Source organism: Sarcophilus harrisii, chromosome X (genome assembly GCF_902635505.1).
Source record: "Sarcophilus harrisii chromosome X, mSarHar1.11, whole genome shotgun sequence".
Taxonomy (NCBI): Eukaryota; Metazoa; Chordata; class Mammalia; order Dasyuromorphia; family Dasyuridae; genus Sarcophilus; species Sarcophilus harrisii.
Window position 1 is genome coordinate 77,555,734 of NC_045432.1, and position 141,261 is coordinate 77,696,994.

Sequence of the window (141,261 nt, forward strand, 5' to 3'; positions counted from 1 at the left end):
GTCATTGTTGAAAAGAGCCACATCCGTCACAATTGATCATCACACAATCTTGTTGATACTTTGTACCATCTTCTCTTGGTTCTGCTCACTTCACTCAGCATCAGTTCATGTAAGTCTTTCCAGGCCTTTCTGAAATCACCCCGCTCGTCATTTCTTATAGAAATTCTTATTCCGTTACATTTATATACTATAGCACCCACTCAGCTTCCAGTTCTTTCCCACTACAAAGGGGACATGCTATAAACATGTGGGTCTTTTCCCCTTTTATATAAAGATCTTCAATTTCTTGAATTTACTACTTACCAAAGGAGGAAGCTAAGACACAGAGCCTGGATTGCTGAAGGCAGGCTTCCGATTACCAGGAAGCAGTAATTCTCCAGCAATACCTCTGCATAGAGGCCCCTCTGAGTGGACCAGCTGCTTCCATTCTTCTGGGGTAAGATACGCAGCCACATTTTTAAATGTCACTGAGCCTTGAAACAAGAGCCCTTACTGCCCTGTGGATAATCCCTTGGATCTGCCCTGGGTCACTGGCTCTGCCGGGCGGTGGTTCTCTGGAATGATTCCATCTGGTGCACTAAAGGAAAAGGAGCCATGAACGAGATCAAGCTTTTTGTTTGACTCCTCCAGGAAGTGGACTCTCTCTCATACTAAGCAATGGTGGAATGCAAAAAGAGTCAACATACTCCTATTTTGGAAGAGATGATCCAACTAGGGTCTGTGGGAATGGGCCTATTTTTTGCTAGGCACACACCTGGGGAGCAGTTATGGGCTCCAGATGAAAGGGATCCTTGAACTGCAGAAGGTGAGGGCCTCCTCACTCAGGTAGGGGGTAGGCACACTTACATCGGGACCATATCCCCCCTGATCAAGGGCTCAGTGAGATACCTTGATTTCTAGTGGTATCTCATCAGGGTCCTGCAGGAGGTAGCCAAGGCAAATTTGCTGAATGGAAAAACAGGGATTTCTCTTCCTTATGCATCCATCTGATTTTTGTGTTCTCTGCACTAATCAGCTCAGTGGCTCCCTAAAGCTCCCGGGCAACTCAATTCCCTTCCTTGGGTAGGGAATTTCCCCATCTGAAAAACAGCTCCTACGTTCCTTTAAGTCCCAGACTCCTTCCAAGTAAAGTTTCCACTCATTTTCATGGCAGTTTCTGTCCCCTCCCACCTTCTCCAGCACATTGCTCCCTCCATCACTACCTCTTCACAAATCTTGAACCTATGGCTATCTGCTGATTCCTTCCTTTCTGCTTTCAAATATGTCCATCTCCTTTACCTTTAAAAACCCTTCAGTTAAAGTGATGAGGTGAAGGCTAGTTTTGGGGGTTCCCTTTCAGGGAACCAAAAATATGATGAGGTTTAGGCTTTGGGGTTCCCTTTTGTAGGGAATCAAATGAAAAGGTCTAGATTTAGGGAACCAAAATGATATTGGGGTTTCTGGTGGTCAGGGAGTTAAATGATAAGGACTAGTGGCAGATTCGGGGTTCAGGGAACCAAATGGAGAAATTTGGCTCCCCTGCACCCCCTTGGAATTTGGCAAAAGGGGAGGGGGTTTGGGGGAACCCTCTTAAAGGAACTTACACACCCGAAAACCTAGATTGATAAAAGAGGTTTATTATAGGGATTGGGAAGTAAGATTAGAAATCCTGACAGAGCGGCATAAAGTCTCGTTAGGGAAATAGGTGAGGCTAAAGAGAGGGTAGCACTGGAAAAGAATCTTATTCCAGTGGGCAGAGGCTTCCTTAGCATAGCATGGCACGTTTAGAACCTCTGCAAAGAGAGGATTTTAGATTGGCTCTTTTATAATAGCTTTGGCTACAAACTGAAGGGGGCTAGTGGGTGGAGTCCCAAGTTGACTCATCCACAAGCTGAATTTCGGCTTGTGCTGAATTTGTATAGAATTGAATGAGTTTCTTTAATTCAATAGGGTTGGAATTCTTTTGCTCAGGACTGAACCAACCCCACCTAGATAACAGAATGAAGCTGTTTATCTCGTTTCCCTCAGTCAGGGTCCCTCACTGAGGCAGACTTGAAGGAGATTTTCTTCATAGTTAACAATAATATCTTAATTATCAAATCTTTTTTTTTTACTTCAGTCTTTATCTTCCTCAACCTCTTTGTTGCACCAACATTTGGTGCTGTTGACTCCTCCTCTCCCTGGTTAAACTGTCTGCTCACGTGTCAGAGGGAAGGCACCAGCAGCTAGGGGTTAGGGCAGGAAAGACCTCCTAAGGCAAGTAGGATTTAAATTATCTTGTTTTTAAAGCAGCTTTAAAAACAATTCTCATTAATACAAAACATCCCCTCCTTCTGTTCTTTTACACAACTTAGCATTGAGGTCACAGATATTTGAGCCGAGACTAGAAGATGGTAGATGGGAGAAGAGGGGAGAGAATGTTCCAGCCAGGAGAAACAGCCCAAGGGGCAGAGACTGGAATTGGAGCGTCATGTGTAAGGAACAGGATGTGAATTAATATAAGGGGATTATAGAGTTTGCAGTGCAAAGTGTAAAAAAAAAAAAAAAAAAAAAAAAAAGGCAAAAAACTGAAAAGGTAGGAAGGAGTCAAGTTGTGAGAGGTTTAAAATACCCAAAGTAACTTTTTTGAAAATTTGGGGAGCAAAAAAAGGGAGCAAGTGGAGTTTAAGAGGATGGAGGGGGGCCATGGTAGACCCCTGGACTGGAGAGTGGATTGATGTGGGGAAGAGCTTTGAGGCAGGAGGAGCATTGAGCCAATAGGATGGCTAGGATGTCATGGACATTTAAAGCTCTTGGGCAGCTGACCAGCAGGAACGAGGCTCTCAGGCTGTCCTGGCCTCAGTTTCCCTCCCTATAAATGGGGGGATGGGCAAGCTTTGGGGCAATGAGCATAGAGGAGGCCCGGATGCTCATTTATGGTTAACGGCCCAGCTCGGGGCCTAGAGGCTGCCTGGCACCCGCTGCGGCCCCGCCCTCCACCTAGAGGGTGTCGGAGGACTCGCAGGCTAGCGCAGGTAAATGCCCGGGGAGGCGGCCCAGAGCGCATCTGCGCAGGCGCGGCTGGGAAGTGCTACGGAGCCCCGGAGGGGACGGGAAGGAAGGAAGGGGAGCAAGCCCGAGTCAGACCCTGGAGAGCTCCAGGCATCCAGCCCTGCCACCACAGGAGCTTCAGACTCCTAGGGAGGGCGAGGCGGGGAGGGATGAAACCTGCCCCCGTGCTTCATACGTTCACACTCAAAAGCCCGGGAAAGCAGCACCGCTACCGGAAGTACTCCCGAATCCATCCCTGCTCTGAACCGGCTTTCCTCCTTCCTAGGGGAACTTCCATGCCGCTCTAGGCAGCCACGGCAGACTAGCGTCTCGGTGGTGCGCCCTGGCCTCTCCCCGCCCCGCTAGCTTTAGAGGGGGCGGAGCGTTCCCCTCGTCTCCCGTCGCCTTGGAAACTGCTCTGCTCCAATGGCCGAATTGACAGAGGACCAAAATTGTCGGTGCTGTCGCTCAGCCGTGTCAGCTTCGCTGTGATCCCGTTTGGGGTTTTCTTGCTAGAGATACCAGTGTGGCTTGCCATTTCCTTCTCCGTCTCATTTTGCAGATGGGCAAACTGAGGCAAGCAGGATGACGTGAGGGGCTTTGGGCAGACAGGCCCATGGTTGCATTGCTGGGGGAGCTGGGACGGTTCTCCCGCCATTCTGGAGAGCGATTTGGAGTCTAGGACCCAAAATAACAATCTAGCTAGCCTTATTTACTTGGGCTTCAGCGTTGGTGAAGCATTTTGCAAACCACCCTCACCATCACCTTAGAAAGTAGGTGCCATATAGTCCCTATTTTTACTGATGAGGCTGCCTGACTTGCCCAGCGTCATACAGCTTGTAAGACTCTAAGACTGAATTTGTCTCTCCTGCCTGCAGATGCGCCACTGCAACCCCTATTCCCTGCTTCTTAAACTGTGCTTCAGGACTCCATATGGGGTCTCATAACTAAATGTGGCAGTTGAGAAACTCAGGGTTATTATCCTAAATGTTTCATTTGTATACCTGTTTTACATACCTATAAAGCCAGGGGCATGTAAAAATTTCTCAGGTGCAAAGGGATCACCAGTAAAAAAAAAACTTTAAGAAGCCCCACCCTGTTGCCCTGCTAGTTACCAAACTGTGCACATCCTTTGTTGACTCAGGGATACTGTCTCTAGACTTATGTCCCAAAGAACACAAAGAGGAAAGGAACCCATCTGTACAAAGACACTTACAGAGGCTCTTTTTTTGTTATGGCAAAGAATAAGAAACTGAGGAGGTGCCTGAGAATTAGAAAATAGTTGAGTAATTGTGCTTTATGAATGTGATTCTGTCAGGGATGATGGAGAAAGGAGCCGTGAATAAGATCAAGCAACTTCTCCTGGAAGTGGGCTATCTCATGTTAAACGATGGGGAAAAACAGAGCCATCATACTATTTTGAAAGAAAGGATCCAACTGGGGTCTGTGGGAATGGGCCTATTTTTTGCTAGGAACACACCTGGGGAGCAGCTCTGGGTTCCAGATGAAAGGGATCCTTGAACTGCAGAAGGTGAGGGCTTCCTTACTCAGGTAGGGGGTAGGCACACTTGGATCAGGACCATATCCCCCCTGATTAGGGGCTCAATGAGAGACCCTGATTTCTGATGATATCTCATCAGGGCCCTGCAGGAGGTAGCCAAGACAGATTTGCTGAATGGAAAAACAGGGGTTTCTCTTCCTTATGCATCCATCTGATTTTTGAGTTTTCTGTTCTAATGGATCCCTAGAGCTCCTGAGCAAGTTAAGTCCTTTTATAGGCCTCCATTTGCCCATCTGAAAAATAAAGGATTTGGACTAAGTGATTTCTAAGCATTAATACTGTACTATTAGTATATTGCAGGAAGTGAGAAAGGATAGTTTTAGAGAACCCTAGGAAGACGTTATAAAATGATGCAGAGGGAAGTGAGCAGAACCAGGAGAATAATTTATACAATAACAACAATACTGTAAAGACAAACAACTTAGAAAGAATCAAAAACTCTGTTCAATTCAATAACCAAGCAGCATTCCAGAGGGCATGTGGTGAAGCGGGCTGTCCACTTCTGGAGACAGGCTCAGGGTGCAGAATGAGACAGAAGATAGTTTGGGGTTAATTACTGGGAGGTTTTGCATGATTGTGCGTATTGGTTACAAGTGGTTTGTTCTTTTTCCCCCAAAATTAGGAGTGGGTGGGAAGGAGGCTAATTGGAAAGAAAAACACAATAAAGAAAATGTTTAGGAAAAGAAAACTTCACTACTCCCATTTCTCTCCCATCTTAACGATTGCAAAGCACCTTTTAAAGCACAAACCCTGTGAGGCAACTAGAGGAAATACTGTTATCTCCATTTACAGATGGGGAGATTAAGGCCTGGGAAGGGTAAGGGGCTTACAGATGTGCCTACTAAATAACAAAGAAAGAGAAAGCGTTTCTTTTTTGCCTTCCTTGCCATATCTCTGTAAGGAAAAGATTGGGACCAATTTATCTCTATTTTTGAGGAAGCCCAGGCTCGCTGAGACATAACTAATATATCCGGGACTATCTTTTTGGCCTGAGATCTAATTAGCTCTGGCGCTCAGTGTGACAAAGGCAATCTGCATAAAGTCACAGAGAGCCCCAACTTGAGGAGTATCCTATTTGAAGAAAGGAAGGCAGCTTATCGGAAGAAATTAACTGAGATATATCCCAGACCAAGAGATATAAGGAGACTGCGAATCCTTCCTTGGATTTGTGCCAAAGCACCCATAGGAGGACTCTTTTATCTGGTCTGTTTGTCAGTATTCTCAACCCTGAGGGGAACCAAACCACTAGCTCAACTCACAGACTGCCCATGTTTATTATGCATGTAGGGCTCACAACAATGATTTTTCTGGTGTGAACTTTCTGATGATTAATAAGGTTCCCTTTCTGACTAAAGGCTTTCCCACATTCATCACACTCATAGGGCTTCTCCCCACTATGGATCCTATGGTGTTTTATTAGGATTGAGCCCTGAGTGAAAGATTTTCCACATATATGACACCCATAAGGCCGCTCTCCACTGTGTATTCTCTTGTGGTTAATAAGGTTTGAACTCCAAGTGAAAGTTTTCCCACATACACTACATTCGTAAGGCTTCTCTCCTCTATGGATTCTCTTATGATTAGTCAGATCTGAATTCTGACTGAAGGCTTTCCCACATTCATTACATATATAAGGTTTCTCTCCACTGTGAATCCGAAGATGGAGGACAAACGTTGACTTCCACCTGAAGGCTTTCCCACATTCATCGCATTCATAGAGCTTCTCTCTATGAGGAGCAATCTGGTTTCTGGGAAGCTCCGACTTTTGCCTAGAATTGCAATTCGGGGACTCCCCACTCAGGCCACCCTCTCCTGAAGGATCTGCTTCTTGAAGTTTATTTGCCCAGTCAAGATTTTCTCGTCGACATCTGGCTATGGAGACTGGCCTAGGAGCACCAGCCGCATGCCCGGATGTGCTCCTGTTCAAGCTGTCCTGTAGTCTGTCTCCACACAATTGTCCCTGTGAAATCCCATCTTCAGGAATGCCTGGCTTTGGCATGGACTCTCTGCTGTCAGTCCTGCCGTCTGAAATCACAAAGAAAAGGAATAAATGTCATCAAGGTTCCTGGACTGGGCTGCATGAGGGGCAAGGAGGAAGAAGCACACAGCTTTCCCAATTTTCCATTGGGAAATGAATGTCTTTCACCCATCTGTTATCTCCATTTATGGATGAGGAAATTAAGGTCTGGGAAGAGCAAGGGACTAACAGGCTTAAATAACTAATAACAAATATCTGTGTTTATCTTTGTTAAATAACAGAGAAAACATTTTCCTTCTTTGCCTTCCTGGATGGATTTTGTAAGCAAGAGATTGGGGCCAACTTATCTGTATTTTGGAGGAGAACTGGGGGAGAAGCATCAAGTTGACCCAAAGCAAAAGGACATTTTACGACAAAGCAATCATCGGTGATGGTAATTCCCATTTTACAGCTGAGGATATCAGAGATCAGATAAGTTCAGTGACTTGGCTAGGGTCACACGGAAGGAGCCATGACTTGGATGGACAAGGCTCACAGGATAACAGGCTTTAAGGCTGGAAGGGAACCTCAGAGGTCATCCTGTTCGACACTTTCCTTTTATTAGTGAGAAAAAGTTCAGTTATTTGTCCATGGCCACATGGGTAGCAAGTGGCAGAGCCCAGATTTGGCCAGAGTGACCAAGGTGGAAGAGATGATGGGGGAGGAAAGGGAAAAAGAGACTAAGGTGACTGGGGTGAAGATTGGGGATGAGAAAGGAAGGGTTATATGTAAAAGCAGTAAATAAAAGGGCAACCATTTGCCTGGCACCTGCCTTCTTCTGCTTCTAGCTGCCTCGCATACCTGGCCAAGTGCCTCTCCTGGCCTCAATGGCCTCTGTCCCCTGTAGATCCACAGTCCACAGCATTTGTCCTCGTTCCAGCTGTGAGATCCATAAAGGCTTGGGTCCTGTAAGTCCTGCCCAGGGGGAAAGAAAGCAGACAGGTGAGTGGTCTAGCTAGAGCATTGGCCTAGTCCCTGGGGCAAGGTCAGGAGCATCCTCAAAAAAATGAGAGAAAGAAAATACCCAAAATACCATTTTAGACAAGGTCAGAAAGGATGGGCAGGAGCCTCTCAAAGTTGTTGCCAGCAACGGGGAGGGAACTGATGATCTGGGAACAGAAGAACAATGAGTATAACCTGCCCTCCTCTGGCTAGGAGGAAGATAGGCAGCTCTAAGGGGTAAAGGCGTGCGTACAGGAGCTATGGGTATTTAGTGTCTAGTCTGGAGGGAGATGGACAGGGTCTACTTGAAGGGGTTTGGTGGGTGAGGAAAGTCAAGTTAACAAGCACTTACCACAGGGCCAGGCTGTCTGCTAAGTGCTGAGGATACAAAAAAGGCAAAAGGGGGTCCCTGTCCTTGAGGAGCTCACAATTTCATTGGGAGACGGCATGCAGGCAAATATGTACAAAGCAAGTTCTGGACAGGAGAAATGAGGGGCAGTCTCAGAAGGAAGGCACTGGGTGGGATTAGAAGAACTGGGAAAGGCTTCTTGCAAAAGGGGTGATTTTAGCTGAGACTGGAAGGAAGTCAGGAGGCAAAGATGAGGAAAGACACATGGAAAGGCACAGGGAAGGGTGAGGTTAGAAGGGTGTTACCGCCAAGGGACCAGAGCCCTGGACCAGAGAGTATTTGGAGAGAAATAATGTGTAAGAAGACTAAAAAGAGAACAAGGGCCCCAGGTTATGAAGGGTCACAAATGCCAAACAGACCATTTTGTATTTGATCGTGGAGATTTTAGGGAACTATAGAAGTTAATTGATTAGGAAGTGAATGATATGATCAGACCTTTGCTTTAAGACAATGCCCTTGGGGGCTGAGTGGAGGATGTACTGGAATGGGAAGAGATCTGAAGCAGGCAGACCCCTCAGCAACTACTGCAATAATCCAGGCATGAGGAGATAAGGGCCCACATCAGGTTGGGGGCACCAGGGTATCGGAGGAGACAAACATCTGGGTTGAATGTTTGAGAGATGTTTCAAGGTAGGAGCCACAGGCTTTTGCAAAAGGTTGGATATGGGAGTGAGAGAGAGTGAGGGGTCAAGGATATGATGAGCCAGGGTGATTGGGAGGAGAGTGGTACTCTCAATACCAATGGGAAAGAAAGAAAGAGAAAGAAAGAAAGAAAGAAAGAAGAAGAAGAACAAGGGAAGGAAGGAAGGAAGGAAAAAAGGAAGAAAGGAAGAAAGAAAGAAAGAAAAGAAGAAGAAGAAGAGGAGGAAGGAAGGAAGGAAGAAAGAAAGAAAGAAGAAGAAGGGAAGGAAGGAAGGAAGGAAGGAAGGAAGGAAGGAAGAAAGAAAGAAAGAAAGAAAGAAAGAAAAAGAAAGAAAGAAAGAAAGAAAGAAAAGAAGAAGAGGAGGAGGAGGAAAGGAAGGAAGGAAGGAAAGAAGGAAGAAAGGAAGAAAGAAAGAAAGAAAGAAAGAAAGAAAGAAAGAAAGAAAGAAAGAAAGAAAGAAAGAAAGAAAGAAAAAGAAAGAAAGAAAGAAAAGCTTGGGGGCATGGTGGGAGAGATGATGAATTCCATTTTGGATATGTTGAGTTTAAGATATTTAGGGAACATTTGCTTCGAGATGTCCAAGAGGCAGCTGAAGATGGGAAATCGGAGGTCAGTAGAGAGAGCTGAGACTCATCTGCAAAGAATAATTGAATCCATGGGAGCCGATGAGACCATTGAGTGAAAGTGTATAGAAGACAGAACCTTGGGAAACTCCCATACATAATCTAGAGGAGTATCCAGCAAAGGAGATTGAGAAGGAACAGTCAGAGGGAGGAAGAGAACCAGGAGAGAGCAGGGTCATCAACACCTAGAGAGGAGAGAGTGATCAAGTGTCTAAGGCGGCCAAGAGGTCAAGAAGGATGAGGACTGAGAAAGGGCGGTGAGATTTGGCAACTAAGAGAGCACTGGTAACTTTGGAGAGAGGAGTTTCAGTGGAATGGTGAACTTGGAAGCCAGATGGCAGAGAATTAAGAGTGAGAGAAGAAAGGAAACAGAGGCACCAACTGTAGATGGTTTTCTCAAGGAAATTAACCACAAAAGGGAGAAGAGAGATGGGAAGGTAGTTAGTAGGGATGGACAGGTGAGGGAGACTTTTTGAAGATGGACAAGTCATGGCATGTTTGTGGACAGCAAGGGAGCCACCAAAGACAGGGAGAGATTAAAGATAGCTAAGACAGCAAGGCCAATAGAAGGGGCAATCTGGTGAAGGAAACAAGATAGATTGGGATCCCTTGTGCAAGTGGAGGGGCTTGCCTTGGCAAAGAGAAGGGCCACCTCTTTGTGTGAAAGGCTTGCAGGAGCTAAAAGGAACAGTCCATTCGGTAACTGCCCACTCTCAAAGACCCTTGTTAGCTAGGCTCTTCAAATGTCTAGGTGATAATGACTTCAAACGCTCACGATAGTAAATCCAGTAGGGGACTGAGATGCCATAAGGCTGGAACAGAGCAATCACTTCAAGAATGACTGAAATAAATTCATAGACCCCGATGCTCCAGGAGGTTAGAGACATGAATGACCTAAGGCCCTTGTAGGCCTTTGGCCAGATGTTCCACAGCCCGCCTCCTCTGGCCACTGGAAGACTACGTGATTCCCTGCTCCCTTTCCTCTTTTCATGTTCACACTTGGGAACAAATTTGGGACTCAAGTGAACCCCAGATGTGGGATATCTGGGTTGCATACTTGCCTAGTGAGGCTGCGTTCCCATAATTCTCCAGCATCACTTCCCTATACATGGCCCTCTGTGCAAGGTCCAGTTGCCTCCATTCTTCCCATGTGAAGTAAATAGCCACATCTTCAAAGGTCATCGATGTTTCCTAAAATAACAAAGACACTGTCCCAGCTCTGTTCAGGGGTGGGGGGCCTGAGGCGGCAGAGGGCTTGGGCAGAGGTGGCAAGCCGAGTCTATGGGTAGGCATGGGGAAGGAGTTAGGGTGAGAGGAGTATGATACAGAGCAAATCGAACTTGGCCAAGAGCCAGGAGAAGCAGATTTGACTTTCTTCTAGCACTAAACTGTGGATTCAGGCAAATCCCTGGCCTGAGCTGGACCTCAGTTTCCTTATATCTCAAATTATGGAAGAAATGCTCTCTGAGGGGACAGTAGAGTAGATGAGAAGGACCCTGAACCAGATATGTGGATCTGGCCCTTGCTTGTGATCTGGGCAAGTCTCTTTATCATTCTAAGTCTTTGCTCATCTATAAAATAGGGATAAGAATATTTGAATCAACTACCTCAAGGGGATTTTCTGAGGGAAGAGCTTTGTAAAGCTTGAAAATACAAAGAATTCTAAGTTGATTTTGCTTTCCATTACCGAGATTCTGTGATGACAGGGTTCTGATCCTGGTTCTGCCCCCAACAGATCCCTTGCCTGGCCTGGGCCTCAGTTTCAGAGCTCTGAAATTCTTGGATTCTCTTTGTCTGGAGACCTACGTTCTCTTTCTCCCCTCCTCCTTCTCCTCTCTTCTTTGTCTTCCTCCTCTCTTCTTCCTCTTCCTTTCTTCCTTCACCCCTTCTTTCTCTCTTCCTCTTCCTCTCTTCTTCCTCCCCTTCTTCTTCCTCTTCCTCCTCCTCTCCTTCTTCTTCTTCCTTTCTCCCCCTCTCTTCTTCCTCCTTTTCCAAGACTTGCTGAATACCACCAGACCAATCACATGCCCAAACTCCTTTGTAGGGACTTCTGTTGCTCCCCAGACAACTCGACTAAGATCAACAGTCCTTGCCCTGCGTCCCTGCCTCCCTTCTCCCTGCTGCATTTCAAGGGTTAAAGGGAATTCTCTACCGCCCATCTGTCTGGGACCTTCTGTGTCCGAGGCCCTGGAGGAGACTCCCACTGGGGGATGACAAATGCTGTTTGCTGCCCCAAGGGTCCAGCATTCCGTCAGACAGGGTGGAATGGCCAGATAGGAAGATAAGCGTAACACAAGGCAGAGTTATGGGGGTCAAGAACACAATAAGGGACGCCAGGGAAATCAAGGGAGGGTGAGAGGGGACGTTTGCAGCTGGGGAGGATATTGAAAAAGCAGTTCAAGTAAAATGCTAAAGGGGAGCGCATTGAGCGGGGTGAAGAGGGGAAGAATTCCAACAAGAAGCTAAGGGGGAGGAAAGGCCCTCCGAGGGGGGCGGAATGGCCCAAGGGAAGGCAATGGATCTTAGGTCCTTGGCCGGCGGGACAGGGGAACCCCAGCTTACCTGGGAGCCAACCACAGCCTGGCTTTTTCTGTTGCCTTTTGGTAGTCGGGGTGCAGGTGGAACTGGGCAAAGAGAAAGGGCCAGTGAGAAGCCAACAAGCCAAGAGAACAGAAATCACCCTCCTTGCCCCACCCACCCAATCCCTCTCTTTCTAACCCTAATGCAGCATTCAAGGCCCTCCCAAACCTGGTATATCAAGATCCTTTTCTACCCTTTTCCTGTATTACACCCCATCACATACTCTAAGCTCAGGAAAAAATGGATGCTCTCTGCACTCCCAAGCCCACACCCACAAGCTCTTCACCCTCCCGTGCCCTGGCCTTTGACCAGCTGCTCCTCTTAATATCTAGGATGTTGTCCTTTACTAATGACTTCCTTCCTACCCTTTGCAGCAGAGGTCAATCCATCACTCCTCTTCCCAGAAGTCTGCTCTGCTTCACCAGCAGGGGACTAACCTTATCCCTCCAGTCTTGACATAATGCTTTGTGAATACACATGTAACACACGTATCACTTAGTAGCAGGCGCCATGTTGGTGTTGCTGCTTCATCACCCTTTGGCTGTAAGGCCTCTCTGGGGAGGAGACGGAGGCCGAGACTCTGACCTCCTGCTGATCTGTCCTGCTTGGTGGCTACTACCTCTAACTAGACCAACTCCATGTTCTCCATAATAACACAATAGCAACAACAATAATGCACTCATCTAGGACTTTAAGGTCTGTAAAACATAAGCATTTATGTATGTTATTTCTTTGAGTCTCACAACCATCAGATGAGGTACATGCTATTATGACCCCCATTTTATAGAAGAGTAACCTTAGGCAGACCGAGGTGAAGTGTCTGGTGCAGGCTCATGCAGGTACTTGTTGTTTTAGGGGGGATTTGAACTCAGGCCTTTTCAACTGCAGGTCTGGCACTCTATCCACTCTGCTATCTAGGTGCAAACTCAGCCCACTCTCTAGCTGGTTCTCAACGGTATAGCACATGCTACTCTACCGTTCACCAGAGCCCACCCGGGCCATCGGCCAGCTATTTCATCGGCCCTGTACCTTTACTATAACTACCTCCTATATTTGCTCCACGAACAACAATCAAGCCAGTCCCACCATAGTTCCTAGAAAGGGTGGGACGAGCCATTCTCCTGCTTCTGCTCTCCATCCCCTCCTGCCCTGATCAAAACATTTCTCCCGGGCTTTCCCTCTGACCCCCAGCACAAGCTTAGTGGAGAGGGCACACGTGTACCCATGCACCCCCTCCCCCCAATACACATTGCCTCACTTTGTTTCTGCATTCCCCGGGGATAGCACAATAACTTGCACCTAGTAGGTGTTTAATCAGTGCTTCTTACTTGATGATAAGACCTTTGCATATAGGGCGATTTACAGACTAGATGTTTAATAAACATTTGCTAAATGAACGAATGGATGAATGAATGCTTTTAGATTCCCAGTCTAACCGGGGAAACTGGGAATCACTGAGAACACATAATCTTCTTTTTAAATTTAAAGTTTAGTCTTTCAGTTAACAAGCATTTACTTTTTCTCTGTGCCTCCACACCTCAGGCCTCAAGAAGCTTGGGGTTTGTGAAGTAAATCATCAGGGCATACTCCCCACCAGTAGATGGTGGGTCTTGTGTCACTGCCTCCCCAGTACTTTACATACAGCAGGCACTTAATAAAGGCTTGAACTGAAATGGACTTATTGAAAAAGGAGGGATTTTTTGTGGCCAAGGGAGGGAGAACTGTGATGGGTATACCCAGATACAAGCAGTTATTAAGGTGCCCGGTTTGGAGACACTTGTATAGGGTCTGCAGGCTAACCTTTTTATCTGGACAGGCCTGAAGCTTAACAAAAGGCCCACTTGCCACTTGCTCTGTACAACCACGTCTGAGTGGGTCTGGGTCCATCATCCTCTAGCTCTAAAAGAGATGTTCATGGACTTCCATCTTGCACTCTCAGGGGTCCCCCTTTAAATAGGCTGGCCACGCTGCTTTAAAGAAACAGGTCATGTTTCAAAGATCTTTATCCTCCTTTCCTCGCCCCAATCTGTAATCAGGTTCTGCTGTTCCTTCTGCTCTATACCTGTTGATATTTTACATAAAGTTCAAGGTCTAGTTCAAATGCCACCTACTCAGAAAGACTTCCTGGATCCCCATCTTGTTGTTGTCCCCTCCACATCAGCTTTCATACGACGCCGTCTCTCCATTCACGCAGCTACCACTTGGCTGCAAGCTCTAGCATGGACTATGGGCCCCCCATGGGTGCTTGGTCCTCAGGCCTCAAGTCTCTTCCCCTTTCAGTCCATCCTCCATCTTCCTAAAGTATGACCACATCATTCCCCTACTCAGTGAACTCTAGTGGCTCCCTCTTCCCTTCATGATCAAATAGAAAGTTTATAAACCTGGCCTCCTTTACTTTTCCAGCCTTCTTCTGCTCTCCTTCCCAATATACCCCCCATAATGCAGCAATCCTGAGCTCTGGCCTTTCTGCTGCTCGCTCTCTTTAGCTTCCCAAATGCTCTTTCCCCTCTGCCTCATGGCTTCCTTCAAGACTCAACTCACATTCCCCATTCTCCTGCAAGAAATCCTGCCCAGTCCTCCTTCATCTTGGAGCCTTCCCTCACACGGTCCCTCCCCTTTGGCCTCTCAAGAGCTGTATGTGATTCAGATGGCCCAGTTTGGCGACAAGGATCAGGAAACGCACCTCTCTTCCTTCTTTGCTGATGTGGGGGACTCTGGGTGTGGAATAATGTATACATTGTCAGATGCAGTTATGTGATGGTTGGTTTTGCTTAACTTTTTTTATATTCATCTTCTATCACAAGAAAGAGCTTTCGGGTTGGGAGAAAGGGAACAATATATTTGGAAGGGAAGGCTACGTCAAAACAGAAGATGTGATACAAATTGAGAAAAAGAACAACGGTTGGAGAAAGAGTTCTGGGCTGTCACTTAGGCCTTTGCAGGGGTGGGGGGGAGCTAGGTGCTCCTTGGATATCAAGGCTGTCCCTCTCTCCACCAGGCCACACTGCCTCTCTTAGATACTTCTCTTCTAATTTGTATTACTTATATAGCTTTGGATCCATCCTAGATTATAACCTCCCTGAAGGCAGGTACCACGTCTTCCTCATTTTCCCCAAGAACTAATTCACTTCACTTCAACAAACATTTCTGCAACATCTACTCAGTGTCCCCCGCGGTGCTAAGTGGAATGGGCCCTGCCTCCACCACATATTAGCAACATGATTTTAGAAAGGAGAAAGTACCGACAATTGGGGTAGACATGAGATGGATTCTTAAGGAAGAGAGGGGTGAGGTGGGAAGAGCATCCCAGACAGGAGAGACGGCCACAAAGGTGTGGAGATGCGGGATGGCCCATCGGCCTGATTGGCAAAAAGTGTCTTGAATTAAAGCTGGAAAGTCAAGAGAGAGTCAGACTGCAGAGGGCCCCGGTCTCAGGGGCTGGTAGATTATCCTGTTAAACGACAGGGAGCCACTGAGCAGGGCTACAAGAGAACCACCCGCCACATTGACCACTCCATCCCTCACTCCAATGAAAGTAGTAACAGGAAGCCCATTTTGGCAGCTATAACATGAGGATGGATCAGAAAGGAAAGCTATTAGACAAAGGTCCCAGTTAGTCCACGTGTGATAACATGAGAGCCTGGGCCACATTAAGAGCTCTATAATAGGAAAGGCCCAACACAATGCAAGAGACACCATGGTGGTAGAATCCATAAGACTCTGGAAAGGACTAGACATTGGGAAGGGCAGAGATGGAGGGGAGGGCTCTGAGTTGGGAAGCTGGTCGTGCTTTCAATAGTTTTAGGAGGCCAAGTTGAGAGGGGAGAGGAGGAGTTCTATATTGGACATGCTGTATACAGGACATACAGGTGGCGATGACGGGCATTTGTTGCGGTTGTTGTGGTAATTTAAAAGAGCGAACAAAGCTGAATTTATAGATCTAAGAATCTCCAGCATAGACTTAATAATGAAATGACCAAGAGAGAACATTAGTAAGCGAGAGAGAGACAAAGAGAGAGAGACAGAGAATACTAATACTGCCACTACCACTACCACTGCAGCCACCATTGCTACTGCGGCTGTTGCTGCCACTACCACTGATGCCTTAAGGCTCAGGATGTCCTCCCCTTGGTTCTTGCTAGTGAGCTGCCCGTCCCCAGGGGAGCTCAGGTGTCCCTAGCTTTGAGGCCAGTACTCTATAGTTTTCCACTTATGAAATGTCTGCTATATACTAAGTACTGGGGCTACAAAGGTAAACAGTGACAGGCCCCAACTCGTACTTTCTTGATGTGTTTCAGAAACTTTCACCGGTCAAGAGGTTTGGTGAAGGTTTAGGAAGCGCTATCTTGTGCCCCAGCTCACAGCCCTCATATGGCAGCAGCACCTGCTTCTGCCACAGCTAGCACTGCACACCTAAAGCTAATTCAGTGTCCACAAATGTACTCACCGGGCCCATGCTTTAGGAGGGAGTTCTTCCCTTTATCCAAGGATTCACCGCAGGGTTTCTTTAAATGCCGAGCTCCCATGGTGCACTGGAAATCGGGCTCTACTTACAAAAACCTAACTTAGCACAGCTTTTCCCAAAGACATGTAATGTATAAAGCAAGGCTCAACACTATCTGGGGAACAGACCTTCAAGTTCTGGAGAAGCTTAGAGCCAAGGAGGATAACAGTTCAGGGCTGGGTTGGTCTGTAGTGACTTGAGGATATCAGACCTATAATATGAAAAACAAAAATTATTTTCAAAAAACTACTTATTAGATGCAAGGATGATTCCTCATTAGGAAAACAATCAACATAACTAATCATAAGAAAAAGCAAAACATCCCAAATGACATGATTATCTCATAGATGGAGAAGAAACCTTGGAAAGAGGAGGACAATTTTATGCTTAAAAACCCTACAAAGTACAGGCATAGAAACTATTTTAATATCATAAGAAGCATCCATCTAAGAAATCAAAAGCAAACATCATATGCCATAGGTAATAAATATGGGAGCGAAGCAAGGATGCCTACTCTCCATGCTACGTAGTTCTGGAAATATGAGCAATAACAATAAGACAAGAGAAAGAAAGAAAAGGCATAAAGATAGGCAAAGAGGAAATAGAACTATCTTTGCTGAGATGATGCCTTAGTTGGAAAATCTGAGGGAATTAACAAAGGTATACCTTTGTTAATTCCCTCAGATTTTCAGCAAAGTTGCAGGCTAAAAAATACTCAAAAATTTTAAAAAATCAACATGATCTGTCAGAAGCCCAGTAGAGGAACACCCTGGAAATACAAAACATAGATAGTACGGCTCCTGGCGATAAGGAGCTTTTCACCTAGTTGGGGGTGGGGGGAATAAAACCATAATTTTCAGTGGATCAAATAAGTACAATAAGTGATATTTTATGATAAATGCCTTAAAGACTTGCAAAATAGAAAGTACTATGTGAGCTCTGAGGGAAAGGTTATTACTGACCAGAGGGATGAGGGAAAATTCTGGAGAAGGAAGCAATAAGTTGGGCTTTAAAGGACTGATAGGAACTCACTGAAAAAAAAGAGGGAGATTTTTAGGTATAGGGAACAGCATGAGCAAAGTCTTGGAGGTGGGAGAACATGGGGAAGGGTGGCTAAATGGTTTGTCTGGAGCACACAGTACATAAAGGAGAGTAATAAGAGATAATACTAGAAAAAATAGAATGGCACCAGCCAGTAGGGTTTCAGGATTTCTGAACAAAAGAATGTGGTGACCAGAGAGGGAAAGGGACACAGCTGGAGGGTAGGACCAGAACAGAGAATTCTCTTTGCTATTTCCTTTCCTCTCCCAGTCAATCATATCCCTCCAGGACCAAGGTTTCAATTTTCTTTGTAAACCCTCCTCCCCCCCAACTCTTACCTTACCTAAGAAAGATCATTCTGACGATGATATGAAGGGCAGATTAGGGGACAGATGGTGGAGTAACTCAATCTCAAATTGTATTTAGGGAGTCCGGAACTAGGAAGGTAATAGTCCGCCTGTATTCTGCTCTTGGCCAGTTACAATTGGTTCAGTTCTGGGCTCTTGTAGCAAAGCACTCTGCAAATAGTGATTTGGGTTGTGGTCCCTTTAAGAAACTAGTCCTTTCAGATTGATTTATTCCTTTCTGATTCCCACCCCCTCCTAGCTGATGCATTATCAATTCAAGAAGCTAGGACCTTTGATTCACAAATCCTGGTCAAAAGCATCCCTTTGAATTCCAATAGGAGATCTGGGCTTGCCCCAGCCCCCGCTGGGATCTGAGCCAACTTGGGCTCTCACAATCCCCATCGGATCTGGGCCAACCTGGGACTCCACCCACGGGCCCCTTTAACTAAATCTTCCTAATTTTTACGCTGTGAGTTCTCCAGGAAAAAAAGAATGGGTCCTATTCATTTCTGTCTCTTTTACACACATGGCTCCAGTGTTCGGTAAAGGCCTCTTATCCAGCAAAACCTAAATAAATGTTGGCTGAATTAACTGGGCCTCATTATCTCTCCTACTACCCGCTAGTCATTCTAATAGTAAGGTTTTAGCCACTCCCTTTTCCTCCAAAGAATCCATCTAAAATCAAAAGCAAACATCATATGCCATAGGTAACAAATATGGGAGTGAAGCAAGGATGCCTACTCTCCATGTTACGTAGTTCTGGAAATATGAGCAATAACAATAAGACAAGAGAAAGAAAGAAAAGGCATAAAGATAGGCAATGAGGAAATAGAACTATCTTTGCTGGTTGGAAATTCCTGGCAATAAGGAGCTTTCCACAATCTTCAGTGGATCTAATAAGTATAAGAAGTGATATTTTACGATAAATGCCTTAAAGACTTATAAAATACAAAGTACTATGTGAGTCTGAGGGAACGTCATTACGGACCACAGGGATGAGGGAAAACTCTGGAGAAGGAGGCATTTGAGTTGGGCTTTAAAGGACTGATAGGAACTCACTGAGAAAAAAGAGATTTTAGGCTTAAGTGCTTATTAGATATTTAGTGACTGTTGACTATACCCAGGGCATCCATTTTATTTAGCCTCCAGTATGTAGAGGATTCTGGGGGATACAAAGAAGACAGAAACCTAGGCCCTGGAGGGATAAAACTAAGGGGGAGGGAGGAGGAAGCAGTAAAGAGGATTCTAGTTCAGGCTGGTCTCCGATTGTGTGGCAGGTCCCTTTCCCTCTCTGGACCTCACTTTCCCTCTTCTTCCCCAAGGGAGAGTTTGACCCGTATTATTTTTAATGTGCCTCCAAGATTCTGAGACTTTAGGTGGCCCGATGAAAAGTTTGTGCCTGGCTCTGCCACTGTGATCTTGGGCCATTTCTTTCCATCTTTGGGCCATTCTTTCTCCATCTGTATGAGAGAGGGATGATTAGGCTAGAAGACCTCACGGCCCTTTTGCTTTGAGATCCTACGAATTTATACTTTGAGGGGAGGTTCAAGAAAGCAGGGAAGGCTTCCTGGAGGACGTGGCAGCTGAGCTGGGGCTTTTAAGGGTAGGGAGACGTCTACAACCAATGATTGACGCAGTGAAAAAGCTATGCCTGGGCCTTAGGGCTATGGCGCTGACCCAGGTGCTGAGCCGACCCGAGGGAAGAGTTCGCGCAGGCGTAATGACAGTAGTGACTGGGCAAAGGAGCGCCGCAGCTGGCGCAGGCGCAGGCCAGTGGTCCCCGGAGGGGGCGCTATGGAGGCGAGCGGGCCCTTACCCGCAGCCTTCACCTGGGTCCCAGCTCGGGGATTCCACCCGACCGCCCCGAGCCCCTCCAAGCCCACCCTCACTCACTCACTCTCGCCTGCTCTAGAAGGCGACTGCGTGTGCGGGAAGGCGTGTGGCCAGGCCCCGGGCTGGGCCCTCACAGCCTCCGCCTCGCATCCGGCCGCGGCTCAAGGCAGCCGGGAGGTCCGCGGGCCGCCGGCCACCGGGGTTGGCTGCACGCCTCACGTTGCATAGCAACGGGGGCGGGCCGGAAGCGGCATGGGGGGTGGAGTGTGAACCGATGGAGAAGGAAGGGGGCAGGGAACCAAGGAGGGAAAAGGGGAGAAGAAAGAAGGGATCCGCGAGGAAGAAGAGCTGGTATAGGAAGGAGGGACAGGGGGGAGAGGAGGCCAGACCAGCCTGAAATGCCAGCTCGCAAAATATGGCCGCTCCGGGCACCATCCTCAGCCCTTGGTTCATGCCCATCCACCTGGGCCTTCTTTGCCGCCCCCCCTCCCAGCACGTGACCTTTCCTTGGGAGTCTCTTGCTCCAAGGTCCCCCTCTCTAGTCCCTAATACTAGCCAAGGCCCCTCCGGGCGGAAGGTGGTACAAGAGACTGAGGATCTGGAGCTGACAAAGGCTTATCTGGTCCAGTTCATCCTGGAACCATTTACCCAGTCCTCGGGGCATCCCCAATGGGGGCGTGCCATCTGCTCTTCACTTGAAGCCTTCAAGGCCCAGAGAGCCTGATGCCTCTCAAGGAAGCCCATTTCCTTGGGGATGATGCTCATTGGTGGGAAGTTCTTCCCAACTCCAAGTTCAAATCTCCTCCTCTTTATGTTCCACTCAGTGATGCCGGTTCAGCCCTTTGGGATCAATCCGAAAAAGTTGAATCCCTCTTTTAACAGCTGTCTTCTGTTGTTTCCCCCTTGAGTCTTCTCCAGACTAAAACATCTCCACTCGCTTCACTACATCCTCACCTGACCTTAGATGGAGGCCCTTCACCCTCCTCTGGACCCTCTCCAACTTCTCAGTGTCCTTTCCCTGAACTGAGCACAATACTCTACGTTATGACAAAGGGCAGAGTGTGGTGGGAGCAGATCTCTCAATGCAACCTACATCAGACAGCCACATCACACCAGCCCCTCGTGTTGGGTTAGCAGCTCGCTAATGTGCCCTGACAGTTGTCAGACAAATGATCAGGAAAATGCAGAAACAGCGTTAACTAGCCAGCCAGAGATACAGGGTTAACTCCGACTTCTTACATTTATCTGGGGAAAGTCGATGAATTCACAACCTCCCTGGACCCCAGTTTCCTCATCTGAGAAACGACAAAGTTGGACACGGTGACCTTTGAGGTCAGCTATGACTATTTTTCACTTATGAACCTAAATATGACCTAGAAGGATGATAGAGGCCTTGTAATCCAAGTCCTTCATTTTACAAATAAGGGAATGATGTTCCCAGAATGGTAGAGATGTGACTAATAAGAGTTCAGCTGAAAAGGTCTGCAAGGCCTTCACAGCCCAGAATCCCAAGGAAAGTCAACAGCAGGATCTGGCAGAGGCTGCCCTGGCACTGATGCTCAGGACTCTCCTGAATCTAAAATTCAGCACTCTGTGTGTTCCATAGTCACTGCGTCTCAGCCTGTTTTGTTCCCAGATTAGTCTTCCCGAAGCCTAGTTCCAATCTCATCCTTCCTGATTCAAACCCAAACTTCAGGGCTTCTGACTCCTAACACGGTCCAAACCCCTTCAGACTTTCACATTATGGCGTTAGTGTAAGTGTCCAACCCCAGCTCTGAATCTCAGGGCTAAAGAGCACCTCACCCTTGGACCCAAACTACACGATCCGGGCACTCGTTCTTCCATGAAATAGGGTTTGTAAGCTCCTTGAGAGCAGAGTTTGCGTCAGAACTATCAGTATCTTTGGCAGCGTGCACAGAGCCCGGCGGCCAGAAAGCAGCGAATACGTGTTTGCCGAACGAGTGAATGAACAAGCCAACTGATGGATGCCGGCCAGCGGCTGAGCAGATCAGGCTGGAGAGGGAGAAGGGCCCATTGGGTGGAAAACAGCGGAATTTTTAGAACTGCGAGATGACCCTTAGAGATTAGCTAGGTCAGGTCCACCTCATTTTTCAGAGAAGAAAGCCGAGGCCCAAACAAGGGAAAGAACTTAGGACCAAAGAGTACCAGAGCCAAAACGGCCTTCAGAGGTGATTAATTTCATCTCTTTTTAGAGAGGGAAACTGAGGCCCATTAAAGAGAAAATACTTGGCTGATGTTTTTTATAGATGTTGGATTTTTCCCCCTCAGTTGCTGTTATTGAGTATTTGTGACCCCAGTTGGGGTTTTCTTGGGAAAGATACTGGAGTGCTTGGCCATTTCCTTTTCCAGTTCGTGTTACAGCTGAGAAAACTGAGGCAGACAGGGCTAAGTGATGTGCCCGGGGTCACACAGCTAGAAAGTGTACGAGGTCAGATTGGAACTCAGGAAGAGGAAGCTTCCCAACTCCACCTGGCACCATATCCACTGTACCACCTAGTTTCTCAAAACACAAATGACATTGTTGTTCAGCCATGTTCAAATCTTGGTGACCCCGTGGACCACAGCACGCCCATACTGTCCGTGGGGTTTTCTTGGCAAGGACACTGCCATTTACTCCTGCTGCAGCAGACAGAGATTAAGTGACTTGCCAAGGATCACACAGCTAATGTGTCTGAGTCTGGATTTGAATTTGGGTGTTCCTGACTCCAGGCCCAGGACTCTATCCACTGAGCCATCTAGCTGCCTGAAATGTAATTTATCAATTATAAGAGAACAAAACATTTTTAACATTTTTTTTAATTCGAGTTCCAAACTTCCTCCTCATCTCCTCTTCCTCCTCCTCGAGCAGGCAAGCAATTTGATATAGATTATGGAAGTGCGGTCACACAAAACATTTCCACATTCGCCCAAAGAAAAACCAAAACAAAACAGCTGATCTGTTAAAAACTCTAGCAGTGGTAGAGTTGAAGGAGTGGATGTGAGCATTTTTTGCTCAACTCTCCCAACATGCCCCTCTAAACAACTTTTAAAAGCCAACAAACCAAATTCTGAGTGGCAAAACCAACAAAAAGTCACACTGAGTCATTTTTCCAGCCTAAGGCAGCTTAGGAGGATGGAAAGAAAGCTCTAGTGACACATCTGTGGGCCTTAAAGGTGGCACCAGGAGTACCCAGCAATCAGGGATGATAAGGGCTTCAAACACTGGGTCAGAAACGATTCCAGGAGAACCCTGCGCTAGTACCGGGTGTAGGATCGGGTGCCATTTGTCAGCTCCCTAGCCTGGGAACCTAGTCCCGGTTCCAGGGCAGAGGAGGCTAGTTTCAGCTGAGAGGGAGCAGGAGCTCTACCTGGGTCCTTAGAACAGAGAAGCTAGGATATGGAGTGTGCTTGACAAGCCTCGAAGCACTGCTGAATGCTAGCAATTATTTTTAGGGCTATATTAATGATTATGGAGAGAAGGTAAAATGATTTGGGGTCTGGGCCTTGCAAACACCGACCAGTGACCCCAATCACCAGGGTGCTCAGATCATGACTTTCCCTAGAGAAGAAAGGGGTAGAAGAAAGGGCTGGGAATTTGGAGTGAAGAAATCTGGATTCAAGTCCAACCACAGGCATTACTAGGTGTCCTTGGGCAAGTACTTTTCCTTTGTCAGGCAGCAGTTACCCCCTTGAGAATGATGGGGTTTGACTCTCCTGGGGGCCATACACAAATCACTCAGCCTCTCGGGCTTCGATTTCCTCCTCTGTAAAATGAGGTTAGGTTAGGTGCTCTATGAGGTCCCTTACATCTGGGCAATTCTCTGTGACTCAGTGGTTTCTAAGGCGAGTCCCTGTTTGAAAATCTCTGACTATAAACATTAAAAAAAAAGAAAATCTGTGATTCTTTAAGGAGCCAGTTTGATGTTTTCAAAATCTCTAACCCTGGGCTGAATGAACAGTTATTTTCATCCCCCTCTTCTTACATTCTCAATGATTACAAAGAGCCCCAAAGGACTGAGGAATATGAGGACTTACCTGATCATTACCCAGAATTCTGGGGCACCCTATCCCCACAGAGGGCCCCCCGCTGGGCTCCGGCTGCTCCCAGTCCTCCCCTGTGAGATACAAGGCCACATCCTTGAGCTATCGATCCATATGTAGAGGGAGGAGCTGATGGAGCACCCACCAAGGTGGAGAGCCAGTGGGGAATCTCCCGGGGCTTCAGCTTCTGTGCCTACACCAGCTGAAAGGCAAACAGAAGATGGGTGTCTCCCCCAGTAGATGTTAACTGCGAACCGATCAACCGATCCAAGTTCTAGAGAGCTGCTCAGCTTCTACTGGAATTGGAATGGGCACAGGTGAGTCACAAGCTCACTCCGGCATCAAGTTCCAGCTCTTCCAACAATTTCTGGACTAACAATTCACTTGTACCTAGGCGCAGGTACTAGTACTTGCTTCTAACGGCCTTCCCCGGTTCCACTGAATGTCCCACCAAACTAGGTACCATCAACACCCTGAAGCATCTTCCTTACATGGAGACTTGCTCCTGACAGCCAGGCTCTACAAAAGTCTGCTGGCTCCCTCCTGAGTCAAGTGCCAGTTTCTTTGCCAGGTATTCAAAGTCCTCCACAAACTGGGGGCTCTCTACCTTCACCCATATGATCCCCGTCCTCCTCCACACGTCATGCATTGGTTACTTCAGTTAAACTGGACTTCCCTCTGGCCCCCACACACCTCCAAACTCTCTTGCAGGTTCTTTGTGGACCTTTTCTATGTGTTTACCAGCCACCCCTTGGATATATTCTAAATTTCTTACAGGAATCAAAGTCTGGCCTCTTATCTAAGGACTCCATTTTTCCAAAATGGGACTCCCCCCCAGCATCTTTTAAAGATTTCTTGATGATTGTTCCACAATCGCAGCCACCGATATTTTCAGTGGCCATGCCGACAGGGGGTGCCGGCGTTTTTAGATCCCGCTTTCTTATCAGCACAGAATGCTAGGACAGACTCCCAACATGGGTACCGACTGATTTTGCAATTCTATAATGTACTGCTGGCCTGATATCCTCTACGTCACAAAATACAAAAACCAAATTTTAAAAGGAGCTGAAGTAAATAGGCTTTTTAAAGTATTTTATTTAATGTACAAGACACTTTTTTTGGCGTCGCTAATGATATTTTTGTTATTTCATAAAAGTTCTTGTGTATGTCCTAGGGAATAGGGCGAGTGTTACAACTTAATTAATTATTGTTAATTTGATCACTCTGGGATTAGCCCAGCAAGTGCATTTCTATACTGAAAAATTACCACCTTCTCCCAACAGGCCCACCACCTGCCAAGGCCCAGTAGGCCCACTTTGGAATGGCTCCCCTTGGGTGGACTCTGCTCAGGGTGACTGCCACCCGGCACAAAAGGGAGCAGAATGTGGGCAGGCGGCTCCCGGGGGCCCGCTGCTATCTCATCACTTTTGAGTCGCAGCCATTTCAATCCTGGTTTTTTTCTCCTTAGCAGAGGAAGTAGAAGAGAAAGAAGGGTCTGGCCTCCGACCTTCCTGTCACCCCTTACCTTAGGCCTGGCCTCCCCAAGCAATGGGCCTCATCCTCAACTCTCCCATCTTTTTACTGAAATAGTGCTAAAAATAAAGACGTGAAAGACCCAGCACAGAACGACACAACAAAGCACGACCCAGAACAGTTAAAGGACAACCCAGCATGACAAAGCACAACAAAACATGACACGACAAAGCATGACACAACACAGCACAAAACAACTCAGCTAAACACAGCAGAGTATAAAATAACACAACACAACCTAGAACACTACAACATGGCACAGCATAACATAATACGACATGACACAGCACGACACAACACTGCTAACGCCCCCCAGCTAAACACAACAAAGCACAACACAGCACGGCACAGAACAAAACAACCCAGCTATATACATCAAAGCACAAAATAACACTCTAAGCACATTACAATATAACACAACATGGCACAAAACACAACTGAGAATACAACATAGCACAGTATAGCACAGAACACAACCCAGTACAACAAAGCACAAAGCAACACGATGCAGCACAGCCACTGCACAGCAGTTAAACACAACAAAGCATGACTCAACTCAAAACAATACAACCTAGCACATCACAACCCAGCACAACTCAACCCATCACAATCCAACAGAACACAGTCCAAGATAAAACAATGCAACATGGCACAACACAGCACAGTATAATCCAACCCAACACAATACCACCCAGAACAATGCAATGCAGCACAACCCAACCCAACCCAATTCAGCACAACAATCACACCGTAGTCCAACCCAGAATAATACAACCCAGCACAACAATTATATGATAACACAACAGTCACAACACAACACAGCACAACCCAATTCAGCACAAAAATCACATCACAGTCCAACCCAGAATAATACAACCCAGCACAACAATTATATGATAACACAACAATCATAAACAACACAGCACAACCCAATTCAGCACAAAAATCACATCACAGTCCAACCCAGAATAATACAACCCAGCACAACAATTATATGATAACACAACAATCACAACACAACACAGCACAACCCAATTCAGCACAAAAATCACATCACAGTCCAACCCAGAATAATACAACCCAGCACAACAATTATATGATAACATAACAATCATAAACAACACAGCACAACCCGATTCAGCACAACAATCGCACCATAGTCCAACCCAGAATAATACAACCCAGCACAACAATCATCTTATAACCCAACAAACACAACACAACACAACCCAATCCAGCACAATAATCACATTATAACCCAACCCAGCAGAATACTACCCAGAACAATACGACCCAGCACAATACTTTATAACCCAACAAGCCCAATCCAACACAATCCATCACAACCCAGAACAACCCAATTCAGCACAACAAAACACAACCCAAGCCAAAACAATGCAACACAGCACAGTATAACACAACCCAGCATAATACCACCCAGAACAAAAAACCCGGCACAACAATTATATCATAATACAACATAGCACTTCACAATTCAGCACAACAATCATACCACAGTCCAACCCAGAATAATACAACCCAGCACAACAATCATCTTATAACTCAACAAACCCAACCCAGCACAACACAATTCAGCACAACAATCACATCATAAACCAACACAGCACAGTACAACACAATCCAGCACAACAAACACATTATAATCCAACCCAATACAATACCACCTAGAACAATACAACCCAGCACAACAATTATATCATAATCCAACAGTCACAATACAACACAGCACTTCACAATTCAGCACAACAATCATACCACAGTCCAACCCAGAATAATAAAACCCAGAACAACAATCATCTTATAACCCAACAAACACAACCCAACCCAGCAAACAATCACATCATAACCCAACACAGCACAGTATAACACAATCCAGCACAACAAACATTATAATCCAACCAGATACAATGCCACCCAGAACAATACAACCCAGCACAACAATTATATCATAATCCAACAGTCACAATACAACACAGCACTTCACAGTTCAGCACAACAATTGCACCACAGTCCAACCCAGAATAATACAATCCAGCACAACAACCATCTTATAACCCACCAAACCCAACCCAACCCAGCACAACACAACCCAGCACAATAATCCCATCACAACCCAACCAGCACAACAATCACACCACAACACAGCACTTCACACCACAACACAGTTCAGCACAACAATCACATCACAGTCTAACCCAGAATGATACAACCCAGCACAACAATCATATTATAACCCAACAAACACAACCCAACCCAGAACAACACAATTCAGCACAACAATCACATTATAACCCAACCCAGCACAATTTAATCCACAATAATACAACCCAGCACAATTTAACCCACAATAATACAACCCAGCATAACAATCACTTCATAACCCAATAAGTACAACCCAAAACAGAATAGTAAAACACAATTCAGTACAACAATGACATCATAACTTACGAGTACAACACAACACAGCACAATTCCACACAACAATCACATCATAACCCAACCAGCACAGTATAACAATCCACCATAATCACAACACAAACCCAGCACAATACCGCCCAGAACAATGCAACCCAGCACACTACAGCCCAGCACAACCCAACCCAACACAATAATCACATTATAACCCAACCCACCACAACTCAACCCAGAACAATATAACCCAGCACAATAATCACACCACAACACAGCACTTCACAGCACAACAATCACATCACAGTCCAACCCAGAATGATACAACCCAGCACAACAATCATATTATAACTCAACAAACCCAACCCAACCCAACCCAACCCAATTCAGCACAATAATCACGTCATAGCCCAACCCAGCACAACTTAAACCACAACCCAACCCAATTCAGCACAATAATCACGTCATAGCCCAACCCAGCACAACTTAAACCACAATAATACCACCCAGCACAACTTAATCCACAATAATACAACCCAGCACAATAATCCCATTATAACCCAACCCACCACAACTCAACCCAGAACAATATAACCCAGCACAACAATCACAACACAACACAGCATTTCACAGCACAACCCAGCACAACACAATTCAGCATAACAATCACATCACAGTCCAACCCAGAATAATACAATCCAGCACAACAAGTATATTATATAACCCAACAAACCCAACCCAACCCAGCACAACACAATTCAGCACAATAATCACATCATAATAATCACATCATAACCCAATCCAGCACGACTTAACCCACAAAAATACAACCCAATACAACAATCACTTCATACCCCAACACAACACAGCACAACAAAATATAGCACTTCACAACCCAACACAGCACTTCACAACCCAACACAGCACACTACAGCCCAGCACAACACAACCCAGCACAATAATCACATTATAATCCAACCCACCACAACTCAACCTAGAACAATATAACCCAACACAATAATCACACCACAACACAGCACTTCACAGCACAACACAATTCAGCACAACAATCACATCACAATCCAACCCAGCACAACTCAACCCAGCCCAACAATCATATTATAACCCAACCCAGCACAATTTAACCTAGTAAAATAATCACTTTATATCCCAACAAGCACAACCCTACAAAACATAGCACTTTACAATACAACACAGCAGAAAACAATCACACCACAACCCGACACACCACAGTACAACATGACCCAGCACAACAACCACATCATAACCCAACGAGGACGACCCAACCCAGCACAACACAATTCAGTACAATAATCACATCAAAACCCAACCCAACCCAACTCAACCCAGAACAATACAACCCAGCAAAACAATAACATCACAACCCAACAAGCATAACACAATTCAGCATAACAATCACATCAAAACTCAATCTAGAACAATAAAACCTAGCACAACAATCACATCATACTCCAAAAAGCACAACACAACACAGCATAGAACAACAAAACACTTCACAGCACAACTCAGCACAAAACAACAATCACACCACATCTAACACAGCACAGCACAACCCAACCCATCAGAAGTACAACGCAATCCAGCACAACACAATTCAACACGATAATCATATCATAACCTAATAAACACAACACAACCCAGTACAATTCAGTACTTCACAACACAACACAGCACAGCACAATAACCACATCATAATCCAACCCAGCACAACTCAACCCAGAACAATACAACCCAGCACAATAATCACATCATAACACAACAAGCACAACACAACACAGCACAGCACAATAATCGTATCATAACCCAACTCAACCTAGCACAACTCAACTCAGAATAATACAACCCAGTACAACAATCACATCAAAACACAACAAGCACAACACAATACAGCACAGCAGAACAATCATACTATGACTCAACTCAGCACAACTCAACCCAAAACAATGCAACCCAGTACAACAATCACATCATAACACAGCACAGCACTTCACAACACAACACAACACAGCACAGCACAATAATCACATCATAACCCAACCCAACCCAACTTAACCTAGAACAATGCAACCCAGCACAATAATTACATCGTAACCCAACTCAACCCAGCACAACTCAACTCAGAATAATCCAACCAAGTACAACAATCACATCAAAACACAACAAGCACAACACAACACAGCACAGCACAACAGTTACCTCATGACTCAACCCAGCACAACTCAACCCAGAACAATGCAACCCAGTACAACAATCACATCATAACACATCACAGCACTTCACAACACAACACAACATAGCACAGCACCATAATCACATCATAACCCAACCCAACCCAACTTAACCCAGAACGATGCAGCTCAGCACAATAATTACATCACAACTCAACCTAGAACAATACAACCCAGTACAACAGTCACATCATAACACAAGCACAACACAACAAAGCACAGCACAATAATCACATCATAACCCAACCCAACCCAACTTAACCTAGAAGAAAGCAATCCAGCACAATAATCACATCATAACTCAACAAACACAACTCAGCCCAGAACAATACAACCCAGTACAATAATCACATCATAACACAACATGCACAACAGAAAACAGCATAGCACAATAATCACATCATAACCCAACAAACACAACTCAGCCCAGAACAATACAACCCAGTACAATAATCACACCATAACCTAACAAGCACAATTTAACCCAGAACAATGCAACCCAACACAAAAATTACATCATAACCCAACCCAGCACAAGAAAACACAGTACTTCACAACACAAACCAGCACAAAAAACAATCACACCCCAACCCAACCCAGCACAGTACAATCCAACCCAGAACAATGTAACCCAGAGCAACCCAACCTAGCGCAATAATCACATCATAACACAACCTAACCCAGCACAACAAAACACCAAAGCATAGCACAGTGTGACAGAGTGTAACAATCACATCACAACCCAACCCAGCACAACACAACAGGAAAAAAACAAAACAACCCAGAACAATAAACCTAGGATTTCACAACACAGCACAACAGGACAATAACATCATCACTCAACACCACATGGTACAACATAACACAGAACAGGTAACATAGCACAAAACAACCCAGCTTAAACACAACCCAACACAACCTGACCCAGCACAACATAATTCACCAAAACAATCACATCATAACCCAACCCAGCACAACAAAACAATACAAAACAATACAGCATAGCACAATGCAACAGAGCACAAAAATCCTATCACAACCGATCACAGCATAACGCAACAGATCTTTCTTTTCACCCTCTCTTGCCTGCCTTTTCCTCCTCGCTGGTATTATCTCTTTTTTATCATCATAATTTCCTTCCAGAAATTCCCTTTCCCCTGAGCTGACTTTCCCTTGAAAATTTTAGGGAGTGGGATTCTATATGTCTTTGCTTTGATCCCCTTGAATTCTGACCTACCCAAATTTAGGGGATATTGTCAGCCTATGCTTTCCTCTCACCTATTCCAAATTCTCTATGGACCAGTCCCTTCCCTGCCTGAGTTCCTCTTCTTTGTTGGGGTGCATCAGAATAGCTGCCTTTCCTGGCTTGTTCCTTCCACCTTTTGAAGAATGAATTATAATTAGATTTGATGAAAGGAAAAACTACCCAATACTTAAAATTGTCCAAAAGCAAATCGGGGTGCTTTAGGAGGTAGGGAGTTCTACTATCTGCATATCTTAAATCTTGTTACTCCCCTTCTCAAGGATCTTCTGTAGCTCTCTATTGACTCTAGTAAAAAAAAAATTGGCCCTTCCAAATGTGACTAGCCAGTCTGACCCAACTGATTCTCTTTTTCTCTATCCTGAATAATCTGTTCTATGGAGGCTGACGGGTGAACCAGAGACACAATTGAAAGGGCTTTAAATTCTGCCTCTGATACAGAGTGTGTGAACTTGGGCAAGTCACTTCACCGCTGTCTACCTCAGTTTCCTCATCTGTCAAATGGGACAATAATAGCACCTCCCTCCTGTAGCTTGTTATAGGGCCCAAATGAGATAATACTTGTAAATCACTTTGCAAACCTTAAAGCATTATCGAAATAAGAGTTATTTGTATTCCAGCCAAGATGATCTTTTTGCTATTTCCCATATGTGACATTCTGGGCTGCTAGGTGGCACCATAGTGTACAGACTGCTGGGCCCGGAGTCAGGAAGATGCATCTTGAGTTCATATGTGGCCTCAGACACTTTCTAGCTGTGTGATCCCAGGCAAATCACTTCAGCCTGTTTGCCTCAGTTTCCTCATCAGTAAAATGAGCTGGAGAAGGAAATGACAAACTATTCCAGTGTCTTTGCCAAGAAAAACGTAAAGGGGATCACAGAGAGTCGGACGTGACCGAAATGACCGAACGATAATATTACAACCTTTTGTCTCTTGGTGCTCTGTCTTTGCTTGGGCTACACCTGATTCCTGGAACGTTCTAAACGTTCTCCCCTCCTTACCTCTTCCTGTTGGGATTTTGAAGTCCCTTCAGGATCAGCTCTAGTATAAAAGGAGAAGAAGCCTTTCCTGATTCCCACCCATAGCTGTGAGTGATGTGGTACAGTCAGTAGGAATGATAGAGTTAAAACCCCAAGGCTGGGAGTGGAGACCCCAGTAGCAGTAGAGACCCCCTAGACCTTTCAAGAAAGCCCAGGCCATTCGGCCTTGGGAAATGATGAAGTCACCCTGGGAATGTAGCTAATTGGGAGTGATGTAGCACAACCTTGGAGAATGTGTGTGAAAGAAAGGGAGTTGGGCCCGATATCTTTATTCCACCGAGTTATCCTTCAAGGATGTCTGGTTTGCCGTCCAAGAGTCTGGGAAGCTATCTCCCACCTGGACCCGAACAATGAGCGCTTCTCAGTTTTGTGAGAGAAGGGAGTTGTCGTCAGCCTTGGTGACCAAACATCCCACTGATCATGTGAACCCCAGGGCCGTGATGTCACTCACCCTGCTCTGTTCTTTGTTCTGTACTCACTCCCCAACTGCACCTCCAACGGTTTTCCCTAGAAATTTGCCAGCTCGCTCCTTGCTCTTTGCTATCTCCCTCCCTTGGAACTCAGCCCACTTTAATTAGCATGACAGCTAGAATCAAAATCTGCTTCTGCTAGGGGATAATCTAAGCCTCCCAATTCTTTTGGCCTATCAATGTCAGTGGCCCAGGATACCAATATTCTGGGGTCCCCCTGGACCCCGACATCAGCACTGGGACCCAAGTGACTTTGTATTTACTTTGTACCTACTGTGAATCTCCTTGTATCTACTTATCTGTGTATTCTCCTGGTAGAATGGAAACTGTAGAAGCCAGGGATTCTCTGGTTTTCTCTTTGTTTCTTCAGGCACATAGTAGGCACTTGAATGGAAACTTCTTAGGAGGGGAATCTCCTCAGGATCACAGTCTTCTGACTTCTTTTGTAGTTCTTAAGCTTCTCTGTGACATGAAGGTCAAAAAGAGAGAATTCTAATTTTGGAAGGGGTGGCCCCAGATCCCGTCTCGAGCACTGACTGCCTGGGTGAGCAGCTCATCTGGCTCCTACCTTGATTTTTCTCACCTATAAAATGACACGATTGGGGAGAGCACAAGGAAATGAGCATTTATGGCTTATTTGGGCATGAGCTGTGGTAGAGTATTCCAAGCTCACACAGGGCTGATCAGGTGGACAGACACACTGTCCCTTCCCCCAAACGTAGTGATGCCATTTTCGTTCTTTTCAAGCACCAAGGACAACAATCAGCCATCAAAGAATTACTTTCTAGAACTAAAATAATAAAATTCATAGGGAGGAAAAATAAGTCAAGACTCTCAAGAGAAACAGTGAAAAGAAATGGAAATGAAGGGGCCCAGCGGTGCCAGACCTCAAACTGTGTGACAAAGCAGTGATTATTAAAAACTATTTGGTCCTGGTTAAAAGAGAGAGGGATCAGTCAGTGGAACACCATAGAAGTACATCTAGATACCTAACACTTAATCTAGTAATCGATAAGCACAAAAATCCCCAAGAGCAGGCTGTGTAGACAAAACCTTCTGGGAAATTGAACAACAGTACAGAGAAATTCAATTTTTGTCAACACATCAGGCAATGTACTAAGTACTTCACAAATGTCATCATCTCTGATCTTCATAACAACCCCGAGAGGGATAGATTGCTATGATTTCTTTCTTATAGATGAGGAAACTGAGGCAGACTGAGGTTATGCGACTTGCCTAGTGTCACACAGCCAGCGTCTGAGGACAAATTTGAACTCAGGTTTTCCTGTTTCCAGACCCAGTGCGCTCTCTACTGCTTTATTGGGCTCCAAAGCTGACCTTCAGATGGTGGAAGTGATGCTTCTAAGCAGCCTTCCTCCCTACACTTTTGGTTTAACAGACCCGCCATTTTATTGGTCAAGGAAAGTCCCTTGGAGGAAGCTTCCCTCCACAAGTGCTCCGCAAGGTATAATCCCAGAGGATTGCCTGCTAAGTGACGAGATCAGGATCATAAGGGCTAGTGTGGGTCACAGGAGGAACCTGAAGCAGGGCCACTCTTATATGCTTTGTCTCTCTGCTCTGCTACTTTCCTGGACAAGTGATCTTGGACAAGTCATTCTTCTTAAACCTGTTTTCTCATCTGTTAAGCGAGAGGATTGGAAAACAACTGACACCGAATATGGCCAATTTAGGGTGACCGGGTTTGGCCCCAAACAAGTCACCTCCGCATCTCAAGTCAGGCTTTGTGGGGCGTTTTCATTCTTCTCCCCCCCCCCCCTCCTCCCGCCCCGAGAGGACGCGGAGAAAATGGAGGCGACAGAAAAACAAAATGTAGCAAGGGTCAGATACATCATTTTCATGATCTCTAAACATACTTCCCTCCAGACAAAAGCTGCCCCTTTCTGGAGCCTCGCGGTGGGCCCAGCAGGAGGCGCTAGGCCACTACCGAGCAATGAAATCGAGGCCGGAAGTTGAAGGAAAGAGCCGCAGAGCTCCCAGCGTGTACTTCCCGTGCCGCTCTAGGCGGCTTGGAGGACTTTTCGCCTCAGTGGTGTGATGGCTGGTCCTCTCATTGTCCTTGTAAAAGTAGGAGGGGATTGAGGGAGGGGAGTGCGCCGGATCCTAGCCCTTGGGAACACCTGCCAATGGCTTTTTAGGAGTTGAAAGGTTCTCCTTGCCGCTCTGCACTCTCCATTGCTCACTAGGCTTTTCTGAGAGCAGGGAGGAAAGTGTCCCTAGATGGAGTCAGAAGTATTGGATTCAAATTCTCCTCTTCATTGCCGCATTCACCTTCTGGGGGACTCACTTTTTGCCAATATACAGTGTGGAGGGGGGACTAGATGACTTCCAAATCCCATTGAATCTCCCAAGTCCAATTAGCCTTCCAGATCACCGCCTGAGGTCTCTCTGATCACTCCCTCAATTTGGGGAATTTTGGGTGACTTAGAAATAATGAGGCCCTAAAGCTTAACTAGCCCTAGAAACAAAGGGCCAGTAGGGAGCTCCAAGATGATCCTGTTTATCTGTGGGTTTGGGAAGAGATTCCCCAACAAGCACCTGGCCATCATTATCTTGAAGACCTGAGGGTGGGGTGAGGGTGGTAATGGGACACATACTCATTCCTTCTGAGGCAGCCCATGTCCGCCCTGCAGGGACCATTCTCCTAACATCGAGCCTAAGTTGCCTCTTGGGAAATTCTGCTCTCTGGGGCGAAGCTGAACAAGTCTATCTTCTTCCCCACGTAGGCCCTTCAGATACTGAAGCATCTGGCGTGGCATTCGAATGCTTTGCTATCCCCTACTCAATGACCTTTTCCTATGAATTCTCAAGGGTTGGGTTCCCACATCAGTCAGATGCTAAAAGAAAAGCTGGAGGAAAGAAAGAAGGAAATGAGAAGCGGGAGGTGACAGAGTGGAATCTGGAAGGAAGGGAACCAAAGAGGAAAGAGAGCGGGAGAAGAGATAGGCAAAAGTGAGAGACAAAGATGGAGATATAATGAAAGGGGGAGACGGCAGGAATAAAGGGAGAAGCAAAGAAGAAAGGAAATAGAGGTTTTAAGAGAAGGGGAAACAATGGAAGGACTTGGTGAGGGAAGAAAGAGACGCGGGAAGATGGCGAAAAGGAGGGGAAAATTGAGTGAGAAGGTGAAGAGAAAGAGGGGTGAAGACACCTAATGAGCACTCTCTAGGTCTTTCCTGGTTCTTTTCTTACTTGTCTGTCTGGTCCTTCTCAGTCTCCTTCACCGGATTGTCTTCTAGTCCTGTCACTAACTACAGCCCACTAATCATACCTCCACCAACTACAGCTACTAACTACAACCACTAACTATAACCCACTAACCATAGCTCTGTTTTGGTTTTTTTTTTTTTCTCTCCTTGGTGATGGCATCAATTTTCAGGAACACAAATGATTCTCAGATCTGTTTAATCCAGCCACAACCTCTCTCCTGACTTTGTCCAGCGTCACACGTCCAAGTGCTCTATAGACATCTCAAACCAGACATCCCATAGATGTCTTTAAACACAATATGGGTAAAAGAACTCGGGAGCCCTGCTAGGTGTTAGCTCCTCACTTTCTGTCAGCCCACCTCCTTCAGATCCAATCCACTGCCACCTCCCACTGGTGCTACCCCCCAGCATCTCTCAGATGTGCCCCCTTCGTTCCTCTGACACTTCCATCCCTCTAGTAAAAGCTGTCGTCACCTCCCAAGTGGACGACTGCAAGAACCTTCAGCTTGTTCTTCCTCCCTCAAGTCTCTCGTCACTCCGGCCTATTATCCATTCAGGTACCAAAGTGATCTTCCTAAAGTACAGGTCTGACCATGTCACCAGCACCCAGTAAATTACCGTGGCTCCCTATTACCTCCAAAATCAAATAGCAAATCCTTTCTTCTCTAGCTTTTAAAACATTGTATAACCAAACATCTAACTTGCTAGTCTTTTAAAACTTGATTTCCCTCTATATATATTCAATAATCAAATGGAACTGGCTTTGCTTTTCCTCACCCGAGGAACTCCATCTTCCGACTCTGCTTCCTGCGGGCAGTCCCTCACGCTCTGGACACTCTCCTGCCTCAGTTCTACATTTTGACCTTCCTGGCTTCTTTCAAGTCTCAGCTAGAAAATGCCACTTTCTGCAAGAAACATTTCTCTCCCCTGAGATTATTTTCCATTTGCCACATACACATATATGACTGAAAGACAACTTAACGACATAATTATTCATGTGGAGTTTCCTCCGGTACACTATGATCTCCTTGAAGCCAAGATCTGGATCTGACTTTCTTTCTGTCCCCAGAACTTAGCTCAGAGTCAGAAGCAAAGGAAAGGCCTAATATAGGCTTGTTGACATGTTGAGCAGAAAGGAGAGGAGACAAAATGAGGGGGAGACAGGGAGAACTAAAGAAAGGGAGAAAAAGCCCGGGGAAGGCAAAAAGAAACGGAGGGGATATATTGGAGCACTTGCTCTCTAAGGGAGTGTGGTGAGAGGAAGGCAGGGAGAGAGATTTGGAACACAAGGTTTTGCATGGGTGCGTGAAAGCTGTTTGTGCATGGATTTTGGAAGGAGTTCTTAGTTTAAAAAAGAAAGAGAGATGGAGAGGGGACAGTGGGATATGGAGGAAGGAGGCCAAAGAGCATCATCCAGGGTTTGGAGCTGGAAGGGAGCTCAGAGGCCGCTTAGTCCATTCCTCTCGTTTGACAGTTGAGGAAGCTGAGGTCCTGGAGGTCGGGTGCCTTTTACAGGGTCCCACCGTGTCAGAGGCAGGATGTGAAGCCAAGCGCTCTGACTTCAGGGCTAGGGGTCCGCCATGGCACAATGGGGTGAGAGAGATGCAGAGACAGGAGATGGAGAGGCAGGTAGATGGAAAAACAAAGACACGGAGAGGCAGCTGCAGAGAGACAGACATGAGAGAAAGAGATAGAGACAGAGAGAATCAGAGAGACAGACACTGAGAGAGAATAAGAGATAGAGAAAGAGACAGAAACAGAGACAGTAGAGACAGGAGAGACAGAGAGAGAGGGAGGGAGGGAAAGAGGGACAGAGGGAGAGAGGAGAGAGAGAGGGAGATAGGGAGGGGAGGAAGGGAAGGAAGAGAGAGGGAGGGAGAATGAAAGAGGGGAGAGGGAAAGAAAAGGAGAGATAGAGAGGGAGAGACAGCAACAGAGTGGGAGAGACAAAGATACAGAGAGACCCACAGAGACAGAGAGAAAGAGAGAGACAGACACACAGACAGGGAGAAACAGAGAGACAGAGAGAGACAAAGACACAGAGACAGAGAGATACAGAGAGAGGGAGAGGGAGAGGAAGGGAGAGAAAGAGGGAGGGGGGGGAGGAACAGAGAGACAGAGAGAGAAGCAGAGACAGACAGATACACACGCACACCCACCACTGATATGGAAAAAGAGAGCCTGAGTGAGGCGGACCTCGGGGGCAGGTATTGATCACATGAGCCTGCAGAGCAGGGAGACTGGTAGAGTCAAAAGCCTCCAAGCAGGAGATTGGCGCCTCGGTTGCCCTGGGTGGGGGGAAGCTGGGACCAGAAGTGGGGGCTGAGCAGTTTCCCCCAATCTGAAGAGCCCTGGCCAGGAAGAGGCAGCAGCCCTTGTGCTTGAGCCCAGAGGCTGGATCGGGAGCTACCAGTGAGAGTCATAAAGAGACAAATTTCCCCAGAGGGCAGAAGGGAAAACATGGGGGCAAGAGAAAGCTCTGGAAAGCAGGGTGGGCTGCCGAGGTCTGGGGGGGGACTCCCAGGTGTCCCCCCCCAGCAGAGGGCACAGCACCTCAGTGCCCAGGTGGGCCGGTGCTTCCCGTTGGGCCCCTGCAGGGGGGGGTCTCTGCGGCAGAAGGAGCTGCGACAAGGCCGCTTTGGCCGCTGGGTGGGATTCTCCCCCTTGGGAGGCGTTTCCCGGCCCCCAGGGCTCCCGGAGGGGCTCTAGGGGAGAGAAGGTCCCCCGGACTATTGAGATCGGTTTAGTTACTTTAGTCACATAATCTCGTCCTCCTGGGAAAACACTGGAAAACAGCCATAATTCCGTTCACCCAGAATTTATTTGGGAGCCGGACAGCGGGGAGGGGGCGGGGGGGGGGCGCAGAGAGAAGCCCCGGGCCCTTGAGCCCTGGGGGGGGGGGGAATCCGAACAGATAATGACACATGGAAACTGAAGGAGCAGAAAAAGGCACCTTGCAAGGTCAGGGGTCAGGAGCTGGGGCCCGCGGGAAGGGAACGGAGAGCGCCCGAACAGCTGGGAACGGGCTGCGGCCCCGCCAGGGCTCTGGCGGCCGCCCTCGTTACCAGGAAGGGCTTCTCGTGTGCTTTAGTGACAGAGATCGCAAAGCGCGGAAAGGAAAGGAAAGCTCGGCAAGACGTTAACATAGCCAAGGCAAAAACTCGGAGCACGGGAAGTGGCCTTGGACGGGAGCCAAGGCAAGATGTAGAAGGGAGCGAGAGATGCGAAGTTGAAGGAAAAGAGGCAGCCGAAGAAAGGGGGACGGGGGACGGCGGGGAGGGCAACGGAGAGAGCGCCACAAAGCGAGGCTGAGGGAAAGAGAAAAGGAGCCGGGGGTCAGAGAAACGGCTGGCCACAGTCAACTTCTGGGAAATGGGACAGATGGGAAGAGAGGAGGAGGAGGAGGAGGAGGAACTGAGAGAGTCCGCGAGAAAAAGGCGGTCATGGGCATTGAGCCCTTCTCCCAGGGACGCACAGATGCAGAGGCACGAGGGAGGAGGGGCCAGGGAACTCCGCACAGCCCCAGCCCAAGATTTCAGCCTTATCTGTCCACGGGCCGGTGGGCGGGGCCAGGGACAGAAATACAGGCTCTGGTGTCGGACCTCCCGTTCGTCCTCAGTGCAGGGCAACAGGTAGGACCGGCCGCCCCTCCCTCCCTCCCTGCGCCCCGACCACCGCCCTCTGCCCCCTTTCCCCCGCGCCTCTGCCTTCGGTCTCGTTGGCCACACGCTCTGGTCCTTGTGCTGGCGTTCCTAGTGAGTCTGGGTTGTGTAGTGTCTGTGGGTGTGGTGAGTCTGTGTGAATACAGGGTGTGTGTAGGTAGTGACTGTGTGTAGGATGTGTGTCTGAGTAGTGAGTCCCTGTGAGGGGCGTGTGTATAATGTGTCTGTGTGGCCCCTGTTTGTGTGTAGTGTCTCTGGGTGTAGGATGTGTGTGTCTCAGTTTCTGCCGGTGTGTGTGTGTGTGTGTGTGTGTAGTATCTCAGTGCGTAGGATGCCTCTGTATGTCTGAGTGTGTGTGTAGTTTGTGTGTGTAGAGTGTTTGTTAAGCTATGTGTATAGTGTCTCCATGTGTGGTGTGTCTGTCCGTGTGTATGTGAGTGCGAAGTTTGTGTCTCTCTGTTTAGGGTATATCCGAGGGTGGTGTCTGTGTGTGCTTTATGTGCAGTATGTGTGTGTGTTATCTCCGTGTGTTCACCCCCCTTGCACCCCTGCCTTTTTCTCCCCATTAAGCGCTTCTCCATCCCTGGCTCCGAGTCCCCGCTAACCAGTTTTTCTTTTCCCAGCCTTCACTCCCTCTCACGCCAACTCTCCCGCTCATGTCTCCAAGCTGGCACCTGGTCTCCGCCCTCGCTCTCTGTCCCAACTCTGTCTCAGGCTCACCTGTCTCTCCCTCTTCTTCTTCCCTTCTCTCTCCGTCCTTCCTGCTCCCATCTTTTTTCCCGTCCCTTCCTCCCTCCCAGTCTCTCTCTTCATCCTTCTCTCTTCTCTCATTACCCAGATAACCCTGGGAAAGCTCCTGGCTATACAGGAGAGGTTTTCTTTGAGGGGGGTGGGCAGGCAGAGGAAGGGATTGAGGATACTGAGTCAGGGGAAGATGGAGTTAGGGGCCTGGTTTGTGATTAGGGAGGTCAAAGGGCCCCGGATAAGGACGGGATGGGACGCCCCCGTCGTGTGGTTGGGACCCTGCCCGATTCCTTATTTCTGAACCTCAGTTTCTTCCTCCATCATATCCGGGGACTAAATTCAATGACCACTCAAGTCCCTTCGAATCTGATGTTCTGTGGAGTCCCTTGCTGTCTCTGGGCCTCCATGTCCTCCGATCGTACATCACACGGGCATAGCTTTAGAGCTACAAGAGAGCGGCCCTTCGGACTCATTAAGTCCAACCGCCTCATTTTACAGAAGGGGCCTCTTGGAGCTAGGCTGGTTTTCTGAGGTCTCTGCCAGCTCTGATGTTCTCTGAAAGTTGGAATGCTTAGGAGCCTCGAAGGCCAACCTGAATCTAAAGGGGTCCCTTCTATAACCCACAAGACTTTGCTTTAAGATCTCTATGAGGGGGAGGTCCCAGCCTCATTTTGGGGGAGCCAACGGTGAGCAGCTTTTCCTGACCTCCAGGCTAACCCAGTACCTCTGGACCTTCTCCTCCTAAGTCCCGGAGCTGCCCTCAAAGGGCAAGCAGAGCCGAGCCAGCACCTCTTCCCCATGCTAGGCCTCCAGAGATCCGCAGACCCCAAGATCCCAGAATTAAAGGGTCAGATGAATCCAGGAATCTGGGACAGAATGCTAAGGTTATCGGACAAGGACCCAGGATCCCAGCATGCGGGGTGCAAGAGGCGGGCAGCCCGAGCTTCCCGATGCTGGCACGCATTGACCACTTCCCCTCCAGGGCCTAACTGATTCTTGCAAAAAGGGAGGCTGGTGGTTTCTTGGGGGCCTAGGGACGGCCGGGGAGGAGGGGCCAGGAGCCAGCCACTCTGACCTCCCCAGGGCCCAAAACTGTGCCATGGAGAAATTCATTCCCTAAGGCCTTGCAGAGCAGCAGAGCAGCCTGGGAGGGGGGTTGGGGAACCAGAGACCTTGTTCTGCTCACTGACTCGGTGTGACCCTGGACAAATCAATTCTTCTCTCTGGGTCTGTTTCTCCTTCTGTGAGCTACAGACTAGAACGAGAATATGACCAAGTCCTCTTCCAAAGCCAGTATCTACTCTGGATGGTAGATAGTAGAGACACAGAAGGTCTACTGTGGAAGCCGTCTCCTCTTCAGGGAAAACATTCTGGGGCCCACCTGATTTGTTGTCCCAGAAGCCTGAAGGGTCCGGACCTCCCTCTCTGCCTAGGCCCGGGATGGGTGGGGGCCGCACAGCTGGACCAGCCTGGGCCCGAAGATAAGCCCCAGGGGCAGAGTTATCTGCCCCTGCAGCTTGGGCCTCAGATACCCAGGGGTCCGTGGGCCCTGCCCCCTCACACCTTGGGGGGCTTGGGGACCAGGAGATTAGGGCAGGGGTGAAATCTCACCAGAATTGCAGACTCTGCCCCCTCTTTTTTGCTTCCCTTGGGTTTTTCTGTCCCCTCCAGCTTGGGCTTGCTTTCTTCCCCACTCACTACTTGTCATACTTTTCTTGCTCTCTCGCATGTATTTACCTTCCTCTCTTTCTTTCTCTCTCTCCTTTCCATCCATCCGTGTCTGTCTCTCCTTCCACCTCTCTATCCCCCTCCCTCTCCATCTCTCTTCCTCTCTCCCCTCCTCTCTTTCTCTCTCCTTCCACCTCTCTTCTCTCCTCTCCCTCCCTTTCCATCCCTCCATCTGTTGTGTCTCTCTCCCTCCTTCCTCCATCTGCCTCTCCCTCTCCTTTCTCCCTCTATCCATCTCTTCCCTCTTCTGTCTTGCTCTATCTCTCCTTCCACTTCTCTCTCCCTCCCCATCCTTCCATCTGTTTGTTTCTCTCTCCCTCCCTCTGTCCATCCGTCTGTCTGTGGTCTCTCTCTCCTCCTTTCCCTGTTTCTCCTTCCACATCTCTCCCTCCCTCTTTTTCTCTCTCTCTCCTTCCCTGTTTCTGCCTTTGTCTTTCTCTCCCTCCTTCCCTTCTGATTCTGAAGGGGGAAAGATTGTCTCCTAAACCTCCCACCCCCTGCTGGGGAGAAGGGATGAAGGGTCGTCCTGGTGAACCACAATACCCTCATTTTGTAGGGGGGCCAGAGAGGGTAGGGAGAGAAGACTTTCCACAGCACCTACTATGTCCCAGGGACTGTGCCAAGCGCTTTTTAAAAATATCTCATTTGTTCCCCACAACAGCCCTACAAGGGAGGCAGTGTTATTATTTCCAGGTCACAGCCGGGGAAGCTGGGACAGAAGTGAGATGACTCGCTCAGAGTCCTCCAGCTAGTTAGTGCCTAAGGAGGGATTTGAATTCAGGCCTTCCCAAGTCCAGGCCCGGCGCTCTCTCCATTCCCCCACAGTTGCAGGTGGAGGGGGTTGCCTAAACTCGCACAACTTTTCCTTTTTTTTTTTAGCTTCTTAACTAACATTTTATTTTTTCCCAATTTCATGTAAAAACAATTAAGATTTTTTAAAAAATTATTTTGAATTTGAAATCCTGTCCCTCCCTCCCCTGCCCGATTCTTCCTCCCCAACATTTGATGCGGGTCATACATGTGCAAACGTGCAAAACCTATGTCCCTACCGTCATGTTCACATGGGTTTTTCACTAGATAGAATGAAGTCCCAGAGCCAGCAGGGACCCACAGGGTCCCCAGCTCCCACGGCCCCCTCGGACAGAAACAACAACTCGGGGCTCTCGAGGGGAAGGGCCTTGGCCAATCTTGGCAAGCGTGTGGGCCGGACCCAGGACGAGCGTCCAGGCCCCCACCTGCCCTCCCTTGGATCACAGCCTGTTCTTTTCATCTGGGACGGTGTATGGGAGGGAGCTGGTTCTCCGTGACTGGAGGTATGCAGCCAGAAGTGGGATGATTCCTTGTCAAGAGAGGTTCTAGCTCTCCCATTTTTTTCTCCCGCAGGCCCAGTATGGCTTCCTTTCTACAGCGTTGCCCCGCCCTGGCCTGGGACAGAGTCGCGTTCCTGAAGAAAATAAGGCCCCAGCTGTTGCTCAATGCCCATCGTTGCCCTGTCATGGTGGCCCAAGGCCTGGTCACATCTAGCCCAGAGGGCAAGGAGACAAAGGCCCAAGCTAGTGGTAAGAAGCGGGGAGGCCCTCTCACAAGCCCTACTCCCACATACCTGAGAGCTTAGAGGACTTGGCTGAAAGGGGAAGGAAGAGGGGCACACAAGTACGGGAGGGAAGAGGGAGGCTAGGGGAGAGAAGGCTGGGCCGCCGCCTGGACTCTGGCTCTCTGGGTGTGTGAGGAAGGTTCCTGAGGTGGTCCTGAGCCTGACAGACACAGCCTCCCTCCCTCCCTGTCATCACTTTCCTCAGAGTTGCTTTCTCTGGGGCCCGGGCAGGACTCATTGCTCTTGTTTTGGAATAGGGTCTCTTTCCCTGGCCAAGGGCCAGTGCCCCTTCATGGAGTCCGAGCTCCAGACTGGGAAGAGCAACATTGTGCTGAAGGCTGTGCCTGAGATACTGGAGGATGTCAAGCCATTCAAACCAGGTAAGAATCTTGACCCCCGTGAATCCTAGAAGCTCAGAAGTATCTGACTAGACACGAGACTCCTGGAACCCCAGATACCCCCATAAGAGCCATAGAATATCCAAATCACAAAAATCAGTCAGAATTAGAGAAACCCAGAACCCCTAAGAGTTAGGAGGCCCTGGCCTCAAACCCAGCCTCAGAGGCTCACGCGCTGCGTAATCTTGACACACGTCAGCCTCGAAGTTTCGGATGCCCAGAAGGAACGCTGATAGTTGCTGAGCATTCATGGGAACTTGAGCCAAGGCTCACATAGAATGCTATGCATAAAGTTCCCATGAAGAGCAGTCAGGGCTGTTACCATCATAATGCTGGAAAACTTCAAGGCCGGAGAATCCTAGAATGTCAGAGCTGACGGTGACCTCAGAGTGGAGCCCTGTCGGAGTATAGGGGCCCCGGGGGGCATCACACAATCTCTAGCTGAAAAAGCTCCAGCATCAAAGGAGTCCCTCCTTCCCAGAGCGGTCCATCCCAATCACCCAAGACCTAGTTCTGCTACTGATTTCCTGTGGGACTTTGGGCAAATTCCTTCCTCTCCCTAGGCCTCAGTTTCCTTATCTGTAAAAAGAAATGAGTGGGCTGAACTAGATGGTCTCTCACGTAGCTGTCCAGTTTTCAATCTGATCTCTTCCTCCCTTCCCAGGGGGCCCATCTTGTTATGAGGTGGCGGTGATTTGTTCCAACGTCCCCTCTGTGAAGGCCGAAAGTAAATCAACGTATGCGATGTTCGCTTTTTTCCCTCTTGTGGTTTTTCTCTTTTGTTCTGATTTTTCTCTCCCAAGATGATTCATAAAGAAATGTGTATTTTAAAAAATGAAGGTACATGTATAATCAGAAAAAAGAGAAAACAATTTTAAAAAGGAGAAAAAAAAAGTCCCCTCTAACAAGAACTTGGCTGGAGCAGAACTGGAAAGGACTTAAGTCAGTCCCTTTATTGAACAAGAGGAAAGTGAGGCTCACAGAGGGAGAGTGCACTTGCCGAGGATCCCTCTGGTAGTTGGAGGGCCACCTAGCCCAATGCCCTTGCGTTATGGGGAGAGGGCGGTGAGAAAAGATGGAGTTAGTGTTCTGCCTCAGGCTTGGCTAGGCTGGGCCACTCGGTCAACATCAGGCAAGGAGCCAGTGGCCGAGAGGGCGAAGGGGAAGGGTAACGAGTAGGAACAGAGGCCATTTTAAGGCCGTCACTGCCCACTGCCCAAATGGGCAGTGTGCCATATTGGAGAGAACACGGCTCGAGCTCACAAGGAGCTGGGTCTAAGTGTGCCTCAGATACTCACCAACTGTGGGATCCTGGGTAAGTAACTGAGCCAACCTGAGATTGTTTTCTTTGTCTGAAAAGTGGGAAGGGACCACGGTGATCATGGAATCCACCCCTCTTACTCTTCAGAGGAGGAAAGAGGCTCAGAGAGGTTGCTCAGATCGCCTCAAGTCATATAGCAATGGATGGTGGGAACGACACTCAAACCCTGATGACTCCTAACCGTTCATCTAGAGCTTGCCCCCATCCAATTCTTACTGGGTTTTGTTTGTTCGGTTAAACTGTATTTAAAAAAATACATATATATATATATATTTATATTCTATTATATATATCATACTATATATATAATTTTGGTGTATCCGCTTTGGCTTAGAGCAGAGTCCACTTTTTAAATCCCTCTTCCCCTCTAGTTCCGATTACTTGTCTGGTCCAAGAGATGCAGTCGAGCCTGAAGAAGCAACTTCGGGGCTCCGGAGACCAGAAACTGACCATTGAGAATAAGATCACCCACCTCATCAAGGACAATATGTCTGGTAGGTTACTCCCGAGCCAAGAGAGGGCACCTAGGAGAGCTTCAGAGGGAGGCGGCGGCATCTCAGGCACACGCACAGACCCCCGGTCTTCCCCTGCACCGATCTGGTATAACCAGGCTGAAGCAGGGTCACTGTGTTGGCTGAGACCTCAGGGGCTGCTCCCTATCCGGGAGTAAGGAGAGATGGGGAGGAGAGAGACAGAGAAAGAGGCCTGCTGGAGGCAGAAAGAAGGAGAGGGAATAAAGAAGCAAGCGAGAGAAGGGAGGGCTAGAAAGGAAGTCACAGAGAATTTGGGGGGAATAGAGGGGGAGAGAAAGGGAAACTGAGTTAGAGCAGGGAGCTATGGGGGAAGAGAGAGATCAGTAGAGTAAGAGAGACTCACAGAACGAGGGGAAAGAAGGGAGAGAATTTAAGATGGAGACAGACGGGGGAGGGGGAATGGGAGAGACACCCACGGAGTAGAGAGTGAGCGAGAGAAAACAAAACGATGAGAAGGTGAGAAGAGAAAAGATTGTGGGAAGAGAGAAGCCGGGAGGGAAGGAGGCTGTACGCCGAGAAGCAGGCCAGGAGGAGCCGGGATGGGAGAGCAGCCTCCCGAATCCTGGGTCTGAGGGACAAGGTCTCTCCACAGGAAGCCACACCTTTGGCTACGATGCCTTCTTTAGTCACAAGATCGAAGAGAAGAAGAAAGACCACACTTACCGTGTGTTCAAGACCGTCAACCGCAGGGCCGATGCCTACCCCTTCGCCCAGGACTTCTCCGAAGGGGAGAGCTCGGGCACCAAGGAGGTGTCTATCTGGTGCAGCAACGACTACCTGGGCATGAGCCGGCATCCCAGCGTGCTGCAGGCCACACAGTGAGTGTCGAGGGCGCCCCTTTCACCAGAACGAGTTAGGGTTGCTAAGCCAGAAGAAGTATCTCTAAACAGGAAGTCAGGCAACATTGATTCAGCGCCTACTGTATGCCAGGCCCTATGTTAAGCATTGGGGACAAAAGATAGGCAAAAGACAGGGAGTGACAGCAGACAAATAACTGGGTTCCAATGAGCCATATCCAAGATGGAAATAAACAGGAGAAAGGCACATGAGTGAGGAGAAGCCGGGCAAGATTCCCTGTTCTAAGTGGGATTGTAGCTAGGACCTGAAAGCAGCCAGGGCAGCCAGGAGGCAGAGAGGGGAAGGAGGGACCTGTGCCAGGAGGGATGTAGATCTCCAGGGAGGAGATGGAGGATCCTGGAGGAACAGCAGGGGGCCAGTGGCACCGTAGCAAAGACTGGGTGTCGGGGACAGAGGTGTAAGAAGCCGGGACTAAAGGAGGGGGGGCAGGTCAGGCCCAACAGAGGACTTTGTAGGTGATCCTGAAGGCAACAGGGAGTCACTGGGGTTTATTGAGCAGGGGAGTGAATGCTGTGGTCAGACCTTTGATGAATGAAGGATGTATTAGAGGGGAGAGACTGGAGGCGAGCGGCCCCTTGGGCAGCTGTTGCCCTAGTCCAGACATCAGAGGATGAGGGCCTATGGGAGGGTGAGCAGCAAGCTTAGAGAGAAAGGGGTGGATTTGATAGTACAAAGATGAAATCCCAGGCCTTGGCAGCAGCTTGGATGAGGCAGGGGGTGAGAGTGAGGAGTCCAGGATGACTCCTGGGGTGTCAGCTGGATGGTATCGCCCCCCCGCCCCAGTCACAGGGAGGGGACAATGGGGAGGATTTGGGGAAAGATGAGACTCTGGTCTCGGGACCCAGGATCTTGGGCATTTGAGAAGTCTGGGGCAGCAGGCGGGCCTGGATTCAAATCCCAGCCTGGCTGTTTTCTACTGGGGACCTTGTTCTCCTCTGTAAAGTGAGTTGGCAGAACGAGCCCTCCAGCCGCGAGCCCCTTGGCAGGGACGACAGACCCTCGGGACGGGCTCGAGGCCGGAGCCCAAGGACGTGCTCCTCTCCCAGCTGCAGAATCTTAGTCTCTGAACATCAGAATGAGAGAGCCAGAGGCCCCCATGTTAGCATGTCACAGAGCAGCCCAGCAAGGCTCCAACTCGGGCCTAGCTCAGACTCCAGGCCGGGCCTGACAAAAGTGCAAGGCTGCCATGTTGAAAGGAATGGATTTGGTGTTGAGGAACGGGTGTGACCTTGGAGAGGCCTTTCCAGACTCGGCCTGTTTTCTGACCTGTAAATAAGGAGGGTTGGATCACCTAAGCTCCAAGTTCTCCTCCAGTTCTAAATCTATAGTCCTTAGAACATTCCCAGAACCAGAAAACAGACTCAGAATTGGAGTTGAGCCCCGGCCTTCTTAACTTTAAGCCTGGGCCTTTAGTACTGTGTCATGCTACCTGGCACACGAGAGAAGACTTTCTAGAGAACTTCCCGGAGAACGTTCAAGCCACAGATGAAAAGGCCCACCTCCTGTGCAGAGAACTCCTAGGGCCTGCTTGGCTTGGCCATGCCCCCCAGCCTAGGCTCCCCCCCACAAGGCTCTGCACTTCTCTGTTTCTTTGCTAGGGACACCCTGAAGCAGCTCGGAGTCGGAGCTGGTGGGACACGTAACATCTCCGGCACAAGCCAGTTCCACGTGGTCCTGGAGCAGGAGCTGGCCGACCTTCACCACAAGGACGCCGCCCTTCTCTTCTCCTCCTGCTTTGTGGCCAACGACTCGACCCTGTTCACCCTCGCGAAGACCCTGCCCGGTGAGCTCCTGGGAAAGTGGCCGTTCAGCCCCATGGTTAACTTGTATGGGTGAATGAATGTCCGTACCACACTCTCCCCAGGAGAATGGGAGCTTTCTGAGGGCGGGGGCTTTGTTTTTGTCTTAGAACGGTACCAGGCACACAGTGGGTGCCTGATATGTGTTTGCCCAATGCGTGGAAGCGGCAAATAAAAGAATGGGTGGAAACGGGACAAATCTGGCGACACGGTTAAAAGAATCGCACAGATTTCACCTGGATAGGAACAAGAGGGAGGGGGGGAGGAGGGAGAGGGAAAAAGCATGGAGCACACAGCCTTACAAAAATGGACGCTGGCAACTAGTGTTAAGTGTGCTTGGGAAAACAGAGCGCTACTGAGGGAAAAACAGAAAAGCCAGGCCCCAAGGAGGAGCCCCAAGGGAAGCGGGGGGCCGGCGGGCTGCGGGCAGGAGGAGAAGGGCTTCTCCTTCGGACTCTGCCATTCCCTCCTGTCCGGGACTTTGGGCAAGGGCTGGCCTGGCTCCCAGGCTGCTTCTTCGGTAGGAGGAAAGGCTCGACCTGATTGATCTCCAAGCTCCTTCTTGGTTTGGGATTCCATAAGTGGAAGAAGCAGAGGGGCCCCCAAAGCTGGCTCAGCTCCGCTCAGCCCTGCCTGGCCTCCCCCAGACTTGCCAGGGGCTGGGGAGAGATAAGGGATGGGCCAGGGACTGATGGGCTCTTCTCCCCCTGCCGCAGGATGTGAGATCTACTCGGATGCAGGCAATCATGCCTCCATGATCCAGGGCATCCGCAACAGCGGGGTCCCCAAGTTTGTTTTCCGGCACAATGACCCCGCACATCTGGAGGAGCTGCTGAGCAAAGCTGAGCCCCTGACACCCAAGATCGTGGCCTTCGAGACTGTGCACTCCATGGACGGTAAGAAGGGGGCTGGCGCCCAGGGCCAGAGGCGGACACTCACGCTGCCTTATTTCCCCACTAGGGACACAGCCCACCCTCTCCCTACCTCATTTCACCAAGGATGACAACATGCCATGTCCCGCTGGCTTATTTTTCCAACAGTGTCTTAACCATCCCACTTATCACTCCAAGGGAAAGATACCCAACCATCCCACTGCCATATTTCTGCAACAGACACTTATCACTCCAAGGGAAAGATACCCAACCATCCCACTGCCATATTTCTGCAACAGACACTTTTCTTGCCCGTCCCACTCATTTTCCCAATCCGGCAAGCACAGAAGTCCAACCGTGTCACTCCCCTGCTCAGGAAGCTTCAGTGACTCCCCATTGCCTCTAGGACAAAAGACAGATTCCTCAGCCTAGCATTAAGGCCATTCGCGGTTGGATCCAAACCCCCCTTTCCAGGCTTCCTGCGCGTCCCTCCCCCTCATGCACTCTCCGTTCCAGTCAGGGTGGGCCTCTTTGCTGCTCTGCCAACTTGGCATCCCATCACTTGCCACTTCGTAGGGGTCTATTTCTCCACGTGAGCACACTCACCCCTGACCTCCGCCTCTTGGCGCTCTTAGCTGTGGGCGGCTCCTACGCCACCTCCTATAGGAAGCCTTTCCTGATGCCCCCGTCCACATTCTGAGGATTTCCTTCTCCGTTCTGTTCCTGTGCTAGATCCGCTCGGTAGAACGGAGAAGGCAGGGGCTGTTTGGAGAGCCCGTGGGGAGCACGTTCATCAGGGGTTATTAGACTGGACCAGAGAGAGGCCCACATCATCCCACTGCCCGGGCAACACACAATATCCTAACTCTCCTATTGCCTTTCCTCAAAGCAAAGCCACAGTACTGTAGCCGTCCCATACTGTGGCCGTCCCATACCGTAGCCGTCCCACTGCCTCACAGGCCGGATTTCAGTTAGCTCCTTTACCCCGATTACGTGCCAGACGCCGTGCAAAGGGCTGGGGACATGGGGATGACCAAACAAAGCAACCATTCGATGCTCTCTCTCTTCCAAAGAATTGGTCAAGTGGGCATGGAAACCAACAGCCGAGGCTGGGGTCCACCTGGCTGACAGAAGGAAGGGCGCCGGGGGAGGAAACTTATCTGGGAGTGGGGAGGGACAGGCTGATGCGCTGCACAGCTGCCAGCCTTTGGTCCTGTGCTGCCCTCCCTCTTCCTCCCCTTCCCTCTGTCTCTACTCCCTCCCTCCCCTTCTCTTTCTTCTCTTCTCCTCTCTCTCTCTCTCTCTCCCCCTCCTTCTGCTCTCTCCCTTTTCATCCCAATATATTTCTGTTTCTCTTTTGCTCTCCCTGCCCCCCCCCCCCCGGGTCTGTCTGTCTCTCCCTCCGTTTCTATTTCTGGAACCTGAGCTGTTTGCCAGTCTGAGTGCATCATCCGGCTCCTTTGCTCCCCCCCCCCCCAGGTGCCATCTGCCCCCTGGAGGAGATGTGCGACATAGCCCACAAATACGGGGCCTTGACTTTTGTGGACGAGGTGCACGCCGTCGGCCTGTATGGTTCGCGGGGTGCCGGGATCGGCGAGCGTGATGGCGTCATGCACAAGATCGACATTGTCTCCGGGACCCTGGGTGAGCTTCCTCGGAGGGAGAAGGGGAGATCCCGGGACAGGCTGAGGGCCTCTACGGCCCTTCCCGCCTCCTGCCTGAGGCTTCCACAGTGACCACGTTGGGTGGGTGGGGCGCCGAGGTGGGGGCTCTTACATCTCTCCACCCCTCCTTCCAAGTCCCATCTCTGGCTGCCCAAAGACACCGCTGTGCACGTGGGCGGCCCAGCTGGGAAGCACATTTTTGCTAGAAATCAGAGGGCTTAGAAGCTGGCAGAGACCTTGGGGGGCATCTACACCAACTGCCTCATTTTGGAGATGAGGGCATCAAGGAGGGAACAGAGGAAATCAGTAGCAGAGGCAGGATTTGAACCCAGGGCCTGTGACTGTTTTGGGGTCTTCAGCTGAAGATCCAGAAAACACGGCTAGTGACTCCCATGGGTTCTTTTCCTGGGAAGTCAGTGGGCTTTACCGTGGATTCAGGGGACTGAGCTGGGCATCGGGGGGGGGTGCACAGGACACCAAAGGTGACCCGTCAATTTAAAGGATCTTGTTGGAAACTTAGGAGATTTATGGGTGAAAGCAGAATGTAGGTGGGGATGTGGAGCCTGAGGTTAGAGGGCCCCAGGCCACAGTGGCACCCCGGGGAGGCTCCCATTCTCCCAGGAAGCTGAGAGCCTTAAGGGCATGGCGATTCTCCAAGGGAGGAAGGGAGTCCTCGAGGCTGCGGGAGTCCTGAGCCAAGCTTTAAAGGTCTGGCCCGGGAAAGGGTGGTGACGGGATTCCGCCAGCTTCAGCTGTCCCCGCCACATGGGGCCCCAGGGCCGTGGGGAAGGCACTGGGCCCATCGAACAGCTGGCTGGGCCACGCCCTGGTCCCCTGGCTCCAATCGGCCTGGGCAGACATGGCAGATGAGCTCCCGGGGCCCCGGGGCCCCTAATCATCCCCAGACAGGCCCTTATCACAGCTCCTGGGCCCCCACCGGGGCCTCGAGGAGACGCCACGTATCCCACAGAACAAGCCTCTAAAGATGGGCTGACTCCTTCCTCCCCCACACCCTCTGACCTTTCTGCAGACCACTGAACCCCCGCTTTCCCTCCTCCTCGTTTCTTGCTCCTCCAAATTCTGTCCTGTCTCACATTCCTTCTTCTCTTCTGTTTTTCTGGCCTCTCCCTTCCTGCCTCTGTCAACTCTCCTTCATTCAAGAGACACTGACTTTTGCTACTTCTCCCTGCTCCTTGTACATACAGAGTTAGTAAATCCCAAGGTGGGGGGGAACGGGGAAGAAAATTCTGAGCTGGGGGGAGCCTTGAGGGACGGGAGGCAGGAAGTGCGGCCTCCCTCCTCTTTCACCCTTCCGGGCAGATGACAGACTTCTTCCCCTCCCTCTCTCTCTCTCACAGGGAAGGCCTTTGGCTGCATCGGGGGTTACATCGCCAGTACCCGTGACTTGGTGGACACCGTGCGCTCCTATGCCGCCGGCTTCATTTTTACCACCTCCCTGCCCCCCATGGTGCTGGCCGGGGCTCTGGCCTCTGTGCGCATCCTCAAGGGCAAGGAGGGCCAAGCCCTGCGCCGCGCTCACCAGCGCAACGTCCGCCACATGCGCCAACTGCTCATGGACAAGGGGCTTCCCGTCATCGCCTGCCCCAGTCACATCATCCCTATCCGGGTGAGGGAAGCCCCGGGTGACCCCTCCCCTGCCTCCCCACACCCCTTCTCTTCCTTTGAGGCTCAGGGCAGGTGCCGGCCTCATCTGTCTATTTCGGAGAAGCCCACCCCGGCCTCCAGCTCCCAGATCCTTCTCTCTTCTGAGCTGCTCAGAAAGGGGCCAGGGACACCAGGAATAGGCACTGCCCGCCCCCCCCCCCCGAGTCCCGCCTAAGCCCGCTGCTCTTCCGGAGCTGAGGTGAGGGCAGGAGGGGCTCGAGGAGGCGTGAGGCTGAATGACGTACCATTGAGTGAGTGAATGAGTAGAACAGATGGTCGAGTAAATTAAGGCGCGAAGGAGTGAATGAGTAAAAGGCGTGTGAATAGTGACGGAAGAAAGGGCAAGAGGAGTTAGTGACTAAGAGAGCACAGGAGAGAAAAACACACCCCCTCAGTCGGTACTGCCAGAGAACCAGCCGGGGCGGGCTCGGTGCGTGCGTGGAGGTTGGGCGACCCCCGGCCTCTTGCCATTTAAGCCTGGGCAAATCACTTCCTGCCTTCGGAACCCAGTTTTTTCCTGTGTAAAGAGTGGGCAGTTCTAAGGAGGCAGGCCTCACTGACATAGTGACACACTCGCCACACCACACTGGCTCCATGGGGCCGTCCCACGGACGAAGGCTTAGCCCTGTTCCGATTGGCCCAACGGGGCTGCCCGCCAAGCACATTTCAGCTCAATGTAGGGAAAAGCTTTCTGAACGTGGAATGGACTCCCTCGGCAGGTAGTGAGTTCCCTATCCCTGAAGGTCTCTAAGAAAAGCTGGATGACCACCTATTGGGCTGTCAGAGAGGGGGCACCTCTTCCGGGAGGCTGAGATCTGATGAGAGAAGGGACTAGGGTGGCTGAGCCTATGTCCTCTCCCGTGGCCTCAGGTTGGGGATGCTGCCCTCAACAGCCGAGTGTGTGACCTGCTGATCTCCAAGTACAACATCTACGTGCAGGCCATCAACTATCCCACAGTGCCCCGGGGTGAGGAGCTCCTGAGACTGGCACCTTCTCCTCACCACACCCCCCAGATGATGGACTACTTCGTGGGTAAGTTTTCACTCCCCACCCAGCTTCCCTCCCTACTTCTGGCCCGGCCCGCCACGGCCCTCCCGGGCCCAAGGGGGCTTCCCTTTAACCGAGCCCCGGAGAGAAGAGACTGGCTTGAGCCTAGACTCAGACTGTGTGTGTAGATACTGAGGAGGGGCTGGGGGCGGGGCTCACAGGGGGAGTGGATGACCCACTGTCCATATTTTCAAAGCTGAGAGAGGGAGAGGGACAGAGGGGGGAGGAAAAAAGACAGAGATGGGGGGAGACAGAGACAGGGGAGGGAGAGAAAGGGAAGAGGGAGAGACGGGGAAGAGGGAGAGACAGAGACAGAGGGGGGAGAGAGAGAGAAAGGGAAGGGAGAGAAAGAAAAAGGGAAGAGGGAGAGAGACAGAAAGGAGAGGGAAAGAGACAGAGGGGGGAAGAGAGGGGTGGGGGGAAGGAAGGGGAGACAAAGAATAACGGAGCTGAGAGGCCGCTCGGAGGTCTGGCTGGAGTCCAATCCCCTCATTTCCCAGATGAAGACCTGGGGTGCATGGGTTCAAATCCCACCCCGGCCCTCTGTGCATGGCTGGGCCTTTCTATGGCTTTCTCTCCAACACGATACACCCCAGCTCACAGACGCTGCACTTCAGGACTGGCCGAGCACTGCCCTCCCACCGACCCCTTGAGCTCCCTATTTTGCAGATGAGAAAACTGAGAATGAGAGGTTAAGTGGCTGCCCAGGGTCCCACAGTTAGCATTCCAGGAGCTGAAATTCAAATCTGGGGCCTTGGACAAGAGAGCCGGACAGAGACAGCAAGGGGGCCAGGAGGCAGGCGTGGCGGGAGCTACGGGAAGGGGGGACCTCAGGAAGGAAGGAAAGGCGCAAGATGGGAAGAACAGACACTGAGCCAACTGACTTGGGTCCAAATCCTCCTCGAGACCCTGGCTCTGTGGCCACAGCCTCAGTTTCTTTCTCTGTCAAACAAGGATAAGAGGCCCTGCTGCTGGGAGGAATATTTGGCTAAAGAACGGTCCGGGGTGTCCTAGAAGTTTTAGTGCATTGCAAGCTTTCAGAGCTTGGAGACGCCCCGATTCTGTGACGTGACGTATGAAAGGGATGGAGAGACAAAGCTGCGGAGGGGGAGGGGCCAGACAGAGGCCAGGCACGGGAGGCAGGGCACATTTCGGGTCTTGGGAGCGATGGACGCCGAGAGAACCCCAATGGGCTAACGGGGACTCAGGGTTGGGGATCACGTCTGGGTGGGTGGGACTCTAGCCAAACAACTCCTGGGGGGCGTGGCCCTTTGGGCTCCGAGGGGCTCCTCCGTTCCACAGACATGAAGGGTCTCAGCACATAAGAGACCATGGGGTGACATTCCCACAGAGCAACGTTGTCAGTGTTGGGCTGTCAGAGCAGAAGGGAGTTTAGAGGAGATCTGCTCTAAGCCCCTCATTTTGCAGAGGGGGAGACTGAGGCCCAGAGGGGCCCACCACACGCCAAGGGCGGAACCGGGCTGGGGCCCGGCTCTCTGAGCCCGCTGCGCTTGCCGGGCACACGGCCGACATCGGCGAGATGGCCGCCCTGCCCAGTGGAGGAGTCCACTCTGCGTGACCGTGTCCCCTTGGTGTTCCCCCCTTCTTAGCGAGACAAAGGAGGCGGGAGGGAGAAAAACCAGATGTTCGACAACTGAAAAAGCTCACGCTGAATTAGTATATTTTTTTAAAGAGCGCTGGGCCTGGGTCCCAGCCCAGCGCTGTCATGTGTGCAGCCCGGCCTTCTCTCTGAACCTCAGTTTGGTTCTTGCTAAAATCAAAAATGGGAAATGGTTTCTAAGGGTCTTTCTGGTACCGACATCATGACCTAACATCATTTCCCTGCACTAGACTTGTGTCCTCATCTGTAGGAAAAAAAAGGGGGGGGGGACAGCACTTCCAATCCCTGCTTCTGGGAGAAATGGAGGGTAGTGGCTTATTCAGGTTTGAGAGCAGAGGCAGGTAAGAAAGCAGCACCCGTCGGGTGAGCTTCGGGGATGGTGGGCGAAGGGGCCACCAGATGGCCTAAGGAGAAGCAGACCAGCTACTCTGGAAGGGGAGCTAGCCAGCTCTCAGGCCCATTGGTGGCAGGATGGCTCCGATGATAAGGAGCGGACTCTGAGTCTACAGATGTCTAACGGAGGGTCTCCCTGCTATCGTTCCCACAGACAAACTGCTTGAGGCCTGGATTGAAGTGGGCTTGCCCCTCCAGGACATCCCTTCTGCCGCCTGCAACTTCTGCCATCGCCCTGTGCACTTTGACCTCATGAGCGAGTGGGAACGCTCTTACTTCGGAAACATGGGCCCTCAATATGTCACCGTGTTTGCCTAATGGCCTGAGAGGGAGAGGAGAGGCTCCGGGCCCCTCCAGCCCCCTCGGTCCTTTCCAGGGAGTGCGCTAGATCTCTACAAGGGCGGGACCCTCGTGGTCCTGCTTCTCTGTCATCAAGCATAATTTTCATTTCAGTAATGCTTTGAGGTTTGCATTAGGCTTTCCTATCAGCCACTCCCACTGGGCAATCATCAAAGAGATCATGTATTCCTTTGCTAATTCATAGATAATAAACTGCATCCTACAGCCACATATCTGTTTATTCGCGGGGGGGGGGACACCGAGACACCCAGGCAGGATCTGGGGAGTCCTGGGGGGGGCCAAGGGGACACTAAAACAAAGAGGGTTTTCTAAGCCTGCTCTGGGCCTTCTGTCAGAGACAGAAGGTCAGAGCGGCAAGGAGGATTAGAGGGCACTCCGTGGAAAAACTCATTTTACACAGGAGTAAACTGAGGCCCAGCCAGGGGTATCCTAGAATTAGGCTTGCAGGAAATCAGATTCTGTCGTTGAGTCATTTCAGTCGGATCCAACACTTTGGGACCCTGTTTGGGGCTTTCTGGGCAAAGATGCTGAAGCGGCTTGGGTTTTGCCATTCCCTTTTCCAGCTCGTTTGACAGATGAGGAAACTGAGGCAAGCGCACTTAAATGACCAGCTTCAGTTAGCACAGCTAGTAAGTGTCTGAAGCTGACTTTAACTGAGAAACATGAGTCTTCCTGCCTCCAGGCCCAGCATTCTCTGTGCTGTAGCGCCACCTAGCTGCCCAACTCCGCCTCAAAGGGAGAAGGACTCAAGAAGGCTTAAGTGGGCCGCAGCCTGTCTCCAGTATCCAGCCATATTAGGAATGGGGTCAAAGTGCCCAGAGAACGTCCGACTGGCAAGGGAGACGGGCCGATCTCATGGCCGGGGCAGGAGACCACAGCCAAACGGTGAGCAGAGACCCAGAGAAGGGCCCTCCAGTGGTCTGGAACTAGACAAGACTCGAGCAAGAACTCGAGAGGCAAACGGCCACGTAAAGCGGAGCCGTGGACACACGTGGCTAAGTGGGAATCCCCGTGAGTGGGAGGATGGAGCGGGGCCATTCTAAGTGACCTTTCTAAGGCCGGCGACCGCCCTCGGCTGCAGTTCCCCCCTCTCTGGCCACATGGGCCTTTCACCTCCTCTGCCATCTCAGTACCCACCAAGTGTAGACAGCCCCCACAGCTCCCACTAGGGCCCTCTTGTCTTTCCACATGCTCTTGGCCAGCTCACCAGATCCTTAGGGTTCAACTTTTCACTCCCAATTCCCTTGCTCTAGCCCGTCCTGAGGCCCAGGCCCAGGCCGCCCCCCTCCCCCCCAACTCCCCCGGCCCTCATCACAACCTTCCCATTCCTGCTGAGGCCCTTGCCATTTGCCCCTCCCCCCCCCCCGCCCCAGGTCTCTGCACAGGCCCCACTTCCACGCGGCACCAGCCACCTGACTCCTCTCAGACTCTTTCACTTGCCTCAGCACCCACCACAGGCCCTCAACAGAACACCCACAGGCTGAGAGAGAGGCCTTCAAAGCCCATCCAGTCTGGCAGCCTCTCTGCAAAGAGATGCAAGGCTGGGCACCCGCCCTCTGATGGCCCGATGGGCTTCTCAGACACCAAGAGCCACCCTCATGATGACGACTCTGGTTGCTTCTGGGCTCGGCAGACACGGAGGACGGAAGCCCTGGCCACGGGCTCGAGAAAGTGAGGGTACGGCGCCAGGCTGTGGGCAAAGGCCGGCCGTGCTCAGTCCTATCTCCCTTCACTGGGCCCTCTCAGGGTCCAAGATGGCAGAAAGCAGTATCTCCCTATCTGACCCCCTCTGTGTGCCTGACCTACACACTCAGCCAATCACCAGTTGGCATCCTGGTCTGGGGCAATCCCCGAGGTGGACTTCCGGTCTCAGGCAGGGACTCTGACCACAAATTACAGCCACTTCCCCTACAGCTGCCCCCCTCGGGGCTCCTCGCTGATAGTGCCAGCCAACCAGAATGCCTCTAGGTGTATTAAAGACGGGAGAGACAGCAAAGTGAAGTGGGCCTCCATTCTGTCTAAACCTTGGCTGTCACCAGTACCCATCACGCAACCCGTCTCCGAGCCATCAGAGGTGGCCCTGGGGCTACTGAAGTCTCCTTCCAGCTTCAGACCTGAAGGCAACTCTACAAGGGAAGCCCCGAATGGCAAAGGGCTGAGAAAAAGACCCACACAAGAGACCTCCCTTCCTCTCCAACAGCACTATGGGATTGGGCATTTTCATGACATACACCATGTACCCGAGAGCCCCGAGTCCGGCGGGGCTTTAGTCGGCCGTGAAGCGGCTGCCAACCTCCTCTGGAAAGGAAACCCAACTCGGGGGGCCTTGGGAAACCCCATAAAAGGTGCTTTGACAGTTCAAAGATCCAAACTTTATTAATATAAAATTAGGTGTGGTTTTTTTTAAAAAAGTAAAACAAACTCAAGGTTAGCAGCAGTTCCCTTCTTTCCCCCAGCCGCCTTTAGTCCCATTAACACCTGCTCTGGGGTCCCTCGGAGGGCATTGGCAACCAGCCGCTAAAACACGGTGATCTCTGTAACATGAAAGCTCCACCAAGGGAGTGAGAAGGAGCCCTCAGTGAGGGGCTGGGGTCTTGCCAGAGACCCACAGAAAGAAGTCGCAACGGGCAACGGGATTGCCACTGTGGCCCACGGGCCGAGAACAGACGTAGAACTGCCGGCCAAAGTTGGGCCCGGCTTTCCTCACTGTGCGCAGCACGCAGGGCTCCCCGTGGCCCTTGCACAGAGGAGGACGAGGGGGGCCTTTCAGAACCGCCTTCCAAAACGCTGCCTGGCCCTCGCCTGGCTCGGGGGCTGGGGGTGCCGCTCCCCCGGGGTCCCGGCCAGCCGGCTCGGTCTCCGGCTCCTGGGCTCTGGTGACGGGGGCTTTTTCTGGGGGACGGCCTGCCTGGAAGAACCTCAGGAGGCTCAGCTGGCCCTGGCCCGGGTCCCCACAGGTTCTCTTGGCCCGGTTCTTAGACACCCCGACACCGTTCTTTTCCTCTCGGGGTGGGGCTGAAGTGGGCCCCGGAAGGTTGGGGTCCACTTTGACCAGGAACCGGGAGAGTTTCTGCTGTCGCCCAGCAAACTCCGGCAGGTACCGGGTACAGAGTGGGGGACAGCGGGGGGCCGGGATGAGCTCGGCCCTCAGGGTGGCCCCCACGGGGCAGTGGTCTGAGCCCTCCACCTCAGGCATGAGGAAGGAGTCCTCAAACTCCCCCAGCACCAGGGCTCTGTCGCCGAGGATATAGTCGAGTCGGGTACCATAGTTAGTGAGGCGTGCCCCCGTAGCGGTCGACCAGCAGGTGAAGGCACCGACTTTGGTCGGGTGGAAGTGACGGAAACTGTCAACGAACAGCCCATTCTCCCCGTCAGGCCGCCACAGGAACTGGGTGAGCCACTGGCGCCCGGGGTTCTCTTCAAAGCACGCCTGGGGTAGGCAATCGAGAGCCAGAGAACGTCAGAGGCAGCAAGACCCTGAGCAAGTACCAAGAGCAATCCCTCTGTGTCCGTGAATGGCAGAGCCAGATGGGACTCGAGGCCGGCGAGTCTGGGTCGCCTTTTACAAAGGAGGAAAATGAGGCACACAGAGGGGAGACTCCCCTGAAGTCCCAGCAGGCCCCAATCAAGGTGGGCCTTCAACCTCTCGGGCTCAAGTTTTGATGCCCCCCCACTACCTGTGACTTCCGGCAAAGTCCTTCCTCCCTCTGGGCCCCGGTTTCCTCCTTTGTAAAGTGAGAACGACCCCACTCACACTCCATTTCCCAGAGGCACCGGACATATGGCATGGCCACCGCTAGTGACCCCACCTGGAAAGCAATCTCTCGGCCTTCTTTTCAGTTTCTGGGGAAGCCTCTCAAAGCCCCACTGTGGCCCGGGCCGTGACCCCGAGGACACGTTCACTAGCTGTCGGCTTTGAATCCCTGCCCCCTCAGCGCCAACAATAGAGCACTGCACACAGTAGGCTCCTTGAACACACGAACGTGTGAGTGAAATTCCAGGCCCAGAACAATAGGTAGAGACTGTGGAGAGCCAATCAGAAGGGCCCCCGGTGGAGTGGTCCACCTCAGGAGGTAGTGACTCCCTGTCCCCAGCATTCTTCCCGACAAGGACATTGTGGAGAAGATGCTCATTCAAGTATGGGTTAGCCTCAGTGGCCTCTGGGAGGCCTTTCTGTCTCGGGAACTCGAAGAACACAAGGTCCTCCTCAATCTAGTCCCTGCTCACGTCTCTAGTTTCCCCTCCCATGATTCCTATCCATAAAGAGCCTCCGTCTCAGCTCAACTTCCCTGGCTGCTGAAAGATACTCTTGCTCAGGCCATTGTGCAAGCCAAGAATGTCCGGCCCTCTGCCCTTCGGAGTACCCGACCTCTGGGCCCCCCAACCAGGTACTGATTCCTAAGCTGGGCACCTCACGACACAAAGGGCCTCCGGGGTCTGTGAGGGAACACCATCATGAAGAACAGATTTTCTCTCTAAAATCCTACATCAAAAACTCCTGAGCTGGGCCAGCTACGTGCTGCAGTGGATAGAGCACCAGCCCTGAAGTCAGGAGGACCTGAGTTCAAATCTGGTCTCAGACACTTTTCCTGCTGTGTGACTCTGGGCAAGTCACTTAACCCCAATAGCCTTGGAAGAAAAATAAAACTACTGAGTCTACTTTTTTTTTTTTAAACATGAAATTAGACCGAATTTCATAAGAACACCGTGTGTCGGAGCTGGAAGGCGTCTTACAAATTTACAACCCCTCATTTTACAGAAAGGGAAACTGAGCCTCAGAAAGGTGATGATACCCAAAGAACATTAGAGCTGGAAAGAGCTTTCAAGCCCACAGAAATCAACTGACAGCTCCTAATATCAGTAGGGCTCGCTAAAGGCCTCATGGCTCAGGGGTAGAGGAACAGGCTTCAGATCCTGGCTTTGCCTCTTCCTAGCATGAATTGACTTGAACTCTGGTCACCTCCTGACCTCTGACTCTAGATGGACTGACCTCTTAAGGTCCGCCCCCTCCCCCAGCTCAAATTCTATGATCAACACAGTAGAGTAAGAAGAGGACACTGAGAGTGTGTCTGCAGGCACGGGTTAAGACAGAGACAGCAAGGTTAGCAGAGAAGCAATCCTCACCAGATCTGGAGGGTCACAGTGGTCCAGAGGCTGATGAGAGGTGTTGACGTCGCCCAGGATGATCACATGGCTGGGAAAGAAGAGGCCCATGGTCCGTGAGTCAGAGGCTGACACTGGGGGGCAGGGGAAAGAGGCCTGGCCTGGAACTGGGAGGCGCAGGGCACAGGCTTGGCTCTGCCCATTATGAGTTGTGTGGCTGTGGGCAAACTCCTCCACCCCCCCCCTTCTGGGATACAAAGACAAAGGCTCTTCCCCTTACCTCTCCCCCCCACCCCCGAATGAGTCTAAGTCTCCCAGGAGCATTTGATGATCCCAAGGCCTTTCCCCTCTCCAGCCCTTCTTCCCCCCCTTGCCCTTCCTCTTGACAGTCCCCAGTGGGAAGGGCTACAGCTCTGCTCAAAGTAGGTGGCTCGGCCTTCTTGGGCCTTCCTCGGGCCCTCCTCCGTGCTCACACGGGCTACTTCCTGGACCTCCCATGCCTTCCCTCCTGTAAAGCCCAACTTCAGTGCCCTCCCCACTTGGAAACCATCGTCTCCCTCAGCTCTCGCCTCTCTGCTGCATTCAGTGTCTAAGGCCGTATGTTACAGCTGCCTGGCGGAGGCTCACTCCCCGATCTGACTCGGAAATCCACGAGAGCCTACTTATCTCTAGGGATTCTCCTCGGTGGAGAGCACGGCAGAAATGAATGGGGGGGGGGGGAAATTCAGGCCACGTCCCTTTTCTTGCTCGGGGAGGGGGTGATTCACCAGAGGTGGGGGGCAGCTTGGCCGAGGTTCTTCAGAGAATCAGCATTTTGCTTTGGAAGGAACCTCAGAGACCTATCTTTTATAAACAAGGAAATGAGGTCCAGAGAACAAAAATCTTTGCCCCAGGTTACCAGGGAACTAAGGAAAAGCCAGTTTAGAGTCTAGGGCCTTCTAGAACTCCTGGCACCATCTTTCTCCCCCCCCGCCCACTTCTGGCTGCTGTATAGAAAAGCCAGGTCGAGAGCCCAGGGCCTTCACTTCTGGCTGCTGGGTCGCTTCTTACCTGCCCGTCCGCAGGAGGGCTTCAGCTCGGAGTTGCAGGAGTCGGTAGAAACGCAGCTTGTAGGTCAGTCGTTCCGGCTTGTCGGGGTCCGCATGGGGGCAGTAGACGTTGATTATTGTCAAGGTCTTCTCGTGCCCATCTGAAGTGCTGCCGAGGGATAACAAGGGTACTATCAGTTATCAAAAACAACTTGTACTATCAACAACACTAAGGTCAGCACTGGAAACTGATAACGTACTTTGCACACACTCCCCTAGTGAAGGGTTCTTCCCCCACAGTTAGTGAAGACCCTGACCGCCTCAGATCCGTCCTGGCCTCCCTTTTAAGCTTTCAAAGGTGATCACAAGACCGGGGAAGGTCCATTTTCTCTGCCAGTGCTCAGTCCATTTCCTAACCCTTTCTCGTACAAGCTACCACTCAGAGTCTGGCTCCTTAAGAGGAACAGCCAGACCACCGTCTATTAGTAACTGGGTAGTTCAAAAGAAAGACTGGGGTATACAGCTGAGTATGGAGTGATTCTAAAAAGCAAAACCATGGAGGAAAAGGGAAAAAGAGTCACTTTGTTATATGAATGAGGTGTGAGAGCAAGAACCGATACAGAGGAATCAGAAGGGGGACAAGGGCTCATGGGTCTGAAATCCTACTCTCACTGGAAATGTGTTACAGGGATCTCTCTCTCTCTCTTTCTCTTTCTCTCTCTCTATATATAATTAATAATTAATATATTATATATTTTACATATAAGATATATAACATATTAATTATTAATAATATAATAAATAATATATAATAATAATAAATAAATATATATAAATAAGATACAGATAGATACCTAGAAGGGCATAAAAGTCCTCCAAATTTATAAAGAAATAAGAAAGGGAAATAATAAGATAAGAGGGGGATACATGAAGTGTATAGATTAAGAGGAATCAGATAAAGAGGAAGGGAAAAGTAGGGGGAGAGGAGAAGGGCGGGATCACCGGTTGGGGATAGGTTAAATAATAAGGCAAGGTAGCAAGGGGAGAAGTAAAACAGAAAAGTCAGCAGGGACAGGAAATAAGAGATACACATAAACATAAGCATAATGCTCAAGACTAGAATTTATTAGAAAAAAAAGTAGGAGTGGGAATCACTGATTTCAGGCAAAGTTAAAGCTAAAATAGATTTAATCAAGAGAAAAACATGGCAGTCATATTAATCAATATTGTTTTAGACTGTTTAAAATAACTACACAGGACAAGGTCAGACTATTGTTGGGGTGTGGGAAATGATGAGTTGGGGGATTTGGAAAAATGTAAGACTACTACAGCCTTACAAAGATGTATGTGAATGTATATGTGTATATATGTGTGATTGTAGATATCTGTGTGTGTGTGTGTGTGTGTGTGTATGGATATATATATATATATGTCTGTATGTATAACTACATCCATGCTTAACTGTAGCCTTCTTAGGAAGGAAAAAGGAAAAAAGAATAAAGTAAAAAATGTGCAGCAGAGAACAAAAATAACCTATAAGGAAGCCAAGAGAAGATGGATAGCTCTGAATACAATGGGCAATATTTATTAAATAGGTTTTCTTGAAATGGAAATTTATTGTTTCATATTTTGAATCCTCTATTCTGTTTTGCTGTGCACATGGCAATGGTTTTTTTTCTTCTTTGTATTTAAGTTTTAAATAAATAAAAGAAAAGAAAATGTGGTACAGCTAAAAAAAAAAAAGAAAGAAAGAAAATAATACCTGAAAAACAGAATAGGTCAAATGGTGAAAAAGACAAAAATCCAGTGAAGAGAAAACCTCCTTAAAAAGTAGAATCGGACAAGTGGAACCTAATGCTTCCATGAGACATCAAAAAACAATAAAAACAAAATCAAGAGAATGAAAAAAAAAAAAGGGAAAATCTGTCATTGGAAAAACAACTGACCTGGGGAATAGATCAAGGAGAATTTAAGAATGATCAGATTAGCTGGGAGAGATAAGAAACAGATAGAAAGAGAGAGACAGAGAGAGCCCTTAAACATTAGATTTAAAGAAATTATCAAGGCAAATGAACCTGAAATCCTAGAACCAGAAGGTGAAATAGAAATACAAAGAGTCTACCCATCACCTCCTGAACAATTATCCCAAATGAAAAGTCCTAGAAATACTCCAGAGCTCCCAAGTCAAGGAGAAAAGATTGCAAGCGGCCAAAAGGAAACAATCCCCAAATCATGGAACCACAGTCAGGCTAACAGAAGATTTAGTATCTTCTACATCAAAGGATCAGGATAATAGGAATATGATATTCCGGAGGACAAAGTAGCCAGGCTTACAACTACGAATCACCTTCCCTTCCTTCTGGGGAAACAGGAATATTTAAGAAAACAGAGGACTTTTGAGCATTCCTGATGAAAATATCAGAGCTGAACAGAAAATCTGACTTTCAAATACAGACACAAGAGAAGCATAAAAAGGTAATCAGAAAACAGAAATCATAAAGGCTTCAATAAGATTAAACTGTTTATATTCTGACAAGGAGAGATAGATGATACTTGTAACTTTTAAGGTGGTTTTTTTAGGGCAGTTAGGAAGAGTATATATCGAGGGCATGGGTGGGAGTCGATTATAATGGAATGAAATCTAAAAAAATAAAATTAAATGATGAGAAAAAGGATACACTGAGAGAAACAGGAAGAATAGGCTACATTGTCTCACATAATAGAGTTACAAAAAAGCTCAGACAGTGGAGGGAAAGATAGGAGAGTACTCACTCTCACTGTAATTGGCTCAAAGAGGGAATAGCGTACATGCTCAGTTGCATTTAGAAATCTATCTTATCTTACAGGGAAGGAAGAGAAAGGAATAAGAGAAGGGGAAGGGGAGAACTGACAAAATGGAGGGCGGATCGAAGGAGGCAATGGTCAGAGGCAAAACACTTTTGAGGAGGGATGGAATGAAAGGAGAGAGTAAGATAAATGCAGAGGGGAGGAACAGGATGGACACACAGTAATCGTAACAGTGAAAAAATGTTTACAGGAAGTTTCTCTGATAAAGGTCTCATTTCTCAAATACATGGAGAACTTCATCAAGTATATAAAAAATACAAGTCGGCCCCCGATTGATCAATGGGTAAGAAACACAAACAGGAGGTTTTCAGAAGAAATCAAGGCTACGTAAAGCTATATGGAAAAATGCCCTAAGTTACTAGTGATTAGGGAACGGCAACTTAAAACAACTCCGAGCTACCACCTCACACACTTAAGATAGGCTAATAGGGCAGAAAGAGAAAATGAGAAATGTTGGAGGGGATGTGGGAAAATTGGGACAGAGAGGTACTGATGGTGGTTGTGAACTGATCGAACCCTTCTGGATCTGAACCATTTCGAACTCCGCCCAAAGGGCTATCAAACTGTGTGTTTTCTCTGACCCAATCAAGGTCTGTGTTCTGATGAAATCAATAAAAAGAAAAAGGACCTCTGTGGACAAAAATAATTATAGCATCTCTCTTAGTAGCGGCGACCAACTGGAAATTGGGGGGATGCTCCCTTTGATTAACAGAGGACTTCCAAGCACTTCTTATGAGAAAATCAGAGCACCACAGAAACTTTGAAGTAAAAATAAAGGCGTCAAATTGAACAAAAAGGTAATTCTGAGCAATCAATATGAGGGACTAAACAGAGATGACATGTATTTTATTTTATTTTTTTGTTTTTGTTTTTCCTGAGGCAATTAGGGTTAAGTGACGCTGTGTAACCCTGGGCCAGTCTCCTCACTTCTGCCTGCCTCCATTACCTCACCTGTAAAATGCTTGGCAAGTTGCTTTACTTCTGCCTGCCTCTGTTTCCTCACCTGTAAAATGCTGGGCAAGTCTCTTTGCTTCTGCCTGCCTCGGTTTCCTCATCTGTAAAATGCTGGGCAAATCTTTTCACTCCTGCCTGCCTTTGTTTCCTTACCTGTAAAATGCTGGGCAAGTCTCTTCACTTCTGCCTGCCTCCATTTTCCTTACCTGTAAAATGCTGGGCATGTCTCTTCACTTCTGCCTGCCTCGGTTTCCTCACCTGTAAAATGCTGGTCATAAGAACATCCACCTTCCCAGGGTTGTTGTAAGGCTCAAATGAGAACATGTTTGTGAACGCAAACATCAAAGTGCTATTCTTAATAAAAATAACTGTCTTATTGTTGATGATGATCTTAAAAGCAGAAAGGAAAGGAAGGAGAAAAGGAATAGATGAGGGAGCTGGAGAAAGTGTGTTCTGAGAGCTAATAGGAAACCTTGGGAGTTTAGTGAGGTCGGGAGACTCACGTTAGCGGCTGGGAGACCCAAGCTATTTGATACTGTCCAGTGAGACCTTCCAAAAGCCTGAAGGAGCACGTGAGTGGGAAGGAGGGGACAGATGGGATTTTGTAAATGATCAGATAGGACAGTGCTTGAAGTCATCAAGTCCGGCCCCTCATTCTACAGAAAAGAACCCCCAATTCAGAGGATTCATTTGACTCGCCCACCAGCACGAAGGGCAGCAGTGGCAGAGATGGGATTTGTACCCGCAGCTCCTGCTCTCCATGGCACCACGCTGCCTTTCCTACTCTACTGCTCTAGAAAGTCTGCATCCCACCCACGAGAAGCGGATTTCGGGCTTCTCAGAAGCAAGTAGTACTCAGGACAGCGAGGGGCAAAGAGGACCAGAAACACTACGAGGTGTCCCCAGAGCGCTGCACTAAGATCTTTGGGACACCCTATATCAGCTGGCCTTAGAGGAAGTGAAAGACACAATCCCACAATAAACTCCGAAAGGATGTGACCTGAATGATAAAGGATCAAACCACCAAAAAAATGAGAAGAGAAAGAGATCAGGGAGCATTTCCACAGTATATGTCTAGGGACTGACTTCTTAACTGAAGGAGGAAGGGACAGAAGTGATTTCGAAAGCTAAACAAAGAATTTCAACTAAATGAAACTGAAAGGTGGTCGGCTGAAGCAAATTAAGACTGGGATAAGAAGAGAAGCGCCCGGGTGGGACAATCTTTGTATCAAATATCTCCGAGGGGGTCCCGATACCCAGGATCTCGAGACAACGGGTGACTGTGTCTGTGGGAGCCGTCCCTCCAGAGACACGTGGACAAAGCAGGTGGAGTTCTCGAAACAACTGCCAACTACTAACGGCTATAAGGAAGAATGCTCCGAATCATTAATAAGAAAACTGTGAATCACAACAACTCGGAGCTTTCTCCTCACTCCCTGCGAGCTGGCCAAAAAGCCCCAGAAGTATAATGAGTGCCAGAGGGCTTGCACCAAGGCAGGCAGCTTAATAAAGACAGTGTTTCCTGGAGCTTCTTTCCCTCTTCTGTCTCTCATCTCTCTCCCTCTGTCCCTTTTCTTCATCTCTCTGCTCTTCCCTCTCCCCATCTCTCCCCCTCTCCCTCTTCTCTCTCTGTCTCTCTGACTCAACACTCAGAGCAAGTGTTTGCAAAAACAAAATAATGGCATGGTTTCACATGTGTGACTGATAGCATATTTCCTGCCTTCTCCATAGGTGGGGGAGAGGCGGGAGGGAATTCAGAACTCAATTATTTTTTAAACTAATGCCAAAAATCTCTTCCTCTCCCTCTGTCCCTTTTCTTCATCTCTTTGCTCTTCCCTCTCCCCATCTCTCCCCCTCTCTCTCTGACTCAATACTCAGAGCAAGTGTTTTTAAAAACAAAATAATGGCATGGTTTCCTATGTATGGATGCTAGCATATTTCCTGCCTTTCCATAGGTGGGGGAGAAGTGGGAGGGAATTAAGAGCTCAATTTTTTAAAACTAAAGCTAAAAGTCTCTTCCTCTCCCTCTGTCCTTTTTCTTGATCTCTTTGCTCTTCCCTCTCTTTCTGTCTCTCTGTCCCTCTCGTTGAACACTCAGAGCAAGTGTTTGCACAAACAAAATAATGGTATGAGTTTACATATATGGCTGCTAGTATATTTCCTGCCTTTCCATAGGTGGGGGAGAAGTGGGAGAGAATTAAGAGCTCAATTTTTTAAAAAACTAAAGCTAAAAGTCTCTTCCTCTCCCTCTGTCCTTTTTCTTCATCTCTTTGCTCTTCCCTCTCTTTCTGTCTCTCTGTCCCTCTCGTTGAACACTCAGAGCAAGTGTTTGCACAAACAAAATAATGGTATGATTTTACATGTATGGCTGCTAGCATATTTCCTGCCTTTCCACAGGTGGGGAGAAGTGGGAAAATTAAAAAATTTTTAAAACTAAAGCTAAAACTCTTCCTCTCCCTCTTCCCTTTTCTTCATCTCTTTGCTCTTCCCTCTCCTTTTTGCCTCTTGTCCCTCTTTTGAACACCCAGAGAAGTGTTTGCACAAACAAAATAATGGTATGATTTTAAATATGGCTGCTAAATTTCCTGCCTTTCCATAGGTGGGGAGAAGGGAAATTAAGAGTCAATTTTAAAAAACTAAAGCTAAAAGTCTCTTCCTCTCCCTCTGTCCTTTTTCTTCATCTCTTTGCTCTTCCCTCTCTTTCTGTCTCTCTGTCCCTCTCGTTGAACACTCAGAGCAAGTGTTTGCACAAACAAAATAATGGTATGAGTTTACATATATGGCTGCTAGTATATTTCCTGCCTTTCCATAGGTGGGGGAGAAGTGGGAGAATTAAACTCAATTTTTAAAAAACTAAGCTAAATTCTCTTCCCTCCCTCTGTCCTTTTTTCATCTCTTTGTCCCCTCTCTCTTTCTCATTGAACCTCAACAATGTTTGCAAAAAACAAAATAATGGTATATTTTACATATATGGCTGCTAGTATATTTCCTGCCTTTCCATAGGTGGGGAGAAGTGGGGAGAATTAAAAGAGCTCAATTTTTTAAAACTAAAATAAAACTCTCTTCCTCTCCTCTGTCCTTTTTTTCATCTCTTTTGCTCTTCCCTCTCTTTCTTCTCCTGTCCCTCTCTTGAACCTAGACAAGTTTTGCACAAACAAAATAATGGTATGAGTTTCTTATGGCTGCTAGTATATTTCCTGCCTTTCCATAGGTGGGGAAGTGGGAGGGAATTAAATCAATTTTTTAAAAACTAATGCCAAAAATCTCTTCCTCTCCCTCTGTCCCTTTTCTTCATCTCTTTGCTCTTCCCTCTCCCCATCTCTCCCCCTCTCTCTCTGACTCAATACTCAGAGCAAGTGTTTTTAAAAACAAAATAATGGCATGGTTTCCTATGTATGGATGCTAGCATATTTCCTGCCTTTCCATAGGTGGGGGAGAAGTGGGAGGGAATTAAGAGCTCAATTTTTTAAAACTAAAGCTAAAAGTCTCTTCCTCTCCCTCTGTCCTTTTTCTTGATCTCTTTTGCTCTTCCCTCTCTTTCTGTCTCTCTGTCCCTCTCGTTGAACACTCAGAGCAAGTGTTTGCACAAACAAAATAATGGTATGAGTTTACATATATGGCTGCTAGTATATTTCCTGCCTTTCCATAGGTGGGGGAGAAGTGGGAGAGAATTAAGAGCTCAATTTTTTAAAAAACTAAAGCTAAAAGTCTCTTCCTCTCCCTCTGTCCTTTTTCTTCATCTCTTTGCTCTTCCCTCTCTTTCTGTCTCTCTGTCCCTCTCGTTGAACACTCAGAGCAAGTGTTTGTAAAAACAAAATAATGGTATGATTTTACATGTATGGCTGATAGCATATTTCCTGCCTTTCCACAGGTGGGGGAGAGGTGGGAGGGAAGAACTCAATTTTTTTTTAAAAAACTAAAGCTAAGACTACTGGGCTTATTCTCCAAGGAGATACTAAAAAGGGAAAGGGACCTGTATGTGCCAAAATGTTTGTGGCAGCCCTCTTTGTAGTGGCCAGAGACTGGAAACTCAGTGGATGCCCATCAACTGGAGAATGGCTGGGTAAACTCTGGTATATGAATGTTATGGAATATTATTGTTCGGTAAGAAATGAGCAGCAGGAGGATTTCAGAGAGGCCTGGAGAGACTGACACAAACTGATGCTGAGGGAAATGAGCAGAACCAGGAGATCATTATATACGTCAACAATGATACTATATGAAGATGTGTATTCTGATGGAAGGGGATTTCTTTGACAAAGAGACCTAATTCAGTTTTAACTGCTCAATGATGGACAGAAGCAGCTACACCCAGAGAAAGAACACTGGGAAATGAATTTAAACTGTTTGCATTTTGGTTTTTCTTCCCAGGTTATTTTTACCTTCTGAATCCAATTCTTCCTGTGCAACAAGAGAACTGTTGGGTTCTGCACACATAGATTGTATCTAGGATATACTACGACATATTCAACATGTATAGGACTGCTTGCCATCTGGGGCAGGGGGTGGAGGGAGGGAGGGGAAAAATCGGAACAGAAGTGAGTGCAAGGGATAATGTTGTAAAAAATTACCCTGGCATGGGTTCTGGCCATAAAAAGTTATTATAATAAAAAATAAAATAAAATTTAAAAACCAAACCAAACAAAAACTAAAGCTAAGAATCTCTTCCTCTCCCTCTGTCCCTTTTCTTCATCTCTTTGCTCTTCCCTCTCCCCATCTCTCCCCCTCTCTCTCTGACTCAATACTCAGAGCAAGTGTTTTTAAAAACAAAATAATGGCATGGTTTCCTATGTATGGCTGATAGCATATTTTCTGCTTTATCCACAGGTGGGGGAGAGGCAAGAGGGAAGTACGAACTCCATTTTTAAAAAAACTAAAGCTAAAAGTCTCTTCCTCTCCCTCTGTCCTTTTTCTTCATCTCTTTGCTCTTCCCTCTCTCTCTGTCTCTCATTGAACACTCAGAGCAAGTGTTTGCAAAAACAAAATAATGGTATGATTTCACATATGTGACTGATAGCATATTTTCTGCCTTTCCACAGGTGGGGGAGAGGTGGGAGGAAGAGAATTCAGAGCTCAATTTTTTAAAACTAAAGTTACAAATCTCTTCCTCTCCCTCTGTCCTTTTTCTTCATCTCTTTGCTCTTCCCTCTCTCCCTCTCTTTCTGTCTCTGTGACTCAATACTCAGAGCAAGTGTTTGCAAAAACAAAATAATGGCATGGTTTCATATGTATCACTTATCAGTCATATCATATTTCCTGCCTTCTCAATAGGTGGGGGAGAGGCAGGAGGGAGAAAATTAAGAACTCAATTTTTTTAAACTAAAGCTGAAAATCTTTTCGTCTCCTTCCATCCCTTTTCTTCATCTCTCTGCTCTTCCCTTCCCCCATCTCTCTGTCAACACTCAGAGCAACTGTTTGCAAAAACAAAAAACTGGCAGGATTTCACATTTATGATTGATATATTTCTTGCCTTCTCAATGGGTGGGGGAGAGGTGGGAGAGAATTAAGAACTCATCTTTTCTTTTTTTTTAAACTAAAGCTAAAATTCTCTTCCTTTCCCTCCATTCCTTTTTTTCATCTCTGTGCTCTTTGCTCTCCCCATCTATGTCTCCTCTCTCTTTCTCTCGACACTCAGGGAGATTATTTGCAAAAACAAAAAACTGGCAGGATTTTACATTTATGATTGATATATTTCTTGCCTTCTCAATGGGTGGGGGAGAGAATTAAGAACTCATTTAAAAAAAAATACTAAAACTAAAATTCTCTTCCTTTCCCTCCATTCCTTTTTTTCATCTCGGTGTGCTTTGCTCTCCCCATCTCTGTCTCCTGTCTCCTCTCTCTCTGTCTCTGTCTCTGTCTCTCTCTGTGTGTTTTTCTCTCTCTCTCTCTGTCTCTCTCAACACACAGGGAGATCATTTGCAAAAACCAAAAACTGGCAGGATTTTACATTTATGAGTGATATATTTCTTGCCTTCTCAATGGGTGGGGGAGAGGTGGGAGAGAATTAAGAACTCAATTTTTTTTAAACTAAAGCTAAAATTCTCTTCCTTTCCCTCCATTCCTCTTCTTCATGTCTGTGTTCTTTGCTCTCCCCATCTCTCTCTCTCTCTCTGAACACTCAGAGCGATTGTTTGCAAAAACAAAAAAACTGGCAGGATTTCACATTTATGATTGATATATTTCTTGCCTTCTCAATGGGTAGGGGAGAGGGGAGAGGGAGAGAAGAACTCAAATTTTTTAAAACTAAAGCTAAAAATAAATAAATAACAAATTTGGAGGGAAATTACCGTGGTGAAGGAACAAAAGACATCAATAATTTTTTTTAAAAGTTCATTTGACTCTCCATGATTCATAAAGAAATGTACATTTAAGAAGTTCAAAAATTTCTCATTTGAATAAAAAGAAAATATTTTAAAAAATCCTAGTCCATGAGTGCACAGACGTGGAGGACAGGATGTGATCAGAGAGCTGTATGCCAGGGAAAGAACAGGCTCCCCTAGTGGGCCAAAATGCTCCCCCAGCTTCTCCACTGGGAAGCCCTCCTGTGCAGAAACAAGAGATCATGGACAAAAATAACAAAATTGAGGATGTAGCTTTTTATGTACCGGGGCCAGTTATCAAATGTTACAACTCCCTTTCTGCCCTGTCCATAACCCACTGAATCCGGATGAGAGGAGTTATCTAGTAGTGATCCCAACGCCAGCAAGGGAGGTCTAAGGAAAAGTGGCTTTGGCTGCAGGTCAGGCAAGTGTCAACGTTTACCGTATCTGGTGCTGAGTGAGGACTGCCCGGCCTTCGCTGTCCAGGGCCCGCAGCTCATCTTCAGTGAACTCCTCCGTGTTTCCATACGCGCCCACGGCACCCTCGTGATTGGTTAGGAGGTTGGTCAGGCCTTCCTCGGCTGCCCCTGGAGTGGCGTTATTTTTACAGAAGGTGGCCACACCTGGCGGAATGAGGGACACAAAGAGAGGATGAGCCACAGAATGAATGCTAAAAGAAAAATGGACCCCAAACTCTCTGAGCTTGGAAAGTCAACAGCTCTAGGCTCGTTAATTTGGTTTTTTTGGAGGGGGGGAGGAGGACTGACCTACAGAAAAGGGACCCATCCATGAGCAGGAGAGTTCATGTGAAGAGAGGCAGGCAATTGATGGATCAACACTCAGTACCATGCTAAAGTGGGGGAGAAAGGCCAAAATAGTCCCTGCCCCGGGTGTGGAGTGATCAGCTATGAATGACTTGGCCATTCTCAGCAATACAATCATCCAAGGCTATTCTGAAGAACTTAGGATGAAAAATGGTGTCCAGACCCAGAGAAAGGACTGATTGCCTCTGGATACAAACAGAAGCATTCTTTTTTGAAAACTATTTTTTGAGGGTTTTTTTTGGGGGGAGATCTATGTTTTCTTGTGAAACATAATGTTTTGCACACCGTCACAGGTGCCTTCTCATGAGGGGGTGTGTGGGGAGGAAGGGAAGAATCTGGAACTCAAAGTTTTTTAAAAAATGTAAAAAATTGTTTGCCATGGAAGTGGGGAAAAATGAAATAATCCAAAGATAGTCCCTGCCCTCAAGAAGCTTACATTTCAGTGAGGGAGACGGGGATGTAAATAATTAATAACATACAAGATACATAGAGTGGAGACAGAAGGTATTTTGGAGAGGAAAATTAGGGAGACAGCTGGATGTAGCAGTGGACAGAGTGTTAGGATTGGAGGCAGGAAGATGTGAGTTCAAATCCGGCCTCCAGCCATTTACTAGCTGTGTGAACTTGGGCGGGTCACTTTACCTGTTTGCCCTCTCAAAAGGGGAAAATAAAAGCATATTCCTCCCAGAGTATTTGTGAGAGCCAAAGTAGATAATATGTGTAAAGCCCTTAGTTCAGTGTCTGACATACAGTGGGTGCTTACTAAATGCGTGGCCCTTTCCCTAGCACCCAGGGACATCAGGAATGGCTTCCTGGACAAAGCAGCAGTCTCGAGGGATGCGAGTTGAAGAGGAAGTGAGGTGATGAGGCAAAATTAGATAGCACCTTCTGCACCCACAATGCCTCACCTGTGGGAGGAAGGGAGGAGATGGTTTTTTTCTTGGGGCCAAGTTCAGTCATTATAATTTCTCAGATTTCATTGTTTGGTTATTCCTTCCACTTACACGGCCGTGGAGTCCAACTCCTTCATTTTACAGAATGGGAAGTTCTGGACTAGAGGAAGGGAAAAGGACTTGCCAATGCCTCACAAGAGTAAATCTGGGTACAGAACCAGGGTTCAAATCCCCATCCTCTGCCTTCAAATCAATCCTTTCTTCCCATTGCCCTCAGCCTGCCGTTCCTAGCATTACAGATCCCTCCATTTTAAGTGTCTTGTTAGTGATTTTTGGTTATAATTCTTGGCCTCCCCTCCCTGACATTATTGACACTGGCACTGTAGGCCTAGGCCAAAGAAAGTCCTTTCTAGGAAGTGGTTTAGTATAGAAAGAGCCAACAGCTGTTGTCCTCCAGGACAAACGGGGTGTCACTCCTGGATTCTGCCTCACCCTCCGGTGCTTTGGGGCACACTGAGCTCTTTCCTCACCACACCTGTGGGGCAGGTGGGATTCATTATTCCCATTTTACAGAGGCTAAGGGGAAGCTCAGATAACCAGGATCACAGCTTATATCAGAGCTTCTCAAAGGGTGACACGGAGATTCCAAGGACTCCCTGAGGTCAAAGCCATTTTCATAATAATATGGAAATGTTTTACTTTCTAATATAGCAACTCTTCATAGATCCAATACCTGTGAAGAGAAGCTCTTTAGGGGGGTCCAAAAAGTCCGAGAACCCTAATTCTGTTAACAGGATTATAGGGTGAAGAAGTGAAAAGGCCTGTAGCGACCATCTAATCTAACTCCTTCATGTTATAAAGGGGAAAGTGAGGTTCAGAGAAGGGAAGAAACTTTCCTCAAATGGCAAAGTCCATGGTGGTAGCAGGGCTGGGTGGTGAAGTAGACAGAGGGGTGGATTTCAGCTAAGAAGATCTGAGGTCAAACCCAGCCTTCGCTGGGTGGCCCCAAACATGTCAATGAACTGCTCCGTGCCTCAGTTCCCCTATCTGTGAAGTGGGGACCCTAATTTCCCAGGGTTGTTGGGAGGATCAAATGAGATCATATTTATAAAGAGCTAGCTAGCTTTTATTATCTAAGCTCACCAACTGAAATGTCTTTCTTTTTTCCTGAGGCAATTGGGGTTAAGTGACTTGCCCAGGGTCGCACAGCCAGGAAGTGTGAAGTGTCTGAGGCCACATTTGAACTCAGGTCCTCCTGACTTCAGGGCTGGTGCTCTGTCCACTGCACCCCCTAGCTGCCCCTTATCTGAGATGTCTCGAGGAGGAAGCTGGATTATATGCAGTTCACTGTCCTACTGCTAAAGAGCTGAAAGGCTTGGAGATGAGCTAATCCTACCCCCTTCATTTCAGAGGAGGAAACTGAGGCCCAGGAAAGGACTGCAGGGTCATAGACTCTAAGGAGCTTAAAAGGTGTTCTCATTCAAGCTTCTAAGGCTACAGACGGGGCAAGGAGACCCCAGAAAGGGGAAGGGATTTGGGACACAAAACAGCAAGAGTGGAAAGGGACCTTAAAAAATTTCAGTCCCAAGTTTGAGTTTTCAGTGACTGACTCAGAGTCAAGGATCATTTGGATCAGAAAAAAAAATTCAACCCAGATTCTTGGGTATTCCCCCAACTGATTATTTTTTTCCCCTCAGTGTTTAAACTCTTCTAAAAAAAATCAAAGTATGAGTGCTCTAATAATAGTAGCGGTAATTATGAACACAGCACCTGTTTCTTGCTCAAAAACTTGGATGGGCGGTACCCAGTGCGAGTCTCGTTACCCCGTGGGAAACCACGGCTCCACAAAGTTCAGGACGGATGTCTAGACCTTCCCAGCCTCCCAGATCCCCCCACACACCTGAGTAGCCACTGCGACCTCGACTGAAGCTAAAGTAGGAGCTGTATCCCTCCACGATGGCCAGGGGCTCTTCCAGCAGGTCCCCTGGGGGGACAGAGAAGGAATAGCCACTGTGGGTAGGCTCTGGAGCCACAACCCTGCCCCCTGCAAGGCTGGCCAGAGGAAGTGCCTGGCTCCCTGACCAAAGCCAGACTGCCCTGAGTTGGGGGCAACCCATGACAGAGGGTCAGCTCTGGGCCAGTTGGGGGAGAGAGGGCAGGAGTTCAGTGGAGGGGGGGGGGCGGGGGAGACGATCCTGGGGAACTTTTTGGCTCATCGGAGTCTGGTGGGGCTGACTTGGCGGGGGCACGGGGGTCAGTGTGGTGCTTTGGGGAGGAAGTGACCTTTAGGGTCAGAGGAAGGGTCAGAGCGTGTCTCTTGGCAGTGGCTCGGAGAAGAGTAGGAGGATGCTATCCTCTCTGGGGCAGGGCAGATGTGGGAGGGGGAGTGTCTGTAGGTAGGGGAGCGCGCCTCCTAGCGGGCAGGTAGCGCGGGCGGGGTAAGGTGGAAGGGGAGGGGCAATGACCTTTGGGGGGCAGAGAGAGGCTGAGAAGGGGGATCCAGTCCTGGGCGGGCGTAGAGAGCAGACCAGATCTCCTGGGAGGGTCTCCTGGGGAAAGGCCGGGGCTGGTGGGGGGCCTCGGGGTGGGAGGGGCGGGGTGTGGGGTGGGGCACGCCTCAGTTCTCACGAGTGACTCGGGTCTCCTGTAGGCAGGTCACATCGGCCCCCAGGGAATCGAGCAGGCGTCTCAGGGCCTCGGGCGATCGCCGGATCCCATTTATGTTCCAGCTCACCAGCCGCATGTCGCCCCGCGCTTTCTCCGTCAGCAAAGCGCGGGTGCAGGATGGGGCGGGGCGCGGCGGGGTCCGGGCGTTTGGACAGGAGAGGCCGGCCGCTTGCCAGGCGCAGGCGTAAGCGCAGGCGCACTCGGCCGGGCCCGTTGACGCCAGGGAGGGGCGTGGCGAAGGCGTGGCGAGGGAGGGACGGCGGCAGTCTTGGTTTACCTTTTCTCCCGGACCTCCGAGCTGGCATCTGGAACCTCGGAGCCCATTGACTCGAACGTCTTCCTTCTGTAGAAAGAAAAACTGGGACGTCAGAACGCAGCAGGTATTTACCGCTCGTGTTAGTCGCCAATATGACGGCTCCTCCGAGTTTGCAAAGTACTTAATATGCATGTTCTCATTTGAGCCTCGCAGCAACCCTGTGTGATTCGGGGCCAATCCGTTCCCTAGCATCTGCTCTCACCCCCTCTGCCCCCACATTGTGGGCATCTCCTGGCTCTCGATGTCAGAATTTACCCAGCATCCTACTTGATGCCGTGATGTCCAATGAATGAAGCCTGGATTTCAAAGGTTTGTGGGATGTTGCCCCTGGAAGGTATCCCGGGCGTGTAATCCAGCCCCGGATCCTACAGGTGGGGAAAGGGAGACCCGGGGAGAGGCAGGGACGTGCCCGCGGAGCATCCCCGTGCCCGCAGGCCGGCCCCCCTCCTCGGCCGTCTCGGGTTGAATCCCATCTGGCCGGATTCGGCTTCTCAGCCAAACTACGCGAAGCCTTTTCTGAACCCGGGGGGCCCACCTCGTAGGTGGCACGGTGCGGGGGACTGGAGTGGGGAGTCGCCAAGCCCCGAGGTGAAACCCACCGGGCCAATCCGGGGGCTCTCTCCGCCTCGGTTTCCTCGACTGTGAAATGGACTAATCCGAAGCATCCACCTCCCAGGGTTGCTGTCAGGATGAAATATGCGTAAGAGCACTTTGCAAACCTCGAAAGTTAGCTGTTTTTAGGATGATGAGGATGATTGTTTCCTTCCTTTATCAGAGTATCTGGTGTTTACTGTGTATATAGTCTTCTGTGTTGTCTTCCTTCTTAAGTAGGGCTGTGACATTTTTATCAGGATCCCAAGGCTGTAGCAAAGTGCCTGGCACATAATAGAAACATTTTGCTGATTATCTGCAAATAAGTTTAGCTCATGGTTTAAAAAAAATTTTTTTCCAGAGTGTATTGTTTATCCAATTACATGTACAGAGTTTTCAGCATTCATTCGCCTAATATTTTGAGTTTTTAATTTTTTTCTCCCTCCTTTTTTTTTTAAATCCCCCTTTATTTCCTCCTCCCCAAGACGGTAAGCAGTCTCAGATAGGTTATATATGTATGATGTATGTGATATGATGTATGTATAGGTTATCCATGTATGATGTCCAGGATATGATATGCTATATCGCGAAAGAAGAATCAGGCCAAAAGGGGAAAAAAAAAAAAAACCCAAGAGAGAAAAAGTAAACAAACAGAAAAGGTGAAAATTGTTGGCTTGGATCCATCCTCTCTGGATGGGGATGGCATTTTTCCATCCCAGGTCTATTGTAATTGGCTTGGGATCACGGAGTAGAGCTCAGTCTGTGGTGGTCCGTCATCATCCAGTTTTGCTGTTAACTGTGTACCATGTTCTCCTGTTTCTGCTCCCCGCTCAGCATCAGTTCTTGTCTTTCCAGGCCTTTCTAAAATCATCTTGTTCATCATTTTGGATAGAACAATAATATTCCGTTACCTGCATATGCCGTAGCTTATTTAGCCATTCCCCCAACTGAAGGGCATCCACTCACTTTCCCATTCCTTACCAGTGCACAAAAGGCTGCTGCCAACATTTTTGCACCTGTGGCTACTTTCCCCTCTTTCCCGATCCTACAGATCCAGTAGTGAGACTGCTGGATCAAAAGGTAGCCACAGTTGGCTAGCTTTTGGGGCCTAGTTCCTTATTGGTCTCCAGGATGCCCGGATCAATTCACAAGTAGCCCTTGATTTGATTTGTATTTTTGATATGGAAGATTAACCTATTCCCAAGCTCTATAATTTACAAACTACTGAGCAGCATCAGTGGCTTGTTCTGCCTTGTTTAAATACTTTCTGTGTCCTTTTTGATTCCTTGTGAGTAGGGGTGGCTGGGTAGCAGCACTGCAGGGGACTTTCAATGCAGGAGTCAAGATTCATTTTCATATTTAGGTCCAGTTTGGGGCTCTTACTAGCTGTGTGACCCTGCGCAAGTCACTGAGTTTACCTCAGTTTTCTCATCTGTAAAATAATCTGGAGAAGGGAATGGCAAACCATTCCAGTATCTCTGCCCATTAATTTATTTTATGCAAAATTTTCATTATTATATAATGAGAGGATAGCCAATAACTTTGAAAGACAAAACAAAGTCAATGGCCACAGTTATTTGCTGCCTTGCTTTTGTGGGGAAATTTCCTAATCTTCATCTGGATCCCTACTGAGAAAAGCAGAATGATGCTGTTTTTTAGTACTTGATGGGAGAGGAATTATAATAAAAATGGTCAGTATGAAATCCTTTAATGATGAGTAACAGAATCAAAGATATAAAATACATCCATGGGTTGGTTGGTTGGTTTTGGTTTTTTGATATAATCATATTAGGATTGGTTACATTTATTTTCAAATTGCAACCACTATTCTAAAAGGAGAAATCCTATTGTCTTATTTTCTGAGATAGAGATAATAGAGAGAGCAATTTTTTCTCCAGGAAATTTATGTCAACCATTAGAAGGGAAATCTCTTCCGACATGTTAATTTTTCAAAGTCCAAAGTGCACCTACTTTCCAAATAAACGATAGTTTCTTCATTTCTATCATCTGGCTATTTCCTCAAGTCCCAGAAGTCATTAAATATCAACCGAGCTATAATAGAATATTTGATGTTTTACTCCTGTCCAACTCATGCCTTCCTGATGTCAGGCTCAGGGCTCTATGCACTAGTGCGCCACCTGGCTGACTTGCAATAGAATATAGAAATGCAAACTTCCCATATAGCAGAGAAAAAGGAGGTGCAGTTAGGCCAGAGGGAGGACATCCAAGATGTTCCCATTCCCATAATTCATAATAACCCTTTCAATACGATGGGAATTAGACACCGACGCTCAGGGCTACATACAGTGTACTAGGCCATCCTGAGTGAGGCCTGCTAACTCCCAGATACAGAAGCCTCCAGACTGATACCAAGGCAAATCCAATAGACCGGTGATGGAAAGTGCCATCCACATCCAGAGAGAGAACTATGGAGACTGCAAATCAAAGCATAATATTTTCACCTTTTGTTGTTGTTGTTGTTGTTCATGCTTGTTCTCCCCCCCCCCCTTTTTAATTTTTTTTCTTTTCTTTTCTTGTTTTTTTTTTTTTTTGTTTTTGTTTTTTTGTTTTTTTGCTGAGACAATTGGGGTTAAGTGACCAGGGTTAAGTGTTTGAGACTAGATTTGAACTCAGGCCCTCCTCCTGAGTTCAGGGCACCACCTGGCTGCCTTTTTTTCCCTTTTGAACTGATCTTACTCGCACTGCATGCCAAATATGGAAATGTTTTTAGAAAAATTGCACATGGTTAACCTGTATCAGATCGTTTGCTGGCTTGGGGAGGGGCACGAGCGAGGAGAAGGAGAAAACTTTGTAACAAGGTTTTGCAAAGATGAATGTTGAAAACTGTCTTTGCATGTATTTGGAAAAAAAATACTGTGGAAATTTCAGAAATTCAAAAGGAGCACCCAGAGGCTCTTTCATTTTGTAACATTCTCCTAATGATTCACACCATTTCCTTGGACAGAAAATTGTTGATATAAGGACAGAAATTGGTAATACCGAATGTATTGTTACCTGCCGTTCCTTGAATGATCCTAGCAATGTCAGAACATCAGTAGGATTCTCAGTGAGACAGTGTTGTTGAGGTTGAGCTAAATCTGGCCTTAAGTCCCATTCTGAGATCTTGCCTTATGGGGGAAGCTGGCTCAAGCTGGATCTAGGCCTCTGATGTCCTTGCCCCCCCTTCACCGGGATTCACGTGATGAAGGGCAAAACAGCCGGAATGAAGTGGTTGTCCTTGCTCGGACTACTGAGCGGGGCTGGGATCTCATGACCGGGCCTTCCTGCCTCATGTTATCCCCCCTCCCACCTCCTCTTAAAACTAGAAAAACTTTTCCATGGCTTTTCTTTGGTTGGGAAATCCACTGGACATCCATCCCCTAGGGTGGCAGTTTTGCTATCCTGTTATCTGAATTAAAGACACTTTATTCCTCACCCCAGGGCTTTGATTTATTTCAGGACTTGACAACTTAGATATCAAAAATATTCTCATTCTCTCTGTTCACAAGATCTTAGAGTTCACATCTATTCACTGGTTCTTGTTTTCAGAGTCATCCCGAGTCCATAATTAATCAGGTGATAAACAGTCGCCAGCTCTTTATAAGTTATCAGTAACGAACAAAGAACTAGTGTCTTCCCAGAGTTCTTTTTTAACAATTTCTTAATGTGCAACAATACTCGTTCTATTGTCTTCCATCCCTGGGCTTCTTCTGGGAAATTAATGAAACCTTGGGAATGATTATATTGTAATCTATTTCCCCCCCCCCTCCTTTTCTACTTATGATTTGTGTGTAAAATCTCTATCTTTCCTCAACAGGAAGAGGTCTCCTGCCCAGGAGAACTTACACTTTGCAAACTATTCCTCACTCTGAAAGTGATTAATTAAACCGCTACTTGATCTCTAAAACCTGTCTGTAGGCCTGCTTTGTGCAGCTCCAGCTGGTCCCAGTTTAGAGACCAAGTAAATACGGTATGTATCGGTGGCAGCAGTTTTAAGGGGTGGACATAGAAGTGAAGCCTTGAACTCTAGTAGGTGAGGGAAGGGACGAGGTGCCGCTGGACCTTTCCCCCCGAGTTCCAACACTTCGCATCTGGCAAATTCAGCGTTCCAATTCTCTGCTCTACCTACCATCAGGCTCGGCCTTTGATCAAGCCCGCCTTTTCCTGTGAGGAACATCCCAGGTACCCTTTTATTGATCCAGATTGCTTGGGGAAGGCCTGTTTTGTTTTGGCACGTGGATAGGCTATCGCATGTGTCTTTTCTCTTTGATGGCCTATCCTGCTATGGACTGTGAGTTCTCCTTTCTCTTATAAAGGCGAGTCCAATTGGCTAAGAAGGAGAGTAATGGGTCGGTGGAATAGGTTAGGTTCACAAGACACAGTAGTTAATGACTCTGGTAATCTGGTGTTTGACAAACCCAAAGGCTCTAGCTTCTGGAATTAGAACCTGACAGAAACTGCTGGGAAAATTGGAAAATGGCATGGCAAAAACTAGGCATTGATCAACATTTCACAGACTATACCGAGATAAGGTTGACATGGGTTCGTGAGTTAGACATAAAGGGTGATACTATAAGCAGATTGGTAGAGCAGGCCTGTGGAGAAGGCAGGACTTGATGGCTAAAGAAGAGCTAGAGAACATGATGAAATGTAAAATGGCTACTTGATTACAATAAATTTTTAAAAAGTTTTTGCCCAAATAAAACCAATGTGGCCAGAAATTGGGAAACCGTTTTTTACAGCCAGTATTTCTGATAAAGATTTAATTTTTAAAATATATAGAGAACCCAGTCAAATGTAATAATACAAGTCATTCCCCAGTTGATAGCTGGTCAAAGGATATGAATGATTTTCAGATGAAGACATTAAAGCCATTTCTAGTCAGATGAAAAACAAATGCTCTGATTCATTATCGAGTTGAGCAAATGCAAATTAAAACCACTCTGAGGTAACTGCTTTCCCCTTCTCAGATTGGCTAAGGTAGCAGGAAAAAATACTGATACATGTTGGAGGGAATGTGGGAAAGCCGGGACATGAATGCGCCGTCGGTGGAAACTATCTTTACGTGTACTTGGAAAAATAAAATACTGTTGAGAGAAAAAATAAATGCATGTGGAGCTGAGGACTTTGGGTTTTATTTTCTGCAGGAGGTAAATTTTGTTTGTGTAAGAATTACTCACGTGGTCGGTAACAGTTTAATTGTGCCCTTGGTTAGAGTTTTGAAATATTTACTCTTGTAATTTAAGTGGATTGCGAGCACAGTAGGGAGGATTATGTGTATCTATGTATTTGTACTGTCCTATCCCTTTCCAGGGTACTTGTGTCGGTGTCTTATGTGATCTTGTTCGTTAGAGGCTGTGATTATCTTTGAATCTGAATTACCTCCAAGAGGTGACAGAGATGTGGTAAAGGCAAAAGGGAAGGTCGAGGCATTGACTCTCCCCCAGAACCAACATGTGCCTTTCGAACGCATGAGACAGACTTCTGACTGTCCCCCATATACCAGGATTGGGTAGATTTGACTAATGATGATCTCAAAGTCTGCTGGCTCATTGGGGGCAGCTTGGAGAGGATTAAATTAGAGCATCTGAGACAAAAACTGATGAATAAGGAACCTCGGCCTCTTGAATGGGACAGCTATAATAAATTATATTCAGAGGCAAAGGAAAGGGAATATAGGTCTAAATTAGAATCAATGAAAGGAAAGATTAAATCATTTTAAAATCTCCTTAACCTCCCCAAACTACCTAAACTATATCCATTCACCAGATCTCAAGATGTTCCCTTTCAAGATGTGAAATTCCCAAATTTGCCCGGGGAAGACCTCGATGTCAGGACCTCTAGTCGGAAGGTCTGGCAGCGTGGAGAACTCCAGGCTAGTGCCAAAGAGTATCCCCAGCCCCACTGAGGCTCCCATAGGCTTTGCTGAGCAGTTCCAACTCACCCTGTCTCCATCCAGACTTAGGGATCTGGATCTGGATCAACTCATGGTTGCCTTGGACAGGAAAGGGGAGATGACAAATTGGTGTCAAAAAGCTGGTTTAGAAGATCTAGAGGTGGAGCTTAAGATAGATGGGTTCCTCTCCTACTTTGTTTATAATCTTCACCCACCCATACCTAAAACAAATTAAGCTGCTTATGATTGGCAACACTTCTATACTGGATTTCTCCTTGAGACCGCAGCATGAATGGCGGTTACCCTGGCAGAGGAGGATGAAAACAAGAAAAAGGAACTTAGGGAAGCCCCAAAGAAATGATTCCTTGCAACTCCTTGGTAGCTGTGGCAGCCCATATCTTATAGCCCCACCCCCATGCCATCCAAATCAATCAGGCCGGGGGTTTGATTTACTTGTGGGGAACCCAGCCACTGAGGAAAGGATGCCAAAGGGGAGCTGGAGGAGATGCTGAGAGAAAAAAGAGAAAGTACTCCAGAAAACATTGAGGGCCCCTCCCTATAATTCCAATCCCTCAGCATGGCCTGGCTCCAAGGAGGCTGGCAGGAGGGCTGGCACAGGGAGGGGGATATCCAGGCCATGCCCATTGTCCCCAGGACTCCTCCTGGGGATGGTTTCTTGCTCATCCAGGGGCAAGAGGCCTTTGCTCTACTGGACACCCGTTTTAAACCCCTGTGCCTTCCCTACTCCCCTCCCCTGGGGTCAAGGTTATATCTCAGTTGGGGGATTGTTAAATAAGACCATTGTGGCCCATATCTCTCCCTTTTTATCAGAGGGATGGGTGCCTTTCACCCCTTTGCCCTGGTTCCTGAGGCTCCTAGACACTCACTAGGATGTGATGCTCCATAAATTACAGGCCACTGTTTCATTTGACCATTTCCTTGTGTCATTAATCCCCAACACCCTCCACTTCTTTTTTTTTTAAATCTCTTTATTGGATAATAGCTTTTTATTTTCAAAATACATGCAAAGATAGTTTCCAGCATCCACCCTTGCAAAACTTTGTTCCACTTTTTCTTTCTCCCTGCCTTCCCCCACTCCTCCCCTAGACAGCAAGTAATCCAATACAGGTCAAACGTGCAGTTCTTTTATCTGTATTTGCACAATTATCACGCTGCCCAAGAAAAATCAGATCAAAAAGGGAAAAAATGAGAAGGGGAAAAAAGCAAGCAAACAACAACAAAGGTGAAAGGGATGAAAGGTTGGAATCCATACCCAGTTCCCACAATCCTCCCTCTGGATACAGATGGCTCTCTCCATCGCAAGTCTATGCGAACTGGTCTGAATCACCTTGCTGGTGAAAAGAGCCACTTGCATCAGAGTTAATGGTCACACCCTTTTCTTGGTGCTGTGTACCAGGTTCTCTTGTTCTACTCCATTTCTCATCAATTCATGGAAGTCTCTCCGGGAGGGCCACAGAGTCCCTGACACAAATGTCTTGGGAGGGGAGAACAAAGGAGATCCTCACCATACTGGAGGAGGACAGAGTCCTCAAAACCTAAGGAGGACGAGTCATATTTTAATATCTGTGAAAACTAGGATGGTGACTCAGTGACTTCCTGAGGTGGGGCCGTCGGGGTATTGTCATCCCTCTCGGATAAAAGCAAATTGGCTTTTGGGGGCAACTGGGATTGAAAAGAAGGCCCTATAGAGGTCATCCTGCTGATTGTTTCTTACTGCACAATAATATTCCATAACACTCATACAGCATAACTTATTCAGCCATTCCCCAACTGAGGGGGCGTCCATTCAGTTTCCAGTTTCTCGCCACTACAAAACACCTTCTGCTTCTGAAAGTGCCCCCCTTTCCCTTCACCCCTTCTGACCAGGGGACTCTTAAGCAAGTTCCACAAGCAAGTTCTTGTGGGCTTCAGAGGTTCCTGACCAGGGTCAGTTATCAGTGCCCTCCTATGGTCATGCAGCTGGTCTCATCTTAACCCCTGCCTTGCATATGCAATACCCACTCAGCACTGAGGCCATGGAGGGAGTTGGGCTCCTTCTCAGTGCCTACCTCTCTAAGGGTTCCATTATTCTCTGTCCTTCCCACAAGAACACACCCATTTTCCCATCTGCAAGGCTAGTGGGTCAGGGTTGGCAACTTGTGCACGATCCCCAAGCAGCTAATGCCCTTGTAATACCCAGAACACCTGTCCTCCCAGAGCCCCACACTCTGCTTCACCTTGCACCACTGGGGCCATTCTGGGTAATGCTTTCTTTTCAATCCCAGTTGCCCCCGAAAGCCAATGTGCTTTTATCCGAGAGGGATGACAGTCCCCCGATGGCCCCACCTCAGGAAGTCACTGAGTCACCATCCTAGTTTTCACAGATATTAAAATGTGACTCATCCTCCTTAGGTTTTGAGGACTCTGTCCTCTTCCAGTATGGTGAGGACCTCCTTGGCTCCCCCCGCCCCTCCCCCGCAGTGACATTTCTGTCAGGGACTCTGTGAACCTCCTTAGTGGTTTAGCACCAAGAGGCCAATTGTAGTTAGGGCCGAACCCCTGTTTGCCTTCCCCTCTGTGAAGTTCCCTGGACATTACCTCTGTGCCTCCAGCCTTTGCCTAGATTGGAACCGTCCTAGAGCCATGACTCAGTTTCCCCTATCTGTCACCAAATGTCAGCTCCGCGCCCTCCTGCGTCTGGCAGGTTACTGACCTCTCGGGATCCCTGACTTCTCAGCTATTGCCCTTCCCCTTTATGGACTCCTAAAGGATCCGGAACCTGACTTCTTAGCTTTTTTCCTGGAGCTCAGAAGTCTGATTCTTTGAAGTCTGCCCTCCAACACCCCCCAACTTGAGACCTCCCCAGCTATTCCCTCCCATTGAATTTATTCCCGTCTGAGGGAGAGCTGTTGGTGCACCCCTAGAAATGTGGGGACAACTTTTGCCTCATGGGATAATTATACTTAAAACTTTGGGCAACAGGGATGGCTTGCTTCCTCCCGGGGAGGACCTGAAGGAAACCCTCTTGGGGGGAGCAGACTTGGACTGGGATGCCTCCGAAAGGAGGAAGGAGATTTGTTGCTAAATAGGGCAACCCCATTACCACGGAAGTGGCTGAGGCTTCAGCCCCTGGGACCCATGGGGCACAACAAGTGGAACTGGAGGCAGTAGCCAGGCCTTGGGAATGAGGAAAAGGAAAACGGCATTAATGTCTCCGATGACAGCAGCTATGCTTTTAGGCTTTGGGATACTGGGGAAACTTGGGGGTTTCCTCGCCTCCCGAGGGCAGATTAGACCGTTTGCTGTTTCCCCAGACATGAGCAGTAATTAAAACTCCAGGGCCCAGCCCAGAAAACCACTTTCATTCACTTGGAAAAGACTGGCTGAGCAAGCAGTTAAAATCACAGCTTTAACTTTTCCAATTACCCAGGGCCCAGGTCCCCCGCCAGGAGTCCCTCTGAACTTTCCCTTTGCCCCCTGGGTACAGCCTTAGCTTATCTCTCTGACCCCAAAGGCCTAATGAAAGAATAGCCACAGCCCAGAAGAGAAAGCTGATCCCAAAGCAAGCCAAGCTTGGGTTAGCTCCCTAAGAAGTCATCCCTTGGCATGATGGGATGGCTTCATTCATTCAGCCACTGGTGACCTGGAAAGTTGGTGGAAGTAGCTCAAAAAGTACTTTTCATCAGGCTGCTGTCACCGCCTCTGAGAAGTGTCCTTCTTGCCCCAAGCAAAATGTATCCAAGCCTCTGCAGCCAGCTCGTGGGCAGTTTCCTTTCCTAGATGTAGCCTTTGAAGCCTGGCAGATTGACTTTATTCCATTTCCACCCACCCGTGGTTACAAATATGTTTTGGTTGTGGTCTGTATGTTTTCCCAGTGGGTGGAAGTGTTCCCCTGCTGTACAGCCACAGCTTTTGGGGTGGCAAAAATCCTTCTAGAAAAAAATCAGGAGGGGCTCCTAAAGAAATACACAGTAGCAGAGGTACCCATTTCACAGGAGCTTAATTAGCTAGGCCAGTCCCTCAGCACCTCCTTTGTGTCAATTACCTCAGCATCAGGCATGGTTGAGTTTGGATAATCACTTTGTTACTATTTTAATTTTATTTTAATATTAATTTTAATATCAAAACCTTCCTTGCAAAATCCTCCTGGCCCGAAGCCCTTCTTCCTTTAGCCCTCCTAGGCCTTAGAGTGAAACCATTTGGTTCTCATAAGCTCAGTCCCTAAGAGATTGTCACAGGATGCTCAGTGCTACTGTACCCATGGCTGGGAAACATAGCAGTTAGTGGCTGCCTCCCACAATGGTGTATTGGGTTAGCTCCGAGCCTGACCAACTTGTCTCCCAATCCCATTCTTTAGGAATCGCACCTGAGCTTTAGCTCCTAATCCAACTGGGTGACTCAGTGTACCGGAGATGCTCTCTCTCTGCAAATATATCTTGCTGGGTTTTCAGCTTCCTTGAAACCACTATTTGACCCAGAAAACTGTCCCCACCCAAACTGAAAGTGGGCTGCAAGTTGCAGTTACTCTCTTTAAGCTAAACCTTTTCTCTCCTTGTCCCTGTCCTCTCAGCCCCAATCTCAGGGTTCATCAAGATGGCGGTTTTCTTCTTTCCATTTTTACATTGTATTTATCTCAAACTTGTATGGTTTAGGACGTTTATTCTAGTCTTAATTCCCTTCCTTTGGCCAACAGGTGTGGCTGCCCTGCTCCCACTGAACCATCCGCTCAGGAGCCCCATACAACACTTCTCTGGGATGCTCAGATTAAGTAATTGGGTGTGGGGTTCATGGGAGGTCCCAACGCCTTGAAGCTCTAACCATTGTCACCCCCATGAGAAGCCTGGATTGTGACCCCTGTGGGAGCGTTCTGTTTTACTGGCCTCCAAAACCTCCCGATCTTCTCTGGCCTCAGAAGTCGCCCACCTGATGAGAAGGGAGCAGCCGGTGTCCCTTACCATTCTCTCTCTCCTCATTTGCAGAACGTTAGCACAAGAGGCCCTCAAAGTAAATCTACTGGGGTGGCTAGGTGGTGCAGTGGATAGAGCACTGGCCCTAGAATCAAGACAACCCGAATTCAGATTCGCCTCAGACGCTTCCCACAACACTTCCTAACTGTGACCCTACAAGTTATTTGATCCCATTTGCCTTGCCAACAACAACAACAACAACAACAACAACAACAACAACAACAACAACCACCACCACCAAGTAAATTTACCAAAAAGCCATAACAGGTTTTAATACCAGGTTTTAGGGTCCCTTGCTTATCAGACCCTTATCCACAGGTTCCATTTCACTTAGGAGTGAGTCTCTGCATCCAGAGCCTAAGTGGCAACATGGGCCCTCCCCTTGGATCATTAAATCCCCCGCAATGTAATTCCACCTTTGAATTCTAGCTGGGTTGCTTGCCTAAATGCCTCATTTGAGTCCCCTGGCCAGCTCCCACAGCCACGGGGCGTCTCCCAACAGTGCAGGAGCCCCCCGTAACCCGTGGAGTGTAGCAACCTGTCCTAACGAATCAGACATCAGACCTCTGACTTTTTGTACAATAAATGCAACTCTAAAGGCATCTTTTCCATTTCTGGGTTAGTGTGGGAAGCCCGGGAAGGCTCCATGACATTGCCAGAGCTAACCAGCCCTGCGTGGCAGCTGGAATCTCCCCTCTAGCACCCTTACCTTTGCTGTCGAATTGCCTCCTCTCACAGTTCTCTTCTTCTTAGGGAGCTCTCCACATCCCTTTCTGGAAAAGTCTCTGTGCTTTTGTCTACACTATGGCCAAATTGTCCCTATTTCCAGGGAAGCTCCGCTGAAGCTCCTTTCTAGTTAAAGTCCCTCCATCAGCAACAGAGGCTCGCTTTATTGCCCTCTGCGGCCCTGTTGCCCTCTGTTGGATTCCTGACCGGTACCACTGCCACTTTGGGCGTGCCGTACCCCATCTGCCAGGGGCCAGGATTGTACAGGGAAGCTTGTCACCAGCCTCCAAATGCAGATCGATTCACTTGCCCTCAACGTATTGCAAAACCGTAGGGTGCTGGCTGCCCTAACGGCGGGGGGTGGGGGGAGGTAGGGGGGAAATAACCAGGGCACTGTCATTGAGGGGGAATGTTGTTTCTATGTCAACCAGTCCTCTCAAATACAAGAAGACCTTAGTGCTCTAAACAAGAAAGCTGAAGATTTATGGAACAGGGATCAGAACATCTCTGAAGCATGTCTTCCCCTCACGTTTCTTTAATCTACTCTCCTGGTTGCCTGGAAACTTTGGCAGCATAGTCCCTTCTGTCCTTCCTGGTCTGTTGTTTGTCTTCTTTATTTGCCTTGCCATCTGCCTTACCATTCACTTTGTAACTCACTTATTTGTACGTAACATCCAAATCATGTCTCAAATGAATGTCCCTCATCGATCTTCGGGGTCGTCTCGACCTTTGGTCAGAAGGAAGGCACGTGAAAATTATTTTGATTTTTGTAATTATTGATGTGGTATCTATAATGAAAAGATTAGCAATCTAGATTTTTCAGAGCCGCTATTTCCCCGGCAGACTCTGACTTAAATGATCAACCAATTCTTCACGATGCTCCCCTGTGTGTATCAAGTGAAGTGAAATCAAAGATTGCAGAACCTATTCCTGAGATAGAACTTTGGGCCTGTCCCCCACTAAGTAAAAAACTCCAGAATTTGAAATGATCACTTAAGAACTGTTCCCATAGGCCTGGAGAACATCCATATTGGCCTGCACTCGTGGGCTTGTCATGGGAAAACAATCAAACCCTGGGAACGATTGTAGTATAATCCACCTTTCCACTTAGGTTTTGTGTATAAAATCTCTACCTTTCCTGCTACAGGAAGAGGTCTCCCACTCCGGACAACTTCCAGCTTGCAAACTGTATTCCTCACTCTGGAAGTGATGAGTTAAATTGCTACTTGAGCTCTAAAACGTGTGTCCAGGCCTGCTTTGTGCAGTTCTAGTTCTTCATCGTTTAGAGACCAATAGAGTACAATTCTGTTAGTGGTGCTTACTAAATGCTTGTTGCCCACTGCTAGAAAATTTGTTGTTGTTGTTTTTTTATTTAATAGCCTTTTATGCTAGAAAATTTGTTAAGTACTTATGGCAAAGATCTCATTTATTTATCCTGGGTCTGATCCGAATGTGGTAGAGGGGGATGAGGTAACATTTACCCTTGGAGATATCTATCTAGTTCTCAGTTTCAGCTAGCTGAACTTGTCTTGATGTGGTTCTTTCTGGTTTGAATACTTTGTCTGTGGTCCTGGTGTTTAAACAAATGATTGACACTTTGGTTTTTGCTCTGACCACTGAGAAGTGGTTCTGGCTCTGGCTTGCTATCAGTGCTGCAGTGGTTTAATCAGGGATCCTGTCTTAGGTGTGATTTGGCCTCTGATCCTGGGATTTAAGAATACACATCTGGCATAGACCTCAATGTCATAGGGAAGGTTCAGTCCGAAATCACCTGGAGATCTCATTGTTTCTGATTACTGTCTCAGTGATCTGTTTTGCAGTGTTATTGCAGCTGCCAGCAACAAAGCTTTTCTTTGGACTGATATAAACATTTTATTTTGACATATTCAGGGAACTGACTTCTTTCTTTCTCTCCTTTTTTTTCTTTCTTTCTTTTCTTTCCTTTCTTTCTTTCTTTCTTTCCTTTCTTTCTTTCTTTACTTTCTTTCTTTCTTTCTTTTTTAAAATAATAGCTTTCTCTTTTCAAAATATCTGCAAAGATAGCTTTCTATTTTCAAAATATATGCAAAGATAGTTCCCATCCCTCCCCTGGATGGCAAATAATTTCTGTTAAACATGTAATTCTTCTATACTTTTTCCCACATTTATCATGCTGCTTAAGAAAAAGCAGATCAAAAAGGAAAAAAAAATTGAGAAAGCATTTTCACCTTTTTTATGGCTTGCTTTTTTCTATGTGATCCACATTCAGTCCCCACAATCCTCTCTCTGGATGCAGATGGCTCTCTTCTTCACGAGTCTATTGGAATTGTCCTGAACTATCTCATTGTTGAAAAGATCCACTTCCATCAGAGTTGATCAAATAATATCGTCATTATTGTGTACAATGTTCTCTTGACTGTACTCATTTCACTTGACATCAGTTCATGTAAGTCTTTCCAGGTCAAACTGTTAGTCATTTCTTACAGAACAATAATATTCCATAACATTACATACCATAACTTATTCAGCCATTCTCCCACTGATGGGCAGCCACTCAGTTTCCAGTTTCTGGCCACTACAAAAAGGGCTGCTATAAACATTTTTGCACATGGAGGTCCTTTTCCCTTTTTTATGATCTCTGGGATACAGACCCCCTGCTGGGTCAAAGGGTATGCTGAGGTTGATAGCACTTTGGGCATAGTTCCAAATTGCTCTCCAGAATGGTTGGATCAGTTCACAACTCCATCAATGATGTATCGGTGTCCCAGTTTTCCCACATCTTCTCCAACATTCATCATTATCTTTTCCTGTCTTCTTAACCAGTTTGAGAGATGTGTAGTGGTACTTCAGTTATCTTAATTTGCATTTCTCCAATCAATAGTGATTTAGGACATTTTTTTTCAAATGAATAGAAATGGTTTTAAATTCTTCATTGAAAATTGTCAGTTCATATCCTTTGACCATTTATCAGTTGGAGAATGGCTTATATTCTTATAAATTTGAGTCAATTCTCTATATGTTTCCAAAATGAGACCTTTATCTTGGATGTACAAATTTCCCCTCAGTTTTCTGCTTCCCTTCTAATCTTGTCGGCATTGGTTTTGTTGGTACAAAACCTTTTTAATTCAAGATGATCAAAATTATCCATTTTGAATGTCATAATGTTCTCTAGTGCTTTTTTGGCCATAAATTCCTTTCTTCTCTACAGATCTGAGAGGTAAACTATCTTTTGTTTTCCTAATTTGTTTATAGTATCACTCCGTATGTCTAAATCATGAACCCATTTCGACCTTATCTTGGTATAGGGTATTTGTTATTGGTCAGTACCTAGTTTCTGCCATACTGTTTTGCAATTTTCCTAGAAATTTTGTCAAAGAGTGAGTTCTTATCCCAGAAGCTGGGTTCTTTGGGTTTATCAAACACTAGATTACTACCGTCTTTGACTGTTTTGTCCTGTGAACCTAACCTATTCCATCGATCCACTATTCTATTTCTTAGCCAGTAGCAAATGGTTTTGATGACCTCTGCTTTATAATATAGTCTTAGGTCTGGTACAGCTAGGCCATCTTCATTTGCATTTTTTCTTGAAACTCTTGGCCCTTTCTTTGTTCTTCCAGATGAACTTTGTTGTTATTTTTTCTAGGTCTGTAAAGTAGTTTCTTGGAAGTTTGATTGGTATGGCATTGAATAAGTAGATTACTTTAGGTAGAATTGTTAGTTTTTTATTATATTAGATCGGTCTACCCATGGGCACTTGATATTCTTCCAGTTGTTTAGATCTAACTTTGTGTGGAAAATGTTTTATAATTGTGTTCATATAATTCCCGACTTTGTCTTGGCAGACAGACTCCCCAATATTTTTTTATTATCTATAGTTATTTTAAATGAAATTTCTCTTTGTATCTCTTGCTGCTGGACTTTGTTGGTAACTTATAGAAATGCTGATGATTGATATGGATTTATTTTGTATCCTGCAACTTTGCTAAAGTTGTGAATTGTTTTTTAGTCGGTTCTCTAGGATTCTCTAAGTATACTATTATATCATCTGCAAAGAGTGATAATTTGCTTTCCTCATTAACTACTCTAAGTCCTTCAATTTCGTTTTCTTCTCTTATCATCAAAGCTACTATGTCTAATACAGTCTTGAATAGTAATGGTGGTGGTGGGCAATCTTGTTTCACACCAGATCTTGTTTGGAGTGCTTCTAATTTATCTCCACTTACATATGGTGCTTGCTAATGGTTTCAGGTATTTATTATTGCTTTAATTTCCTTTTTGAACATTGCATTTACCTCTGACTTCTTTCTTGTTTATTTTGTGGTTTGATTCATCTAGTTCTGATACACCAAGGTTGAGATCCCCCCCACACTAGTATAGTTTTGTTGTCTATTTCTTCTTAACTGCTCCTCTGTGGGTTTGGATACTTATACCACTTGATATATATATGTTTAGTATTGATATTGCCTCATTATCTATGGTCTTCTTTAGCAAGATACAATTTCCTTCCTTAACTCTATTAATTAGGCCAGTTTTTGCTTTAGCAAGATACAGTTTCCTTCCTAATCTCTTTTAATTAGATGAATTTTTGCTTTTGCTTGATCTGAGATTAGGATGGCTACTCTTGCTTTTTATTTATTTTTATTTTTACTTCACCTGAAGAATAATAGATTCTGCTCCAGCCTTTTACTTTTACTTTGTATGTATCACTCTGCTTTAAATGTGTTTCTTATAAACAACATATTGTGAGATTCTGGCTTTTAATCTGCTTCTGTTTTATGAGACAGTTCATCTCATTCACATTCCCTGTTAAAATTATTAACTCTGTATCCTGCCATCTTATTTTCCCAAGTTATACTTTATAGGACTGGTTTCAATGATTCTGACCTGATAAAATTTGCTTCCAAAATAATTTCACTTTTGGATCCTCCAGATTTTTGGTCCAATTATTCCTGTTTTTTTTAAAACTTAAAATATATTTATTTTAAACTTAAATACAAAATAGAAAAAAAATTGCATGTGCATAGCAGACCAAAAGAGAGAATTAGAAATATAAAGCAATACATTTCCAGAAAATCTCTAAGTATATATAAACCTATACAATAAGTTCAGAGCTGTCCTTCTTGCCTTTGCTTCCTTGTAGATTTTCTTTTGTTCCCTGCTGTGCACTTTTGACTTTATTCTTTTTCTCTTTTCTTTCCCCCCCTCCCCAGCATGCTACAATAATGGTCAGATATATATCCACACATACATATACACACACATACACAGAAACACAATCACAGATATCTATAATCATATGCATTTATACATGCTTATGCATCTGTGTAATGCCCATATTATGTTTGTTTGTCCTCTGGTTCTCTGAAGATGGATAACATCATCTTTCTTAAGTCTTTTCATATTTTTCTGAATCCACCAACTCATCATTTCCCATATCACAGCAATATTACAACTTCCTACTGTCTAGTTATTTTAAATGGCATAAGATAATATTGATTGATATGGTTGACTAGTATAGTTTCCTTATTTTTCTCTTTTGAGTGAATCTACTTTAGCTTTGACTTTGCATATATTTTGAAAATATATATAAGCAAAACAATTTTTTTTTAAAATTTCCTTTCCAAGGGAAGAAAAGAATCTGTGTAATAACTAAGTTATAGACAAAAAGTATTTGGACCTTTTTTTTATATATATATAACAGTGTTCTGTCCTTGAGAGGGATAGATTCATTGTTTTAGTGTAGGGAAAGAAGATGACTTCACTGTGTGAAAATGCTAAGAAAGCTTTAAAGTGGGAAAAATTGAAAGGGTGGGATTTATAATGGGCAGTTTATAAACTTAGTCTTGTTTCAATCAGGAAGTTATCTTAATATGGCAAAATTTAATTTTAGGAAAATGTTTTACTTTATCACAATATTTTTGTCTGTGAATGATTTAACAGAAGTTAATCATTTAGGTAAATTAGAAGCAGTATGCACCGTATGAATGTGAGGCAAAATGAGAGAGCAGTGAGAAGTATAGTTTGGATTTATGGAAAGAGAGGTTTGAAGAGGTTTTTGTTTTTTTTTTATCTCATTGTGAGAGGAGGATAAGGAATTTTAAATATTTGGCAGAATTTACTTATAAATCCATGTAGTCCTGATTTTTTTTCCTTAGGAGGCTCATGTATAGCCTGTTGAATTTCTTTTTTCTAAAATAGGTTTATTTAGATATTCAATTTCTTTTTCTATTAATCTAGGCCATTTATATTTTTGTATTTGTCTATTTCAGTTAAGTTTGTAAATTGATTGGCATATAATTGGGCAAAATAACTCTTAATAATTCCTTTAGTTTCTTCTTCATTAGTGGCATATTCACCCTTTTATTTTTGATACTAGTGATTTGTTTTTCTCCTCTCTTTTTAAATCATATTTTTTTTGCTTTTTTTTATTTAATAGCCTTTTATCTTTTTAAATCATATTAACCAATAGCTTATCTCTTAATTTCATTTTATTATTGTTATATACAAAACCAGCTCTTAGTATTAATTTATTTATCTATTATCTATATTTATTACATAAGTTAATTGATTTCATTAATTAGTAGATTAATCATTAATAATTAATGACCAATGATTCACAATATAAATCCATTTTAAAATTTAAATTAATGAACAATTAAGTATTAGCTTAGCTAATTAATACTTAATTAATAATTGATATTTTATTATATAAAATAATTTCTTATTTAATAATAAAATTATTTTTTAATTCAGTGTTTTTTGTTATTTTTACCTTTCTGAATTTGTAGTCACTCTTTGTTTCAAATTCTTAATTTAAGCAGCTAGGAAAATAAGTCCTCAGGCTTCCCATCCCTTCCTTTTTAAATGAGGGTTTATTCCTGTGTAGCCTCAGGTCTGCCCGGTGCTATAATCTTTTTTAGGTGATACGGCGATATTCCTATATCTGTATTTCTCTCTCGATCCCCTTAAAGGAGGGAGAGAACAAAGATGGAGTGCGATAAAATAGGTACAAGTTTTAAGTTTTATTTAAATTTTTATAGACTTAACTTTGAGAAATATAACAAGAGAAAACCTTTTCACTGACAACTAAAATATATGATTGACTTTTAAACATTTCTTTTTTGTTTTATTGTTTAATATTTAATATTTCATTTTCTCCAGTTACATGTAAAATTTTTTTTCATTTGTTTTTGAAACTTTGATTTGCAGATTCTCTCCCTTCCTCCCTATCCCACCCCCCATTAAGAAGGCACATGTGAAATATATGCAAAACATTTCCATAAAAGTCACAAGAAAACGTAGATTCCTGCCCCCTTCTCCTAATAACCTTCATTAAAAATAAAGTAAGGGAAATAAAGAGTATGCTTTAATCTGTATCCGGACACAATCAGTTCTTTCTCTGGATATGGATAGTATTTTTTCATATAGTCTTTCAGGGCAGTCCTGGATCATTTTATTACTGAGAATAGAAGTCATTCATAGCTGCTGGTCAGACAATAGTGTTACTACTTTGTCCTGCAGAACATTTCACTTTTCTTGAGTTCATGGAGGACTTTGCAGGGTTTTTCTGAGAGCATTCTGCTCATCATTTCACAGGAAACAATAATATTGCATCCTAATCACACACCACAGTTTATTCAACCATTCCCCCAGTGATGAGCATCCCCTCAATTTCCAATTCTTTGCCCTGAGAAGAGAGCTACCATAAATATTCTTGTAGATATAGGCCCTTCTTTAAAAAAAAAACAAAAAAAAAAAAAAAAACTCTTTGGGGAGGATAATGCATGATTTTATAGCCCTGTGGGCTTAGTTGATATCTTTTCTTCATTTATCAATTGGGGAATGGTTCTTTCTTTCTTTCTTTTTTTTTTTTTTTTTACAAATTTGACTCAGTTCCTTATACATTTGAGAACTGAAGGTTTCATCAGAGAAACTGGCTTCACAATTATTTTCCCAATGGCTATTACTTTTATTTCCCCCATGGATTCTCTCCCCTCTCCTTTCACCCTGACCCACCTCCAAAGTGTTTTACTCTTGCCCCAACTTTCAAATATTTTCATTAAAAACAAGTGATAAAAGAACAAATAAAAGGCCATTCTTGGTGATAGATTTTGAAGATTTCTTTCCATCCGGAAGGTGATTAAGAACAAGATTGGAAAAGCAGAGCGAAGTACTGCACCTCTGTTAGGTCTAATGAAATAAACACACTAAAATTGTTATTATCATTTTAATAAGTTAATATTGGAAGGGAAGGTCAGTTTCAAGAGATACTTTAAGTTTCGTTAATTTGTATCGTTTTAGCACCAGCCGGTTCTAGGGGCGTTGCTAAGTCACTTCAGCAAGTGATTAGTTATGAGGGATGTGGGCCTGCTCTTCAGAATCTGCAGGGGAGCATGTTTCCCTACCATTATTTCTTCTTTCCTTGTTCATTGTGTGCGAGATTCTGGCTCCGTTGTAAAGGTCATAAAGCAGAAATGATTTCTTTGCCTTTTGGACGTAATTGGCGACTCCATAAGCTTGGGTAGAGTTCTGATCGGTATTTTTTTTTTTTTTTTTTTTTTGAGTTCTGAACTTGTATGTTTGCAGAAAAAAAAAAAATTGAACTTTTAGGAGCCCTGGCGCCTTTGCATAGTTTGGCAGTGATTCCCAACCCCCATGAAATCAGGGCAACATTTTTTCCCAAATCACTGTACTCCTTCCCCTTACTGCCTTCCCCCCCCCTCACCCCCCGTCGGGCTTTTTTCCCCCCCGGGGGGGTGGGGTAGGAAAGAGATCTTTTTCCAACCCAAAGTGGGGACAAGCCAGGGGAGAGCCCCTTGCTTGCGAGCCTCACTTTGGCCAGGATGATTCTGGAGGTCCCTCCCCTCCGCCATGCTTAAACTTGAGGTCAGAGGCAGAAAAGGAGCCAGAATCTTGAACTTTGCTGCTCCTTCACCTTGATCTTAACTTTTTTTGCGGCAAGCTTGTGCATGCTACTGCGCAGGCCTGCCCGACATTGACTGGGAGGTGGGCCCGGACCGGAGAGCCCCCAATTTTTCCACTACAGACTAATAAAGCGGCCTATTGGGCATCGGAGCACAACAGCCTCGTCCCCCGCCCCCTCCCTCACTCCTTTCTCCGAGTGACGTTTGTTGGCCTACGTCGGTCCTGGCTCTGGCCCTGGCCCTGGCCCATCCCCCACCCTAGAACTTGGGCTACGCCAGCAGCCCTCTATGAGCGGGAACTTAAGGCTCCAGCCCCCCCCCCCACCCCCCACCCCCGGTCTCAGTGCGCAGTCGTGAGCCGGCAGTGCTAGGGAACGCAGACCCCGCTTCGAGCTCCTGAAGCTGGGTGGTTCTCTGCAGCCCTTGCCTGCTCGGGTCCGCGGACTTTAGCTTTTCGGTCGCCGTCTTTTCCAAAGATCCTTTGGGGACCTTCGCTTTGCACAACTATGGAAGAAAAGGAACCGCAACCCAGGTCGTCAAAACGCAGAGCCAGGTAAATTAATGGGGAGGGAGGCAGGTCAAGGGACGCCGAGAGCGACGGTCTTGTACCCACAGTTCCTGGGTGCCAGGGGGTGCCGAGCAGGGGCAGGACGCCCCTAATTCTGTCTTAATTAGCCCGGCCCTCCAAAATTTGGGAAGCTTTTCCGCCCCGTTCTCCCCTCACCCCCTCTGCATGGGAGGCCATCCGAAGAGCTAGAATTGCCGAATCATCTTCTGGGATGTAGAGATTAGTTAATTTAAATTTTTGCCACCATCCCGGGAGGTTGGGTCTAGCATGTCTCCCACGGTACGGATGCCCTAAATCGTCATAATAAGTGTAGGACGTCGGATAAGTTGTTTTTGTTGACTTCAGTTCTCGTGCCCTACCCGTTGCGTCGCCTAGCAACTCCTAAGCTACTAATCCAAAACTTAGCCCATTTTGCCGAAGAGAGTGAGGGGAAGTTGCCAGATGGCGGTCTGGAAAACCCAAACTCGAATCCAGCCCCAAACGCTTCTTGGGGGGTGGGGGGGAAGTAATTATCAGCAAGTCACTTAAAAAAAATGTCTATTTGGCTCAGTTTCCCCTATTGTAAAATAAGTATAAATATCTAAATAAAATATGTAAAATATATATTTATAGATAAATATGTAAAATAAATATTTATCTATAAATATATAAAATAAATACAAAGTTATCTAAATAAAATATATAAAATAAATATTTATATATAAATATATAAAACAAACATCTATTTATATATAAATATATAAAACAAACATCTATATATAAATATATGAAACAAACGTCTATTTATATATAAATATATGAAACAAAACATCTATTTATATATAAATATATGAAACAAAACATCTATTTATATATAAATATATGAAACAAAACATCTATTTATATATAAATATATGAAACAAAACATCTATTTATATATAAATATATGAAACAAAACATCTATTTATATATAAATATATGAAACAAAACATCTATTTATATATAAATATATGAAACAACCGTCTATTTATATATAAATATATGAAACAAACATCTATTTATATATAAATATATGAAACAAAACATCTATTTATATATAAATATATGAAAAAAAACATCTTTTATATAAATATTGAAACAAAATCTATTTATATAAAATATAAAAACATATATTCATATATAAATATATAAAATAAATATTTGTATATAAATATATAAAATAAACATTTATATATAAATATATAAAATAAATACAAAGTTATCTAAATAAAATATGTAAAATAAATATTTATCTATAAATATATAAAATAAATACAAAGTTATTTAAATAAAATATGTAAAATAAATATTTATCTATAAATATATAAAACAAACATCTATTTATATATAAATATATGAAACAAACATCTATTTATATATAAATATATGAAACAAAACATCTATTTATATAAATATATAAACAAAACATTTTTATATATAAAATATGAAAAAAATATTTATATATAAATATGAAAAAAACATCTATTTATATTAAAATATAAACAACCTCTATTTTATATAAATTAAACAAACATCTATTCAATTAAATATAAAAATAAATATTTATATAAATATATAAAATAAACATTTTTATAAATATAAAAATAAATAAAGTTATCTAAATAAAATATTAAAATAAATAATCTATAAATATAAAATAAATAAAGTTATTTAAATAAAATATTAAAATAAAATTTATATATAAATATATAAAACAAACATCTATTTATAAAAAATATGAAACAAACCTTTTATTAAAATATGAAACAAAACATTTTTATATATAAATATAAAAAAACATCTATTTATATATAAATATATGAAACAAAACATCTATTTATATATAAATATATGAAACAACCGTCTATTTATATATAAATATATGAAACAAACATCTATTCATATATAAATATATAAAATAAATATTTGTATATAAATATATAAAATAAACATTTATATATAAATATATAAAATAAATATAAATTTATCTAAATAAAATATAAAAATATATTTATATATATAAATATAAAATAAATATAAATCTATCTAAATAAAATATGTAAAATATATATTTATATATATAAATATAAAATAAATATAAATTTATCTAAATAAAATATATAAAATAAATATTTGTATATAAAATAAACATATATTTACATATAAATATATATATATATAATAAATATACATTTATATATAAATATATAAAAATAAAATGTATATCAATAAAAATAAATATACAGAATATATAAATAAAATATATAAAAAATAATAGCATCATTATCATAATCAAGATAATTAAGGATAATGGGGATAATATTTGGAAATGATGCTTAGCATAGTCTGCTATATAAATGGTTATTGCTTTCCCTTTGAATGGTTTTCTAGTACATGAGCTGGAATTTGAGGTCAGTTTAGGTAGCCTTGGACCTGGAGCCCATGCTTCTGGATGAGTACTTTTTTTCCCTTTAGTCCTCTCTCCATTAGTCTCCCCCCCCCAACCCCCTCCCCCTGTCCCACTCTTTCCTTCCTGCTCCCTGCCATGTGCTCTTTCCCTCTCCTCGCCATGTGCTCTTTCCCTCTCCTCGCCATGTGCTCTTTCCCTCTCCTCGCCATGTGCTCTTTCCCTCTCCTCGCCATGTGCTCTTTCCCTCTCCTCGCCATGTGCTCTTTCCCTCTCCTCGCCATGTGCTCTTCCCCAGCTCCCTGTCCAGTTGTTCTGCCCCTTTCCTATATTCTTCCCCCCCTCCCTTCCCCAGGTTCTTCCCCCATTCTCCTTCCCAGGGTTCTACCCCCATCCCCTTTCCCATATTCTTCCTCCACTCCCCTTCCCATATTCTTCCCTGCTCCCCTTCCCGTGTTCTACCCCGGTCCCCTGCCCATGTTCTACCTCTGCTCTCCTTCCCATGTTCTACCCCCACTCCCTTTCCTGTGTTCTCTCCCCCTCCCTTCCCTGCTACTATTCTTCCTCCTTTCCCTGCTCCCTTCCCCATGTTCTTCCCTGCTCTCTTCCGTGTTCTATCCCCTACTCCTGCCCACCGCCACTGTTCTTTCCCACTCCCTAACATGTATTCTTCCCCTGCTCCCTTCCCTGCTCCTTCCCCCGTGTTCTACCCTCTGCTTTCTGCCCACCCGCACTGTTCTTCCCCCCTCCCTTCCCCGTGTTCTTACTCACTTCCTGCCATGTGCTCTTCTCCTCTCCCTGCCATGTGTTGTTCTCCACTCCCTGCCATGTGTTTTTCTCGTTCCGTACTATGTGTTCTTCCCCCGCTCCCTGCCATGTGTTCTTCCCTGCTCCCTTCCCCGCGTTCTAGCCTCTGCTCCCTGCCCACCCCCACTGTTCTTCCCCGCTCCCTTTCCCGGGTTCTTCCCTGTCCCTTCCCCGTGTTCTTACTCCTCCTTACTGCCATGCGTTCTTCCCCGGTCCCCGCCATGTGTTCCCTGCCATGTGTTCTTCTCCGCTCCCTGCCATTTTCCCGTTCCCTACCATGTGTTCTTGCCCGCTCCCTGCCATGTGTTCTTTCCCAGTTCTGCCCAGGTTCTTCCCTGCTCCCTTCCCTGGGTTCTTCTCCATATCTTCCCCGCGTTCTTACTCCTCCTGGCCATGTGTTCTTCCCCCTCCCCACCATGTGTTCTTGGCCTACTCCTTACCATGTGTTCTTACCTCACTCCCTTCCCGGCTACTATTCCTCCCCTCCCTGTTCCCTTCCCCTCTTCCCTTCCCCTTCCTCATTGCCCTTCCCCTTCCCTTTGCCTCTCCCCTTCACCGCTGCCCCTCCCTGCTCCTTTTCCCCTTCCCTGCTCCTCCTCTCCCTCCCTGCTCTCTTCCGGGTTCTTCTCTCTCCCCCCCCCCGTGTTCTTCCCCCTGTTTCCTTTCCCGTGTTCTTACCCCTCCCCTTTCCCCTTGTTCTTTCCCCCTCTCTTCCCTGCTCTTCCACCTCCTCCCTTCCCCATGCTTCCCCCCCTTCCTGTTCCTCCTTTCCTCACACTTCCCAGTTCCTCCTTTCTTCACACTTCCCCTCTCTTGTCCCCTCCCTTCCCCTCTGCCCTTCCTCTCTCTCCCTTCCCTTGCCCCTCCTCCATTTAAATTTGCTCTTCTTCCTCCTTTGCCTTCCTCATCCCTCTTCTTCCCTCCTCCCCTTTCCTTTCCCCTTCTCCCCTTATGTACCTCTCCCTCCCTTCTTCTTGCCCTTCTTTTCCCACTCCTCTTCCTCCCCTCTCCCTGCCCTTCTCTCCCCCATAACCCTAACCCCACTCCCGATTCTTTCCCCTTTCCTTGATCCTCCCTGCCTTCTCCCTCTTTGCCTATCTTTCATCTCCCCCTCCCAACTCCTTGCCCCTCCCACTCTATTCTTTATCCACTCCTCCTTCCCCTCCTCTCTTACTCTTCCCCCCTCTCCTTGTTCCTCCCCCTCTTCTTCCACTTCTCACCCCTCCTCCTCCCCTTCCCCCCTTTCCTCCCCTTCTACTCTTCCCCTTTCTGATCCTCCCTCTCCCCTATCTTTCCTACCCTTTTCCCCTGTCCTCTCCCCTTTTCTCTTCCTTTCTGATTTCTCCCTTTATCCTGTGCTGCTGTGTCTACCCCCCCCCCCAATTTCTTGGGCTCTTCCATTTACTGTGGACCAGTACCAGAATGTGTACTTCTGGGGCTTTTCGGTGGTGTTTGGCCAGCGCTGCTCTTTCTCTTAGCTCTGAACACCCTTTCCTCTCTTCCCCTTCCTAGGATAGTGTTTCTCCTGCTTGCTTTTCTAAACTTGGCTTAGAAATGGCATTAAGAGCATATTGTTGCTTTAGTCCCAGAGAATACTATTGGACCACAGATGCTAGGGATGAACTTTCTTTCAGGTGGAGTTTCTAGTATGGTGTAGACCATGAGAGGTCACGGTCTTCAGGAAGGACAACCAAGGAAACGTAGGGAGCCGAGCATGGCCTTGATTCCGCTTCCTTACCTTACTGAGCCTAATGGGACTTATATGTACACATCTGTGTAGACACATGTACACATGCACACGCATATATACATATAGGCCAAAGATCCATTTAACAGACTAGTCTCTGAATAGCTAAGCTCTTTCTGTGGCAAGGCCAGATCCAGAAGAATGGCTGCCTGTGGGATTCGACAGGGATCATGGTAGAACCAAGGATGGGCTTGGGTATCTAGTTCATCTCTGAACTGTTGGTCGTCTGCAGGCAGACAACATTTTTATCTTTGAGACGGCTCTAGAAGCACCTTGGGGGTTTTGGCTGTCCCAGTGACCGGGAAGCAGCCAGGATATCTGAGGACCCCTTTGGCTGTGGTAGTTCACTCGAACCCACCTCCTCTTGGCCAAAGACAGTTTATATTCCTTATCTTTTCTTAAATACTGTCTAGAATTCTCTTCCTCCTGGACATCTTTTCTCACAGATTATAAAGATCACAGGCCCTGTATTCTCTGTCCACTTTTAAGAACCCCTGTTCTGGTCCAGAGAATGGGGGAGACTTGAAGGTAGGCACTCTCATTTGCATCTGTATTCCTAGTGCTTACTTTGGAGTCTGGGAAGTACTTGGTGATGTGTACCACCTCCCAGTGCTTAGCCAGGAGGCCCTATCTCTGGTTCTGGGAAAGTTCTTCATCCCGCAAATCTTTGAGATGAACATTCAGGTTAGCGCAGAAGTCTGATCACATGATGTCGAAAAGCTTTTTACAGAAAAGCAAAACCTCAGCCTGGCCTTTAACTCCCAGGTTCCTGTAGTCTCGTTCCCCGACGTTTGTCCCAAGACAGGAGAGGAGACCTCCTGTGAGGAAGCAACGAGTGGGTCAGGCTTGAAGACCCAGTGCACAAAAGCAGACAAACAAGTGGTAGAGCTAGAAAGCCCTGGCCTGAGTTCCACTGCCAGGATTTGAACCCTGAGACAGTAACAAATGTCCCTCCCTTCTTAAATAAGGGAGTGAGCCAAGCTGCGCTGTGGGTGTTCCATAACCTTTACATAAGCAGCCAGGAATCATTTTTAGGCGGCCTTCTTACAGAATGCTGTAATAATAACCATTATTATCGGTTCTGAGTCATTATCAAGCTTCCTCAGGCCAAAGCTGCTCTTCATTGGAAGTGGTCAATAGGTTTCAGAGACTTTCAGAAAAAGACCAAGCCATCTGTGACAGTGTCTTGTCTGTAAGACACGATTCAAGGCCCCAGGGTGACCGGCCAGGTCCTCTGAAGTTCTTTACCGGCCACAGGGGAGGAAACCTGTCCATTCTAGGTGCTCTTCATGTGAATTAGACTTTTAAGCTCCTCCAAATCCAACGGAGGGCAAACTGGAAATCCATAAGGAGAACCTGGATTCAGCAGATCTGGGTACTTGCTGATTGTTTTACAATAAGCCAGCTTTTCTCCACCTTGATTAGCAGTAACCTAAAGTTTCAGAAGGAAAATCTTCTGTGCCGTCACGTCCGGGAGTTCAGATCTTGTTTCTTTCGTGGTGACGTGGGGGACCTTAGCTGTACAATGCAGGCCACTGGGTGGTATCTGCTCACCCGCCACTTGTCATTTCCTTGGCCTTCTTGAGGATCTAGAAGTAATTGGCACCGGACACAGTCATCAAGCCAGGGTACAAACTAAAGCAGTTCTTTCTGACAGTGGGGGGAGGGGGGGAACAGAGGGAAAAGACATGACTCTCCCTGGTCTCATTCAAGGAACCCAACATTCTGTACCTGCTTCTGCTGAGGAAATGCTTCATCTCCAAAAGCATGTCAGGCAGTCCCATGGTAACCCACCCCATTCTGGGGTTGGTGACTTTGGGCCTCGGCTCTGGCACACGAGACCTGCCTTAGCGTCTCTGTCCAAAACCTTGCCGACTGTGGCTTGCCAGGCCAGGGAGACTGACTGGCCCTGAGTCCCTGAAGTCAAAGAGCTAAAAGCTTTGAGTAGAATTTGCTCAGCCTGATGGGGCGGCACGAGACAGTTCAGTGGCTCGGGGCGCAGGCAGTGTCCATAAGCGGCGTCCCACCGTGGCCGATCACCGAACCACTCTAAGAGAGCCGTTAAAGAATCGCAGATGAAAAAATGCAATTGAAGGCTTAGTTCCTTTCCATCTTCTACAAAATTCTAGAACTTAAGTGTGTGTTCTGAGCGGTTAGAAGTCCCTGCCTCCTTTCTAGGAGCCAGCCCATATGGTTTCCACTAAAAATGAATCAGAAATCCTAGAACTGCGAGTTGCCAAAAGTGTCCTAGAGGTCAGCTAATTCAACCTCTTTGTTTTCATGCCGTACTAACTTCCTTTCCTTGTTTTTTCCCCCAACAGGGTGATCTAGATTATCTCTCTAGCATTTCTGGATTCCAACAAGACATTCAACAGGGGCTCCTATGGGGCCCTGTAGAAAAGCTAGAGAGATGTTTGCTAGAGAGTTCAGTTAGCCGGCTCGGTAGCCACTTGAGTAACTGGTCTTGATCAAGAGATTAACTGCTAGCTCTGAGTCTCTGGCTCCAGGGCTCCGTCCTCAGCCCTGTTCTGTTGGACATTTCTGTCAAGGCAGGAAAGCAGGAAAGGAAATTAGGTGACCGAATGCGAACTCAAAAAAGGCCTTGATGGACCTGGGTGATGACCCAAACCCAACTGGGCGAAACCCAGTAACACTGCAGAGTTACTGTGTGGTGTACTGAGGTTTAAAAAGAGAAATCAACTATTTCAGTTGAGGAGGGAGAGAACCTGTGTTCTTGCAGGTTGTGTCCTAAAGACTTGAGTGTTTTCTTATGACTGTCACAGGCTCAAAACGTATCCACGGTATGACACGGCGGCCCGGACCCTCTGATGTGATCTCAGACCACACTGGTAGAAGTGTGGCGTCCGTAGAGCACATGCGTCTGAATGTTCAGAACGGGAGGCTTCCCGTGTCATGCGTGGGTACCCCAGGACAGGAGGTCCAGGACCTCCGGATTGTCTTCCTTCTCTTTTCCCTTCCTCTTCCTCTTTGTCAGCACGCTCTGCACTTGAATACGGAGGGGTCTTCTTCTGCCGCTCAGGAGAAGGCTGGCCCTTGAAGCCCCGTGGTACGTTTTGAACCGGGGCCCTCTTTCCCAGGTAGAACTCTGATGTCCCCAGGAGCTTCGGGTCTTCTACTCTGGAGCTTTTCGGGTCATCAGAGCGCAGTCACTTGGCTGTTGAGGTGTTGAATAAAGAGAGGGGGATTAGAAGAAGAAAAACAACTGGTCATTTGAGCCCGATGAGCACCTAAATAGTGTGGTCACTGATCTCAGTCAGCAGTCTCAGGAAAGTTGATGAGTGACCCTCATTTCATTCCCTCACCCAGGGAAAAACAATCAGCTCTCTCCATCAGACACTTCACCAGGACCAGAGAGATGACTGCTGGTCCAAGGACTTCAGGTGAAGGTAAAGGGGTGAGAGGGCCCCTAACTGGGGAGAGATTTGAGAGTGAAAATAGAGCCCCTGGTGGTGAGTTGTGGGTGGAGGGGGAGGGAGAAAGTAAGGGGAGAGGGAGCTCAAGAGAATAGGAGGCCGTAAAGGTGAGAGTTTGGGGAAATGGCCCGGATGCTTTTCCCTAAGAACCTGGGGAGATGACTGTCCCATCCATGACTGGTCCCCACAGGGTTTCCTGTTGGTAAGCACCCGAGAGCACATGGTACCTGCACTGCTCTTGTAAGAATGGTCCGAACCCTTGAGTTGAGGTTAAATGGGGCTGCTTTTGATCGCACACGGGTGTGGTCTTTAGAAGGGTGGAACTTTTGTGAATGTCTTGGGGAAATGGGATTGGAGGAGATAGGAAGAGGTCGTTTGGAGAGGAATTGAAAGACCCTTAAGATCTAGGTGACAGCAGAAGAGATGGTGTGAAACCCTGGGGCATTTGGAACTCCTGTTTGGTTCTGGGCAGACCTAGCAGCGATCTGGAGAGAGCTTTGGTTTCCTCTGAACTGCCAGTGATAGGGGCAGATGGAAGGGAAGTGAGGTGAGACCGAGCCTCAGGGAGCTTGATCATATTAAAACCCCGGGCTTTTGCTCACTCACCGAATTCTGTCCTCCATGTTAAGAATGTTGTCATCGTTTGACAGTTGTCTCTCCCCCTGACCCCCCACCCAGTGACTGTCACCTGGTGGTACGCTAGTGGATTCGCTATCGGCTGGTTTTCAAGATCTGCTACCCAGAGTTCCATATCCCTCCCAGACTCCCACACAGCCTCGAGTGCCTCGGTCTCTATTTCCCTCATTGTTCTTGGCACCAGGTCTCCTATACGATAGACTGGAGGATAATCCCTTCTCAGTGGACCTTACGAGCGGGTCTTCCTTATGGTTCTGTGTTAGTTCTTTTTGGTTCTGGTTTTTTTGTTTGGTTTTTTTTTTTTTTACAAGGCTTTGTTTCTCTATCTCACCCAGGCTGGAAGTGTTGCGGCTACTCACGGGCCTAAGTGAATAGCGATTGGCGTTAACGGGCTCGGTTTTTTCTACCCAGGGCTGGTTCACTCCTGACTTAGGCAGCCTGGTGGCCCTCCTGTCCCCGGAATTGCTGAGATTTGTGTCAGACTAGTCTAAACACCTGATCTGCTTTACTCCTCAGATCAAGTGGTCCTCCCCGGCAGCCTCCAGGCTTTGTGCCTCCAGAGCCGGCTTTCTGTTTAGGTTATGTCCTCCATCCTCTACCCCTTAGCTAGATTGCCCCGATTCAAGTTATTGTGCCTTGGTGATCTGGAAGCTTCCAGCTCTCTCTATGTGTCAGTGAGTTGGCTACCATTCCCCTGGATGACTAAGGGAAGGAAGGGCAGGACGTATCCAGTCTCTTGGTGTTCTCATTCAATAAGGGCTCTGCATTTGGAGGACTCGGGTTCAAATCCCGCTTCTGATGAGTACCATGTGTGTGGCCTTCAGACGAGTCGTTGCCCCTGTGTAGGCCTCAGTTTCCTTAGCCTGGAACATCATGACTTGGGACTGGGTGACCTTTGTGGGTTCTTCCGGCTTCAGATCTGTTTCCCCTCAGGATTCCAAAGACAGTTGTTGGTGATCTTCGTGAAAGTAGCTGTTGGGGGTAGAATTAAATGGGCCCGAATCTGTTTGGGAAAGACTGAGGGAGAGGATTGGTCTTGGAGGGAGTTGAGACCCAGTGAGCTTAGAGAGCATATTCAAGGAATCTGCAGGGAACATGTATCCTAGATCTAGATCTGGAGGGACCTTGGAAGGCCAATGACCAGAAGACCCGTTTTTTCAGGAAAAGAGACTGAGGCTGTGGATGCTTACAAACAAATTGTGTCGATGGCTTTTGTTGGTTCTTGTCTCGTATCCGCTTCCAGATATCCGGCCCCCATGTCCGTTGGATGCTCTCTCGCAAATAAAACAAAATTAACCCAATCCCAGCGACAGAATGAGTGCCAGCTTCGACATATCCCACTCCAGCGCTCCAAGGACATGGGGGAAGGCTGTACTGGAGCCAGCTGTCCCTGGCAGTGACGGGTTAGGTGTCAGCGTGAGCCTTTCCACCACCGAAATCTCACTCCAAATCAAGACTTAGTTTCTTGTTTGGTTAATGATCATCTGGAGCAGTGGTACCCCTCCAGGCGGCAGAGGAGAAGTCAGGGAGACAGAAGTGTCCTTGATCTGTGACCCTGCTGTTGGGAGGGGGGCAGGCTGGTATCACCTGGAGCTTGGCTTCCATGGCGCTCAGTGTCTGTCTGGTAGAGGAGGCAGAGATTAGGGAGCGAGTCTGTCTTTGGAGTCTTACCCTGGACTTTCTGATACCCCTTCTCCCTCCAGACAGCAGAGAGGCTACTGAGGAGCACGGTCATGGTCATGGAAGCGAAACAACAGGGAGGCGGGAGCGGAAGAGGAGGAGATATGAATGGACCGTCACTGAAGTCAAGGATACTGGAATTAAGATGAAGAGAAGAAGAGTGGCTCCCTTCAACTCCAGGGACCTTGTAGTTCTCTACCAGCTGCTGAGTGAGTAGTTTGGGGAGCAGGAAAGTCCAGGGAGGGGGTTTTCCTCCAAGGCTTGTTGAATGGGGTCCTGTTGATTGAGAAACTAACCCATAATCCCATGGAAGTGAGGAGGAGTGCCCGGTGATGGAGATGATTGAGTCAGCTGTGGGGGTGAAAGAGATAGTGGTGTGTCTGGGGCTGCCCCCGCTTGCTGAGTCTCCTTGATTCTTCAGTGGTCCTTCTGGAGGATGGCTCCTTCTTTCCGTTGATGGAATGGCCTTGGAGTACCCACATGACTCTGGGAAACTCCACTGGGCTGCTCCTTTTTAAGATTCTTCAAGGAGGATCAAAGGGTGGACCTCCATGGCCCTCGATTTCCCTGCCAAAGCTGTTTGTCTCCACTCAGAGGTGGGGTAGGGTGGAGTTGATAAGGGGCTGTCTAGGGGTCGATCTGCCCAATTCTCTCAGCACTGGTGACATGAAACTTGTCCTTTTCCTCCCCAGAAAATCCAATCATCAAGAAATTTTTGAAGACCGATGTGAAATACTTGACCAACCCTAAGGTGAGTGTGGTCTCCAAGGTGGAACCAGGGTGAGAATTTGGAAAGCAGGGGAGGGGATCTCCCCTTGCTGGCTCGGAGGCCTCCTTCAGACCTGCTTCTTTCCAGGGAGAGTTAGTGCTAGAGCGTGCAGATTGAGGCAGGGAGGTTTCAAGGCAAGTCGCAGCTCCCCATGTTGCTCAAGCTGGTGCGACCGAGAGAAGGCTGGGCCACAAGAGGCCCCCGAAGGGGCGAGGAGGAATCGCCAAGTAGAAATTGGTCCTAGACAGGCAGGAGTGAGGGCTGTGTCTGCAGAGCGGGGAGTGGCCAATCTTACCCTTTCCCATTTGTCCCTCACTGTGGTGGCTTGGTCCTTCCTGCATCGCTCCTGGGTTATTCCTTCTCTCTCCCCCCCCCCCCCAATCCCCACACTGGTGCTCCTGGTTAGATCTCCTTGATCATTCTGGCCCCTGGAATTGTCATTCTGCATGATACTTGTCATTCTGTGTGACGTCTTTCTCTGGATGAGAACCTGCCTCTGTGCTCCTGACTCTCTTTCCCTCTGCTTTGGTTAGACTCTCTTGTCTCTGGTAGTGGACTATTTTGGCCTTCTGGGGTTTCGTGACCAGCCTTACAGCAGCGTACATTTCTGCATGGCCCTGTGAGTACCTCCAATTGATTTGATGAGGGGAAGGTTGTTTGGGGTAGAACGGGTGAGGAAGAATCACGTTTATCCTTCCAAGTCAAAATGACAGTTAAGATCCCAGTTGCCCAAGATGGGTGTGGGATCAAAGAAACTGGCTTTCTCTCGGAGACTCCGGCCTGTGGCATCTCTTATTTCCAGTGGCCCCAGAACTTAGTCATCTGTAGAGATGTGGTCCAAGCCGGTGTCTGTGGACCTTACTCACACAGGCCTTTGGGGCCTACCTTGGTTTGTCCAGACTACATCCTTTTATTTTCAGGATGGTCCTATGATTTCTCGGGAGTAGCGCACTTCCAGTTTGGGAATTCTCTCCACCCATGCGGATTGGCAACCCACCCCCAATATTCTGCCCAGCCCCACTCCGTAGCTCCACATTTCTATAGGGCCACAAAGGATTTTCTGTGGTGCTAGGAGGTTCAGTGATTTGATTATGGGCCCTCAGGGTGTTTAGCAAAGGCAGGAATTGACCCCAGACCTTTGATCCCAAAGCCAGCCAGCACTCTTTCTGCTGGGCCACCACCGCCTGGTCCTTTGGAGCTCAGAAGAGTACCGCTCTCTTTGCAGTCGAGATTAGAAAGGTCTCAGCTTTTCAGAGCCAGTCTTAGTTAGTCTGCACGTTGGGGAGGAAGGGAGATCCTGGGCTGCCTCCTCTCTGGGCCCGCCATACCCTCTGGGGCCCAACGTCTGTGCCTCTCACCTCCTTGGAGTCCTCTCCTGTTACACGGGGCTCCCAGCTTCTCAGCCGTAGGCTGGGCCCTAGGTTCCATGATCCAGGCTGAGTATGGGGAAGGGAGGGCTGGATTCGAGGGTGGGGCCAGGCCTTCGTTCTCTCACTGTGCGTTTCTCCTTTCTCTTGGACAGCTACTCTGCATGTCAGCTGGACAAGGTCGACCAATCCTTCAAATGGTACATGCTGTCTGTCATTCTTGGAAGCAACTGGCCCAAAAGATCCTCCAAAAAGAAATGGCCTATGCAGATTGAGATTCTTATGGTCATCGTCTGGAAAGCCTGGGTGAAACAGGTCGTCTCTAACGAGGTCAACGTTCAGAACAGCGGGGAGGACCTGGGCTAAAGCGTTCCCAATATGCTTCTGTAGTTTGCCCTGCTGGTCAGAAAGTCTTATGTTCATACTACATGTATTGCTGTTGTCTGAGGGCTAATACACATTGCCAGCCCATAAAAAGTGTTTTATCACTTAATAAAAGTTGTTGAACCAATACGGTGTGGCGGCTCATTTCCACCCACACACAGCCGTGGCAAGCAACAGTGACGCCGTGTCGGGTTCCCGGTCAGATAGATACGTCCCGGGTGCCCACACCCCTCCTGTTGGTCCATTTCAGGAGGGAGGTGGGCACCGAGGGCACAACTGCCAGGAAACTCCACATGATGTCACTGTTGACATCCGCCACTTGAAAAGAGTTGCTTTTCTGGGTCTCTCCATCACATACATACCGGAGACAAAAGCCTAAGCTTTTGTGCATATTTAATGTGTACATTTCATAACTGGGTGGTCCATATGGTATGAATGAACAGCCCTTCGCTGGCCAGAGACTTCCGATCTTGGAAGTCGCATCCCATCATCGCATGCCCCCGGCCCTTCTGTTCACAGAGTGTTGCACTTCATATGCTGGTGCTCTAGATTATGATGGTTTTAGGGGTCACCAGTACTGCTGCTCTCCCAAATCACTCAGAAGGGGATGGAATAGTTACCATCCTATCACCAAATACTCTGCACAAAACTAACCATCTTGGATAACAAGCGGCCAGGAGACAAAACACAAAGTTGGGGGGTTAGAGGAAAGCCACAGAGAAGAAGAACTTTTCAACTGGATGGGAGAGAAAAATCGCAGCCTATCAAAGCGAGACAAGTGATCTTACTGGGGAAATGCCCTCTTACCACTCTCTTAGGCTGCCTCCATGGCATTGAAAAAGTTTGCCTTGAGTCTCTTGCCCTGGCTTAATCTCTTTGACTCTGACCTGAGGTCCCTTCCGCCAGCCTCTCCTAAACTCATGTCACATAGCATGTCTGCCCCCCAAGATTTACATGCCCGGGCTGGAGCGGGCTCACGCAGCATGTCCACCCTCTTGCAAACTGAGTCTGCTCTGTTGCACCTTCTACCTCCAATCTCCAGCTTCTCTGTCTCTTCTTTGTTGCTTCTTTCTGTCTTTAGCTTTCACCTCCTTTGGTCAGGTCCTCTGCCCTCTCTTCTCCTCTTCTCCCACTTATCCTAATGCCTCCCCTACCTTTTTTTCAATGTCCCCTCCCCCCCCCCTTTTTTTACTCCGGTCTCCATCACCCGTTCTTTTTGCTGTCTAAACAAATTTATTAATTTTTTTTTTTTTGCTGAGGCAATTGGGGTTAAGTGGGGTCACACAGCTAGGAAGTATTACGTGTCCAAAGTAGGATTTAAACTCAGGTCCTCCTGACCGTGGCACTTTATCCACTGCGCCATTCAGCTGCCCCCAAGTTTATTGATTTTTCAGTCAAATTTCTTTATTTAATATTTTCTCTCAGTTCCCTCATTCAATACAAAAAACGTTTTTTACATTTGTTTTTAAAATTTTGGAGTTTTAGATGCCCTTATCCCCACCTACAATTAAGAAACCACGTGTGACATTATGCAGAACATTTCCATGAAAGTCAAGTTGTGATCGAAAACATAGGTCTCCCACCCCAATGAAAAGAAAAACCCTCAAGTCAAATTGAGTTTTGATAGAGAGAATGCTGCAAGCTGTATTCAGACACAATCAGTTCCTTCTCGGGTATGGCTGAGATTTTTCATCCTAAGTCCTTCAGAGGAGATGTGGATGATTGTGCTACTGAGAATACCCAAGTCACTTAGGGCTGGTCATCCCAGAGCATTGCTATTACAATATTTATCCAGTACCTGTTACTTATTATCTCCCATTGCTATTACTTTGTATACGGTACATTTCACTCTGGTGGGTTCTGAGAGCATCCTGCACATTATTTCCCATAGAACAATAATATCGCATCACAAACACATACCACAGTTAATTGAGCCATTCCCCAACTGACGGGCATCCCCTCAGTTTCCAGTGTTGTTTCCAAATGCCCTCAGAAGAGAGTTGGCTATGAATATTATTTTTTTAATCTCTTGGTATTCATACCCAATAGTGGTCAAAGATCAAAGGCTAAAACATGAATTTATAGGCCTTGTTTTTTATAAATTTGACTCGGTTCCCTCTATGCTTGAGAAATGAGGCCCTATTAGAGAAAGATACTTTGAAATTCTTTTGACAATTATTATTGCTAATTACCCCCCCCCCCTTTATTCTCTCTCTCCTTTCACTCATCCCTCCTCACAAGTGTTTTGGTACTGATTTCTTCCTCTGATAAATCATCTTTTTTATCCCCTTCCTCCTTCCCACATCCTATTCTCCTGTTTTCCTGCAGGGGTAACAGATTTCTGTACCCATATTGAGTATTTCTGCAATTTCCTTTCGGACAGGGAAAACTTGGAGTGATACAATGGATTTGCCCAAGTTTATATTCTGTCCGATACGCCTGTTTGAAATCTAGTTTCAGGCCCTTGACCCCACCCAGCCAATCAGGAATGGAGGGTGAGCCCCCTTTGCAAGAAATAATCAACAGGATCTTTCAGAAAAGGGGATACGTGGGGTCATCAGCCACGTCAACACACACGGAATTTGCCAGGGCCCCAGGGTGAGAAATCTGGGGAGAAAACAAGTCATGGGATTACCTTCCCAAAAGGACTGGTTAAGGAAAAACGAACAAGGAGGATGGTGTCAGGAGTGAAAATTCGATTATATTGCTGGCTAAATCTGACAGCCTCTCCTAACCTTACTGCCTCCCCAGATCGGTTGTGCTGAGACATGCTGCCCTGCTGGGCCGGGCACTTGGGAACTTGGCCCTCCTCAGCCTGGGAGCTGCAGCTGATGGTCTCCCGCACCACTCCCACCCCGATGCTCAAGGTCAATTGTCTCTTGCTTCTTGTGGCTCCCTCTTATGAGACCTTTGTGTCTTTTGTGTCCTTGCTCCTGTGATAGTTTGTGAGCCCCCAGCAGAGAGGGACCAGGTCTTATCTTGTTTTATTACCATAAATTTTGTTAAAAAAAAAAAACATTTACCAAAGAGATCTGAATGAAGGCCGGCCCGCTGATGTCTCTCCACAGGAGGGATAGCAATTTGAGCCCTCCCTTGCTTGGGGATTCCTCTCACGTCATTCTGGCCCTCATCATGTATCTGCTCTGAACTCGGCACGACACTTTGCGCTGCAGACACAAGAAAGAAACTTTACAAATGGTCCCTCCCCAGCAAGATGAGTCATCTAGCTTTGATGAAGTCAGGCGCTGTGCCAAGTGAAGGGGGTGCAGAGAAAGGCAAATGTTGTCCCTGCCTTCGTGGAGCTTGCTGTCAAATAGGGGAGAAAACTTAGAAACGATCTTGATGACATTAGATATATACAGATAGGGGCAGCTCGGTGGTGCAGTGGATAGAGCACCAGCCCTGAAGTCAGGAGGGCCTGAGTTCAAATCTGGTCTCAGACACTTACCAAGTTACTTCCTGGCTGTGTGACCTGGGCAAGTCACTTAACTCCAATTGCCTCAGCAAAAAAAAAAAAAAAAAAAAAAAAAAAGATAAATATAGGATAAATTGCAGAGAAAAGAGACACTTAACATCAAGAAGTACCATGAAAAGGTTCTTTTAGGAGTTGAGATTTTAACTTAAATGTGAATTGCCCTCCCTCTGTGCATGAATTTTGTCTTCATACCCTTTTGACCCTTAGAGGGAAAGGGACCAAGTGGAAATCCTCAGGGAAAGGTTCTTCAGCGGAGAGAAGAGGAGGATGTGGAGGAACTGGTCAGATATGCTAAAAGGACAGTGGGAAAGAGAACCATGTGAGGGAGATAACTGGGAGATGTATGACCTTGGGGGAGGGAGGGAGAGTTCCAAAAAGGAGCAGACAGATGCAGGGGATGAGGAAGGAGTGGGAGAGCTTTTAGCTCTCCAGAAGGAAACATTTTGGCTTTTCTGTGTATGCCTCAAACTTAGGGAGGCACTGGGAAAATAGGAACTTAAGAAGAGGGGAGCCCGACTCTTGTCCTGATTTGGAAGAGGTGACCCTTTCCACTCGGCTTTATCTAGACATTGTGTACCTCCATATTGTTTTTAACTCATCCAAGTCCACTAGGGAAGAGATTTCCCCTCAGTCCAGGCCCAGGACACAGAAAGAGGGCAGTGGAGGGGGTGGAGGAGGTGACCTGTTTGCCAAGAGAGGCATTTTAAAGAAAAAAGAGTCCTCATTCATGCAATTCCCCACCTCGGGTGGTGTACTCCTGTGGCACTTAAATGTGGGGGGGGTCAGTGGTAGCTAAGAGTAGATGGAGCCCAAAGGGCCCATGGATGGGCTGACTGACTAAGTGGCCAGTTGGAGAGATGTCAGAAGCCATTGAATACGTTGGTCCAGACTACTGAGTCCAGCCTGGCCCCCCCACAGGTGAATACATGGATGTCTCCCTAGTTGTCTCTACGGAGGGCACACAGGCAACTGGGAATTTTTCCCAAGGGGCAGCATAGCTGTTGGGCAAAGGCAGGAGGGACAAGGGGGAGAAGACCCAGGGCAGTTGCTGTGGAAGAGAAGGGCAAAGGAATAGAGAGCCCACCTACTGGGAGCAGGGGGGAAGATGGAGGCAGGAGGCCAGATGGCTAGGACCCCATGAGAAAACAAGGGACCAATTGAATTCTGGGGACGAATGAGCCAATGGGCATCAATCTCTCTCGGCATTAATACTCCATCCTAGCCCTAATCCAGTGTACTTCAAATTGAATAATTATTAGCATTTGCTTTGTTAACAATGGTCGTGATCATGGTGATGGTGATAACAATATCTTACATTTATAGACATACCCCTATATGTACCACACATATAAATAGCACTTTTTAAAAAGTGAATTAAGGATTTTTCAGACATAGCATATTTAAAATGAAGGGTAGCTAGGTGGCACAGTGGCTAGAGCACAGGAAGACTACTCTGGGAGTCCAAATCTGGCCTCAGACACTTCCTCACTGTGCGACCCTGAACGAGTCCATTTAACCCTGTTTGCCTCAGTTTCCTCCTTCTATAATGATGAGCTGGAGGAAGACATGGCAAGCCACAGGAGTATCTTTGCCAGGAAAACCCTAAATGGGGCCAGGAAAAATTGGACAAGACTGAAAAAAACCAAAGAACTGCAACATAGTTCAAGTTGGGTCATCTTTATAGACAAAAGGAGCTGTCCTTTTGTCTCCTACTAGCTGTATGATCTTAGGCAAACCACTGAATCCCTCAGTGTATCGGTATATCCAAGAACACTGGAACTTACGATAGAGTTGCCGGTCTGGATTGTTGGAAGGAGTTTACACACCAGGAGTTCCCCACACTGATGAAATCGTGGGCTTTGGACAAATTGGGGGGAGGTTTGGAAGGAAATCCCAATATCCCTAAATGAGTCTGAGTTCAGTGGGAACATCAGTGTGTTAAGTCATCGGTGATGTTACTCTATAAAAGCAGAAGAAGAAAGAAGAAAAAGAAGTGTGATAAAGATACTGGAGAAGAAAAGGACAGAGAAGCTGGTGTTTTCAGCTGGGAGCTATGGATCCTCCACTTGGAAGAGAGGAAAAGTGACCTCTCTGCAGGATACATTTGGGAGAAGTCAGTCGGTTCTCAAACATTTATTTTGCAGTTACTATGAGTCAGGCACAGGGCTAAGTGTTGGGAATAAAGAAGTTAAAGCTATCATCCCTGTCCTCTAGGACCTTACTTTCTTTTTTTTATTATATATATATATATATATATATTATAGCTTTTTATTTACAAAGCATATGCATGGGTAATTTTCCAACACTGACCCTTGCAAAAACTTCTGTTCCAAATTATCTCCTCCTTCCCCCACCCCCTCCCCTAGATGGCAGGCAGTCTAATACATGTTAGATGTGTTAAAATATATTAAATCTAATATAAAAAATTATCTTACTGCACAAGAAAAATCAGATTTAGAAAGAAGGGAAAAATAACCTGAGAAAGAAAACAAAATTCAAGCAAACAACAACAAAAAGAGTGGGAATGCTATGTGGTGGTCCACCCTCTGTTCCCACAGTCCTCTCTCTCGGTACAAATGGCTCTCTTCATCATTGAACAATTGGAACTGGTCCGAATCATCTCATTGTTGAAGAGAGCCATGTAGGAGCTTACCTTCTAAAGGGAGAGAGGAGGTGCAAACAACTTTGTATGGCTTTGGATGATATATACAGTATAAATGGAAGGGAATTCATAGAGGAAGGCCCCAACAGTTGGGGTGGTGGGGGGTGAGGGAGGGAGACTGGGAAAGCCTTTTACAGGAGGTCAAATTTGTATTGTATTTGGAAGGAAATCAGAGAAATGAATTGGAAGAAGTAAGCAGAGAGAGCTCTCCGGGCCTGGGTGAAAGCTGGGGCAAAGGCATCAAAACAAGAACTATGGTGGAGGCCCAGGGAGGAGGCTGGTGGAGGCCCAGTGAAGAGGCCCATGGAGTTAGAACACTGAGTGCTTTGAGGAGACTAAGGTCTAAGACTGGAAAGGTAAGAAGGGAGCAGTTTGTGAAGGGCTTTCAATGCCAAACATCTTCTATTTGATCTCCGAGGTGAGAGCGAGGCAGCAGGGAGTCTAAGGTATGCTTAAGGAAGATCACTTGGGCAACCGAATGGAGAACAGATTGGAGTGAGTGAATACGGGAGTGTGTGTGCGTGTGCATGTGCATGCAAGTTTGTGTGTATGCACATTTGTGTGTGTGTTATGAGTGCTTGTGTACATGAGTGTGTATGTACATATGCATGTGGGGAGGGGAACTTGAGGCAGAGACCCCCAACCAAAATGTCATCTAGGAGTCATCTAGGAGTGAGGTAAGGTAGGCCTTCAACAAAGCGGCAACAACTGGGTGAGTAGAGAGAAGGGGATGCTTATGGGACATGTTGGAAAGCTAGAAACAAGGATTGATAACAGAAAAGAGATGTAGAATGATTGCAAGAAAGGAGTAAGGGAAGTCGCAGAAGTGGGGAACTTAGGTGATTGGGAGGATGCTGCTGCTGCAGACTATAATAGGAAAGTGAGGAAAATAATAAGCTTTGAGAGGAAAGATGGTAAGTTTCATTTTGGACATGAGTTTGAGATACCCATAAGGCATCCATTTTGAAAAGTTCAAAAGATAGTTGTGAATGAGAGAATGGAGCTCAAGAGAGATATTAGGGCAGGTTACATAGAAAAGAGAATCATCTTCAGGGAGAGAGAAATTGAATTCATGGGAGCTGATGAGATTGCCCAGGGAGAGAAGCAAGCCCAGGAAAGAATGTTGGGGCACACCCAAGGTTAGTGGACGTGACCCACGAAGGGATATTGAGGAGTGGCCAGAAGGGTAGCAAGAGAAACAAGTAGAGGCCTAGACAGGAGAAAGGATCCAGGAAGAAGTTGATCAATGGCTTCCAAGGCCCCGAAAATATCAACAAGTATGACTCTTGAGAAAAGGTCGGTAAGTCTGAATTGAATGATGACGTTGGAAGGGAGCCAGTGTGGTGACTTTCTCAAGGAATAGAGACGTAAAGGGGAAGAAAGATGGATAATGCTTAGTGGTGATGTTGGTGAAAGTAGGGAGCTGGTTTGTTTTTGTTTGAGCTCAGGGAAGCTATGAGCATGTTTGTGGACAGCAGGGAAACACATAGCAGATAGGGAGAGACTGAAGACAGAAGAGTATGGATGGACAGAGGGAGCCCTCTTGCTGGGGAAGATGGGATAGGTTGAGCCAAAAGATGCCCATTAGCTGGTTGGCCTTGGCAAGAAGAAGGGTCACTTCCTCATTTTAGGCCTGAGGAAAGTGAATGACATGAGATGAGAAAAGGGACCTCATGATTCAAGGTAATTCCAGTAGACGTGATGGAGAGAGCCACCCTCATCCAGAGACAACCTATGGAGACTTAAAATGGCTCACAACATAGTATGTTCACCTTGTTGTTGTTGTTGTTGTTGTTTGTTAGCTTGTTTTTTTTTTTTTCCTTTCTCATTTTTCCCCCTTTTGATCTGATTTTTCTTGCACGGCATGGGAAACGTGGAAGCGTGTTTAGAAGAATTGCACATATTTAACATAGATTACTTACTGTCTGGGTCGGGAAAATGTTGAAAATGATCTTTGCGTATATTTTGAAAATAAAAAGCTATTTGAAACTTAATTTTCACATTTATTTATTTATTTATCGATCATTAACATTTTAATTATGGAATTTAATCAATCGATTTATTATTCATTAATAAATATGATTAATTATTATATCTTTAGATACGTTAAGATTATTATCATCAATAAAAATTAACTAATTAATTAAAATTAAAATTAAGTTTTTTTGTTTTTTTTTTTAAGAAAAGGGACCTCAGGATTTCACATTAAATGAAATCATCACTTGAGAGAATGGGAAAAGGGGAAACAATGGGAACATTAAAGAGGAAGAAGAGATTTGGAAGTAGATGATGGAATTGTAAAAGATACTTTCCAGGATCAGAAAAGGAGGTGGGTTGGTCACGTAGCCAGTGTGGTATAGACTGAAGCCTGGTCTTTGACTCAGTAGGAGCCTGAATTTGTATCCTATCCCTGGAAGACTTTGCTAGCAAGAAGGTCAGGTAAGCTGACCTTCTGTTTCTTCCTGTGTAACTTGGGGATAACGATCCTTATGGTACTTATCTCTCAAGGCTTCTTATGAGACTCCAGATAGCTAGGAGCAGTTTGCAAAGCTCAAGGCCCTCTGCCAATGTCAGCTGTTAGGCTGATGGGAGAGAGGACGGAGAGTAATCTTGGTTAGCCCACACTTGCGAAGAACCTTGAGGTTTGTGAAGTACTTTATGTTTTCTCATCTGATAACCGGTGCTCATTAACGGTCTAGCAAGTAATCCAGACTTTCCCTGCGCCCCCCCCCCCCTTCAGTTCTTTTAGATGTGAGCTGAGTCCCCCAGGTGCAGGCCACAGTGATGGGAATTTCCACACTTAACAATCAGAGCCAACTAAAAGCAGAATGGGCTGATTGCTGCAAGAGGTGGTGGATCCCATTGGAAAGTCCATAGTGCCCCCTGGGCAAGCTTTCTGGAAGTTTCCTGGGAAAACATGGACAAGGATCACATGTGATTTTTTAAATAGCTTTTTATTTACAAAACACATGCACGGGTAATTTTTCAACATTGACCTTTGCAAAACCTTCTGTTCCAACTTTTCCCCTCCTTCCCCCCATCCGCTCTCCTAGCTGGCGGGTAGTCCCGTACATCTTAAATCTGTTAAAGTATATGTTAAATCCAATATATGTGTACATATTTATACAATTCTCATCTTGCTGCACAAGAAAAAGCAGATTTAGAAGGAAGGTAAAAATAACCTGGGAAGAAAAACAAAAATGCAAGCAGTCCATATTCATTTCCCAGAGTTCTTTTGCTGGGCGTAACTGGTTCTCTTCATCACTGATCAATTGGATCTGAATTGGATCCTCTCATTGAGAAGATAGCCACGTCCATCAGAACTGATCCTCATATAGTATTGTTGTTGAAGTCTATAAGATCACATATGGTTGATTGATTGTGGTCTTGACAGATGATAGAATTCTCGATTCTGATGAGATTGCATATCCATTAAAATATCCGAATGGGCCAGAGGTCTAGGTGGGTATGATGCCAATCCTTAGGGTGAGAGCCTTGGGCAAGGGGAGGTGTCCGATGGGCACTGTGATCACTAAGACAAGATACAATTAAAATCCTTTGAGGGGCCAATCGGGAACTTCCCAACGGAGGAGCCGTAGGTTCTCTACTTACAGACCTCTGGAATAGCAGAGCTCAGGTTTCTGAGGAGGCCTTTGGCCTATATTGGAAATACTTGGAGGGACTTCCCTGTCACAGAGGATAACACTGTGATGCTAGAAACTTTCAAGAGTCTCCTGTGAACCACGCACTCTGGTTTAGACATAGGAGAAATGCCAAGCTGGTGTGAGACTTGGCCATTAAGGACCATGCAGCCTGGCAGGGGCCTCAGCCACTAACACAGCTAAGTGCTGCACAATCATGATACAGGTAGCCACAAAATGAAATCCACTTGGAATTCAAAGGGTCAGCTATTATTCTTCTCAAAAGTATTTTAGTTTATCAAATATAAATAAAGAGTTTGGGGGGCAGCTGGGTGGCGCAGTGGATGGAGTACCAGCCCTGCAGTCAGGAGACCTGAGTTCAAATCTGGTCTCAGACACTTAACACTTCCTGGCTGTGTGACCCTGGGCAAGTCACTTAACCCCAATTGCCTCAGCAAAAAAAAAAAAAAAAAAAAAAAAAAGAATTGTTTAAAGACAGTTTTCAACATTCATTTTATTCTCTAAGGAATCCAATAGACATTTATTGGAAGCCTACTATGTACAAGGCAATGTTCTGAACACTGGTGTTACAAAGATAAAACAAAACAGTTCTCCCCCACAAAGAGCTTGCATTCTACTGGGATGATGCAACATATCAAGAGAAAACTATAGATACGTCAACATTCATTCTTGTAAGATTTTGCGTTCCAAATTTTTTCTCCCTCCTTCCTTTACTTCCTCCCTCCCCAAGACAGGAAGCAACCTGATATAGGTTATACATGTACAGCCCTTTTAAACATATTTCCATATTTGTCATGTTGTGTAAGAAAAATCGGACCAAAAGGACAAAAATGAGAAAGAAAAAGCAAACAAATAAACAAAAAAGGAGAAAAGACTAAGGTGAAAATACTATGCTTTAATTCACATTTGCTCTTCACGGTTCTCCCTCTGGATGCGGATGGCATTTTACATTCCAAGTATATTGAAATTGCCTTGAATCACTGCATTGTTGAGAAGAGCTAAATCCATCAGAGTTGATCATCACATAATCTTTTTTTTTTTTTTTGCCTGAGGCAATTGGGGTTAAGTGATTCGCTCAGGGTGACACAGCTAGGAAGTATTAAGTGTCTGAGGGCAGATTTGAACTCAGGTCCTCCTGACTTCAGGGCTGGTGCTCTGTCCACTGCGCCCCCTAGCTACCCCATCACATGTCCTTGCCATGTCTGGTTTCTTGGTTCTACTCATTTCACTCAGCATCAGTTCATGTAAGTCTTTCCAGACTTTTCTAAAATCATTCTGCTCATCATTTCTTACAGAACAATAATATTCCATTATAATCATATACCACAATTTATTCAGCCATTCCCCAATTGATGGGCATCCACTCAGGTTCCAGTTCTTTGAGGGGCAGCCATTTTTACAAGATGGGGAGATGGAAGAGGAAGAAGAGGGAAGATCAGAGAAGTTTTCTTGGAGAAAGTGGCTTTTCATTCTCCAATTGAAAAATGGTCAAAGGATATGAACAGACAATTCTCAGATGAAGAAATTGAAACTATTTCTAGTCATATGAAAAGATGCTCCAAGTCATTACTAATCAGAGAAATGCAAATTAAGACAACTCTAAGATACCACTACACACCTGTCAGATTGGCTAAGATGACAGGAAAAAATAATGATTGTTGGAGGGGATGCGGGAAAACTGGGACATTGATGCATTGTTGGTGGAGTTGTGAACGAATCCGACCATTCTGGAGAGTAGTTTGGAACTATGCTCAAAAAGTTATCAAACTGTGCATACCCTTTGATCCAGCAGTGTTACTACTGGGATTATATCCCAAAGAGATTATAAAGAAGGGAAAGGGACCTGTATGTGCACGAATGTTTGTGGCAGCCCTTTTTGTAGTGGCTAAAAACTGGAAACTGAATGGATGTCCATCAGTTGGAGAATGGCTGAATAAATTGTGGTATATGAAAATTATGGAATATTACTGTTCTGTAAGAAATGACCAACAGGATGATTTCAGAGAGGCTTGGAGAGACTTACATGAACTGATGCTGAGTGAAATGAGCAGGACCGGGAGATCATTATAGACTTCAACAACAATACTATATGATGACCAGTTCTGATGGACCAGGCCATCCTCAGCAAGGAGATCAACCAAATCATTTCCAATGGAGCAGGAATGAACTGAACCAGCTACACCCAGAGAAAGAACTCTGGGAGATGACTAAGAACCATTACATTGAATTCCCAATCCCTCTATTTATGCCCACCTGCATTTTTGATTTCCTTCACAAGCTAATTGTACAATATTTCAGAGTCTGATTCTTTTTGTACAGCAAAATAACGTTTTGGTCGGGTATACTTATTGTGTATCTAATTTATATTTTAATGTATTTAACATCTACTGGTCATCCTGCCATCTGGGGGAGGGGGTGGGGAGGAAGAGGTGAAAAATTGGAACAAGAGGTTTGGCAATTGTTAATGTTGTAAAGTTACCCATGCATATATCCTGTACATAAAAGGCTATTAAATAAATAAATAAATAAAAAGAGAAAGTGGCTTTTGAAATGATCTTTAAATGTTTAAGTGGGAATTGTAAAGGTGAAGCCAGGAAGGGAAGGCATCCCAAATCTAAGGACAAGCATGGGAAAAGAGAAGAAGCAGGAGAGCTCCCAGAATGCTATGGGGCCAGGAAGTGATTGGTCTGGAGCTCAAAGTGTAGAATACAATAATATGAGAGGAGACTGGAAATTGAGGGCGGTGCCATTGGATGGGGGGTCCTGGATGCCAGTAAGAAGGATTTAAATTTTCTTGGCCAGGCAATAGGGCAGATCACAGAATTAGGACGGGAAGGGTGGAGTGTGGAAATACAGAGATCTATCGGGAATCTCTTCAATAGGCAAATAGCAGCTTGTACTAGCAAGGTGGCAGTGAGACCACCCCCTAGTCCTTGGGGAAGAAGGAGCTCACTGAGCACCTCATCTCTGACCTCAGGAAGGGCAGAGTGGAACTGAGGGTCCCTCCATATTGAGACTAACAGAAACAAGGACAAGATGCGGAAATGTTACAGAGTGAGGATTGCCAGGATCTGAATCAAAGCCGTGCACCTGGGAGAGCCGCTGAATGGCAGTGCCGGAGAATGAGAGCGGGAAATCCGGAGTAAGCCAGTTTTGACCTAAAAAACATAAGCTGGCTTTTGGGTGGGCAAAGCTTGAGGTGCAGGTGGGATGTCTGGGTAGGAACTTCCTAAGGGCAGAAGAGAGTCCGGTATTGGAAACAGGAATCTGGGGATATTCTCCATAGAGGAAATAGTTGAAGGAATAAAAAGTCAGCCAAGTAAGAGAGGAAAAAGAGAACAAGAGACCAAGGTCTGACCCCCCACACACACACACACTGCCTGCCCAAAGGAGGCGTGAAGGATTGAGGAGCCAGTGAAGGCCAGAAAGGAGGGCCTGACAGAGATGGAAGAGGACTCATGAGTGGCGGTAGCTCTTAGACAGTGTGAGAAGCCATAGGCCCTGGGCCAAAGGCTGTAGGACAGTCAAGGGGGTGAGGATTGAGGAAAGGCCGTTGGCTTTGGTGATTAGGACATTATTATTATTATTATTATTATTATCATTTGGTGGTAGGACCTAGGAGTGGAAGGCCAGTACAGTGAGACCATGATGGAGCAGGTGTAGATAAAGTTTAGCTGTGAAGGGGAGGGAGATGGGATGGTTCCCTGAGTGGGTTAGAACCATTTTGGCTTTTCAGGCTTGAGGAGATCTGGCACAGGGCAGATGGGGAGGAACTAGTGGTGAGGGAGAGCTTGAAGCTGTCAGAGATAGAGGGAATCAGCCTTGGGGAGGCCCAGGGGAGCAGGACCCAGGACCCCGAAGAGGACTTTGCCCTAATGAATAGGAGGCGCATTTGTTCTTCTTGGGCCGAAGGGCGAGGGGAAAGTAAAGGAAATGCTGAAAGCTTTGAGCAGGAGGAGTCAGTGATGGGTAATCCCAGTCCCCAGGAGCTGAGGCCGTCTGCTGTCAGCATGGCCCGTGCTCCTAGCAGGGTTGGTGACAAAAGGAGAGAAGTCAAATCAGCAAGATTTAGGAAGTGCCTACTATGTGCCGGACTCCGTGCTAAGTCTAGGGATCCAAAAAAAGACAGACAGTCTCTTCCCTCAAGGAACCCCTAGGATTGTGGTGGAGACGACACATCCACACCAAATCTATACCGGGAAGATAGGGCGTCGTCCTCAGAGGGAAGGGCCTGGACTTGGGGGACTGGGAAAAGTTTCTTGTAGAAAAAAAAATGTTAAGGCAAGGCTTGGACGTGCTTAGGAGGTGGAGGTGAAGAGGAAGCGTTGCTATTCCGGGCACGGGGGACAGTCGGGAAAATGCAGCCAAGTGATGAATTGTCTCGTGCCAGGAGCAGAATGGGGCCCGGGCTCCCCACGTGGCAGAGTGTGTGGAGGGCGGACGTGTCAAAGTGAGAGAACACGGCACAAGGTTGTAAAGGTAGGAAGGAGTAGCTTGGGAAGGGTTTCTCTTTGAGCCTGCCGCTGAGAGGGAGCCCCTGGAGTTTCTTGAATGGGAGCTGTGTTTTAGGAAGATCAGTGTTTGGGGGGCAGCCAGGTGGTGCAGTGGATAGAGCACCGGCCCCGAGGTCAGGAGGATCCGAGTTCAAATCTGATCTCAGACACTTAACCCTTCCTGGGTGTGTGACTGTAGGCAAGTCACTTAACCCCAATTGCTTCAGCAAAAAACAAAAAAAAACAAAAACAAACAAACAAACAAAAAAAAAACCCAAGAAGATCAGTGATGGCTAAATGGAAGGTGGGCCAGAATGGGGAGAGACTGGTGTCAATGTGGGAGAGGACAGAGGGACATATACGAGAGACATCGTGAAAGGGAAATGAGATCTGCCAAGTCGTTGGCACTGGGGGGGCCGTCAGAGAGGGAGGAGGCGAAGCTGTCGCCTGGCTATGAGCCTGGGTGACTGGGAGGAGGAGGTTTGCAAAGGTCTCCAAGGGGAGATAGGAAAGTGGCAGCAAGGCCTGAGCTAAGGGTGGCCGCCATAAGCTAAGGGCCCAACGTCATCCCTTGTAAGCTAAGAACGAAATTCGACTTTGAATTGCTCCATTATCACCTCTGTGAGCACCTGGAGAGATTGGAGCAACACCAAAAAGGCTGACTCAGCCCCCATTCAGGGGTGGGGAGGACCGGATGTTGCCGTTTCCCATCTAGGGTGATTTTCCTATTCCACTCTATTTGTTTTGAGCAATCAGAACAGTTCCCATTTCCCCAGCTCTTGAAGGCTGATGAACTGCTGCTTTCTCTACTACAACCCAATGGGGTGGAGACCACCAGGCTTCACTTCTCCACTTCGGGGAGGAGCCCGAAGGTCTCAGGGATGACACGGTTTGTTCCCAGGTGGGGAACGTTGAGCCCAGTGCTGGTTCTCGAGACCAAGTCCAGTGTTCTTTCCTCCCTGAAGGAGGACTCAACAGGGTGCTCATGGCAGACTCCGAGGGCAGAGGTGAATTCTAGGGAGAAGTCCGCTGGCGGTTGTTGGACACTGGCCCAGTGGTAAGGTACTCGCAGTTCTTTACTCAACTGAAGTCATTGATGCCCAGATTGGAACAAGAGGCTCCAGCCTCCCCGCAAAGAGAGGAGAAGGAGCAGCAGAATCAAGGAAATAGAAGAGGGCTGAGCACTCCAAGGGAAGAGAAAGAAAAAGAAAACTCCTGACTTCCTACTCTCTTGGAGCAAACCATTGTTGCAAAGCCTTGGCATTTACCCCACGGGAAAGGCCCTGTTTGTCCCTAAGGTAGCACGGTTGAGACCTAACCCAACCCTTGGGGAAGAGGGGACTCACGGAGCATCTCACCTCTGACCTCAGGAAGGACAGAGCGGAACCGGGGGCCTTCTCCATATGGGAGGTTCAGTCCAAGTTCTGGAATCTTGTGCCAAGAGAGGAGAAAGGGCACCCGGGACAGAAAAGGCTCATGGGATACATACCATGGCTGCCCCCCGGACTGTGAGAAGGGCTATCACGGGCAATTACGCTTACCTGGAATTGCCCCAAATAACAAGGGTAGGGGGGAACAGAGGGCAGCTCTCGGGATCTCTTAGTACTCAGAGCTGGCCAACAATGGAACGGGCTGCCCGCCTCCCCACGTCAAAGGAAGGGTTCCGGTGCAAAGAGACTGGAAGAGAATCTTTCCGGGATGTGGTAAAAGGGATTACGGGGTCAGAGAGATTTCCAACTAGAAAGGGCCTTGGGGAGCATTTAGTCCCATCTGCCTCATTTGGCAGAGCGAGGCTGCCCAGAAAGTTGCTGGCGCGCCCAAGACTTTGATTGCAGTTAATCAAGGTGTGAAATTGTAGGACTAAGCAAGTCTCTTGGGGAACAAGAGCTTCTTACTCTAGGGGACGGTGCGGTCCTCCCAGCTTTGAGTCATTCTGGAAGCCTCTCTCACCCCCCCCTCCTCTATCCAAGCTGTTGCCCCAACTTGTGAATGTTCCTTTCATAACACCTCTCAAATATGCTCCCCTCTTTCCTCTAACAATACCCCTACTCCAGTGCGGCTCTGTGGATAAGCTCACGCTTGCACTCCTGCATAGCTGCTGGGGGGGGGTCTGCCTTCCTCAAATCTCTCCCCAGTCCAATCCATCCTCTATTTAGCCACCAAAGGGACTTTCCCGAAGTGCGGGTCCCACAATGTCACTCACTTACTCAAACTCAAACTTCCATGGCTCCCTATTGCCTCCAGAATCCAACACATAATGGCCACCATTTGCCATTCAAAGATTCTCATCCCCTGTGCCCCCATACCACTCCAATTTTCTCTACTTATTTCCCACCATGTTCGCTTTGATTCAATGACCCCAACCTCCTGGCTGGGCACCAACAAGCCCCTCCGATTCTGGGCTCCGGGCATTCTGTCTGGCCGTTCCCCCAGGCCTGGAACGCTCTCCTTCCTCTGTGTTAACTACTGAGATCTCCAGCTTGTTTAAGTCCCCACCGAAATCCCATCTAGTCTAGGAAGTTTCCTCCAGCTCCTCTTCCTTCCGGCGCCTTCCCATTAGCCATTATTTCTCATTTATCCACATATAGCTTGATACATATATACACCCCTATACCTGCACATACATGTATGTATATGTTCATATATATATATGTGCACATAATCCCATACTCCCATGTCATCTCCTCCTGAGACTGGAAGCTCCTGGAGGGCAGGGACTGTTGCTGCTTTTGTATCCTAAGTGCTCAGCGCCCGGCCCGGAGTGGGCCCCCAATAAATGGCGATGGATTGATTTAATGTGGTGAGACTGAGAGAAGGTCATGAGCAGATTTAAGTGCTTTGCACATCTTGGCCAGCTTGTGCTGTGAGTTGAAGTGAAAGCAAAAGCAGCTCCAGGACTGTCTGCAGGGCAGGGAGCAGGGGGAGCCTTCGGAATCGTTTTAGGAAGAGCCCACCCCAATCTGGCCCCGGATTTCACAGGGGGGGGCAACAGAGAGCTGTCAGGGGAAGTACTCAGACTCCTTTCTGGGGCCCCAGCCATGCAGGTTACTGAGGGAAGGTGGCCCCGCAGGGGCTCTCCTCCGACCCCCCCTTGTGGAAAAGTACCACAAGATGCGGCTCATAGTAACAATGAGCCGTTGCTAGGGAAGGAGATTTGCAGTGAGTCTGTCTCTCCACCCCCCACCCCCACCCCCCCGCCCCCCTTGCTCTCCCTTCCTCCCTCTCCCTCTCTTTCTCATTTGTCTCCCTTAGCTCATTTCTCTCTGGTTGTTTCTCTACCTCTGGCTCAGGTCCCTCCCAATCTCTCTCACTTCCTCACCAGAACTAACCCCCCCCAACCGTTCCCTTCTCCCTGTTCCCACATGGCTGCTTCTGCCTCCCTGATGGCCTTTCTCTACGTGCACTTCTGCCCTCCTCTCTCTTTGCCCCCTGCATCTTCCCCTCTCTGGGTCACGGCCCCTCCAGGAGGGAGCTCATTCCTTCCTTTCCCATCTCTGTTCTCTGAGTAGCTTTTTTTTTTGTCTCCCTGTTTCCTCCTCCCTTCTTCCTCCTCCCTTTTGTTGCCATTTCCCCCTTTGCCATTTCTGTTCTTCTGTTACTCACTTTCCCCCTTCCCTCCTGCCCTTTCTCCCCCTCCCATCCAGCTCTTGTGGGCTCCCCCTCTGCTCTCTGTGTTCCTGGTGCCCTCACCTCCCATCTACCTCCCTCTTGCTCTCCTCCCTTCCATTTTCCTCCTGCTGCCCTTCCCTCCTGCCCTTTCTCCCCCTCCCATCCAGCTCTCGTGGCTTCCCTTCTCTTGGTACCTAGCCTCTCATCTCCTTCTAGCTCCATCCCTCTCCCATCTATCTCCCTCTTGCTGCATGCCCCCTCCCATCTCACTCCTGCAGTATCCCCCCTCCCATTTTCCTCCCTGTTGCTATCCCCCTCCCATCTCCTTCCCTCTTGCTATCTCCCCTCCCATCTCACTCCTGCAGTATCCCCTCCCATTTTCCTCCCTGTTGCTATCCCCCTCCCATTTCCTTCCCTCCTGTTATTCCCCCCTCCCATCTCCCTCCTGCTGCATACCCCCTCCCATCTCCCTCCTGCAGTATCCCCCTCCCATTTTCCTCCCTGTTGCTATCCCCCTCCCATTTCCTTCCCTCCTGTTATCCCCTCCCATCTCCCTCCTGCTGCATCCCCCCTCCCATCTCCCTCCTGCTGCATTCCCCTCCCATCTCACTCCTGCAGCATCCCCCTCCCATTTCCTTCCCTCTTGTTATCCCCCCTGCCATCTCCCTCCTGCTGCATCCCCCCTCCCATCTCCCTCCTGCTGCATCCCCCCTCCCATCTCCCCTCCTGCTGCATCCCCCTCCCATCTCCCTCCTGCAGCATCCCCCTCCCATCTCCCTCCTGCAGCATCCCCCTCCCATCTTCCTCCTCTTGCGATCTCCCCTTCCATCTCCCTCCTGCAGCATGCCCCCTCCCATTTTCCTCCCTTTTGCTCTCCCCATCCCGTCTCCCCTCCTGCTGCATTCCCCCTCCCTTCTGTCTTCTTTTTCCCTTCCCATGTCTGCTTTCCCATCCAGCTCTGGCTGCCTCCTCCTCCCACCATTCTTTTGTTTTTTCCTCTCTCAGCTCCTGTCTTTTGGTACCTAGCCTCCCATCTCCTTCTAACTCCATCCCCCTGCCATCTCCCTCCTGCTGCATCCCCCTCCCATCTCCCTCCTGCTGCATCCCCCCTCCCATCTCCCTCCTGCTGCATCCCCCCTCCCATCTCCCTCCTGCTGCATCCCCCCTCCCATCTCACTCCTGCTGTATCCCCCCTCCCATCTCACTCCTGCTGTATCCCCCCTCCCATCTCCCTCTTGCTGCATTGCCCCTCCCTTCTGCCTTCTTTTTCCCTTCCCATATTTGCTCTGCCATCCAGCTCCTGCCACCTCTTCCTTCCGCCATTCTCCTATTATTTCTCCCATCTCCCCTCTCTTGGTACTTAGCCTCCCATAGCCTTCCAGCTACCTCCCCTTCTGACTCCTCTTGTCCCCTACCACTCAACCTGGGATGGCTCCCATCCCCTCCCCCTCCTGCTCTTCTCCTCAGCTCCTGCTCCCCCTTCATCTCCATCCTATTGCCCCCTCCCATCTAAGCCCTCTTTTTTTTTAAATTTAATAGCTTTTTATTTACAGTTTATATGTATGGGTAACTTTACAGCATTGACAATTGCCAAACCTCTTGTTCCAATTTTTCCCCTCTTACCCTCCCACCCCCTCCCCCAGATGGCAGGATGAGCAGTAGATGTTAAATATATTAAAATATAAATTAGAGACACAATAAGTCTACATGACCAAACCGTTACTTTGCTGTACAAAAAGAATCGGACTCTGAAATATTGTACAATTAGCCTGTGAAGGAAATCCAAAATGCAGGTGGGCAAAAATATCTAAGCCCTCTTTATATCTGCCTCCTTTACCTCCCTCTCATTACCCCACCCCCACCCCATCTCCTTGTAGTTGTGTCTCCCTCGCTTCTCCCTCTTCCCTCTTTTTTGCCCCCTCTAGCTCTGGTCCCCAGTGAGCTCCCCTCCCAGTCTGGTTCCTGCTCCCACCCTGTTCCATCATCCCTTTGTCTCTTCTCTCTGTCTTTCTTTCCTCCCTGGCTCACTGTGCCAGCAGCTCACTGTCCTACCCTTCCCTTCCTCTCCGACAGCTCCTCCTCCAGATCACACCCTCTTGCCACAGGTGTCCCTCAGGGCTCTGTCCCGGGTCCTGTTCCCTCCTCCCTCTGGACTGCTTTGGTGCTCGCCTCAGTCCCCGAAGATTTCATGCCCGTCTCTATGCTGCGCATTCTCCCGTCCTGCCCTAGACCCCCTGCTGATTTCCCGACTCTGCTTGCCTCTCAGACATCTTGCCCCAGATGCCTAGCTGGTGACTCAGTGTGTCTGGGATGGAGTTCCTGATCTTTCCCCCAAAGCCCTTTCACTTCAGTGTCTCACAGACAGCGCCATTCTCCCAGGCCCTCAGGCTCACCACCGAGGAGGCTTCTGGGTTCTTCACTATTCCTCATCCCCCAGGAACAATCTATTGCCAAAGCCTTTTTTTGCAACAGCTCTCAAATATGCCCTCTGATCTCCAACCCTACCCTGCCCCTCTACTCCATCCTGGAGCCAGCCCTCATCTCCTCAAGCCTGGACTATTAGAATAGTTGTTAGGGATGGAGGGGGGAAAAAAAATCTTCCGGCCTACTTCAAGTCCCTCCCCGCTCCAGTCCACTCTCCATTCAGCCATTAAACTAATCCTCCTAAAGGGCAGGGCCCATACATGTAAGCACTCTGTTCTGTAATCTCTAGTGGCTCCCTGTGGCCTCCAGGATCAAATACAAAATACTCACTGTTGGGCATTGGAGGCCTTTCATCAACTGCCCCGCTTTCACCTTCACTCCCTAAGCCAGGTACTCTGAGCCTGTGACGCTAGGTTCCTGACTGGTTCACAAACAAGACCCCCCCTCTCTCCTCTTCTGGGTATTCTCTGGCTATCTAGAATGCTCTCCCTCTTCTGCGCTCACTAGTGACCTCCCTGATTTCATTTACGTCCCTATTAAAATCCCACCTTCTCCAGGAAGACTTCCTAGTCCACTTTTGTAAGAGTTCCAAATTCCCCCCACCATCTCCCCCCCTCCCCATTCTAAGACAGCAGACAGTCTCTTATATTGACTTCACCAAGATCACACAGATGACTGTCTAGATCCAAACTTCTTTTTTCCTGACTCTAAATCTAGCCACTTTGCTGCCTCAAGACAGTTCTGATTAATATTATGTTTTAGTAATAAAAATTAGTTCCCAGATTGGATGAAGGATGTTACATATAAAATTATATTGATAATCATAAAGACAGTGCAATTATATTCCCATTTTAAAACACAAGTGATCATTTTATGATAATTGTAAAGAAAATGAAATTCTATTCCCATTTTAAAACACAGAAAAATTTATTTTACAAGTTAGACTCTTAGGGATCTTGGAAAGATTCTTCTGTTTTCAAAACGATTCTTATATGAGGTACGAGGTTTAGGTAAAGATAGAAATAGCAAAGGTGTATCACAAACCAAAATGCTCAGCAGTTTCAGGATGGGAGAACCAAACTGAAGAGATTGTCCTAAATTATATTGTTCCTTTGCAGATTTGACCAGAATGATCTAGGAACCTTTATGTGTGATCAGGAATCAGAAAACAGAGCTCCCTCCAGAGCTGTCCTGAGAAGGAAACCTTTTCCAAAATGTTCAAGAGCAGATATCGGAGGACCGGAAGATTATGTGAATTATGGAAAGATGCTGAGGAGACCAGCTCCACTTCTCTGACTTCCTTATTTTTCTCTAGGATACCACGTCCTGGTAAATCTTTCCTCGAGATGTCTTCTCCAATCACCCTTGCTGAATTCTCACTGTTGGCTGCTACTCCAAACCTAGGCGCCCAGAAGCCTCTGGGTATCACAGCTGGTGGTGAGCTGGGTCTGAAACCCAGAAGACTGAAGTTCTCAGAAACTTCCTAGCTCTGTGACCCTGGACAGGCCAGGTCCCTGCTGCCTGCCTCCATTTTCTGTGAAATGTGGCCAAAATGTGGCCAAAAATAGCTCCCACCTCTCAGGGTGGTCATTAGGATTAAAGAGCTCTTATCTCTTTTTTGTTTTGTTGGCTTGGTGAAGTGAGGTTATAATTTTCTTTTTTATATTAAGTTATTTTATTTTATTTTTCTAAAGGCGATTTTTAACCTTCACCCCTGCAAAATCTTGTTCCTCCCTGTCCTCCGTCATCCGTCCTTCCCAAGACAGCAAATAACACGATATAGCTTAAACATATGAAATTCTTCTAAATGTGTCTGCACATGTAATTTTCTTAAAGACAGCGACATTAATTCCTGTATCATTTGTGATCACACTTGAATATGTAAAAAAGTAATCAAAAAAAACTGTATTAGTCAATTAACTTAATCAAAAGACTTTATTTTGATGAGTTGAAAGTGTTAAACGGTTTGGATTCATTCAAAGGGCTTTCTAATATGGACAGAAAGCAAGCCCTAGAGCCAGGAAGATCCAAGTTCAAATCTCACTCCAGGTACTTTCTAGCTGTGTGATTGTGTAAGTCATTTAACCCCTCTTTTCCTCAATTTTCTCATCTGTAAAATGGGGCTAACAACGGCACCCTCCTCACAGGGTTATTGTGAGGATTAGGTGAGGTAATAATTGTAAAGTGCTTTATACAGTGCTTGGCACATGTAAATGCCACATAAATGTTGCTATTTTACATTATTAAAAGTCAAGAATCAGTGCAACAAAATCTGAAGAATTATTTAAATTATTTGTAGCTAGAATCGATTTCATGAAATAGAAAGGGCTCTTATTCATACAGTGCTCAGCATGGGGAGGGAGGAAGGAAAATGAGTCTCCGTAAGCAAGCGCAGGTCAGTTCTATGACCTAGAATACAGGGGCTTTAAAGGACCTTTCAGAGGTCCGACGGGCCCCTTGCGTAGGACTTGGGAAATAAAGGCAGGCTGGGGCGTGGCAAGGGCGTCATGGAAGGCTTTAACAGAATGGTCCCGCAGGCCTAGCCACACCCGCAGAGAAGGCCGCGGCATCTGATTTCCCCCCCCACACCCCAGGATCTCTGAGTGGTTCTAAGGGATCGAGGACCGGCAGTCTTTTCCCACACCCCAAACCCGGCATTCTCTTGTTCCGAATCAGCCTCCGCCCCCCCTTAGCCCTTCCCGAGAGTATCTTGGCGCCCGAAGTTCCTTCGCAGAGTTCCAGTCTTCCGGACGAAAACGAAAGGTTTGAAGTATGTCAGAGTTTTGGTTAGTTTCTATCCCGGGAAACAGGGAGGATTTGGAGATCCTGGAGCAGGTGCTCACTTTCACCTCCAAGTCCAACCTGTCCCTTAATACCGACTTCGAGATTCCCGATTTCAAGGTAGGGACTTTAGATTCTCTCATTAGCCTTTCAGACGAACTAGGGAGACTCGATCCCTTTGCCGAAAGCCTAATGAAGAAAATGACTCAGTGTGTTATAGAAGTGACGGAAGCCAAGAAAGGTGAAGTACAGGAGTACCTCTTGGCCCATGGAGTCACCTTAGCTTCTTTTGTGACTCACTTTGAATGGGATTTGATCAAATATCCGGTTAAGCAGCCGTTGGGGGAGGTAGTGGAAGCGTTAAGGAAGCAGCTGACCCAAGTGGAGACAGATCTGAAAACCAGAATCTCGGCCTACAAGAAACTGAAAAGAAACCTAGAGACTATGGAAAAAAAACTGTTGGGGGGCCTCCTCACTCGGTCACTGTCAGATATCGTGAGCAAAGAGGATTTCGTATTGGATTCCAAATACCTCGTCACCCTTCTGGTCATCGTTCCCAAGACGAGTTATCCTCTGTGGCAGAAAACGTACGAATCCCTCTCGGACATGGTGGTCCCTCGATCGACCAAGCTGATCGCCGAAGACAACGAGAGCGGCCTCTTTACCGTCACCATGTTCCAGAAAGTGATCGAGGATTTCAAAATCAAGGCCACAGCCAACAAGTTCAAGGTTCGCGACTTTTTTTATGACGAAAAAGAAATCGAAAGCGAAAGGGAAGAAATCACCAAGTTGCTGGCTGCGAAGAAACAACAAGAGAGTTTCCGAAAGATTCAGAAAAAGCAATCCTTTTCCCTCCTAGATCTTTTTGTGAAGGCCTTCACTTCGGTTATTCCCCGGAGGTATCAGAAACAACCGAAAGCAAAAGCTCAAGAGAACGAGAGGGAGGCTGAGGGTGAAGGCTACTGGGAAAATCCTTATTTGCAATGGCTCAAGGCGTGCTTTGGTGAAGTATTTATCATCTTGCTTCACATAAAGACCTTAAGAGTGTTTTCTGAATCCGTATTAAGATATGGCCTACCGGTGAATTTTAAGGCAGTACTGCTACAGCCCCAGAAGAAATCTTCCAAACGGCTCCGGGAAGCTCTCAACTCGGCTTTCAAGCATCTGGACGAAGTGGCGGCCAGTATCATGGATATCTCTCTAGATATCCCTGGGTTACAACTCGGCAACCAGGATTACTTTCCTTATGTCTATTACAACATCAGCCTTGGATTTCTTGACTAACTTTTCCCCATAAATCAGGCAATTCTTAACTCTCTCTGAACTCGCCTCATTTTCTATCTTGGTGAAATAAAATTACATTGGAAATAATCTATCATTAGCCAAAACATTTGCTCCGGGGGGGAATAAGCCTAAAAGAGGTCTCGGAATTCCTTTTGAAAAAAAACAAAACAAATGCAACTGTAGTTGAATTCATTTTTCCCAATCGCATTTTTTATTTTATTTTGAACAATAGCTCTTTATTTTCCGAGTACGTGCAAAAGTAGTTTTCCACATTCACCCTTGCAAAATGTTGTTTTCTATATTTTTCTCCCTTCCTTCCCTCCCCACTTCTCCCCTTGACAGTGACCAATCCGATATATGAATAAAAATTATTTAAGAAGCTCCCATAGTTCTCGGAGGGAAAAAATCCATAAGTTGGTGAACTTTTCCCTAAATAGAAACTCAATGTAAAGAACATTCTGCTTCCAGAGGCTCAGGAGTTGGGAACTTGTTGCGGGTTCTTGTGGGAATTAAGGGAAGGAAGTAACCGAGAAGCTGGAAGAGAGGACTAGTTACTGTGGGGCTTGTGGAGGGTGGAGGTACGTTGGGGGACCAGCTTCCTAACATCAGGCCGGAGAAAGAAAGGAGCTCAACGAGTCGGAAGAAGGGAGGGCAAGAGTAACTTGTGGAAAGGAAGCCGGGAGGGGAAGGGGAAAATAGCCAAAGAGAAACTGGAACTTGGCATCTTCCCATAGCTCTGTAGCATGAAGGGGAAGCCCCCAAGGTCAGGATCTGAGTCCCAGCTCAGGTCCGCCCCATTTCAGGTTGATGATTGCCCTTGTTCAGGCTTTTCCACTTGGGATGTAGCACAGGCCAAGGCCATGGGAGACAGGAGGAGCAGACTCCTAGTGCACTGTGAGAGGCTTCCCTTCCGGAATCCCAGTGTGAGAGAGGATGTGTTCTATCTCCTGGGTGTAGGGGGCTGCCAGTGGGGTCTATGCCCGAATGGACTGGAAAGGTGCTTTGTAACTATGGAAGGCTCCATAAAGAGTTTTTCATCGGGTGTATTTCCGGTTCAAAACGCACACGTGACCTTTAGTAGCTGGGTAACCTTGGGCAAATCTTTTCATCTGAGTCTCAGGCAAACCATCTCAGGAAATGGCTGCACCTGTGGGCAGAGTTCCCGCACTGAGGACACCTTCAGGCCTTGATGTTGATGTGACCAACTTGCGAGGCCCAGAGTTTCCCCCCCCCCCTTTCCACTGCAGGAAGGGGCCCAGCCCACCAGTGAAGAGACAGTATACATATGGGGGGGGGCGCACAGAAAACAGGAACCTCATTGGGTATTCACGGGCGTGGGAGGAAAAATCCATTTTGGAAGGGGGGGGTCGAGTACGCGCATGGGGGAGGGAAGGAGGAAAGGCTATTCACTCCACCTGTGAAGGGGGGAGCCCTTTCAGTGTGGAAGAGGGTGGGGAACGAAAGAGTAATGGTGGGGGGCGCGAGAAGGGGGTCCCTCACTTCACAAATGAGAAGGGGGGATAAGAGGCCCCTCATGGGGCAGCAGCACAAGAGACAGGGGGTGACGGATGGAAGAGACGCTATCCCGCTGTGCACATGCGCGCGGAAGGGATTAGGGGAAGAGAAGAGGCCCCTTGGGCTACGAGTGAGGAGGGGGCGGAAAGGAGGCGCCCCCTCCCCCCCCAGTGCACATGCGCAGGGCCGAGCTGCAACGGGCGCGAGCTGAGCATGAGCAGTTGAGTGGCCACTGCGGCAACCCTGGGCGTTCCCTCTGCAGTCTGTAGGTGGCTCGTCTGCAGTCGCAGTCGCAGCTCCAGCTCGAACCTCGCGACGGCCGGTCTTCGCGCGGCCTCGGCTCCGGCCCCGGCCTCAGCCTCCCGGCGCGGCTCGCAGCGGCGGCGGCGGCGGCTCCCGCTCGACGGCCCCGGGCCGCCCCAGCACCCCGGACAGCGGCGCCTCCTGCCGGGACCCGGCCGTCTCCCCCCATCCCCGCCGGGCTCGCGGCCCGCTGCCCTGAGGGCCCCAGGTACTGGACAGGCTGGAGGGGGGAAAGGGTGAACCTGGCGAGGTTTCGGCCGGTCTTAAAGAGCCTCGCGGCCCAACTCGTTCGTGCTCTTTCCTCACTCCTCCTATCCAATACAGCCCAGTGGGCATTTATTAACCACCTACTATGTGCGAGGGCTTGGGGTGGCTCACCCCTCCCCCTCGAAGGCGGCCATGCGGCAGGTACGCAGATAAGTATTTCCTTGATGAATATAGTAGATGCTTAATAAATGCTTGTTGAATGAGTGAGTAGACGAACGAACGAACGAATGAATGAATGAATGAATGAACAGGTAGGCTGCAGCTAGATGGCGAACGGCTGGTCCGGGGCGGAGGTAAGGAGGACCTGAGCTTGTAACGGAGGGGGAGGGGGAGGGAAAGGGGGACCTCTATGTGAAATATTGTGGGGGTAGAATCGATCATATTTGACAATTGATTAGTTATGTGGGGTGAGGGAGGGGAGGGGCAGAGTCTAGGATGAGCCTGGAAGAATTATGGATGACCTCATAGAGGGAAGACTGAAGGAACCCTAGGGTTCCCGGGAAGGGGGTCGGGAGAAGAAATACGTCGAATTTGAGATGCGTAGACGCCATCGAGGCGCAAATGGCCCCCGATTTGGTGAAAAAGAGCCAGTCATGTGGGCTTGACAGTCAGTCTATGGAGTCTTCGCTAGAATGACTGCGTAGAAATCATCTGGTGGGAGGGGCCGAGGTCGGGAAGATCGAAGGGGATCCGGAGCACATTTTGGGGAGACAGCCATGATTAGGGGAGCATGAAATGGAGGAAACAGCAGGTGATTTTCCTATTTACGTCCAAATAGATGCTTGGGGCTCATTTTTGAGCTGGGAGGGTGGGGCAGATCGGGAGCAGAGGGAACAGCCTTGAAGGGTTGGGGTCTCGGGCTTTTCCTAAAAGCTGCCAGTCTGGATGTAAATGGATCGGATACATTTCTCTATAGCAAAATGTGTTTCAAGGAAGCTCTTCCATTGATTAGCACGTTAGCTATGCTGTTAAAAATTAACTCGAGGTATTATTTTGGCTTGGGTTTTAAGTATGCAGCGGGATGGGGGGAAAACAGCCCAATTGAACTTGTTTGGTATCTTCTTTCCTGTACTTTAATCAAGGGATAGCATCTCCTTCACCTGCTATTCTTATTCAGAACAATCAGTCCTAGTCTCAAAAGCTTTCTTATTTATCTCTTTGAGCACTGTGCAATGGAAAGAATGTGGACGGGGCTGTCTCACCTGATCCTCACAACCACCCTGGGAGGTAGGTGCTATTAACATCTCCATTTTACAGATGAGGAAACTGAGGCAAACCGAAGTGATTTGCCCCAATCACGTAGCTAATAAGTGTCTGAGGTAAGATTTAAACTCATGTTTTCCTGACTCGAGGATTGATGCTCTATCCACTCTGACACCTAATTCCAGTTATTATGAATAATAAAACAGTCATACATTAATTATATTAATTATAACAGATCCACATGTTAAAGAATATATAATAATTATTTTTATGGCAGCTCAGCTTTAATTCTCATTACAAATAAAACAGGTGGATTTTTTTTTCCTTTCTAACCCTTGTGGGGATCAAGAAGAGAGAGCCAATGTTGAGGATGGAAGGCTCTGATAACAACATTACTGCTTTTGTATCCACTTGGGAGGAGGTCTCCAGTGGAGGGCCCCAGAGATCTGGGCTGCTAATTAACAATTTAAAAAAATTTTTTTTTAATCAGTGACTTGGATAAAGGTATAGATGGGAGAGAGGGCTGACACTCTGGGTGACAAGATCTCCAAAGATCTAGCTAGGCTGGAACACTGGTCTGACTTGAAAAAGTATTACACTGGGGCTCTAGACGTCACCTTGCCAAGCACAAACCGAGACAGCAGTTTGTCTGAAAAAGAGCTGCAGACTTGGTATATTGCCAGCTCACTATGAGTCAGCAGTGGTGGGACCACTTCTGGCACCCTAGGGAGTAGTGGGACATGAATAAAATGGAGGATGTCCAGTGGAGGGCGATCTACAAAGCAAAAGGCCTTTGCCACGAGAATCCCTTGAAGTCCATGGGCACGATCAGGTTAAAGGAGAGAATTCTGTGGGGAGGGGAAGATGATGACGACTGTCTTCAGCTGTTAGAAAGGCTCTTGGGTGGGGGGGCGGGGAGGGATTGAATTTGTTTTGATTGATCCTTGCGGCTGAACCTAAACAATGGGGGAAATGACAAATAAGCCAATTGAAAGCTGATGATTCCTAACGATTAAGAGCTATTGATAAGTAGATGACAAGTGGCTGCCCTGAAAAGTCTTGTAAGTGAAGCCCATTTTGGCTTTTCTTGGCAGAGATTCCTCAGTGGCTTGCCATCGCCTTCTCATTTTACAGATAAGGAAACTGAAACCCCCTTCCCCCCCCCCCCCCCCGGGTTAAGGGACTAGAGCAGAATCACACAGACAGTAAGGGGATGAGACCCAATTTCCAAGTTTTCTCTTAGGAGCTCTCTTTCTTTCTCTCTTCCCCCATTTGAAGTCTTTAAAACAGGTTGGATGACTACATGTGCAGTATGGTATAGTTTTATAGGAGCAATTTCTTTTTGGGGGGTTAAAGGTTAGATTAGGATTAGGATCAAAGGATCATCAATTTAGAGCTAGAAGGGACCTCAGAGGCCAAGAAAGAAGCACTTATTAAGCACCATCTACATGCCAGGCACTGTGTGGAGCACTCTACAAATATGTTATCACTCGCCTTAAGAGAACCAAGGGAATAAGGTGCTATTTTGATCCAATAAAAAAATTGAAAAAAATAAAAGCAGACAGAATGAAGTGACTTGTCCAGTCACATAACTGTTAAGTGCCTGAGGCTAGATTTGAACTCCTATCTTCCTGACTCCACATCCAGCGCTAGACTAGAGGGCTGTTGATATCCCTTCCAGCTCTAAAAT

At 47.2% G+C, this 141,261-nt stretch overlaps 4 protein-coding genes, 1 long non-coding RNA gene and 1 pseudogene across 9 annotated transcripts in view; 4 read left to right on the forward strand and 2 right to left on the reverse strand.

The window, feature by feature from the left end:
* Nucleotides 1-4,614: 4,614 nt before the first annotated feature.
* On the reverse strand, nucleotides 4,615-27,856 carry LOC105751086 (zinc finger protein 135). Of its 2 annotated transcripts, XM_031944817.1 has the most exons (8): nucleotides 23,545-27,856; nucleotides 16,417-16,499; nucleotides 16,232-16,330; nucleotides 14,326-14,498; nucleotides 11,767-11,828; nucleotides 10,266-10,395; nucleotides 7,389-7,502; nucleotides 4,615-6,595 (listed from the first exon to the last, which is right to left on the reverse strand). In XM_031944817.1, the coding sequence occupies exons 6-8, from the start codon at nucleotides 10,384-10,386 to the stop codon at nucleotides 5,826-5,828; spliced, it is 1,005 nt and encodes a 334-aa protein (XP_031800677.1). In that variant the 5' UTR covers nucleotides 10,387-10,395; nucleotides 11,767-11,828; nucleotides 14,326-14,498; nucleotides 16,232-16,330; nucleotides 16,417-16,499; nucleotides 23,545-27,856; the 3' UTR covers nucleotides 4,615-5,825. The 2 variants fall into 2 exon arrangements, with proteins under 2 accessions (XP_031800677.1, XP_023362839.1); XM_023507071.2 differs by lacking the exon at nucleotides 14,326-14,498.
* An 11,387-nt stretch (nucleotides 27,857-39,243) lies between these two features.
* On the forward strand, nucleotides 39,244-56,246 carry ALAS2 (5'-aminolevulinate synthase 2). Of its 2 annotated transcripts, none has more exons than XM_003774933.4 (11): nucleotides 39,244-39,413; nucleotides 43,299-43,474; nucleotides 43,767-43,889; nucleotides 45,600-45,722; nucleotides 46,354-46,579; nucleotides 48,218-48,402; nucleotides 49,135-49,314; nucleotides 50,770-50,934; nucleotides 52,313-52,581; nucleotides 53,490-53,652; nucleotides 55,836-56,246. In XM_003774933.4, the coding sequence occupies exons 1-11, from the start codon at nucleotides 39,259-39,261 to the stop codon at nucleotides 55,997-55,999; spliced, it is 1,929 nt and encodes a 642-aa protein (XP_003774981.3). In that variant the 5' UTR covers nucleotides 39,244-39,258; the 3' UTR covers nucleotides 56,000-56,246. The 2 variants fall into 2 exon arrangements, with proteins under 2 accessions (XP_003774981.3, XP_012408843.1); XM_012553389.3 differs by lacking the exon at nucleotides 39,244-39,413 and adding an exon at nucleotides 39,519-39,536.
* Nucleotides 56,247-57,438: 1,192 nt separating this feature from the next.
* Nucleotides 57,439-76,889, reverse strand: APEX2 (apurinic/apyrimidinic endodeoxyribonuclease 2). Its single transcript, XM_012553371.3, has 6 exons — nucleotides 76,639-76,889; nucleotides 75,911-75,994; nucleotides 72,736-72,916; nucleotides 62,195-62,341; nucleotides 61,166-61,235; nucleotides 57,439-59,471 (listed from the first exon to the last, which is right to left on the reverse strand). The coding sequence occupies exons 1-6, from the start codon at nucleotides 76,751-76,753 to the stop codon at nucleotides 58,617-58,619; spliced, it is 1,452 nt and encodes a 483-aa protein (XP_012408825.1). The 5' UTR covers nucleotides 76,754-76,889; the 3' UTR covers nucleotides 57,439-58,616.
* A 29-nt stretch (nucleotides 76,890-76,918) lies between these two features.
* LOC100927726 (speedy protein E4A) lies at nucleotides 76,919-112,020 on the forward strand. 3 transcript variants are annotated; one of them, XM_031944964.1, is made up of 7 exons: nucleotides 76,942-77,057; nucleotides 81,402-81,766; nucleotides 106,951-107,030; nucleotides 109,397-109,582; nucleotides 110,066-110,124; nucleotides 110,676-110,761; nucleotides 111,665-112,020. In XM_031944964.1, exons 3-7 carry the CDS (start codon nucleotides 107,000-107,002, stop codon nucleotides 111,873-111,875), a joined length of 573 nt encoding a protein of 190 aa, XP_031800824.1. In that variant the 5' UTR covers nucleotides 76,942-77,057; nucleotides 81,402-81,766; nucleotides 106,951-106,999; the 3' UTR covers nucleotides 111,876-112,020. The 3 variants fall into 3 exon arrangements, with proteins under 3 accessions (XP_012408835.1, XP_031800824.1, XP_023362846.1); XM_012553381.2 differs by lacking the exon at nucleotides 81,402-81,766 and having other exon boundaries at nucleotides 76,919-77,057; XM_023507078.2 differs by lacking the exons at nucleotides 76,942-77,057; nucleotides 81,402-81,766 and adding an exon at nucleotides 77,293-77,693.
* A 22,774-nt stretch (nucleotides 112,021-134,794) lies between these two features.
* LOC100927979 lies at nucleotides 134,795-136,396 on the forward strand (annotated as a pseudogene).
* Nucleotides 136,397-137,985: 1,589 nt separating this feature from the next.
* LOC116420206 overlaps nucleotides 137,986-141,261 on the forward strand; it is a 6,175-nt gene continuing 2,899 nt past the window's right edge. Inside the window, exons 1-2 of the long non-coding RNA XR_004230492.1 lie at nucleotides 137,986-139,119; nucleotides 139,532-141,261. The exon at nucleotides 139,532-141,261 is cut by the window's right edge and continues 2,899 nt beyond it. This is a non-coding gene — a long non-coding RNA (uncharacterized LOC116420206). The remainder of the gene's footprint in view (nucleotides 139,120-139,531) is intronic.

What these genes read in the sequence shown, in the direction of transcription:
- LOC105751086 (XM_023507071.2), bottom strand. Translation starts at nt 16,310, where the DNA reads ATGGGAGCTCGGCATTTAAAGAAACCCTGCGGTGAATCCTTGGATAAA. An exon ending in AGGCTGTGGTTGGCTCCCAG is followed by an intron (nt 10,396 to 11,766) that starts GTAAGCTGGGGT and finishes TTGTTATTTTAG; the next exon opens with GAAACATCGATGACCTTTGA. An exon ending in CAGGAGAGGCACTTGGCCAG is followed by an intron (nt 6,596 to 7,388) that starts GTATGCGAGGCA and finishes TTGTGATTTCAG; the next exon opens with ACGGCAGGACTGACAGCAGA.
- ALAS2 (XM_003774933.4), top strand. Translation starts at nt 39,259, where the DNA reads ATGCAGAGGCACGAGGGAGGAGGGGCCAGGGAACTCCGCACAGCCCCA. An exon ending in TCCTCAGTGCAGGGCAACAG is followed by an intron (nt 39,414 to 43,298) that starts GTAGGACCGGCC and finishes TTTCTCCCGCAG; the next exon opens with GCCCAGTATGGCTTCCTTTC. An exon ending in CCTCGCGAAGACCCTGCCCG is followed by an intron (nt 48,403 to 49,134) that starts GTGAGCTCCTGG and finishes CCCCTGCCGCAG; the next exon opens with GATGTGAGATCTACTCGGAT.
- LOC100927726 (XM_023507078.2), top strand. An exon ending in TCCAAGGACTTCAGGTGAAG is followed by an intron (nt 107,031 to 109,396) that starts GTAAAGGGGTGA and finishes TTCTCCCTCCAG; the next exon opens with ACAGCAGAGAGGCTACTGAG. An exon ending in GTACATTTCTGCATGGCCCT is followed by an intron (nt 110,762 to 111,664) that starts GTGAGTACCTCC and finishes TCTCTTGGACAG; the next exon opens with CTACTCTGCATGTCAGCTGG.
- APEX2 (XM_012553371.3), bottom strand. Translation starts at nt 76,753, where the DNA reads ATGCGGCTGGTGAGCTGGAACATAAATGGGATCCGGCGATCGCCCGAG. An exon ending in ACAGGAGACCCGAGTCACTC is followed by an intron (nt 75,995 to 76,638) that starts GTGAGAACTGAG and finishes CTGTCCCCCCAG; the next exon opens with GGGACCTGCTGGAAGAGCCC. An exon ending in ACTGTGACCCTCCAGATCTG is followed by an intron (nt 59,472 to 61,165) that starts GTGAGGATTGCT and finishes TGCCTACCCCAG; the next exon opens with GCGTGCTTTGAAGAGAACCC.